The sequence below is a fragment of the Scyliorhinus torazame genome, chromosome 10 (assembly GCF_047496885.1).
Source record: "Scyliorhinus torazame isolate Kashiwa2021f chromosome 10, sScyTor2.1, whole genome shotgun sequence".
NCBI classification, from domain to species: Eukaryota; Metazoa; Chordata; class Chondrichthyes; order Carcharhiniformes; family Scyliorhinidae; genus Scyliorhinus; species Scyliorhinus torazame.
The window spans coordinates 28,315,467-28,459,645 of NC_092716.1; positions in this window are offsets into that span (position 1 = coordinate 28,315,467).

Sequence of the window (144,179 nt, forward strand, 5' to 3'; positions counted from 1 at the left end):
CATTCTGGCTAAGTTTGCCGATGATACAAAGATAGGTGGAGGGGCAGGTAGTATGGAGGAGGTGGGGAGACTGCAGAAAGATTTAGACAGTTTAGGAGAGTGGTCCAAGAAATGGCTGATGAAATTCAACGTGGGCAAGTGCGAGGTCTTGCACTTTGGAAAAAAGAATAGAGGCATGGACTATTTTCTAAACGGTGACAAAATTCATAATGCTGAAGTGCAAAGGGACTTGGGAGTCCTAGTCCAGGATTCTCTAAAGGTAAACTTGCAGGTTGAGTCCGTAATTAAGAAAGCAAATGCAATGTTGTCATTTATCTCAAGAGGCTTGGAATATAAAAGCAGGGATGTACTTCTGAAGCTTTATAAAGCATTAGTTAGGCCCCATTTAGAATACTGTGAGCAATTTTGGGCCCCACACCTCAGGAAGGACATACTGGCACTGGAGCGGGTCCAGCGGAGATTCACACGGATGATCCCAGGAATGGTAGGCCTAACATACGATGAACGTCTGAGGATCCTGGGATTATATTCATTGGAGTTTAGGAGGTTGAGGGGAGATCTAATAGAAACTTACAAGATAATGAATGGCTTAGATAGGGTGGACGTAGGGAAGTTGTTTCCATTAGCAGGGGGAGACTAGGACCCGGGGCACAGCCTTAGAATAAAAGGGAGTCACTTTAGAACAGAGATGAGGAGAAATTTCTTCAGCCAGAGAGTGGTGAGTCTGTGGAATTCATTGCCACAGAGGGCGGTGGAGGCCGGGACGTTGAGTGTCTTTAAGACAGAAGTTGATAAATTCTTGATTTCTCGAGGAATTAAGGGCTATGGAGAGAGAGCGGGTAAATGGAGTTGAAATCAGCCATGATTGAATGGTGGAGTGGACTCGATGGGCCGAATGGCCTTACTTCCGCTCCTATGTCTTATGGTCTTATGGAATGTAGTGACACAATGTCTGAAACTCTTATTTGATGATAGATGAGTTGGGATATGAGGATGGTTGCCATGGCAGCTGCCCCAGAGGATGGAAGGGTCTGTAGCTCAATCTTGTTCTTAGCATTTGCAGGCCCTGAATATCTGAAAGTAAATGCCAATGTAAGATTATTGAATGTTACAATCTGTTTACATTATGTCAAATCCTCACACAAATGGCAACCGTAGGTTACTGATCTGGGTTAAAAACGCAACTTCAGGAGCATTTCTGAGACTCAACTACACATCGCGTTGGCACCCGAGGACTAGTGTGATTTTTGACCAGCTGGTCAATTGGGAGAAGGAAAGAGCTAGACAGAAGGAATTTTGTGAAGATGGAGGATGTATTAAAGACAAGAAAATGTAAGCTTGTAACAAGGAAAAACTCATAAGATGCTGCCCACTATCTACTTTCCCGTATGTGTCAGAAACCTGGACAATAAATAAAGATCTATGGAAGAAAATAGAGGTCTTTGAAGTGTGGATGCTAAGATGATCTGCTAAAAATTCTGTATACAGCCCATAAGACGAATGAAGAGGTATTTGAAACTGCAAAGAACAAAAGAACAAAGAACAGTACAGCTCAGCAACAGGCCCTTCGGTCCTCCAAGCCTGCGCCGAACATGCCGGGCGGAATTCTCTGAAAATGGGGCTATGGCCCCACGCCCGTGAGAAAACGGGCGGGAATAACTCTGGAAGTTTCTGGAGAAAGTCCAGAGTGATTCTTTATTTTGAAGGGGGCTTGCAGGGCCCCGGAGTGCTGCAGGCAGTTCCGGCTGCCGACACAGGGCCCTGCACCTCCGGCAGCGGGTCCGTGCATGTGTGCGGCGGCGGCCCCGCACAACATGGCGGACCCACACAGTAATCCGGCCCCAACAACATAGGGCCCCCCCAGATTCTGCGCGCACGCCGATCGGTGGCCCCCGATCGCGAGCCTGGCCGTCCTGGAGACCCCCCCCCCCCCCTCCCCCCCCCCCCGGTGACGGATCCCCCCCGCCTCCCACCAGGCTCCCACCGGGTGGAACCATGAGAGAACCACGGCGGCTGGAACCTGGCCAGCTGCCGGCTGAGAGGATTCTAGTACAGGAGAGCGGGATGCCTTGCTTCAATTATACAGGGCCACACCTGGAATATTATGTACAGTTTTGACCTCCTTATCTGATGAAGGGTATTCTTGCTCAAGAGGGAGTGTAGAGAAGGTTTACCAGACTGATTCCTGGGGTGACTGGACTGACGTATGAGGAGAGATTGAACTCAGTTGAATTCCAGAGTCGATAGAATTCTGGAAGGTGACCACCAATGCATCCATTATTTCCAGAGCCACTTCCTTAAGTACCCTGCGATGCAGATTCTCAGGCCCTGGGGATTTATCAGCCTTCAATCCCATCAATTTCCCCAACACCATTTCTCTATTAATACTGATCACCTTCAGTTCCTCCCTCTCATTAATTGCTGGCATCCCAACATTTCCAGTAACTGATTTGTGTCTTCATTTGTGAAGACATAGAAAAAGTATGTGTTTGGTTGCTCAGTCATTTTTTTAGTTCCCTCTTACACAGTCCTCTGTTTCTGAATGTAAGAGACCTACATTCAATTTGTCTTCACCAATCATTTTCTCTTTACATTCACAAATAAACTCTTACAGTCAGTTTTTGTGTTCCATATGCATACTCTCGGACTCTATTTTCCCCTTACTTTGGCTGTGGGTTGGTTAGGTGAGAATGGCTGCACTAAGCTGGACAATGGAGGAGAGGCAATGGAGGAAGATAGTGTGGCTGACTGTGCCAAAAGTACAGGGAGATCAAGAAGGACAATGAAGGATGATTCAAAACAGTGGCAGTCAAAGAAAGTGTCATTTGTGATTTTGGTTCATGTGGTTTTGGTACCATGGGATGATTAGAATCCTGATTGGAAAGATTTAAAGATGCAATTGCAGAAATAATCAGCAACAACACACCTAGGGACATGCTCAGTGAAGCAAAGTTAAATAAAAAGAGAAAATTATCATTATTATATGCAGCGTAACAACACTGTCACATGATTCACAGGAGTTTATAATAATGTAATTATCTTGCAGCTGTGAAGCACAGTTATTAAACAAAACTAAAAACCTAAAGTGTAAAATTCTCTGGTGAATAATTTTAGCAAATAAAGTTGAGTTGGCACAAAAGAGGAAATCCTGTTTTCTGCTTATCAACTAACCTTTCAACTAAAATTTTTCCTTCCTGGTGTACACTAAATATCTCAGGGAGAAATGAAAACGTCACCTCATTAGAAACAGTGACCAGGCATTGAAACAGAAAGAGAAATAAAACATCTCTGTAACAGAAAGAAAATGTAGGACTGCCTTACACTTTTAAAAGTGAAATCAGACATTTTAGTCCCGACTCAGTTTCATTATTCAGTGTCTTTGTAAAACTATTCTCTGAGTGAAGCCCAGTCTGAAGTGTCATCTCCAGCTTGAGTGAAAATCATTAGCCATGCAGTATCTAGAGAAATCATTTCAACTAATTAGTTTTTCTGATGTCATTTCTCCCCAGTGTAACAATTATTTAAATGTAACAACCTTAATTTTTTTCATTCAAGATTAGTGCAATAAAAAACCCCAATCTACATCATTGTGTTGCTGCTAAAATAGCCCTTAAACCCACAAATAAGTGTCACTGTGCAAATTAACCAAGTGAATATTCTATCAGAGACCTACACACTACCTTACGTACTTGACATCCAGTGACTCATCATTGGACCACTGAGGAAATCAATGAAGTGCCATTAATGCGCTGATATGGTTACAACAGAGCTTACCCCACCTCAGAAAAAACACTGGGGCAATTGGAAATGCCGTAAAGAGCAGCAACGACATGCTCAGTTGTTTGGGGAATGAGTGAGTGGGCTCCCCTGCATTTGGCCTGCTTAACACAGTGAAGGGGTCGAGAGGTCAAACAATTATTTCAAAGGGCTAGCTCATTTTGCTGCGTTCATCCATATTGTTACCCTGTTTAATTTGGGCCTCATACCAGCCCTGTGATGTACAATAGGACACATTACAACATGAACGAGCTCTTCAAAGCAGATAATGACCATAATAAGTGAGAAAAACTGTAATTTCAATATTCAGCATGGTACCTTAAAAGCCTTTAAATTTGAGCAAATCTGTCCATCTCCCTGATAAGCTAATTGCAGTGACTTTACTTTATAAATGCAGCCGACATCAAACTCAAGTTCATTATTAAAGCTAATGTAAAGTATTTCAGATTGACTGTGAGGTTTCATTCAATTATCCTCATAGCAGTGGTCAAAGTAAGAAATTGTGGTCAGATGCACTTGCTAAAATGGCATGGATCAAACACTGAGATTAGTCACCAATGCTATACTTTAATTCTGTTAATTGATTGGATTGATCTGGATATATAAATGAAATACCAAAAGGTTGGCACTTGGGCATCCCCAGTTTGAATGCTTGCGCAGAGCCTAATCCAATCCTTAGCTGATGGAAACCCTGTTTTGGGCCATTCGATGAACCTTATGGATGGGGTTTACAGAAAGGACAGGTGTGATGACTTTTTGATATGTTTTGGCTCTTGCATATTGCTCTGGGTTATTTAATCTTTTCAACCCTGTCTTGCCCTTCCTTCTGACACAGACCAGGCGCTGTGTGGGTGCAGCAGCCTCCTGAGGCTCTCAGTCGAGCCCTGGTGAATCGGTTGCAAGGAGGCCTTTTTCATGGCACCGGCTGCTTGGAAACTGCTAGGTTTAAAGTTGCAACTGGGGAAAAGGTAGCTTCATCAGCTAAATGGTTAGAATTTGGCTGGAGAGGGGTTGTGGACTCGGGGAGGGAGGAGGGGGTCATTGGACAGCCGGGGGAGGGGGTGGACTGTCGGACTGCGGGATGAGGGGGTTGAGCGGATGACCAGAGGAGGAGTGCGGATGGTTGGGGGAGTGTGGGTTGGTTGGCTGGGTGGGGGAGGTTGGATTAGACAGTCGGTGGGGTCCACCAGCCTGGTTCGGGGGGGGGGGGGGGGGGGGGGGGCGGGGGGAGACAGTTGTGGGAGACTGATGATCAGGGGAAGGGGTGGTCCATAAGGGGTTGGGCAGTAAGTGGGGCAGACGGACAGGGGTCAGGAAAAGATGGTCAGGGAGGGCAGACATTCTGCGAGTGGGCCGGACAGACGGGGGAATGCGTGGACAGTTGGGGCAGGGTGGGGGCAGTCCCTTTGGGATTCAGAGGTGTGGGAGTATCGTAGCGGATCAGTGGGAGTCTGTACAATAGTTACTCAGAAGCTGGAAGCAGTTTGAATTTGTTTAACTTGTTCTGGATAACTATTGGTCTCAGACAGTCAGAATCATCCGAAGTTTGTGATTTAAATTGCATTTTTGATGGTTCCCAGTGTAGGTTGCTTGGCTATTGGAAGTTGCCATTTGCTGGTCAATTGTAATGCAAACCTCAACTGGGAACATCAGAAGTGGGTGGAGTGTTCCTCAGCACATCTATTGGGTAACCCCCAGTTACATTGCCCAGGAGCACAGAAGTAACGACCCAATGTTAACTCAAGCAAGTTGATAGGGACAGATGGGGTTCGATGACCTCCTGCTGGTGACAGATTGAGCAGCTCTTGTGTAATACACTCACAATTCTTTATCCCTTGTATTGTAGTCAGGATGGCGCTGATGAAATGAATGACTGAGTTACAACGCTCTCCAACAGTAAAACTACAAAACCATCTTTATATAACAGAAATGTAAGAGCAAGTTTAATTCCCTCAACCTGGCCCTTTAACTCCTGAATTCTCCACTTCCAGCCTCCGTCTTTCAGCGTGACCAGGTCATAGGTCCCTTGATGTCTAATGTTGATGCTGCTCTATCTGAGGGCTCAGAAGGATATCATTAAACTCAGTTGGTGAAGTGATGCTGCCGGGTACACTGTTTCCCATAGAGAGCATTTTATGGAACCAGAAAAAAACCTTAAGTTTAATTATCTTTCATGGGTGGCAGAAATTTTCCCCTTGAAACAATTCCTTAAAATGTCAAACACACAGGGAATTCAACAAAGTTTGGGTCTGGAAAAGGGGGCGCGATTCTCCGACCACCCACTGGGTCGGAGAATCACCGGGGGCCGGTGTGAATCCCGCCCCCGCTGTGTCGCGAATTCTCCACCACCGGATACTCGGCGGGGGCGGGAATCGCGCCGCGACGGTCGGCGGGAATCCCCCAGCGATTCTCCGGTCCGCGATGGGCCGAAGTCCTGCCGCTGTCAACCCACACCAGCTGGCGTGGGTTGAACCACCTTTGGGACGGTGGGACATGGCGGCGCGGGCGGGCTCCGGGGTCCTAGGGGGGGCGCGGGGCGATCTGGGCCCGGGGGGGTGTCCCCACGGTGGCCTGGCCCGCGATCGGGGCCCACCGATCCGCGGGCGGGCCTGTGCCGTGGGGGGCACTCTTTTCCTTCCGCCTTCACCATGGTCTCCACCATGGCGGAGGCGGAAGAGAACCCCTCCACTGGGGATGCCGTGAGCCGCCACTGACGCTGATGCGCTGCCCGCCAAAGTCAGTTTCGTGCCAGCTGGAGTGGCACCAAAGGCCTTTCCCGCCAGCTGGCGGGGCGGAAATCAGTCAGCCCGGGCCTAGCCCCTCAAGGTGAGGGCTCGGCCCCTCAAGATGCGGAGACTTCCGCACCTTTGGGGCGGCGCGATGCCGGACTGATTCGTGCCGTTTTTGGCGCCGGTCGGCGGACATCGCGCCGATATCGGAGAATCCCGCCCATTAACTGGGTCAACTGAGGAGAAAGGGTCAGGAAGGAGGAGTAAAACTGTGAGGCAGGAATGGCAGCTCATAGCACAACCCTCATTCTCAATCATTATAACCTTATATGGCGGTCTGGAGTCAGCTTTTCCTCTGATTAGCCTATCGTACTGGTATAGGGTTACTTGATGGTTACAGGGATCGCAGTCTTCAGTTTTGTCATCATATCTGCCATTCTTCAACCTAATTACAATGCTCCTTCAATATTCACCAAAACACTATGGCAAAAAATATAATTTGTAAAAATGAAAGAGTGTAGATTTATTGCTGGGTGGAACGGACAGATGGGAATACTGAGTTACCAGGTGAAAACACTTGTCACATCTGTATTTAAAAAAAAAAAATTTAGAGTACCCAATTCATTTTTTCCATTTAAGGGGCAATTTAGCGTGGCCAAGCCACCTACCCTGCCCATCTTTGGGTTGTGGGGTCAAACCCACGTAGACACAGAGAGAATGTGCAAACTCCACACGGACATTGACCCGGGATCAAACCTGAAACCTCAGCGCCGTGAGGCTGCAGGGCTAACCCACTGCACCACCGTGCTGCCCAAGTCACATCTGTATTTAACATATTCAAGCCCATTTCTGACTCCGCTATTGTCCAGCCACACTGTCGCTCCACCTTTCAAGAGTCAATGTTTCCTTCCGTCCACTCTTTTTAAAATAATTTTTTTAAATGGGCAATAAATGGCGGCCTAACCAGCGATGCCCACATGGATTTTTAAAAAAATGTCCTCCCCATTGTGGTTTGGAGTCCTCCTTCCTTTGTGCACTTTCAGATTAAAAGAATGTATTGATGAAATGAAAAATGAAAATCCCTTATTGTCACAAGTAGGCTTCAATGAAGTTACTGTGAAAAGCCCCGAGTCGCTACATTCCGGCGCCTGTTCGGGGAGGCCGGTACGGGAATTGAACCGTGCTGCTGGCCTGCCTTGATCTGCTTTCAAAGCCAGCGATTTAGCCCAGTGTGCTAAACCATAACCAAGATTCTGGCAATGCTTCTTTTACAGTAGATACCTGGAAATGGGATGGGTTGATCTGTACGCTAATTCTTCCTCTTTTTCTCTCATTCCATCTTTCACTCTTTCTTATCTGTTTCCTGCTTTCCTTGTATGGTACTCTAAATGACCCAGCTAAGATCAGGAATGCGCCTCAGGGTACATTTATGGCTACTTTTTGTGACCACTTCAAGATATACTGGGCGGCATTTTCCCAGAAATTGGCAAAGTCTGATGGTGGGCAGAAAAAGTGGCATTGAGCCCGCCGATGGCAATGGTGGCTTTTCCCGTCGCATCAGGCGGCACCTGGTGCCAAAGATTTTGAGCCATGAGTTCAACGCCATATTGCTGGTGGTGGGACCTCTGATTTCTCTGCTCCACCATCACCTAAGCCCTGCAATAATTGGGGCGTCACATTTAAAGGTTGCCCTGCCGCACACTCAATCAGACTTTGCAGGTCGCAGGGAAGCGATGGCTGCCAAATTAACCCCCAAAATTCTCCGACGCCCCCTTGGGGAGACTCCTCGCTGCTGCTGAGGATCCGTTGTGATGTAATCGACTCCTGCTCAGGGCGGAAACCCACCAGCAAGGGCACGAACCCAGCATGGGAGGCAGCGGCCTTGAGTGCCGGCCCCCTGCAGAAGCGGGCATCCATCAAGTGCTGCAAGAGGATGAACGACCTTGTCCGTACTGCCAGGGTAAGTCACTCTTCTCATCACTCTCAATTCTCACACTCACACACCCATGACACATCACAGGCATCTCCCTCCGTGCCAGCTCAAGGGACACCTAATCATCCCAACTGTGGGTCATGTCCTCATCAACGCGCTGACCCCGCTCGCCATCCATACTTGCCAGGCATCCTTATTCTCTGCCCTGGCATGAGTCCTACTTACACTCTCTCCATCTGTTGTTGTGCAGGAGAAGTTAGCACACAACAAAAGGGAAAGATCACAGATGGGTGGACAATGCCAGAACACGGATGCCAGGGCCGGGATTTTCCAGCCGCCCCATAGCGGGCTTTCTGGTGGCGGAGGTGGCTTGCCATTGCAAGCTGGCGGGACCTTCCGTTCCCACTGAAGTCGATGCATATTTGCTTTGCTTTCTGGCTGCATCACTGTGGAACCCACAATGGGGCGGGGGTAGTGGTGGTGGGGTGGGTGTCGCCACTTAAAATGGCCAACTCCCGAATCAAAATGGCGAACGGCAAAGGCTGATGGGAAAGTCAGCCAACAAGACAAAAACCAGCAGCTGCAGGTTGGCTGTGTATTTACCTCTGGAAAGGCCAGACAACATCGATACCAGCGACCATCAGCATAACAAAACAACAGCCATCTGCATACTAATGAGCAATCCCCGGGAACAATAAGCACCATTTAGACACACAAAGCTCTTCGGCGCCAGCAGGAGCCTACACAAAAGGAGGTGAACGAGCACCTTAAGACCGCCCATCGATCAGGGAACCGCTCCAGCATTGGAAAAAATCGAACCAAGCAATTGGGACAAAGTCACTTGGGACCAGGTACAGGGTCCGCCCCAAAAGGCGGGAAGCCCCTGGGGACTATAAGAATTGAGCCCCAAGTTCAAATCGCTTTCTTCTTCTCCACCTCTTCGCTCTCTTCATGCTCTTCTTCCTGCCCGGGTCACCCAGCAACAACGAACCAACATTGACCGTGACCGGAGCAGTGAAGATCGAAATCATAAGTCTTAATTCAACGCTCGCTACGAGATAGGCGCTCCTAGCTATCAATCTGTACCAACTTCGAATCCCGCAGGCTCAGAACCCGAACGAAAGGCCATTTGTTTCCCTGACCAGGTGGGCCAGTCCAAAGTTAAGTATAGGCCTGTTAGTTGTAGAAGTAGCTTAGATGTAGAATTTGTGCATGAGTAGCGATTACTGTGTATAATAAATGCGCTTTGATTTAAACCTTACTAATCGGTGTATTGAGTTATTGATCATTACTCGGACTTGAACCACGTGGCGGTATCATAAAGATACCTGGCGACTCGAGAGCAAAGGTAATAAAACAGAGCAATTGAACTAAGGCAAAGTTAGCAACAGGGGGGGGGTTCGACTTCGGTAGAACCTGAAGATCCCGCCAACAGAAAGCACTGGAAAATCCCAGCCAAGATCCTCACGGGCTTTACGAGAGAACCATCCAGCTGGAGGTTGAGTGCTCCGGTGCTGATGGCGAGGTTAGCGGCGATAAATAAAATGAGGATCCGCACCATCCACCGGACCACAATGCTGTGAGTCATGCCTCATGTTTGTAAAGGCCCCTGCCAGGCATTAATGTCTGGCACGATTCTCCCAAAAAATGAGTGTCATTTTGGGTTGGTTTCATGGGTTGATTCCCGCTGGGTGTTTGGGCGCAATCCAGATCACTATTCACCCACACGTAGTAATTTCTTTGGAGCTTAGGGAGATTCTCACTGCATCATCCCACACTTAGAATTTTTCCAGAGTGTTGAACTAAAGACACTGGCAAGACCGGCTCCTCAGAGATCGGGGATGTCTTTTTAAAAGGTGCTCCCAGCTAACAGTTACGTTGAGGGTCCCCCACTCTCCCACCGACGGACATCACAACCCCCCACAGACATGAGCAACACCCCCAACCCTCATCTTCAGTATTCCTATGTTCTGCTCCACCAAAGCGCGGTATGCAGCTTGAGCCTCATTGTACCTTGTCACATCTTCACTCTGTGGCCTCCGCACAGGCTTCATCAGCCCCATCCTCAGTGGATAGCCCTTGTCCCCTGCAACCTCTGTGGACCCTGAAGCAAGTCAGTAACTTGAGAGTAGCTCAGGATGTAGGAGTTATGCACACTTTCTGGCACATGTGGAGGATGCATTTGGTGTGGCCGCAGACTGGCTGAACATTCAGCGAGTGGAATCCCTTACGGTTCACATGCTTCACTACTTGATGCCCCAGAGATTTGAGTTCCACATGAGGAACAGTCGATAGCACCCTGCACTGGTGGAAAGTCAGAGATTTGCACAAAGCCCATCGTTCTTGCATCCTGGCTTGCCTGATCCTGATCGAAATGGACAAATTTATGTGCCCTCGCGAAGATCTCGTCCGTCACCTCCAGGATACACTTGTGTGTGGGGGCTGGATGATACTGGTTTTCAGACATCTTCAGGTATGTTGGGCGCTCTGTAGATCCTGAGTCTAGTGTGGTGCGTCTGAGCGACAGTTTGTGGTGAATGTATTCACGTAAGTATGAACTGTCTGTATAGTCCTGTGACCTGGAAATAATGATACGGTCTACTTCCAGGTACTGTACTGGAACCCCGGTGGGCGGAGGGCTCTGCCCTCACCGGGGCAATATATAGACCGGCCACCTGTGGGTGGCACTCATTTGTACAGCCGACACTGGCAGGCGCGTTCATGGATAATAAAGCCTAATGTTCACTCGTTCTCATGGTCTCACAGTGAATTGACGGTATAACAATTTATTATCCATTGACAGCACCATGGAAGCTGCTCTAAAGCCAGGTAAGCTTGAACCCGACGCGCGAGCGACAGAGGTCAAGGAGATCTTCGAACATTGGCTTCGCTGCTTCGAGGTCTACCTCAACTCCTCCACAATGTCTCCCACTGAAACCCTAAAGCTGCGACTCCTCCACGCTCGGAGATGATAGAGAAAGCTGCCACGTACGAGGCGGCGGTCGGAACCCTCAAGGCGCATTTTGTGAAGCCCGTAAATGAGGTGTTCGCCCGACACCTTCTCACTACTCGCCGTCAACGCGCCGGGGAATCGCCGGACGAGTACCTGGAAAACCTGACGCTACTCACAAGGAACTGCAGCTATCGGGATGTGACGGCGAAGGAACACATGAACCTATAGATCCTACATGGCTGTGGTCCGATCGAACTACATCAGGCAGCGCCTGCTGGAAAACGGGACCTCTGACCTGCGGGACACGGTAAAACTAGCCACCTCATTAGAGGTAGCCTACCAGAGCCTCAGTGCGCTCCCCGCGGGCCCAGCGAACCCCTTGTGAACACCATCGTCGCACGGATAGCTTTGTTCACCCTGACACGGTAAGGCACTGCTCCCTTCACATCTACCCCGCATCCCAAACAATCTCTCTTGCCTCCGGTTCCCATTCGGTTTAGATCCGGGGGTACTGTATCGCTAATCACATGATGCAGGGTGCAGAGTACGCTTGTTTTAAGCTGTACGTCCTCCCTCACCTCTGCGCCCCCCTACTGCTCGGTTTAGACTTCCAATGCAGTCACTGAAGCCTGACCCTACAGTTCGGCGGACCCTTGCCCCTCCTCACGGTGTGCAGCCTCGCATCCTTCAAGGTCTTCCCCCCTTCGCTCTTTGCGAATCTCACTCCCAACTGTAAGCCCATCGCCACCAGAAGCAGGCGGTACAGTTCCCAAGACATGACTTTTATTAAGTTGGAGGTCCAGTGGCTGTTGAGTGAAGGGATCATTGAGGTGAGCAACAGCCCCTGGAGAGCGCAAGTGGTGGTCGTCCGGACCGGGGAAAAGAATCGGATGGTTGTGGACTACAGCCAGACCATTAACCGGTTCACGCAACTGGATGCGTACCCCCTCCCCCGCATAGCGGAGATGGCCAACCAGATCGCACAGTACCGGGTGTTCTCAACGGTCGATCTGAAGTCGGCCTACCACCAGCTCCCGATCCACCCGGAAGAGCGCCACTACACTGCCTTTGAAGCAGCCGGCCGACTCTTCCACTTTCTTGGTGTCACTAACGGGTCTCGGTTTTCCAGAGAACGATGGACCGAATGGTGGACAGGTAAGGTTTGCGGGCTACACACCCGTACTTGGACAATGTTACCATCTGCGGCCATGATTAGCAGGACCAAGACGTCAACCTTCAGAGGTTCCTCCAGGCCGTCCAATCCCTCAACCTCACATATAACAAAGAGAAGTGCGTTTTCCGCACTACCCGACTGGCCATCCTCCGCTACGTCGTGGAGAACGGAGTCCTAGGGCCCGACCCCGACCACATGCGCCCCCTCACGGAACTTCCCCCCTCCCCACAGCCTCAATGCCCTCAAACGATGCCTGGGGCTATTCTCCTATTATGCCCAGTGGGTCCCCAACTATGCGGACAAAGCCCACCCACTGAGTCAAACCACCACATTTCCCCTGATGGCTGAGGCCCGCTCGGCCTTCAGCCGCATCAAGGCCGACATCACCAAGGCCACAATGCACGCAGTGGATGAGTCCGTCCCCTTTCAGGTAGAGAGCGATGCGTCAGACGTCGCCCTGGCCGCCACACTCAACCAGGCGGGCAGGCCAGTAGCATTCTTCTCTAGAACCCTCCACTCTTCCGAAATCCGACACTCCTCGGTCGAGAAGGAAGCACAAGCCATAGTAGAAACTGTGCGGCACTGGAGGCACTACCTAGCCGGTAGGAGGTTCACCCTCGTCACCGACCAGCGGTCAGTCGTCTTTATGTCTGACAACGCACAACGGGGCAAAATCTAAAATGACAAAATCTTGAGGTGGAGGATCGAACGCTCCCCTTACAATTATGTTATCAAGTATCGTCCTGGGAAGCTTAATGAGCCCCCAGATGCCCAGTCCCGCAGCACATGCGCTAGCGCGCAAGATGACCGATTTCGGGCTATTCACAATGACCTCTGCCATCCGGGGGCCACCCGGCTTACCCACTTCATTAAGGCCCGCAATCTGCCCTTCTCCTCCGAGGAGGTCAAGGCCATGACCAGGGACTGCCAGGTCTGTGCGGAGTGCAAAGCACACTTCTACCGGCCAGCCAAGGCCCGCCTGCTAAAGGCCTCCCAGCCCTTTGAGCGCCTACGTATTGACTTCAAAGGGCCCCTCCCCTCTACCAACCGTAATATATACTTCCTCACCGTCATCGATGAGTGCTCCCGCTTCCCCTTTGCTGCCCCTGCCCTGACATGACCTCGGCCACTGTGATAAAGGCACTGCACAGCATCTTCACACTGTTCGGTTTCCCCCAGTACGCCTATATCACGCACCAGGATGGACGGCAAGATACGGTCTCCCTACGAGACCTGGCGCCAGCTGGTTCCCCTGCCAAAGCGCCCCCCCTCCCCGCTGCCTACCGCCACCCCCAGCACCCCTTACACCCCCCTGGGTCTCCTGTATTGTCCCGTGCTGGCACTGCCGCAACCCACCACCCCCCTGCCTAGTCCCACCCCTCAACCATCTCCGACACGCCGGACTGGAGCTCAAGCTCCAGACACAACGCCCCCGGAGTCACCACCTGCAATAACCGTGCCCGCCGCATCGCCAGAGCTGAGGAGGTCTAAAAGAATGATCCGGCCTCCAGACAGACTGAATATTTAATGACCCCACGTTACGCCCACTGGACTTGATTTTTTAACAGGGGGTGAATGTGGTGACTGTATTTACCAAAGTATGAACTTTCTGTATAGTGCTGTGACCTATAACCTGGAAATGATGATACGGTCTACTTCCAGGTACTGTACTGGAACTCCGGTGGGCTCCGCCTCTGGCTCCGCCCTCACCGGGGCAATATATAGACCGGCCACCTGTGGGTGGCACTTATTTGTACAGCCGACACTGGCAAGCGAGTTCATGGATAATAAAGCCCAATGTTCACTCGTTCTCATGGTCTCACAGTGATTTGACGGTATAACACAGTTCATTGGGGATCACCCGCTGTGTAGGGAACATTCTCTGCCACCCCTTCCTCTTCATGTTCTGATCCTGCCTTTGGCAAGCCGGACACCTTTGTGGAAGTCTTTTTCTTCTTCTCTCCTGCCTACAAGCAAAAAGAATTACCACAAGATCACCATGCTCCATGTTCTGTACGTTCTCCTCACTGCAGTATCAAAGCGAGAGACTTGACAGTTAGCATCTGTCACCTAAGGACCATACTTTGTCCTTTCATCATCGGAAGCTGCCTTTCAAAGCCCACTGATTCTGTCCAGGCCACCACATTGAAGCCACGCCTTACTTCACATTCTGCTTTGGCAACATCTCATGCCACCCTTTCCACACACTATATGACTGAGTGGCCACAACAGTGGCACTCACACACATCAGTGGTGCTTGAGTGGGGATAATTACTTCAACAAGGTAATAATCACTGATGCCCCCAGGCTTCCCTTCCCTCTGTGAGACCCTTCCAAGAAGCCTATGGCTCAAGCTTCCCATCCCATCTCCCAACTAAGCCACAGTACAATGGAGTCAGCCGCACCCCCCCCCCCCCCCACACCCCAGAACCCCCCATAGTCAACCCCTCTGCCTCCCCTGAGTCAAACCACCGGTCTCTCCTGAGTCTTCCCCTGGGACCCTGGAGGCCTCCTGCTGGTCTCCCCTGATTAGGCTTCCAGTATCCTGGAGCCTTCCTCCCCGGTACCCTGGAGGCAACACCCCAGCACCCTGGAGTCTTTTCCCTGGCCTCCTGCGAATAGGCCCCTGGTGCCCTGGAATCTTCCAACCCAGTGGCCTGAATTCAACACCCCGTTAGCCTTATAGTGTTACCCTGGTTACCCTCCAGTGTTACCCTGGTCTCCCTCCAGTGTTACCCTGGTCTCTCTCCAGTGTTACCCTGGTCTCCCTCCAGTGTTACCCTGGTCTCCCTCCAGTGTTACCCTGGTCTCTCTCCAGTGTTACCCTGGTCTCTCTCCAGTGTTACCCTGGTCTCTCTCCAGTGTTAACCTGGTCTCTCTCCAGTGTTACCCTGGTCTCTCTCCAGTGTTACCCTGGTTTCCCTCCAGTGTTACCCTGGTCTCTCTCTCCAGTGTTACCCTGGTCTCTCTCCAGTGTTACCCTGGTCTCTATCCAGTGTTACCCTGGTCTCTCTCCAGTGTTACCCTGGTCTCTCTCCAGTGTTACCCTGGTCTCCCTCCAGTGTTACCCTGGTCTCTCTCCAGTGTTACCCTGGTTTCCCTCCAGCGTTACCCTGGTCTCTCTCTCTAGTGTTACCCTGGTCTCTCTCCAGTGTTACCCTGGTCTCTCTCCAGTGTTACCCTGGTCTCTCTCCAGTGTTACCCTGGTTTCCCTCCAGTGTTACCCTGGTCTCTCTCCAGTGTTACCCTGGTCTCTCTCCAGTGTTACCCTGGTCTCTCTCCAGTGTTACCCTCGTCTCTCTCCAGTGTTACCCTGGTCTCCCTCCAGTGTTACCCTGGTCTCTCTCCAGTGTTACCCTGGTCTCTCTCCAGTGTTACCCTGCTCTCTCTCCAGTGTTACCCTGGTCTCTCTCCAGTGTTACCCTGGTCTCTCTCCAGTGTTACCCTGGTCTCTCTCTCTAGTGTTACCCTGGTCTCTCTCCAGTGTTACCCTGGTCTCTCTCCAGTGTTACCCTGGTCTCTCTCCAGTGTTACCCTGGTCTCTCTCCAGTGTTACCCTGGTCTCCCTCCAGTGTTACCCTGGTCTCTCTCCAGTGTTACCCTGGTCTCTCTCCAGTGTTACCCTGGTCTCTCTCCAGTGTTACCCTGGTCTCTCTCCAGTGTTACCCTGGTCTCCCTCCAGTGTTACCCTGGTCTCTCTCCAGTGTTACCCTGGTCTCCCTCCAGTGTTACCCTGGTCTCCCTCCAGTGTTACCCTGGTCTCTCTCCAGTGTTACCCTGGTCTCTCTCCAGTGTTACCCTGGTCTCTCTCCAGTGTTACCCTGGTCTCTCTCCAGTGTTACCCTGGTTTCCCTCCAGTGTTACCCTGGTCTCTCTCTCCAGTGTTACCCTGGTCTCTCTCCAGTGTTACCCTGGTCTCTCTCCAGTGTTACCCTGGTCTCTCTCCAGTGTTACCCTGGTCTCTCTCCAGTGTTACCCTGGTCTCCCTCCAGTGTTACCCTGGTCTCTCTCCAGTGTTACCCTGGTTTCCCTCCAGCGTTACCCTGGTCTCTCTCTCTAGTGTTACCCTGGTCTCTCTCCAGTGTTACCCTGGTCTCTCTCCAGTGTTACCCTGGTCTCTCTCCAGTGTTACCCTGGTTTCCCTCCAGTGTTACCCTGGTCTCTCTCCAGTGTTACCCTGGTCTCTCTCCAGTGTTACCCTGGTCTCTCTCCAGTGTTACCCTGGTCTCTCTCCAGTGTTACCCTGGTCTCTCTCCAGTGTTACCCTGGTCTCCCTCCAGTGTTACCCTGGTCTCTCTCCAGTGTTACCCTGGTCTCTCTCCAGTGTTACCCTGGTCTCTCTCCAGTGTTACCCTGGTCTCTCTCCAGTGTTACCCTGGTCTCTCTCCAGTGTTACCCTGGTTTCCCTCCAGTGTTACCCTGGTCTCTCTCTCTAGTGTTACCCTGGTCTCTCTCCAGTGTTACCCTGGTCTCTCTCCAGTGTTACCCTGGTCTCTCTCCAGTGTTACCCTGGTCTCTCTCCAGTGTTACCCTGGTCTCCCTCCAGTGTTACCCTGGTCTCTCTCCAGTGTTACCCTGGTCTCTCTCCAGTGTTACCCTGGTCTCTCTCCAGTGTTACCCTGGTCTCTCTCCAGTGTTACCCTGGTCTCTCTCCAGTGTTACCCTGGTCTCTCTCCAGTGTTGCCCTGGTCTCTCTCCAGTGTTACCCTGGTCTCTCTCCAGTGTTACCCTGGTCTTCCTCCAGTGTTACCCTGGTCTCTCTCCAGTGTTACCCTGGTCTCTCTCCAGTGTTACCCTGGTTTCCCTCCAGTGTTACCCTGGTCTCTCTCCAGTTTTACCCTCCAGTGTTACCCTGGTCACCCTCCAGTGTTACCCTGGTCTCCCTCCAGTGTTACCCTGGTTTCCCTCCAGTGTTACCCTGGTCTCCCTCCAGTGTTACCCTGGTTTCCCTCCAGTGTTACCCTGGTTTCCCTCCAGTGTTACCCTGGTCTCTCTCCAGTGTTACCCTGGTTTCCCTCCAGTGTTACCCTGGTCTCTCTCCAGTTTTACCCTCCAGTGTTACCCTGGTCACCCTCCAGTGTTACCCTGGTCTCCCTCCAGTGTTACCCTGGTTTCCCTCCAGTGTTACCCTGGTCTCCCTCCAGTGTTACCCTGGTTTCCCTCCAGTGTTACCCTGGTTTCCCTCCAGTGTTACCCTGGTTTCCCTCCAGTGTTACCCTGGTTTCCCTCCAGTGTGACCCTGGTCTCTCTCCAGTGTTACCCTGGTTTCCCTCCAGTGTTACCCTGGTTTCCCTCCAGTGTTACCCTGGTTTCCCTCCAGTGTTACCCTGGTCTCCCTCCAGTGTTACCCTGGTTTCCCTCCAGTGTTACCCTGGTCTCCCTCCAGTGTTACCCTGGTCTCCCTCCAGTGTTACCCTGGTCTCCCTCCAGTGTTACCCTGGTCTCCCACCAGTGTTACCCCAGTCTCCCTCCAATGTTACCCCTGTCTCCCTCAAGTTGTTACCCCTGTCTCCCGCCAGTGTTACCTCGTGTGCGATGTGGGAGGTCAGGGACACGTCCACTGTCCCTGGCTCCTTCACGTGCAAGATGTGTGTCCAGTTGCAGCTCCTGCTGGACCGCTTGACAGCTCTGGAGCTGCGGATGGACTCACTTTGAAGCATCCGCGATGCTGAGGACGTCGTGGATAGCACGTTTAGTGAGTTGGTCACACCGCAGGTGAAAGGTACTGAGGGAGATAGAAAATGGGTGACCAAAGGACAGAGCAAGAGTAGGAAGGCAGTGCAGGTGTCCTCTGCAGTCATCTCCCTGCAAAACAGATATACCGCTTTGGATACTGTTGAGGGAGATGGCTCACCAGGGGAAGGCAGCAGCAGCCAGGTTCATGGCACCGTGGCTGGCTCTGCTGCGCAGCTGGGCAGGAAGAAGAATGGCAGGGCTATAGTGATAGGGGACTCAATTGTAAGGGGAATAGACAGGCGGTTCTGCGGACGCAATCGAGACTCCAGGATGGTATGTTGCCTCCCTGGTGCAAGGGTCAAGGATGTCTCGGAGCGGCTGTAGGACATTCTGGGGGGTGGGGGAGGCTGAACAGCCAGCTGTCGCGGTGCACATAGGCACCAACGATATAGGTAAAAAACAGGATGAGGTCCTACAAGCTGAATTTAGGGAGCTAGGAGTTAAACTAAAAAGTAGGACCTCAAAGGTAGTAATCTCAGGATTTCTACCAGTGCCACGAGCTAGTCAGAGTAGGAATGTCAGGATAGAGAGGATGAATGCGTGGCTCGAGAGATGGTGCAAGAGGGAGGGATTCAAATTCCTGGGACATTGGAACCGGTTCTGGGGGAGGTGGGACCAGTACAAACCGGACAGTCTGCACCTGGGCAGGACTGGAACCGATGTCCTAGGGGGGGTGTTTACTAGAGCTGTTGGGGAGAGTTTAAACTAATGTGGCAGGGGGATGGGAACCGATGCAGGAAGTTGGAAGGTAGTAAAACAGGGACAGAAATAAAAGGCAGTAAGGGGGAAAGTGCAGTGTGCCAGGCCCGCTCAATCGCCGATATTGTCCCGGCACCCCCCACGTGCAGCCAGTGGGCTCCACCATCTTCCTCTCCTCAGACCACGTGCGGCCCGTGGCCGCCGCCATCTTGCTCCACTCACAACACGTACGGCCCATGGGCGCCGCCATCTTGCCTGCCTCAGAACCAATGGGCACTGCCATCTTTCCTGCCCCAGGACACGTGCGGCCCATGGGCGCCGGCATCTTACCCGCCTCAGGACCCCTGCCCGTCAGGCACCTCATCGGGTCGCTCATCGCCTGCAATTCTGTGACTTTCACTTTAGTAATGGAGAGGGATAGGTGCGTGCAACAGGGCAAGGTTTACAATTGGGGGAAGGGTAAATACGATGTTGTCAGACAAGAATTGAAGTGCATAAGTTGGGAACATAGGCTGGCAGGGAAGGACACAAGTGAAATGTGGAACTTGTTCAAGGAACAGGTGCTACGTGTCCTTGATATGTATGTCCCTGTCAGGCAGGGAAGAGATGGTCGAGTGAGGGAACCATGGTTGACAAGAGAGGTTGGATGTCTTGTTAAGAGGAAAAAGGTTACTTATGTAAGGCTGAGGAAACAAGGTTCAGACAGGGCATTGGAGGGATACAAGATAGCCAGGAGGGAACTGAAGAAAGGGATTAGGAGAGCTAAGAGAGGGCATGAACAATCTTTGGCGGGTAGGATCAAGGAAAACCCCAAGGCCTTTTACACATATGTGAGAAATATGAGAATGACTAGAGCGAGGGTAGGTCCGATCAAGGACAGTAGCGGGAGATTGTGTATTGAGTCTGAAGAGATAGGAGAGGTCTTGAATGAGTATTTTTCTTCTGTATTTACAAATGAGAGGGGCGATATTGTTGGAGAGGACAGTGTGAAACAGATTGGTAAGCTCGAGGAAATACTTGTCAGGAAGGAAGATGTGTTGGGCATTTTGAAAAACTTGAGGATAGACAAGTCCCCCGGGCCTGACGGGATATATCCAAGGATTCTATGGGAAGCAAGAGATGAAATTGCAGAGCCGTTGGCAATGATCTTTTCGTCCTCACTGTCAACAGGGGTGGTACCAGGGGATTGGAGAGTGGCGAATGTTGTGCCCCTGTTCAAAAAAGGAACTAGGGATAACCCTGGGAATTACAGGCCAGTTAGTCTTACTTCGGTGGTAGGCAAAGTAATGGAAAGGGTACTGAAGGATAGGATTTCTGAGCATCTGGAAAGACACTGCTTGTTTAGGGATAGTCAGCACGGATTTGTGAGGGGTAGGTCTTGCCTTACAAATCTTATTGAATTCTTTGAGGAGGTGACCAAGCATGTGGATGAAGGTAAAGCAGTGGATGTAGTGTACATGGATTTTAGTAAGGCATTTGATAAAGTTCCCCATGGTAGGCTTCTGCAGAAAGTAAGGAGGCATGGGATAGTGGGAAATTTGGCCAGTTGGATAACGAACTGGCTAACCGATAGAAGTCAGAGAGTGGTGGTGGATGGCAAATATTCAGCCTGGATCCCAGTTACCAGTGGCGTACCGCAGGGATCAGTTCTGGGTCCTCTGCTGTTTGTGATTTTCATTAATGACTTGGATGAGGGAGTTGAAGGGTGGGTCAGTAAATTTGCAGATGATACGAAGATTGGTGGAGTTGTGGATAGTAAGGAGGGCTGTTGTCGGCTGCAAAGAGACATAGACAGGATGCAGAGCTGGGCTGAGAAGTGGCAGATGGAGTTTAACCCTGAAAAGTGTGAGGTTGTCCATTTTGGAAGGACAAATATGAATGCGGAATATAGGGTTAACGGTAGAGTTCTTGGCAATGTGGAGGAGCAGAGAGATCTTGGGGTCTATGTTCATACATCTTTGAAAGTTGCCACTCAAGTGGATAGAGCTGTGAAGAAGGCCTATGGTGTGCTCGTGTTCATTAACAGAGGGATTGAATTTAAGAGCCGTGAGGTGATGATGCAGCTGTACAAAACTTTGGTAAGGCCACATTTGGAGTACTGTGTACAGTTCTGGTCGCCTCATATTAGGAAGGATGTGGAAGCTCTGGAAAAGGTGCAAAGAAGATTTACCAGGATGTTGCCTGGAATGGAGAGTAGGTCTTACGAGGAAAGGTTGAGGGTGCTAGGCCTTTTCTCATTAGAGCGGAGAAGGATGAGGGGCGACTTGATAGAGGTTTATAAGATGATCAGGGGAATAGATAGAGTAGACAGTCAGAGACTTTTTCCCCGGGTGGAACACACCATTACAAGGGGACATAAATTTAAGGTGAAAGGTGGAAGATATAGGAGGGATATCAGAGGTAGGTTCTTTACCCAGAGAGTAGTGGGGGCATGGAATGCACTGCCTGTGGAAGTAGTTGAGTCGGAAACATTAGGGACCTTCAAGCAGCTATTGGATAGGTACATGGATGACGGTAAAATGATATAGAGTAGATTTATTTGTTCTTAAGGGCAACACGGTAGCATTGTGGATAGCGCAATTGCTTCACAGCTCCATGGTCCCAGGTTCGATTCCGGCTTGGGTCATTGTCTGTGCGGAGTCTGCACGTCCTCCCCGTGTCTGCGTGGGTTTCCTCCGGGTGCTCCGGTTTCCTCCCACAGTCCAAAGATGTGCGGGTTAGGTGAATTGGCCAATGATAAATTGCCCTTAATGTCCAAATTGCCCTTGGTGTTGGGTGGAGGTGTTGAGTTTGGGTATGGTGCTCTTTCCAAGAGCCGGTGCAGACTCAAAGGGCCGAATGGCCTCCTTCTGCACTGTAAATTCAATGATAATCTATGATTAATCTAGGACAAAGGTTCGGCACAACATCGTGGGCCGAAGGGCCTGTTCTGTGCTGTATTTTCTATTTTCTATGTTCTATGTTCTATGCAACTGCCGACGACCAGCCGCGTCTCACCTCGGTCACGATCGACCAGTCTCGACCGTACAACCTCACGACCGCTTCGACAAAGGTGAAGGTCGACAGGCACGAGATATCCTGCCTTCTGGACTCCGGGAGCACTGAGAGCTTCATCCACCCCGACACAGTAAGGCGCTGCTCCCTCGCAGTACACACCGCTAACCAAAGAATCTCCCTGGCCTCCGGATCCCACTCCGTGGCGATCCGGGGGTACTGCATCGCCACCCTCACCATCCAGGGCGTAGAGTTCAGCGGCTTCCGGCTCTACATCCTCCCCAACCTTTGAGCTGCCTTGCTACTCGGCCTGGACTTCCAGTGCAACCTCCAGAGCCTAACCCTGAAATTTGGCAGGCCCCTACCACCCCTTACTGTATGCGGCCTCACAACCCTTAAGTTCGACCCGCCTTCCCTGTTTGCAAACCTCAGCCCGGATTGCAAACCCGTCGCCACCAGGAGCAGACGGTACAGCGCCCAGGACAGGACCTTCATCAGGTCTGAGGTCCAGCGGCTGCTGCGGGAGGGTATCATCGAGGCCAGCAACAGCCCCTGGAGAGCCCAAGTGGTAGTGGTGAAAACCGGGGAGAAAAACAGGATGGTCGTTGACTACAGTCAGACCATCAATCGGTACACGCAGCTCGACGCGTACCCCCTCCCACGCATATCTGATATGGTCAATCAGATTGCACAGTACCGGGTCTTCTCGACAGTGGACCTGAAATCTGCCTACCACCAGCTCCCCATTCGCAAGGCGGACCGCCCGTACACTGTGTTCGAAGCAGACGGCCGCCTTTACCATTTCCTTAGGGTTCCCTTCGGCATCACCAACGGGGTCTCGGTCTTCCAACGGGAGATGGACCGAATGGTTGACCGGTACGGGCTGCGGGCCACTTTCCCGTACCTGGACAATGTCACCATCTGCGGCCACGACCAGCAGGACCATGACGCTAACCTTTCCAAATTTCTCCACACCACCAAACTCCACAACCTAATCTACACCAAGGAGAAGTGTGTGTTCAGCACAAACCGATTAGCCATCCTCGGCTATGTGGTTCAGAACGTAGTTCTAGGGCCCAACCCCGATCGCATGCGCCCCCTCATGGAACTCTCCCTCCACCACTGCCCCAAGTCCCTCAAACGATGCCTGGGGTTCTTTTCGTAATACGCCCAGTGGGTCCCAAACTATGTGGACAAGGCCCGCCCACTCATTCAATCCACCGCTTTCCCACTGACGGCCGAGGCTCACCAGGCCTTCAACCGCGATGCATGCGGTAGACGAGACGCTCCCCTTCCAAGTTGAGAGCGATGCATCAGACGTCGCTCTGGCCGCCACCCTCAACCAGGCAGGCAGGCCCGTGGCATTCTTTTCCCGCACCCTCCATGCCTCCGAAATTCGGCATTCCTCCGTCGAAAAGGAGGCCCAAGCGATCGTTGAAGCTGTGCGACATTGGAGGCATTACCTGGCCGGCAGGAGGTTCACTCTCCTCACTGACCAACGGTCGGTTGCCTTCATGTTTAACAACACACAGCGGGGTAAGATCAAAAATGATAAAATCTTGAGGAGGAGGATCGAGCCCTCCACCTACAATTACGAGATTTTGTATCGCCCCGGTAAGCTCAACAAGCCCCCCGATGCCCTGTCCCGAGGTACATGTGCCAGCACACAAGTGGACCGACTCCGGACCCTGCACAATGATCTCTGTCACCCAGGAATCACCCGCTTTTACCACTTCATTACGGCCTGCAATCTGCCCTACTCCATCAAGGAAGTCAGGGCTATCACCAGAGACAGCCAGGTCTGCGCGGAGTGTAAACCACACTTCTACCGGCCAGACCGTGTGCTCCTGGTGAAGGCCTCCGGCCCCTTTGAACGCTTCAGCGTGGACTTCAAAGGACCCCTCCCCTCCACCGACCGCAACACGTACTTTCTTAATGTGGTCGACGAGCATTCCCGATTCCCCTTCGCCGACCCATGCTCCGATATGACGTCTGCCACCGTCATCAAAGCCCTCAACACTATCTTCGCTCTGTTTGGTTTCCCCGCCTACGTCCACAGCGATCAGAGTCCTCATTTATGAGGAGGTGCTACGCCAGTACCTGCTCAACAGGGGCATTGTCTCGACCAGGACAACCAGCTACAACCCCAGGGGAAACGGGCAAGTGGAGCGGGAGAATGGGACGGTCTGGTGGGCCGTCCAGCTGGCCCTACGGTCCAGAAATCTCCCGGCCTCCCGCTGGCAGGAGGTCCTCCCCGACACACTTCACTCCATTCAGTCGCTCCTGTGCACCGCGACCAACGAAACCCCCCATGAACGTCTCTTTGCCTTCCCCAGGAAGTCCACCTCCGGGGTTTCGCTCCCAACGTGGCTGGCAGCTCCAGGACCCGTTCTCCTCCGCAAGCACGTGCGGCTCCACAAGGCGGACCCTTTGGTTGAGAGGGTCCAGCTACTCCACGCAAACCCGCAGTATGCCTATTTAGCGTACCCCGATGGCCGCCAAGACACCGTCTCCCTCAGGGATCTGGCATCAGCTGGGTCCCCCCCCCCCTCCCTGCCCTGGCGCCACCCTCCCCTCCCCAGGCGCACCCCACCGCAGCCCCCGCTCCAGGACAATCCGTCCTCCCCTTGCTCTCACCCGGGGATGAAGAGGATTTCGACACGCTCCCGGAGTCACTGAAGACCAAGCCAACGCCTGAGTCACCACCAGCACTGCGGCGCTCTCAACGACAGATCAAGGCGCCCGATCGTCTAAATTTGTAACCTTCTCTGTAATTTTAAAACCAATCTGTATGTATATAGTTTTCCACCACCCCCGCTGGACTCATTTTTAACAGGAGGTGAATGTGGTAGTCACCACTGTTGTATTATATTGTATATATGGGCATTACGGTAAGGCCCCTGTACTACAGGTACGGGGGTAGATCCCTGCCTGCTGGCTCCGCCCAGTAGGTGGAGTATAAATGTGTGGGCTCTCCAAACAGCAGCCATTTCGTAAGCTGCTGTAGGAGGCCACACATCTCTGTGTAATAAAGCCTCGATTACATTCTACTCTCGTCTCGTCGTAATTGATAGTGCATCACAGATGCAATTGGATTTCATTTAATTCAGTAAAGGGTAGATTCAGCGGTTTGGTGTTGACAGCCAGTATGGGAATGCTTTACACTCAAGTTATGTTGTTTTGTGGACAGTATCTTGTGCTGCTCACATATACAAATGTCAGGAAGGCAAGTATTTGGCAGTAAGATACCAACACTCATCTGAGAAGGAACAGTTGCCGATGTTCACTATTCTGTGTGTACTTACACATCTGGAAACTGGAATCGGCTATTTTTGATACCAAGTACCATGTAGTAGTAGTGCTGGTGCAGTAAAAATGCCAGTCAGAGGCACAGGACTCTATGAGCCATGATCATATGATCAATGCGGAAATGAAGCATGCGGAAAGCATCCCACCGTCTGGCTACCTGAGGTACATTGTTTGCAGGTTTATTGGCAACAGCTGTTTTTTTTTCCATGCCTGACTGAATATTAGTTTTCTTTTGGGATTCTGGTCCTGATTTTAACTCTGAGCCAGTTTTGGTTGTTTTAAATCCTGGGCCTCGTTTTCATTCCAATAAGCCCACTCCTCAACCGTTCTGGGTGGGTTCCATTCAGAGATTTAGTGGTGACTGAACGGTGCCACGCCCTGTAACCCAAGCTGCAGCAGCACAGCCGGGGCAAGGATGGTGCTGCCTGTGACCACCAAAGTCGCAACGGGCCTAAATGACCTTCCGCTTGAAGCTGCCCTCACGTCTTTTTAGCTACTCGGTTCTGCAAAGCCGGGGAACCCAGCTGGCCACCGTAGAACATGCCAAGTAGGTAAAATCAGAAACATCGGGCAGGATTCTCCCGGCATTCGCTGGTGCACCCCTCCTCGTGGGCTTCCCAGCTGCATGGTGTGGTTTCAGTGGGAAACCCCATTGACAAATGGCGGGAGTAGGGAATCCCTCCACCAATGAACTGGGCGCCAAATTCTCCTTCCTCTCCAGCAGCGGTAGTGGAGCGGACTCAAAATGGAGCACCCCGGCCATCGACCTCAAACACTGGCCAGAATTTTCCTGAGCCGCCGCCGTGGATTTTCCCGCGGCAACCATTGAAATCTCCATCCACGTCGACGGGACTGGAAAATCCCACCGTATGAAGGGCTGGAAAATTCCGACCGTTAACTCCATTTCTCACCACAGATGCCGCCAGACCTGCTGCATATTTCCAGCATGTTCAGTTTTTCGTTCAGGTTTCCAGTATCCGCAGTATTTTTCTTCCCTTTCAATCAGAGGCTGCTGGCCTCATTAATATATTTAAATGATCAACCTGTCTCCTGGGACAGGATTGGCTGCCCATTCCTTAATTGTCCTGCCTCTGCTAACTCTGGAAGTGGGCATGTTGGGGGTGGACCTGGTTTGAGACTTCACATTCTTAAAAAAATGTCAACATCTGGCCTGACCCGAAATCGCCCCTTTTTAGGGATTTAAAAATCAGCACTTTAATATGGATATTCTGCAGGCCTATTTCTTCATGGAATTTGCAACGCATTTGTGTTAGAGTGGATACTTGGTTTGGAGAATATTGCAGCAAGTGTCCACGGTTTCAAGAAATCCTAATGCTGTTAGGAAACTGTAGCTAGAGTGTGGGGACAACACACTGTTCACACTGAGTTAGTGCTGCATTGCGCTGAGGTGGTAAATGGCCAACAGCGATTCTCTTAGCACAAGAATGTCTGTGTCTGCATCGTTTTCATGCAGAGACAATCGCAGTATTGGCACGGTGAGGTAATCATTTTTCAAGGGGTCACTGCCATGCTCTGTGCTCATTGCTCTCCCCTCCCCCTACAATGCCTCATCCTTTGTTGTCGCTAATGCAGTAAGGCCAGAGCCAGAATATGAGCTCAAGTTTTCATTGACTCACCCAGACTTACTTTGCATTTTCCGAACACAACAGACAGCTTGAATTGGCAGGGATCTGTCCTGAAGTACTCAAAGCTGATTTAACTGTTCTGGATATGCGGAAGCATTCAAGCATCATCAGAACACACACAGATGGACATTGGGGTTCGGATTTTACCCACGAGGAGGATTAATGTGTGGTGGGGTAAGTGGGGCGGTGGGGTGCAGTGCATAGGAAACCCTCAAGGATATTCGAACGCCCTGGCTAATTTGCCTGCGCTTTTGGGTGAAAGTGGAGGACGTCAATTCAGTGTCGAGCAGGCGAGAGTGGGATCTTGCGCAACTGGAAATGTTTTCAATGAGCACCTTGCGTGCGCTCAGACTGCTTTGGAGTGGTCCTCTTTAAGGTGCCGCATGGACAAGCAAAAACATGTCTAAATGTATTTTGCATTAAAGTGATCAGGGATCTGCAGAATTCGAAAACAAATTAGAGAAGCAAAGGTAAGTGATGGGGAAGAGGGGGAATGCTAGGAGGTGGATGGAGTCAGGAGGAGTTGTGATCAGGGCAGAGAGGCCCCGAGGGCAGGAGTGCTCTCCCGAGCCAATAGGAAGCTAAAACAAATGAAAATAAATGTTCTTCTCTGGGTGCCTCCTGACTCCTCAACCTGGCAGGTTCAGCCTGGTGGAAAATACCTCAAATTTAGATGGCTGCCAGATACTGATGACATCATCAGAGCCCGATTTGCATATTTAAAGATAGAGACTGCCTGTATGTAAGCTTCCCTACTGCTTAAAGACCAGGCTAATATTTGGATCTGTGAAGAAGGAGGCAGGATCTGAATGGGTAAATCAAGTTTCAGCTACCCGTCTGTCCGGTTTCTGACGTGTGAGTTGGGGGAGGGTGTCAAACTCCTCCCTTGTATCACTGTGCACTATAACAAAGTTTCTTTCACCTCTGAAACTTGGATTTGGGGTTACTGGGTTACGGGGAAAGGACCGGGGTGTTACCCCAGGTAGGGTGCTCTTTCCAAGGGTCGGTGCAGATTCGATGGGCCTAATGGCCTCCTTCTGCACTGTAGAGATTCTATGATTCTATGATTGGCAGGCCAGTAAAGGTCAGACACGTGACTGTATACGGTCCCACGACATGAATCAAAGAAGAGCAGTTCTGCCTGCAGGACAGAGGGCCAATATTTATTCCTTAGCCAACACCACCCAAACCTAGCACCTGGCCATTATCACAATGTTGTTTGTGGGACCTGGTTATGCACAAAATGAATGCATTATGTTTCTATTTTAGAATAATGACCACATTTCAAAGGTCCTTCGTTAGATCTAAAACACTTTTGGGCATCCTGAGATGATGAAAGACGCTGTGTGAAATGAAAGTCTTTATTTAATTCCTTCTAGAACAAGGGAATCCATCCTAATTCCTGTGAAACAAAATCTCCAACATGAAATGTAAACTTTTATACAAAAACGGAGTTTGTGGTTGGCACATTAAAATTGAATTAATTATTGATAAAATACAGTTCCTTGGTGCGTTTACCCGATGATTCTATCATTGAGCACTGGTTTGGTTTCACACTGATGCAGGATAGTGGACAACAGCTTGAATTGATCATCAGCGTTCAACCTGGCACAAAGGCTGAGTGGAAGGCCTCGATTATAACCAACTGCCAGAAGAGGATAGGACTTTAAAAATGTCATTCTCTTCAAAAAACCTGAGCCAGGAGGAGCAGATGTGCTCCCTCAAGGCCTCGCAAACAGGACTTTGGGCCTCCCCATCCTATGGCCTTCTTCCTCACTGATCTTCAGAGGCTGTCTTGCTCTTACCTCACCATAGTCACAAGGAAAACAATTTCCCAGCCGCAAGGGAACGCACTTCTGCCTTGCCCCTCTGGCCAAAAGGTATCTCCAGCTATGACCTCCTGTCACCAATTTCCCCACACACCTGCTGACCATCCAGTGAATCTGGCTGGAGGCAGGTTGGATTCGCAAAATTTTACTAAAACATTCAGCTGAGTTACCGCACCCCTGGGTGGGCCAGCCATGGCATTTGTGTGATGAGTGTCAGTCGTGGCTCACTTCTCAGTCAGGAGGTTGTGTTGGCAGGACCCAATTCAGCAGCGCCAGTATCTCAGTGCTGAGGGAGTGTTGCACTGTCAGACACTTTTGGATGAGGCATTAAACCAAGCTCCCTCAAGTAGTGGACTTGATGTTGTTGAATGCTGCATGTGTCCTTGCCAGGTCTGCGCTTCTGTCTCGGTAGATCCTGATTGAGAGGCCCCGGTGAGTAACACCACAGTTCTCCTTTGCCTATCGAGAAACAAGCTCCTTATCTTTGTAGAGACAGGACTGGTCTCCAATGGCTTACGGGGGTCACCAGGGTGAGGTTTTGGCTGAAGGGTATAGTGGGCTCGGTCTAGCTCTGGGGGTTTACAGGATGTATTTTGGCCCACCACCTTTTTAAATAATTCTGACATAAACTCTATTTGGGTTCGGCCTTCAGTCCTTTCTGTTGTACCAACAATGGGTAGTTTTTGTCACCTGTGGTAAACCACTGTGTTCTTATATTAAGGGTTGTACGGTAGAACTTGCACTACAGGTTCACCTGGGCCCCTGCATGCTAGCTCCGCCCAGGAGCCGGGTTATAAATATGCGTGGCCTCCAGCTCACAGCCATTTCGTCAGCTGCTGTAGGAGGCCACACATCTGATACTAATAAAGCCTCAGTTTGAATTCAACTTCGTCTCCAGCCAAATTGATCGTGCCTCAATTTATTAGTATCAGATTCAGAAGATGGACCTCCGGATTAAACCAGATCGCCTGCAGCTGGATCCACACGCAAGCGACGCCAGAAAGAACTTTCAGCACTGGCTAGCTTGTTTTGAAGCGTATATCAACGCGGCGCTGACCCCTGTTCCAGAGGCTCAGAAGATTCAAATCTTGTACTCCAGACTCACCTCTAAAGTCTTCCCGCTGATCCAGGATGCGCCCAATTACGCTGATGCTATGACTCGACTCAAAGAAAATTATGAGCAGAAGACGAACACGCTCTTCGCCAGACATGCGCTCGCAACGCGTACTCAACTACCTGGTGAGTCAATCGAGGACTTCTGGAGGGCCCTGATCCCAATAGTTCGTGACTGTGACTGTCAGGATGTTACAACTAAGGAGCACTCAGATCTCCTTATGAGGGACGCTTTTGTAACTGGGATTGGGTCTGATGTTATCAGGCAGCGGCTCCTAGAAGGGGCCACGCGCGACCTCGCAGAGACTAAAACACTAGCACTTGCCATGACGGTCGCCCTGCGCAATGTACAGTCCTACGACCCCAACCGCATGGCCCACTCCTCCTAAGCTTCATGGGCCCCACAGGCAGCCGCCCCAGCGGGGGCGCTACCCACCCAATACTCCTGCGCTACGCGCCAGCCAGTGATCTCCGGGGGGCCCCGATGCTATTTTTGCGGCCAACAAAGACACCCCGTCAACGCTGCCCGGCCCGCGCTGCCCTTTGTAAGGCCTGTGGGAAGAAGGGCCACTATGCAGCGGTGTGCCAGGCCCGCTCAGCGGCAGTGGTCGCCCCCCCCCCCCCACCCGGCCACAGGCAATGGGCGCCGCTATCCTCTCCTCCTCCCCAGGCCATGTGCGAGCAATGGGCGCCGCCATCTTCTCCCCCGCACAACACGTGCGTTTCATGGGCGCCACCACCTTGCTCCACCCCCCGCAACGTGCGTTCCATGGACGCCGCCATTTTGTGATCCACAGGACCGCCGGGCGCTGCCATCTTGTCCACCCTGCAGCACATGGATACCAACAGCATTTCAGGACCCGACTCAGCGGCCGCCTCACTACCCGACAATCAACCACGACTCGCATCCATGGCAATCGACCAGTCCCGACCACATACTCTGACCAACGCATCCACCAGCGTGAAAGTCAACGGCCATGTGACCATCTTTGTACATCCAAATACGGTAAGGCGCTGCTCCCTTAAGGTACACCCTACCAATCAAAGTATCTCCCTGGCCTCCGGATCCCATCGTGTAGCGATCTGGGGGTACTGCACGGTCACGCTCACAGTCCAAGGCGTAGAGTTCCACGGTTTTCGCCTCTGTGTCCTCCCTAACCTCTGCGCTGCACTTATCCTTGGCCTGGATTTTCAGTGCAACCTCCAGAACCTGACCCTTAAATTCGGCGGACCCTTATCACCCCTCACTGTGTGCGGCCTCGCGACCCTAAAGGTCGATCCTCCTTCCCTCTTTGCCAATCTCACTCCAGATTGCAAACCTGTTGCCACCAGGAGCAGACAGTACAGCATCCAGGATAAGGCCTTCATCAGGTCCGAGGTCCAGCGGTTGCTTCGGGAGGGAGTCTTCGAGGCCAGCAACAGCCCCTGGAGAGCTCAAGTGGTAGTGGTTAAGTCTGGGGAGAAAAACCGAATGGTCGTGGTCTACAGCCAGACCATCAACAGGTACACGCAGCTCGACGTGTACCCCCTCCCACGCATATCTGACATGGTTAACCAGATTGCACAGTACCGGGTCTTCTCAACGGTGGACCTGAAATCCGCTTACCACCAGCTCCCCATCCGTAAATCGGACCGGCAATACACCACCTTAGAGTCAGACGGCTGGCTATATCACTTCCTTAGGGTCCCCTTTGGCGTCACCAATGGGGTTTCGGTCTTCCAAAGGGGGATGGATCGACTGGTCGACCGGTACGGCTTGCGGGCCACGTTTCCGTACCGAGACAATGTGGCCATCTGCGGCCATGATCAGCAGGACCACGACGCCAACCTCGCTAAATTTCTCCACACCGCCACTCTCCTCAACCTCACGTATAACAAAGAGAAGTCAGTGTTCCATAAAAACCGCTTAGCCATCCTCGGCTACGTGGTCCAGAACGGAGTTCTGGGGCCCGATCCCGACCGCATGCACCCCCTCATGGAGCTTCCCTTCCCCCACTGCCCCAAGGCCCTCAAATGCTGCCTGGGGTTCTTCTCGTATTACGCTCAGTGGGTCCCAAACTATGCGGACAAGGCCTGCCCATTTATGCAGTCCACTCGTTTCCCCCTGACGGCCGAGGCCCAACAGGCTTTCGCCCGGATCAGAGCTGATATTGCCAAAGCTGGAATGCACGCTGTAGATGAAACACTTCCTTTCCAAGTAGAAAGCGACGCATCGGACGTCGCCCTTACCGCCACCCTCAACCAGGCAGGCAGACCCGTGGCATTCTTTTCCCGCACGCTCCATGCCTCCGAAATTGAACGCCTCAGCGTGGATTTCAAAGACCCCTCCCCTCCTCCGACCGACACACGTATTTCCTCAGTGTGATCGATGAATACTCATGTTTTCCCTTCGCCAATGTAGCCAGTTAAAATGGCTAACTCCCGATTTAGAATGGCCAACCCCGATTTAAAATGGCGAACGAAAAAGGCTGATGGGAAAATCAGCCAACAGGACTCAAACAAGCAGCTGCAGGTAAAACTGTGTATTCGCCTCTGGGAAGGCCTGACAGAATCGATACCTGCAGCCATCAGCATCACAAAACACCAGCCATCTGAATATTAATTAGCAATCCCCGGGAACAATGTGCAACAAATTAGACACACAAAGCCAACCCAGACTTTCCGGCGCCAGCAGGAGCCTACGCAAAGAGAGGTGAACGACCACCCCAAAACCGCCCATCGATCAAGGAATCGCTCCAGCATTGGAGAATATCGAACCAAGTGATTGGGACAAAGTCCAATCACTTGGAACCAGGTACAGGGTCCGCCTCGAAAGGCGGGAAGCCCCTGGGGACTATAAGAATAGAGTCCAAGTTCAAATCGACCCTTCTTCACCCTTCTTCATCCTTCCGCACCCTTCAAGACCCTTCTGCTGACCTTCTGCAACAACCGCTCAAATCGTAAGTCTTACTTCAACGCTCGCTACGAGATAGGCGCTCCGAGCTATTGACTTTACCAGCTTCGAATCCCGCAGGCTCAGAACCCATACGAAAGGCCATTTGTTTCCCTGACCTGGTGGGCCACTCCCAAAGTTAAGTATTGGCCTGTTAGTTGTAGGAAATAGCTTAGAAGTAGAATTAATGTATAAGTATTGATTACTGTATATAATAAATGTGCGTTGATTTAACTCTTACTAAGCGGTGTGTTGGATTATTGATCATTACTCGGACTTGAACCACGTGGCGGTATCAGAAAGATACCTGGCGACTCAAGAGCAAAGGTGATAGAACAAGAGCAATTAAACTAAGGCTAAAACGAGCAACACCATCCCATGCCCCGACATGACGTCTGCCACCGTCATTAAAGCCCTTAATTCTATCTTCACTCTGTTCGGTTTCCCCGCCTACATCCACAGTGACAGGGAATCCTCATTCATGAGTGATGAGCTACGTCAGTTCCTACTCAGCAGGGGTATCGCCTCCAGCAGAACGACGAGCTACAACCCCGGGGAAACGGACAGGTAGAAAGATAGAATGGGATGGTATGGAGGCTGTCCAGCTGGCCCTACAGTCCAGAAACCTCCCGGCTTCCCGCTGGCAAGAGGTCCTCCCTGATGCACTACATTCCATTCGCTCATTACTCTGCACTGCTACTAACAGTACACCACATGAACGTCTTTTTGCCTTCTCCAGGAAGTCCACATCCGGGGTATCGCTCCCAACTTGGCTCACAGCTCCGGGAACTGTGCTGCTCCGTAAACATGTGCGGCTCCACAAGGCGGATCCGTTGGTGGAAAAGGTGCACCTGCTCCACGCAAACCCACAGTACGCCTACGGCTGCCAGGATACCGTCTCCCTCAGGGACTTGGCACCAGCAGGTTCCACCCCCACACCACCCCCGTCGCCCGGCGCCACCCTCCCCTCTCCCGCCGCCCCCTTCACCCCCCCTAGGACTGTCCGTCCTCCCCCTGCCCACCCCCGTTGATGAAGAAGATTTCGGTGCGCTCCCGGAGTCAACTTCGACCACGGTAGCACCAACATCGCCGGCTCCACTTTGTCGATACCAGAGGACGATCAAGGGGCCAGACAGGCTGAACCTCTGACCGGCCCGCCGGATGACCAGAGACATTTTTTTACTGTTCTGTAAATATTAAAGATTGCGAATTGTATATAGTTATCCACCACCCCCGCCGGAATCAATTTTAACAGGGGGTGAATGTGGTAAACCACTATGTTCTTATATTAAGGGTTGTACGGTAGAACCTGTACTACAGGTTCACCTGGGCCTCTGCATGCTAGCTCCGCCCAGGAGCCGGGTTATAAATATGTGTGGCCTCCAGCTTGCTGCCATTTCGTCAGCTGCTGTAGGAGGCCGCACATCTGATACTAATAAAGCCTCATTTTGAATTCAACTTCGTCTCCAGCCAAATTGATCGTGCCTCATCACCTTGACCAGTTTTCCAGGTCATCGACTTTACCCCACAATGACATACTCTCCTTAATCGCCCTAGTCAGCCTGGACTCTAGTGTACTGGCCCTGTTGCTGTGGTCTGAAAGGGTCGGCATGATGTTGGTAACGGTGTGAGAGTTGACAGCTAATCGAACGGTGTCAGGAGAAGACCGAATAGGACCCAACGATTCTGCCAATGAATTTTTCAGCTCCAAGCCAAAGTTTATTGGGATTTGTTGAACTCAGTGACCTGAACTTCGCTCAGAGTTTCGGTTGTTAGAAGCAGTGGGGAGCCAGCTGCCCCCTTAGCTGTCGCCGTCTCGGCAGGAGTATCTTTATCATTTCATATTTTCCATCCGATATGTTTTCAATTCTTGGGCATATTTGAAAAAAAACTTGTTCCTTGAGTGTTCAAATTAATTTTTGTGGCGGCAAATAACAATAACGAGGAACACCACGTGTGTTTCCCCTACATCACGCAACAGGAAGAGCCCTGACATATTTCATTATGCAACCGAGTGTTTTGCACCACATTCTGTGACGGGCAGGCCCAATGGCACATCGTCCACCATTGTATCCAGGCGCCTTATTGAAAAGGGGCCCAACATCACTGGCCCACCAATGAGAAGATGAACCTGCTGAAAATGAAGACAGATCTCCAGGAATATTCTTAGGCTAGAATTTTGAACCTCTGCAGGAAATCCAGAAGCTCCACCTGCAGATTTTTGCCCTTCCCACTGCTGTGGTGTACCTGGGTCCAATGCTGCTGGCCGCCTCCGTTCAAAACTCTGGAGGCGGCCCCAGGTATTGTTCAGGTGAACCCCGACATCAGCATGCCAAATTGTTCCAGATTTATTGTGCACTGGCGTGTTTTCCGATTGGTGTTGTGGAGAATTGGAAGTGGGGGGAAGATTCTGGTTGAGCCTTCATCTGCATCCTATTAATCAGGATGCAAATCAGTTTCATTAGTTGGCACTGCCACCAACCTGTGCCAAGGAAAGTGCCAAGGCACTGTCCGGGCATGAAACTCTACCCTGGGGGCTATACTCACCTTTGCACCCCTGGAGAGATCCCCTCGACTGATTCATGTTATTAAAAAGCTGTCGTAAACCTTGCTGATGTGATGTCACATTGGCGAGATATGAATATTTAGTGAGGGGGGAATCATGCGGCGGGGAGGCCCGTTAATAATATTAAAATTTGTCATAATTCATTTAAATGAGATCTTTGTGGGCGTGAAGCTCATGATGTCACCAACTAGGGACGGGGAAAATCGGGAAATGCGACCTCTCCGTGGGGAATTACCTTTCCCGATTCTCTCTGGATTTTCCACCCACTTCGCCGTTCACTCTGATGACAATTGGGGGCTACAAATCGCCCCCGTGGGGTTGGAATATACTGTTGTAAGGTGAAGGTCTGACCATGACTGAATAGGAAGTAGTGCGACCTACAAACCTGATATCAATCCATTATGACCCAAGTCCACTGTCTGCGGAAAATTGTTGTTGACCTTTGCTCATTCTGTCAATGGAATAATCTGTGACTTGAATATCACACCATTATGCTATTGTTAATGAATCACAGTTTAAATGATTGGTTTGCTTCTGTTAGTAAAGTAAAAACATAGCAGAGCATTACACCAATGACTAAAGATTTACTTTGAATGAACTAAACAAATTAGGGCAGCACAGTGGCGCAGTGGTTAGCACTGCTCCCTCATGGTGCCGAAAACCTGGGTTCTATCCCGGCCCTGGGTCACTGTCCGTGTGGAGTTTGCACATTCTCCCCGTGCCTGGGTGGGTCTCACTCCCACAACCCAAAGATGTACAGGTTAGGTGGATTGGCAACGCTAAATTGCCCTTAATAAAAAAAAAGTAAACAAATTAGCAATTTAATTTACACAATAATTAAAATATTTGACGTGAGGTTTTGGTGAATGTATCATACTTTATATATGACTCTCTTGTGAAGCACCCTGGGATGTTTCATTACACTAAAGGTGCTATATAAATATAAATTGCTGTTGTAGAATTTGTTTTCTGATGTGCTCCTCAAATTATTAGCAGCTGCATTACAACGTTCTGGTTGTGGATGCCATTGGCTAATTCAAAGATTAGTTCCTGTACCTTTTGATGCCCGTTTCTTTCCTCGAGGGTCCCATTATCCTCCACCAGGTGCTCATCCACCCCGAGCTGTCGTCACTCTGGAGATGATCAGAGTGGGCCCGGCTCTTGAGTGCTTCCGTTGTACAGAACGCAGGTCAGGGTCTACCTGATTGGCACAGGTTAAATTCAGGATCTGTCAGCTCTCTCATGTCTCCAAGGTGGGTATGTAACCTGGGCGATTTTAACCGTCTACGGAACCAGCGGAAACTGGGGTTGAAACCATCCCCTCTGATTGTAAAATGAAGGGAAATGGAGACATTTCTCCTGCGCAGCGATTAATTTGATGCACAAATCATCATTATATATCAAGGAGTCTATAATGCTTTCTTCCGTATTCTGAGAGTCACAGAGGACTTTTTGTTGTTGTTGTCATATTTGAATAGCCTGCCAATGTCTGGAGGCCCCAGCATGACATTTTGCAGGAAGTATTACCTGGTTTGGCTTCTCGATCCTGATAACCGGTTTATTAAATCACCATCTCTCATGGTGGCATGATCTTCATAAGCAATGCCGTCGACTGTTGTTATGGTAACACTCGGTCATGAGCTGTCACAGGCAGTGCCATCGACTGTTGTTATGGTAACACTCGGTCATGAGCAGTCGCAGACAGTGCGGTCAACTGTTGTTATGGTAACACTCGGTCATGAGCAGTCACAGGCAGCGCCGTCAACTGTTGTTATGGCAACACTCGGTCATGAGCAGTCACAGGCAGTCGACTGTTGTTATGGTAACACTCGGGCATGAGCAGTCACAGGCAGTCGACTGTTGTTATGGTAACACTCGGGCATGAGCAGTCACAGGCAGTCGACTGTTGTTATGGTAACACTCGGTCATGAGCATCACAGGCAGGGCTGTCGACTGTTGTTATGGTAATACTCGGTCATGAGTAGTCACAGGCAGTGCTGTCGACTGTTGTTATGGTAATACTCGGCCATGCCCAGTCACAGGCAGTGTTCTCACAGTAGCAGGTTTTAATATTTGGCCTGATTTTCTTTTGACAGTGAAGGCCTAAAATGAGAAAACACTTTCCGCATGGGAGAATAGGAGCGTAGGCCCAGGAGGAGACATTCAGCTCCTTGAGCTCTATCGTTCACTTAGATCTTGATTGACCCCTATCTCAACTCAATTTACCGTTTTTTGTTCCATTTACCTCTTTGCATCATTCCCTAAATGTAAGTCATCACTTTCACTTTAGAAAATTCCGATTGACCGTCGGTTTGCCAACCCTCCAGGACTGGCCTGGAGTCTCCAGGAATTGAAGATCAACCCTGAGGGAAAAACTGTCAGGGCATTAAACAGAAAGTTGTCATTTTCTTTGAACATTTCTCTTTACCGGAATGATGTTAGGAAGACTGGCCATACTAAATTGCCCATTAGCGCCCAAAGGTTATGAGAATAGGGGGGGGGGGGGGTGCTCTTTCGGAGGGTCAGTGCAAACTCGAAGGGCTCTACACTGTAGGGATTCTATGATATAGAAATATTGAAAATAGGAAACAAAAGGTTGTTCGGCTGACCGCGTCATCCAATAGGGTAATGAGTCTTTTTGCTTTCCAATTGGTGTAGGGAAGCAGTGCGTGACAGGGATGGATGTGCTGGCCGACTAACAGCTGGAGCGTGTGGAATAAGTCATGTGATGAAACCTCCAGGAATACATGTAATCGCAGTTGGCAACTCGAGAGTCCACAGGTGTTTGGAGGACAGAGTTCCTAGTTTCCACACCCCTTTTAGTGAAAAGAAAACGCTTCCTGATTCCACTCCTAAATAGCCTTGGGGCGCGATTCTCCGCAAACGGCGCAATGTCCGCTCCCCGGCGCCAAAAACGGCGCGGACCAGTAAAGGAATTCTCCGCACCTTTAGGGGCCAAGCCCTCACCTTGAGGGGCTAGGCCCGCGCCGGAGTGATTTCTGCCCCGCCGGCTGGCGGGAAAGGCCTTTGGCGCCACGCCAGCCGGCGCCGAAAGGATTTCGCCGGGCGACGCATGCGCGGGATCGTCAGCGGCCGTTCACGGCATCCCCGCGCATGCGCAGGGGAGGGGGTCACTTCCGCTCCCGCCATAGTGAAGACCATGGCGAAGGCAGAAGAAAAAGAGTGCCCCCACGGCACAGTCCCACCTGCGGATCGGTGGGCCCCGATCGCGGGCCAGGCCCCCCTCAGGACCCCGGCGCCTGCCCGCGCTGCCTTGTCCCGCCGTTGAGAAGGAGGTCTAATCCATGCCGGCTGGCGAGGGTTGACAGCGGCGGGACTTCGGCCCATCGCGGGCCGGAGAATCGCCAGGGGTGGGCCCGCCGACTGGCGCAATTCCCACCGATCGGCGCGATTCCCGCCCCCGCCGAATCTCTTGTGGCGGAGAATTCGGGACACGGCGGGGGCGGGATTCACACCAGCCCCCGGCGATTCTCCGAGCCGGTGGGGGGTCGGAGAATCGCGCCCCTTGTTCTAATTATGCCTCCTTGTTTTGGATTTCCCATAACTTTGGATATCTGCCGCATCAGAATCTTTTAAATAGCTCAATTAGATCATGATACAGCCTTCTGAACTCCAGGGAACACAAACCAAGTTTATACAACCTGTTTTCATAATTCAATGTCTTCAGCCGTGGTATTATTGAGGTGATTTTGCACTGCTTCCCCACTCCAAGGATATTATATCTTCCCTGAGTGCGTAAGACTGAATGCAGTGCTGTAGAATTAACCTGACCAAGGCTGTACAACTGAAGCTTCACCTTTGCATTTCTGTATGCTGGCACCTTTGTGATAAAGACCCACATTTCATTAGCCTTTTTCAAACTCGGACCCTGACTCGTGTACATGGAGCATCCTCTTCCTGCTCTGCAGCTCCCAGTCTTTCACAGAATCGTAGAATACTTAAAGTGTAGAAGGAGGCCATTCAGCCCATCGAGTCTGCACCGACCCTTGGAAAGAGCACCCTACCCATGTCCACTTCCCCATCCCATCCCTATAATCCTATCTAATCTTGGGACATCAAAGGACAATTTAGCGGGGCCAATCCACCTAACCTGCACATCTTTGGACTGTGGAAGGAGACCGGAGCACCCGGAGGAAACTCATGAAGACAGGGGGAGAATGTGCAGACTCCGCACAGACAGTGACCCGAGGCTGGAATTGAACCTGGTTCCCTGGCGCTGTGAGACAGCAGTCCTAACCACTGTGCCACCGTGCTGCCCATCTATAAGACAATACTCCAGTTTGCTTTTCTTGGCTCTAATGCAGATAAAATCACATTTGAGGACATTGAACTCCATCTGTCATGGTTCTGCGCACTCACAATTTCATGGAAGCTGAATTATAAAAGTGAGGGAATTATGCTTCATTTGTACCGAGCCTGGGTCGGATTCTACCTGAGTGTGCAGATTAAATTCAGGAGTCCACCTGCCCGGAGGAAACTGGAATTAAAGCCATTCCCATCTAATTATAAAATGAAGAAAATTGAGACATTTTGAAGGATTGATTTGATGCACAAATCCTCATTTTTGATAAATGAGTCGACAATATATTTTTTTTAATTCATTTTTTACGGGATATGGGCGTCGCTGGCTAGGCCAGTATTTATTGCAAATGCCCTTGAGAAGGTGGTGGTGAGTTGCTTTATTCAACCACTGCAGTCCATATGGTGTAGGGATACCCACTGTGCTATTAGGGAGGGAGTTCCAGGAATTTGACCCAGCGACAGTGAATGAACAGTGATATATTTCCAAGTCAGGATGATGAGTGACTTGGAGGGGAATTTCCAGATGGTCTGTTCCCATGTATCTACTTCTGGATTGTAGTGATTGTGGTTTGGAAGGTGCTGCCTAAGGAAACTTGGTGAGTTCCTACAATGCATTTTGCAGATGGTAAACACAGCTGCTACATTGCGTCAGTGGTGGAAGGAGTGAATGTTTTTGGAAGGGGTACCAATTTAGTAGGTTTCTTTGTCCTGGATGGTGTTGGGCGTTTTGCATGTTGTTGGAGCTGCACTCATCCAGGTAAGCGGGAGTGTTCCATTACACTCCTGACTTGTGCCTTGCACATGGTGGACAGGTTTAGGGGATGCAGGAGGTGAGTTACTCACCACATGATTCCTAGCCTCTGACCTGCACTTGTAGCCACAGTAGTCAAATGGCTAATCCAGTCCAGTTTTTTGTCAATGGTAACCTCCAAGATATTGATAGTGGGGGATTCAGTGATGGTGATGCCATTGAATGTCAAGGGGTAATGGTTTGATTCTCTCTTATTGGAGATGGTCATTGCTTGGCACTTGGGTGGCGCAAATGCCACTTGCCACTTGTCAACCCAAGTCTGGATATTGTCCAGGTCTATTGCATTTGCATGTGGACTGCTTCATTACCTGAGGAGTCACGAATGGTGCTGAACATTGTGCAATCATCAGCGAACATCTCTACTTCTGCCCTCATGATGGAAGGGAGGTCATTGATGAAGCAACTAAAGATGGTTGGGCCTAGGACACCACCCTGAGGAACTCCTGCAGTGATGTCCTGGAATTGAGATGATTGACTTCCAACCACCACAACCATTTTCCTTTGTGTCAGGTATGACTCCAACCAGTGGGGAAGTTCCCCCCTGATTCCCATTGACCCAGTTTTGCTTGGGCTCCTTGATGTCATATTTGGACAAATGCTGCCTTGATGTCAAGGGCAGCCACTCTCACCTCATCTCAGGCATTCAGCTCAAGTCTTCAATACTGTTGCAGGAATATTGTCAGGGCCCATAGCCTTTGCAGTATCCAGTGCCTTCAGCTCTTTCTTGGTGTCACATGGTGGGAATTGTATTGGCTGAAGACTGACAACTGTGATGCTGGGGACCTCCAGACGAGACCGAGATGGATCATCCACTTGGCACTTTTGGCTGAAGCTTGTTGAAAATGCTTCAGCCTTGTCTTTTGCACTGATGTGCTGGGCTCCTCCACCATTGAAATGGGGATATTTGTGGAGTCTCCACCTCCAGTGAGTTGTTCAATTGTCCATCACCATTCACAACTGGATGTGACAGGACTCCAGAGCTTAGATCTGATCCATTGGTTGTTGGATTGCCTAGTCTGTCTATCACTTGCTGCTTATGTTGTTTGGAATGCAAGTATACCTGTGTTGTAGCTCACCAGGTTGACACCTCATTTTTCGGTATTCCTGATGTTGCTCCTGGCATGCTCCCCTGCACTCTTCATTGAACCAGGATTGATCCCTGACTTGGTGGTAATTGTCGAGTTGGGGATTTGCCAGGCCATGAGGTTGCAAATTGTGGTTGAGTAAATTTCTGCTGCCGTTGATGGCCCACAGCGCCTCATGGATGCCTAGTTTTGAGTTGCTAGATCTGTTCTGAATCTATCCCATTTAGCACCTAATGCCACACAACACGATGGAGGGTATGCTCAATGTGAAGACGGGACTTCATCTCCACAAGGACTGTGTGATGGTAACTCCTACCGATGCTTTCATGGACAGATACATCTGCAGCATGCAGGTTGGTGAGGATGAGGTCAGGTATGCTTTGCTTCTTGTTTGTTCCCTCAGCACCAGGTGCAGACCCAGTCGAGCAGCTATGTCCTTTAGGATTTTGGCCAGCTCGATCAGTAATGTGCTACCGAGACACTATTTGGGATGGACATTGAAGTTCCCCCACCCCACAGAGTTCATTCTGTGCCCTCACCACCCTCAGTGCTTCCTCCAAGTGGTGTTCAACATGGAGGAGTGCTGATTCATCAGCCGATGGTGGCCGGTACGTGGTAATCAGCAGCAGGGTTCCTTGCCCATGTTTGACATGAAGCCATGAGACTTCATGGGGTCCAGAGTTGATGTTGAGGATTCCCAGGGCAACTCCTTCCAAACTGTATACCACTGTGCCGCTACCTCTGTTGGTCTGTCCTGCTGGTGAGACAGGACATACCCATGAATGGAGATAGTGGTGTCTGGGGACATTGTAAGGTATGATTCTGTGAGTATGGCTCTGTCAGGCTGTTGCTTGACTAGTCTGTGAGACAGCTCTCCCAACTTTGGCACAAACCCCCCAGATGTTAGTAAGGAGGGCTTTGCAGGGTCGGCAGGGCTGGGTTTGCTGTTGTTGTTTGCAGTGCCTAGGTTAATGTCGGGTGGTTCCTTCGATTTCCTTCCTTTATATTGACTTTGTAGCAGTTGAGTACAACTCAGTAGCTTGCTGCGCCACTTCAGAGGGTATTTAAGAATCAACCACATTACTGTGAATCTGGAGTCACATGTAGGCCAGACCAGGTTGGCACTGCAGATTTCCTTCCCTGAAGGATATTAGTGAACTAGCTTGTTTTTTTTTACAACAATCGACAATGATTTTATGATGTGCATTCGTCATTTTAATTCCCAATATTTATTGGATTCAATTTCTACCATCTGCCATCGCGGGATTTGAAACCCGGTCCCCAGAGTATTACCCTGGGTCTCTGGATCACCAGTCCAGTGACAATACCACTATGCCACTGCCTCCGTATCTCTGTACCATTTTTATCCTCTTGAGAGTCACAATTGTTTCAAAGAATGTTTTTTTCGAGATCTAATAACCTGTTTGGTGTCCAGCATGACTTTTTACCTGCTTTGGGTTCTCTATCCTGATTTCCACAGTCGCTCCCGTGCTATCACAGACTTTGACATAAGTAGAGCATTTGCATAAATGGACTCTTTCCTGCAAAAGTGAACTTGTCAATTATTAATAACTCCTGTTGCAGTACAGATGGCAAGCAGGGTTAATGTGATCTCTGGCTGCAGTCTGGTTGGCCCTAGTTACAGAAGTACAGTGCAGTGATAATTATGCTGAAATATCAGCAGTGCTGCATTACATTCATTCGATTCATTTTTTTAATACGCCTTGTTTAGAAGAACAAAATGGGGCAGGGACTACAGTTCCAGGAAAGCACAGAAGCACTTTCAAGCCAATACTTTCTGCTGCAAGTTTTAAACCTTAGATTGCTGCAAGTGCATTGAAATTCTTACCTCCCTGAGCAAGCCCATTTTTATATTACGTTTTCAGTTTATAACTGTGATGTAGGCAAACACTAACAATGCAGTAGTAAAGCTTTTCAAGTCAAAGGGAAGTTTTATCACTGTAACATAAATGAAATACACAAAGAAACCCCAAATCAAAATGAAAGAAAACACCTATTTTTTCAAAACAGTTATTGAAGTGAACCCAAACCATTTATGAATATTGCGTTCCAATATTTGTTGTAGCAATGACTGTTTATTCAGCTCAGTAAACATAAACATTTTCTTAAAATTCATGAATCAGATGATACGTTTAAATCTCACCATTGATGTCCCATTAAAACTCCATCAGCTACAATCTATCTTCACGAACAGGCTATTTGCTTTAAATGGCTATTCCTGCTGAATGGAGTTAAATACAATTTGCTTCAAGCGCCAAAGTCGAAGGAGCGACTAAACTTAACAGTATGAGAGGGCAAAATTAGTATGCATGATAAAACTGGCACAATTGCTGAGGCATTTGAGTGTGGTTAATGATTAAATCCACTAACAAAAGTTTGGTTGTCAGACTTCATTGAATGTCTATCTCTCATTCTTGAAGTAAAAATATTATTTAAGTTTATTTTTTCAATAGGTTACCCTCCACTCCTGCCCCAAAGTTTTAAGCCTTTTTGACATATTGGCCCAGTAATGCCAGCCTACTTACACAGCCGGATCCGGATGCCAATTCTTTGTCTTTACCTTACTTGCTCCACACTTACATAGCCGGACCCTGATGTCAATTCTTTGTCTTCACCTTACTCGCTCCATAAATGGCGTAGACGCCGTGATCAATTTCAGATATACTGTAATATATGTATTTGGTGCAGTAAGGGTTAAAAGCCTGGCTTAGTGTGTGTGTGACTGCTGCAGTAGTGTTTTTAAAAATCCTGATCTGCAAGGCAACTCTGTTTTGGGAACCAGACATGCAATTAAAGCATCGTAAAAGGTTGCGTGAATGGATTTTTGTTTGGATTAAGGGGGTTCTATGTGGAGTATTTAATTGGTGATCTTTGTGTTCAGTTAATAATACAATGTAACTAATGGGAAGAGCTAGAGTACCAGGCATTTTAGCAGAGATTGTTCAGTGGATTCTTGGAAGTCAAACCATGAAGATAGTTTTTGAAGACTTCAGCTGGAGATTCTGCATTGATCTGACAGGATTCAGGACTATCACTTAAAACAGTCTTAAAGAACATCTCTTAAACAGGTACGCCTGGGTCTACTAACTGTACTTAGAAGTGGATTGGGTACTGAGATGGTTTTGTTGTTTGAGTGGAAGTAAAGATAGCAGTTAAGGGTTATTGTGTCACTGTATTGATTAGCATTGTTTAAGCAGTAATTGTGAGCTATTTTCTTGTATGACGTTGAGGATATTTTAACACTGTGTTAGTAATAAAGTTTGTTTGAATATACCATATCACTATTTTGTGTGAAATCACTCCAGGAGCGAGGTACTGTGGCGACTAGGGGCTTTTCACAGTAACTTCATGGCAGTGTTAATGTAAGCCTACTGGTGACAAGAAAAAATAATATAATTATTTTTGTTCCTCACAGTCTTACAAAATTAAAATGAAATATTGGGGTTTTGTCCAGTATCCTAGCTACTGTTGGGGTCTAGTCCAGGATCATATTAGTGCCTGCCATCAGAATACTAATGCCCCTACATTGGAAATTGGGATGGAGTCAGGAGATCCTTCGCACCCAAGATATGCTTCCAGCAGGCCTATATTAGAAATTCAGCCACAAAAAAAGGCATCACACTTCAGGATGAATATGAAGATTTAGAGTGGGTTCACAGAGAGATATAGAACAGAACAAGAAATGTGAAGTTGAGAAAAAATCTAGAGGAACTGTCTTTGCTCTTCTTAGAGCAGAGAAGGTTAAGGAGCAATTTAATAAAGGTGTTCACTATTCTGACGTGATTTGATGGACTAAATAAGGTGAATCATAAGGACATCCACAGGATGCTGATTTAAGATCATTGAAAAAAGGACCAAAAGCAGGAGAAACGAGGAAAGAGGTGTTCTAATCTGGCATGTACTGCCAGAAAGAATGGTGAAAGCAGATTAAATTATAATTTTCGAAAGGAGATCAGATAGTTACTTGAAGGGGACAGATTTGTAACCCCATGGGGAAAGGGCAGGGTAGTGCGACTGAATTAATAACTCTTTCACAGAGCAGGGACAGATACAATGGGCCAAATGTCCTGTTTTTGTGATGTCTCATTTCAGGATTCTATTAGTTTAATTGCCATTCATATCACTGCTGTTTAGTGGGACTTTGATGTGTTTAACTGGCAGCAGTGTTTACCCGCATAATAATAGTATTTCAAAGTAATTATTTCTTGTGAATTGTTTTGCAATCCTTCTCAGAAACATGGGGCGAAATTCTCCCGAAACGGCGCGATGTCTGCCGACTGGCGCCCAAATCGGCGCCAATCAGACGGGCATCGCGCCGCCCCAAAGGTGCGGAATGCTCCACATCTTTGGGGGCCGAGCCCCAACATTGAGGGGCTAGGCCGACGCCGGAGGAATTTCCGCCCCGCCAGCTGGCGGAAAAGGCCTTTGTTGCCCCGCCAGCTGGCGCGGAAATGACATCTCCGGGCGGCGCATGCGCGAGAGCGTCAGCGGCCGCTGACCGTTTCCCACGCATGCGCAGTGGAGGGAGTCTCTTCCGCCTCCGCCATGGTGGAGACCGTGGCGGAGGCGGAAGGGAAAGAGTGCCCCCACGGCACAGGCCCGCCTGCGGATCGGTGGGCCCCGATCGCGGGCCAGGCCACCGTGGGGGCACCCCCCGGGGCCAGATCGCCCTGCGCCCCCCCAGGACCCCGGAGCCCGCCCACGCCGCCTTGTCCCGCCGTTCAAAAGGTGGTTTAATCCACGCCGGCGGGACAGGCAATTTATCGGTGGGACTTCGGCCCATCCGGGCCGGAGAATCGAGCGGGGGGGGGCCCGCCAACCGGCGCGGCCCGATTCCCGTCCCCGCCGAATATCCAGTACCGGAGACTTCGGCAACCGGCGGGGGCGGGATTCACGGCAGCCCCCGGCGATTCTCCGACCCGGCGGGGGGTCGGAGAATGACGCCCATGATAACAACATATTTTTTGAACTGAATGTATTTCTGCCAATTTGAATAGCTGGTTTGCTGAGGAACGCTTTTGATATGTTAACAAATACAAACACCTGCTGCAAAAGATACAATTATTGATAGCACATTAAGATTAAAACAATAGAGTTATAAGCAACAGTCTTGCAAGCTGCCTATCAAATATGTGCAATTTGATGCGGTCCTTTTGATGCTCTGACATAATTGTATCACCAATGCCATCAAACAAAAATAAAATCATTTCCAATCCGGTGCCATTGTACAAACTCCATGCAACGCTGAAGCTGAGGTCAGTTCCCGGAACACGCTGTACTTAACCGGCATTAAAACTCCTCAATTTGGCAAGGCATTTTCACCAAGCAGTAATGAAGTAATATTGATGTAGCTTTAAACGTAAGTCCTTAGCTCTGGTACAACTGTTAACGCACTGTATACGTTGGCATATAATCATCACAGGGACTGCAGTGCTGCAAAAGGTTAGCTCACCACCACCTTCTCAAGGGCAATTAGGAATGGGCAATAAATGGTGGTTTTTGCCAGTGACACCCACATGAATAAATAGGAAATTAGCACAATTATTCAAAGCTACCGATCAATTCTACAGTAATAGTGGAAATTGAGAGTGGTTACAACATGTAATAAACATTTTATTAATCCTAAATCTTCTTGATTTCCAAGTATGTACTCAAAAATGGCCACAAATTCATATAAAATTCATTCGTATGCAGAACATAAACCGGGATTCTCCGGAGCCCTGCCTTGGCCAGACCCGTTGTTGGGATGCAGTGAGCCAGCCCAAGATCCGTTGCCTTTCAGGGCATGGTAAGATCCCAGCAGTGATTGGGGCCAGAAACTCCTGACCATTATCTTCATGTATATAATTTACTGCTTTTTTATTTTAATTAATTCAGGGAATGAAATCGCGTCACTTCTAACTGAGAAGGCTTGGTGAATTGGCAATCAGTGAGATAAGCTGGTTTCTAATAGATTAATATCTATTGAGGTGTGCACAATGCACATGCAAGAGCTGGAAGTACCAACTGCAAAACGGTGTTTACAGTTTTGAAGACCAGCTGGCTACAGAGTACAAGTTTGAGAGCAACCATTCTTCACAATTTCCCCACCCCCTCGCCCCACATTTTTACTTAAAATAATTTGGGGAAAGGAAAGGCTTTGGCACCATGGACTTGGCTACTGCCATATTGTGCATCAATGCACCTTTTGGAATTCTGATTTTTTTTTTAAAGGAGGAGGAAGAGTAGAAGAAAGAGAGGGGTGCCAGTCAGCGGAACTTTCATGACATGAAGATAAGCCCACCTTCCGCTCGCTAACGCTGGGCAGAGGTGCACTCAGCCTGTATTTATTCAACTCACTCAAACTCTGAGGACTCCGACTTCATTGGGGGATGCAGCCTAGGCAGAGTTACACCGTCTTCTGCAACCTGAGCTGCAACTAAATCCCGGCACAATCAAAGCAATGGCCGGGATCGAAGATCACTTCCGCCTTTAACATTTACAACTCAGGCTTATTTCTGAAATGTGACATTGATCCTTTATTTGGCAGATAGCCTGAAATGACAAAGAGGCCCAGCTAACTCATATCCACCTCAGATAACATAATGTCCATTTTTGCAACCATACAATTCCAGATGTTCAAGTTCCATCAGTCGTACCCAAAACTTCTCAGTGTCTTTTCTTTTTGCCGGCCACTTTCCCGCCTTCAGCCTGGACGTAGCCCACCATCAAAGATGAGGTGCCTCTTAAAGCTTTCTCAAGATTTTGTAAGTTTCTCTCCCAATGCAGCAACTTTCCTTTAAGAGGCTTTGGCCCCTAAAGCTGCATCAACATCACAATCTTCAAAAATCCATTAGCTTGTTCTCTGTACCAGGCTAAGGATGCACTTGAAACTGTTATTACAATCATGAGTTGCATAAGATTATATTTTGGAACTGTACCTTTAAATTTAGGGTGAATGAAGAGGGTATGGGATTTGTTCTGCAATCTGCCTGACAGGAAGTCTGCTTGGTTTGACTGTTGGAGATCAAAGGAAGGCTCAGATTGTTTCATTGAGAAGACAGTGCAAGGTACTTACACCTGGAGACAATGGCAGCAGTGTCTGAGTTTTCAAATAGTAGGAGTTTCTCAAAGTCCCAGAAATACGTTGTAGTTATCGGATTGTAAAGAGCTGGTCTGTAAACAGTCTATTTACTTCAAAGATGAAAGGAGTCCGTGGTGAAGGATAGCCAATCAGCAGTTCTACCTGGATGCAAGGTTAATGTGTTTCACATTGTCATAGGGAAGAAGGCAGCGGAAGTCATTTTTGAGGTCAGGTTACAGACTTCCCTATAAATCAATGAATATCACAGACAGGCAGCAGTTCTGGGTGGTCAGCAGAAAGAGGAAACTGCTTGGCCTTGTGAGCTTGCACAGCTGGATGCAGATATGAGAGTGCCTCTCGTAGAAGAGATGCATCCCACAGCCTTCTAAGGAGTCTGAGAGTTTCATCCTGGCATGGCCTGGGAGAAGAAGAATTATCACTGCTGGAGGTGGATTTAATTAACTCCCTCAAAACTGAGCAAGGCACCTGGAGATGGCCACTCGAAGTTGGTACTTGGAGGCTGAGAGAAACTGGATTACTTGCTTGTATTCCATTGGGGAAAGGAGGGTGAGATGTGTGATAAGTATAAAAGGGGAATGTTCCTTGGTGTAGCTTAAAGTGCAAGTTGCTTATAAAGAGAAAATAGTGTTTAGCCATAGAATCCCTGCAGTCCAGAAGGAGACCATTCGGCCCGTCGGGTCTGCACCAGCCCTTGGAAAGAGCACCCTATCTAGGCCCATACCCCCACCCTATCCCCTTAACCCAATAACCCCACCTAACGTTTTGGACACTAAGGGGCAATTTAGCATGGCCACTCCACTTAACCTGCATATATTTGGACTGTGGGAGGAAACTGGAGCACCCGGAGGAAACCCACACAGACATGAGGAGAACGTGCAAACTCTGCACTGACAACTGCCCGAGGCCGGAATTGAACCCAGGTCCCTGGCGCTGTGAGGTAGCAGTGCCAACCACTGTGCCACTGTGTCACCCTGGCAATAGTGCTCTTAGGTATTTGTCATGGTAACATTTTTAAAATGTGAAATCTTGCCATATCATTCTATCAGTTCGTAACTGGAAGTTCAAATCTCTTTTTAAATATTATTGGTCTCTACAGAGATCCCAACACTATGAAGAATTGTATGCAATTTGCGTACCCTCAGCACTGTACGCTTCCGACTAGATTTGTATCACTTACTAATTATTCAGGATTTCACCATGTCAGGGAAATCTACCCCAAGGACTATATATATATATATGGGTCATGTGTTTTATTATATGTTGGTTTATAGTAGCACTGCCTTCAATGGTATCTGATACACAACAAATCAAACTAAATTATTACTGGCATTACCATTGCGAGTCTCTATTACACCCATTGTACCAGCTGTTTCGCCATAGCCGGGAAGAACACAATTTGTGCGATTAATGGATCCCTGTCACATGGAGACCTCAGATCTTGGCAGACCAACGCTTAGATCCCTTAAAGGATTGGCAACATGAAACACACAATTGAGAGGGGTGCCCTCTTCATCAATCAATACTTTATTTGCACAAGTGCCCATTAAACCTGAGCTGCACATTGAGTGCAACCCTCTCAGGAGGGGACTTTGATTCTGAATCAAACAGCAAGGGTTGTTTGAAAATAGCCACAATGGAGCTGATTAATGAACTGGCAGGCTCGACAGAGTGAAATCTGGACCACTGCAATTAATTATAATTCACGCTCATAATTGTGGCGTTTTTAAAGGATAAGCTTGCAGGCCACAAATTTACAAACAAACAAGAGCTTTATTAAAAGGTGTTTACTCGACAGGCTTTTGGGATAGACTGCCCGTTTGCCAAGCAAATGGCTGATAATGTCATCAATATGTCACATGATCGGACTCTTAAAGTGACCTTGTTCCAACTAGGAACAAGTATGAATACACAATACTTTCCTCCCCATTTACATCAGTGGTTCCTGCAATGAAACACAACATAATTTACATAATTAACAATCAAAATTTACAGTCTGAACAATTGTAAACAGAACCGTCAATAAGCTTCGGAGGACATCAATTTCTATATGTTTGTCAGCGAACCTCAGGGTCTGCTTTTTCGTGTTGACTGCAACCTTTGGTGTTTTTGGTTTAGTTTGGACATCGTCTCAATCGGAGTCGACGTAGTGTTCGTAGGTTGACTCAGTGTTGAAGCGTCTTCAACTGGGATACTGGTCGGGATTCTCCGACCCCACGCCGGGTCGGAGAATCGCCGGGGGCTGGCAAGAATCCCGCCCCCGCCGAATTCTCCAAAGGGTGAAAAGTCGGCGGGGCGTCAATCGCGCCGCCCGCCTCGGAGAATGGCAGGGGCGGGAGCGAGGCAATGGACGGAGGGGTGCTCATATTCCCCCGGACGGATGGGCTGAAGTCCCGCCGACGTGACCATGGGTCACGTCAGCGTAAATCGAAACACTTTTTTAACGGCGTCAACCAGTGCTGATGGTTGACGCCGTCCAGCGTGGAGGTGGGTGACGGCCTGGGGGGTGGCCGCAGGAGAGGTGATGGCGTGGCCGCAGTCTGTGTGTGTGGGGGAGAGGTATGTGTGGGGGTGTGTGCGGCGGGGTGGGGGTGGGGTGGGGTGGGCTTTGGGAGAGTGCCGGGTACGGGGGGATGAGTGCCGGGTAGGGGGAATGAGTGCCGGGTACGGGGGGGTGAGTGCCGGGTACGGGGGGCGTGAGTGCCGGGTACGGAGGGGTGAGTGCCGGGTAGGGGGGGATGAGTGCCGTGGAGGGGGGGGTGAGTGCCAGGTAGGGGGGATGAGTGCCGTGGAGGGGGGGGTGAGTGCCGGGTACGGCGGGATGAGTGCCAGGGAGGGGGGGATGAGTGCTAGTGAGAGGGGATGAGTGCCGGGGAGGGGGGATGAATGCCCGGTACGGGGGCGGGGGGGTGTTCCGGGGAGGGGGGGATGAGTGCCGGGTACGGGGGGGTGAGTGCCGGGTCCGGAGGGGATGAGTGCCGGGTACGGGGGGGATGAGTGCCGGGTATGGGGGATGAGTGCCGGGTATGGGGGGCATGAGTGCCGGGGTACGGAGGGGATGAGTGCCGGGGAGGGGGGATGAGTGCCGTGTACGGGGGGATGAGTGCCGGGGAGGGGGGGTGAGTGCCAGGTACGGGGGGGATGAGTACCGGGGAGGGGGGGGGGTGAGTGCCAGGTACGGACGGGTGAGTGCCGGGGAGGGGGGGAATGAGTGCCGGGGAGGGGGGGGGATGAGTGCTGGGGAGGGGGGATGAGTGCCGGAGAGGGGGGGATGAGTGCTGGGTACGGGGTGGGGGTGTTCCGGGGAGGGGGGATGAGTGCCGGGTACGGGGGGGTGAGTGCCGGGTCCGGAGGGGATGAGTGCCAGGTATGGGGGGGATGAATGCCGGGTATGGGGGGTTGAGTGCCGGGTATGGGGGGCATGAGTGCCGGGGTATGGAGGGGATGAGTGCCGGGGAGGGGGGATGAGTGCCGTGTACGGGGGGACGAGTGCCGTGTACGGGGGGATGAGTGCCGGGGAGGGGGGATGAGTGCCGTGTACGGGGGGATGAGTGCAGGGTAGTGGGGGGGGGGTGCCGGGGACGTGGGGGTGAGTGCCGGTGAGGGGGACGGGGGGGGCTGACTGCCGGCGACGGGGGGTGCGAGGGCAAGGGAGTTTGTCCGCCTGGCCAGGTGCCATCCTCCAACAGTCGGGCCCATGCAGCCCATGCCACCTGGCTGGGGGGAGTGGGGTACGGGCAATGATGACATGTCGTCATTTCCCCCCCCCCTCCCGCAGGCCGTCATGTTTTCTGATCAGCCAGCGATGTTGGCCGCCGTGGCGGCAGCCGCTATTCTCCATGTTGCAGTGGAGGAGGAGGAGGAAGAGCGTGCCAGAGAGGCCGTGCAGGCTGCCGCAGAGGAGCATGCCACAGAGGAGCAGGCGGCAGCCGCCCAGGCTGGAGGGACACCCGCCTGACAGGGCGAGGAGAAGGAGCAAGGGGAACACGTAGTGGAGGAGGAACACGAGGAGGGGGAGGAGGACGTCGCGGCGCCACGGCAACGGAGGCACCCGAAGAGGCCCCGTGTGTACCGGTCCCGGCTGTCGTACCAGGACTTCATGGACCGGGAATGCAGGAGGTGACTCCGGATGAGCCAGGAAACCATGGCACACATCTGCCACATGCTGGCACCTCGTGGCACTGGGGGAGGACACCCTCTCCTCATGTCCGTCAAGTTTATGGTGGCCCTGAACCTTTATGCCACGAGGTCATTCCAGACGCCAGGTGGGGACCTGTCCGGCATCTCGCAGACATCGGTGCACCGGTGCACTCGGGCAGTGACAGACGCCCTATATGCCATTGCGGATCGCTACATCTGCTTCCCTGTGGACCGGGACAGCCAGGATGCCCAGGCCGTGGACTTCTCTGCCATGGCCGGGTTTCCCATGGTCCAGGGCATGATCGATGGGATGCACGTCGCCGTGCGGCCACCTGCAGATAACAGGGCCGTGTTCACCAATAGGAAGGGGACCTATTCCATGAACATCCAGGTGGTCTGTGATCACCGCATGATTATCCTGCACGTCTGCGCCCGGTACCCGGGAAGTGTACATGACTGATACGCGTTGTCGCGGTCTTACATCCCGGCATGTACGAGGGACGCCACCCCCGGCTGAGGGGCTGGTTGCTGGGCGACAAGGGTTACCCGTTGCGGTCGTGGCTGATGACGCCTATACGGAGGCCACAGACTGACGCGGAGAATAGCTACAGTGATGCCCATGCAGCGACAAGGGGAGTGATAGAGAGGTGCTTTGGCGTGCTCAAAATGCGCTTCAAGTGCCTGGACCTCTCTGGGGGCGCCCTCCAGTATCCGTCAGATAGGGTCGGCCGCATCATTGTGGTGTGCTGCATCCTGTATAACATAGCCCAGCAGAGGGGCGATGTTCCGCAGGCAGAGGAGGGCGGAGTGGAGGAGCAGCAGGAAGAGGATCAGTCCTCCCCAGATGAGGGGGATGGGGGCAATGGTCAGGGCAGACGGGCTGGACATGGGCGGGTGGCTGTCCACCGTTACCGGCTGGGCCAGCGGACACGGGACAGGCTGATAGCCGCCCGCTTCACTGACTAGGGGGCGTGGGAATCGGGTAGTATGGCCACGTACCGCACACCATGTCAACACCCGAACACCCTCCCCCCCCCCTCCCAGCCACCCACCCAGCACCCTCACCCACCCCCAACCCCACCCACCCCACCCGCATGCACACCTCCCCTCCATTGCAGATCCACCTGCGGCACAACGGCCGGGCTCACACATTTGCCGGTGGACGCGTGTCTATTGCAGGCCATGGAGGATGATGACAACCCGCCCTGCGGTGAGCCCCTGGCTCTACATCGTTGGACTATGTCTGACCCATGGCCACAGTACCACCATCCACCCGGACCATCCCTGCATGCGGCTGTGACACTGCAGCGCACGGTCCCGTCCTCTGCCCGGGGGGATGGTGAGGGTGGCCCAGGGGGGAGACTCACCTGAGGCCGACGTAAGACTACCCCTCACACACACACTGGCGCTCAACGTACATGACACCCCCGCACGCTTTGGACAGAGCACAAAGGCAGCTTCTGTAGGTGTAACATTGACTTTAATAACGAAAGCAGTTCATGCACGTGCCCTAGCCCCTAAAACTCATCTGTGCCCTGCACCCGTGCCAACTTACTCAGTGTCTAATTGTTTGGCCTTACGGGCCCTTTGACTACGCCTAGGTGGTTCCCCAGACGGTACAGCAGAACTGGAGGTGGACTCTTGCGATTCCTGCCCTCTGACACGGGATCCCTTTGGCGGCCGTTTCCTGGGGCATCCTGGCCTAGATGGGCCAGGCTGCGGCCCGGGCGACTGGGATGGCGAGCTGCCAGCCTGTCCTGTCCGTTGCCCACCAGATGCACCTGGGACGGAAGGGGGGGAGTCCGAGGTGCTGCAGTGTTCCTGGACCTCCCCTACAGGGGGTCCAGGGACGGGTGCCAGCAACTCCTCCTCCCTCGGGGTGTCCAATGGCCCCCAGGCCACTACATGGGTCAGGGGTGCGAACGGACCGGCCATCCGACACCCCTCCGATACCTGGCACTGCCAGTCCTGGAGGCCCGTGCTGGTATCGACAAGGGTCTGCAGGTTTTCAGCCATGGAGCTCAGGGGATTGGCAAACCCTGTCTGTGACTGTGCGACACCGGCTCGCACATGGCCACTGGCGCCAATGCCCTCAGCGATAGCCTGCAGAGACTGGGCCACTGCCTGCAGAGACTGGGCCATGGCCTGATGAGACTGGGCCATGGCCTGCAGAGACTGGGCAATGCCTGCAGAGACTGGGCCACGGCATTGAGTGCCTCTGCCATCTGCCGCTGGCGCTGGCTCATGGCCTCCTGTGAGTGGGCAGCCATGTCCTGGGCCACAGACGTCACCTGCACGGAAAGCCCCTGGCCTCGCATACAGCTCCCCATGTCTGACACCGTTGCACCCATTGCCTCCACCGCGGACGCCATCCGTGCGGTGTCGGCCTGGGTGGCACGCATGACCGGCACCACTCCCAGCCCATGGACGCGGGTGCTCTCCTCCACCTGCGTCTGCAGCCGCTGTAAGCCGGCCGTCACCCTCTTCGCTCGTCCCAGGTTCGGTGGTTGCATCGGACCTATGGGTGGGTGTGGTAACTCCAGGAAACCAGGATCCATCTGGGCGGCAGATGTTCGCTTGGGCTGGGCTGCCCTCCGACCGCCCGGCCCCTCTGCTGCTCCTATCTCCACCTGCTGTACCGGGACGGCTGTGTTGTGCGCACCAGTGAGTGTACCAGACGCCTCATCACTAAATTGCCCAACCGAGGTGAGTGTCACTGCGATGGTAGAGGGTGTTGGTGACAGCAGTGGCGTTGTGTCGTGCGCATCGTCCCACTCTGAGTCCATGGTACTTTGGGGTGGCAGTTTGTTTCCACCCATCCACTCTGTGTCACTTGTCCTGTATTTCGGTTTCCTGGGTAGGGGTCTCCTGGGTAGGGGTGTCCTGGGTAGGGGTGTCCTGAGTAGGGGTCTCCTGGGCAGGGGTGTCCTGGGTAGGGGTGTCCTGAGTAGGGGTCTCCTGGGCAGGGGTGTCCTGGGTAGGGGTTTCCTGGGTAGGGGTCTCTTGGGTAGGGGTGTCCTGGGTAGGGGTGTCCTGAGTAGGGGTCTCCTGGGCAGGGGTGTCCTGGGTAGGGATGTCCTGGGTAGGGGTGTCCTGGGTAGGGGTGTCCTGAGTAGGGGTCTCCTGGGCAGGGGTGTCCTGGGTAGGGGTGTCCTGGGTAGGGGTGTCCTGGGTAGTGGTGTCCTGGGTAGTGGTTTCCTGACTCGGCTGCGCCGGGGGCCTGTGGCTGCCCCGCTCGTCGCTGGGTGGCACACGCCTGTGTCGCCACAACCGCACGAGACGGGGGCATCGTCTCCCTGTTGCTCCAGGTATCTCCATCTCCCGTGGTCGCCCTGGGGGAAGGGGGATATGGGGAAGGGGGATGTGGGGGATATGGGGGAGGGGGGATATGGGGGATGGGGGATGTGGGGGATATGGGGAGGAGGGATATGTGGGAGGGGGATATGGGGGAAGGGGGATGTGGGGGATATGCGGGAGGGGGGATATGGGGGATATGGGGGAGGGGGGATATGGGGGATATGGGGGAGGGGGATAATGGGGGAGGAGGGAGATGGGGGACATGGGGATATGGGGGAAGGGGGATGTGGGGGATATGGGGGAGGGGGATATGGGGAAGGGGGACGTGGGGGATATGGGGGAGGGGGATATGGAGGAGGGAGGGATATGGGTGGTGGGGGATATGGGGGATATGGGGGAAGGAGGATATGGGGATATGGGGGAAGGGGGATATGGGGGATATTGGGGAAGGGGGATATGGGGGATATGGGGGAGGGGGGATATGGGGGAGAGGGGATATGGAGGAGGGGGCATATGGGGGAAGGAGGAGGGGAAGGGATCGGCAGGGGCACAGCATTCCACCTTGGAGACCACCAAGGTCATCTTGTGGGTGATAGCAGCCTGCCTCAACCTGAGATGTGGATCCTGATGTAGCAGGAGGGGGAAGAAGAGTAAGAAATTATCGGCACCTAGCGGGAACTAGTAGAGATAAGTCACCATTGTAATATCGCTCTTGTACGAAACATCACTTTGTTCACCCGTACAGATCCTCCACGCTGTCATTTTGTGGCGCTATGCTTCGCAAACTTCGCAAACCCCTGTGCAAACTCAGTGTTTCTTCCAGGTGGGGTGTGAGAATGGCAGCGCTATTTGCTGCTGGCATGGCCCGCCCCCAGCCTGCCCCAAACTCTCAATCCGTGGGAAGTAACCCCACCCCTCACAACACCAACGCTCAGGCCTCTCATGTCTGGCTCTCCTTGCCAGTGGCCCCCCCACCTCATGCGGGTGGTGGAGATAAACACCAGGAGCCCTGACTTCAGAGGGGGCAGCAGTAACTGGGATTTGTCATCACCATCTCTAACCCTGTGATAAGTCTGTCCATTGTCAGGACTCGTTCAGCTCTCTGTCAGGCAGGAGTCAGACATATCGGTGCGTAGAAGAGGCGCATTGCACGGTCCTCAATGCAAGTCATCACCATTCTCCTGCAGCGTGCGGCCAATGTCTTTAGTGCCCTGCACATGAACGTAGGAACCATCAAGAGAACCTCCCGCAAGCATCACATTGGTGAATTGATGTCAGACCCCATGGTGGGAGAGCTCTTCACTCCCTAGTCCTGGTCGTCCCCAAACCAAGATTCTATGAGGGCGTCCCCAGCCTTCGTCCCACATGGTCCCTGACCATTGCCTGAGGTCTTTCCACCTCCTTCGTGTGTTGAGCCTTAAAACATCAAACCAAAATGTGACTGTACTTTAATTTGGCTAAGAAAGTAACTATCTACTGTATAACTTGTAAATCTTTTGTGCTTGTGCGTGCATATGTGGGTGCAAAGGTTGAGATGTGAGTTTAAACTTTTGTATGCCTTTAACTGGGTGTGCTTTTAATTCAATAAAAACGAACCCCTTTTTGTTTTAAAGTAAAGAATGCCTGCCCAACTGGTTTCTTTGCAATTAGCACATGTGGTAGTCTGTGTAGAGGTATTACGGTACCTGGTAATGCTGGAACACCATTGGTAGATATTGTATGTTTCCTATTGGTCAAGCTGTATGGTAGCTCCGCCCTGCAAGGCGGGGTATAAGAGCCCGTGCCGCCCCAGCAGCCTTCTTTCTGTACCTGAGCTGCTGGGGGAAACATCCAGCTTATTAAAGCCTTCAGTTGGACTACAATCTCGCTTTAGTAGTCATTGATCGTGCATCAGCACATAAATGGTTAAGCACACAAATTGAGTAAGTATTTATCCTTCTAAATTCACCACAAAAAAACATATCAGTGTCAGATTTGGAGTGGTAAGCTCGGGGAGTCCCCCTTCATGTGGTCGTAACAACATGCAGAATGGAAAATGGGATAATTTCCTGGTTGCTCTCCACAGCAATTAGGACTTGCTAGTAAAATCACATTCTCAGAAATTACCACAAGTCAAAGCCATGTGTTTGCTACAATTTATTAGTAGATCATTAACCGTAGAAAAAAGAACTGGCACCGTCCCATTTATGATTAAAAGTGCAATTTGAGACCATGTTTCCTGCAAGCATTTAAATACCTGAACAAGGTGCTTGGAAACACATCCCTGTACATACACCATGAGCTGGATATGAACAGCTGGAACCCCTTGCAAGTCATTTTCCATTGCCATCTGCAAAGGGTGAAACTCTTGAGTCATCCTTTATTGTCTAATCTCTACTTTGCTTTTCGATTTTTATCTCCTTCCTTAAAATTTCGTACCCTCCCCAGCGGACACACAGTATACAGTTCCACATGTGCTGGCTGCCTTTCAGTGTTCCACATCCAAGTCGCCATAGTTCAACTGTGTGTCTGACTGTGGGGGCGGTGGCCTTGTAGCTGAGCCTGATTGTGCCCTTAACTGCATATGTGTATTTTTTGACAGCAGTCAACGGATTACAGTCAGGGGAGGGAGAATTTGGCTCTTTTCACCTCTTCCCTAGTCAAACAATCTGATGCCAATTGCAGCACTTTAAATGCGGGTGCATCCAGCTGCACAGCTCCCTTCCTCACTGTTATTTGCACTTAGCAACCAAACACTAACAAAAGGAGAAGGAAAGACTTGCATTTGTATAGTGCCTTCTGCAATATATGGACATCCTAAAGCTCTTTGTGACCAATGAAGTACCTTTGTAGCATAGTTAATATTGTGATGCATGACACACAGCCGCCATTTTGTGCCCAGCTAGATCCCTCAAACAGCAAGGTGCTGATGTCGATACCATCTGCTTTACTGATGATGATTGCGGGTTTCATTATTGGTCAGGACAGTGGCACAGCTCATTTATTCCTCTTTCGAAGAGCGCCATGGGACCCTTTACATCGCCTGAGAAGGCAGGTAGGGGGCTAGATTCTCCAATTCTGGGGCTATGTTCCCACGCCGGCATGGGAACGGTGGGAAAACTGTCGCAAAATGGCCACCCATTCCCCGTTTTTCTGGGGGCTAGCAGGACGGCAGCGTAGAGCACCCGTCTCTAGCTGCCGATACGTCCCGGAGGATTGCTGGGTCGGTGGCCGCGCATGCGCACGACGGCGGGCTGCAGCGGCCGTGCTGTGCTTCATGGAGGAGGCTGCTCGCGGACCCGGCCTGTGAAATAGTACCCCGCTTCGACCGGCGCGCGCGCCCCGGACTCCCCCCTACCCCCCCCCCCCCGCAGTGCCCCCAGCCCCTATTAAAGTCCCCCATGCCCGCGGATTGGCCCTCCCCCGACTGTGGCAGTGCTGGAGTGAGTCCGCAGCCGCCACGCTGAGCTCCTGACGGCTGAGACCACACGTGTCCCACATCATCGGGAACTCATTTGGTCAGGGGCGGAGCATCGAGGGGGGAGCGGGCCTCAGGCAAAGTCCTGAGGCCGCCGATACGTGGCGCGGCGTACTCCTAGAGTATTCCGTTTTGGAGGGGCCGGATCATCGCGAAAGCGGTGCCGCCCCCGATTTGGTCAGGAATTTGGATTCGCCGGCCATTCGTCGAACGTGATTTCGGCGTCAGCGACCGGAGAATCCAGCCCGGGTCTCAGTTTAACGTCTTTTCTGAAAGACATTGGGTGAGTTCCAATAACAATTTTGGTTGTCCAAGTGTTTTGGTTTTTAGGGATTCTCCGTCTCGCCGCACACGTTTTCTGGCGCGGCGCCCCACAGCCGGCAGCGGGACCCTCCGTCCGGGCAGCCGGCCAATGAGGTTTCCCATTGTGGGCACCCCCACGCCATCGGGTAATCCGCGGGCGTGAGTGCGCTGCCGGCGAAGCGGAGGATCCCGCTGACGGAGAATCCCGCCCATGTTATGCCACTGCTCACATCATTTTTTAAACTTACCAGATAAAAATAATTAGTTCTTATTCTCTTTTGTACAAAGCAACATTTTTATATGGCATGGCAGCACTTTGTTAAAACTCCATTTCATATCTTTGTATTTCTGAGGCTGAACTGGCCTCAGCTGCCTCGTAATTTATCACAGCTGCCATTCCCTCAGACGTAAATCCCCATCACATATTCCACATGTTAATCAGGCAGCAAGCATCGGACATTATGGAGGCTGACAATGCTGTAAATTGCCTTAGTGTTTCAAGAATAAACGTAACCAATAGTTATCAGCCTTAATTGGTGATGCAAGATATCTAAAGGTAGAAATAAAATAAATCAGCCCTTCTAAGTGATAGAACCATTGTGTAGACAAAGTTGTCTCTTCATCCAATTAATTATTCTTGTTCAATGTGCACTGGAAAATATACATGCATGAATTAATGTCAGTTTAAGAAGATACTCCAATTTCCCAGGGTACTGTTTATTCTCAATGATTAAATAACTATTAGTTATGGCATGTTATCCAGCGATAGGGTGATGACTGGGAATGGATTTATTCCAAGAATGTTTGATACGTTCACAACCTCAGATGGAGCATTGAAGCAGACACATCCCCACATGAAAGATATAGTCCAATCTGAATGAAACCATTCTTGCATACTTCCTTCTATCTGATAATTGAACAGATGTGAAAGGATTAGAAAAGATTCCCCATCCTGCAAAAGGGAATGCTGGGAACCAGCATAGGGAAATAAGAAATTAAACAGAAGGTAAAAGTTCTTTGAAAGAGTTAAGGAGAAAACAGGTGCTGGAAATGTTTCAGGTGATATATGTAAGTCAACTATCCGGTGATGTGGAGATGCCGGCGTTGGACTGGGGTGGGCACAGTAAGAAGTCTCACAACACCAGGTGAAAGTCCAACAGGTTTATTTCGGAGCGCTGCTCCTTCATCAGGTGAAGTGGAGGCAGGTTCACAAACACAGCATATATAGGAGAGACACAATTGGAAGATAATTACAGATTGGAATGTGAAGAATGGTTGGATTGTGAGTCTTTACAGGTACAAACAGTGTGAGTGGAGTGAAGGATAATCACAGGGCATCGAGGTCTGAATTGTTTCAAACCAGGACAGTTATTAGGATTCTGCAAACCCGGGCAGTATGGTGAGGGTTACATGTAATGTGACATGAACCCGAGATCCCGGTTCAGTCCGTTTCCATGCATGCGGAACCTGGCTGCCAGTTTCTGCTCGGCAATTTTGCGTTGTCATGGGCCTTGAAGGTCGCCTTGGAGAATGGTTACCTGAAGATTGGACAGTGAATGTCCTTGTCTGCTGAAATGTCCCCTGACTGATAGAGAACACTCCTGCCTGGAGATTGTTTCATGGTGTCCCTTCATCTGTTTTCATAGTGTCTGCATGGTCCCGCCAATATACCATGCCTCGGGACATCCTTTCCTGCAGCATATGAGGTAGACAACGTTGGCCGAGTCGCATGAGTCTGTACCGTATACCTGGTGGGTGGTGTTCGCACGTGTGATGGTATCTATGTCAATGATCCGGCATGTCTTGCAGAGGTTGCCGTGGCAGGGTTGTGTAGTGTTGTGGTCGCTGATCTCCTGAAGGCTGGGTAGTTTGCTGCGAACAATGGTCTGTTTGAGGTTAGGCGGTTATTTGAAGGCAAGTAGTGGAATTGTGGGGATGACCTTGGTGAGATGTTGGTCATCATCGATGAAATGTTGAAGGCTCCGAAGCAGATCTCGTAGTTTCTCTGATCTGGGGAAGTACTGGACGACGAAGGGTACTCTGTTGGTTGTGTCCCATGTCTGTCTTCTGAGGAGGTCGGAACGGTTTTTCACTGTGGCGCGTCGGAACTGTTGATCGATGAGTCGAGCTCCATATCCTGTTCTTACGGGGGCATCTTCCAGCGTTTGCAGGTGTCTGTCATGTTACTCCTTGTCCAAGCAGATCCTGTGTTTACGGTGGGCTTGTCTGTAGGGGATGGCTTCTTTAACGTGTTTCGGGTGGAATCTGGAGAAGTGGAGCATCGTGTGGTTACCCGTGGGCTTGCGGTAGAGTGAAGTGATAACGTGTCCGTCCTTAATGGAGATGCGTGTGTCCAAGAATGTACCCGATTCTGGAGAGTAGTCCATGGTGAATCTGATGGTGGGAAGAAACTTGTTGATGTCACCATGTGGTCGTTTCCGTGATTCTTTGCCGTGAGTCCAAAGGAAGAAAATGGTGTTGATGTATCTAGTACATAGCATCGGTTGAAGGTCCTTTGCGGTGAAAAGGTCTTGCTCGAACTTACGCATGAAGATGTTGGCATATTGAGGTTCAAACTTGTTCCTCATGGATTTCCGTGTGTCTGGATGAAGAACTGGGCGTAGAAGGCGAAGACATTGTGGTTCCAAGATGAAGCGGATGAGTTGTAGGATGCATCTGGACATTGGCAGTTGTTGGTGTTCGGAACAGAGGCTGTTGCAGCAATGCCATTGTCGTGGGGAATGCGGATGTTGGTGTAGAGTGCCGAGACGTCCATTGTGATGAGGAGTGTTACAACTGTCCAAGGCATTGGTGAATCCGCACCTGGAGTATTGTACACAGTTTACGTCCCCTTATTTGAGAAAAGATGTAATGGCATTGGAGGCAGTGCAGAGGAGGTTCACTGGATTGAGTCCAGGGATGAGGGGTTGAGCAGTTTCGGCCTATACTCTCTAGAGTTTGGAAGAATGAGGGGAGATCAAATTGAGGTATATAAGATGATACAAAGTGTGGATAATGTATTCAGCAGATACTTCCTCACGTGGGGCATTCTGGAATGAGAGGTCATAGTCTCAGGATAAGGCGTAGCAAATTTAAAACAAAGATGAGGAGAAACTACTTCTCCCAAAGGGTTATGAATCTGTGGAATTTGCTGCCCCAGAATGCAGTGAACAAAGAACAAAGAACAAAGAAATGTACAGCACAGGAACAGGCCCTTCGGCCCTCCAGGCCCGTGCCGACCATGCTGCCCGACTAAACTACAATCTTCTACACTTCCTGGGTCCGTATCCCTCTATTCCCATCCTATTCATGTATTTGTCAAGATGCCCCTTAAATGTCACTATCGTCCCTGCTTCCACCACCTCCTCCGGTAGCGGGTTCCAGGCACCCACTACCCTCTGCGTAAAAAACTTGCCTCGTACATCTACTCTAAACCTTGCCCCTCTCACCTTAAACCTATGCCCCCTAGTAATTGACCCCTCTACCCTGGGGAAAAGCCTCTGACTATCCACTCTGTCTATGCCCCTCATAATTTTGTAGACCTCTATCAGGTCTCCCCTCAACCTCCTTCGTTCCAGTGAGAACAAACCGAGTTTATTCAACCGCTCCTCATAGCTAATGCCCTCCATACCAGGCAACATTCTGGTAAATCTCTAAAGCCTCCACATCCTTCTGGTAGTGTGGCGACCAGAATTGAACACTAGACTCCAAGTGTTGCCTAACTAAGGTTCTATACAGCTGCAACATGACTTGCCAATTCTTATACTCAATGCCCCGGCCAATGAAGGCAAGCATGCCGTATGCCTTCTTGACTACCTTCTCCACCTGTGTTGCCCCTTTCAATGACCTGTGGACCTGTGGATGCTGGGACAGGGAGTATATTTAAGGAGGAGTTAGACAGATTTTTAATTGTAATAGGTTGAAGGGTTATAGAGAATGGGCAGGACGGTGGAGTTGAGACCAGGATGAGATCAGCCTTGATTGTATTGAATGGTGGAGCAGGCTCGAGAGGCTAAATTGTCTACTTCTGCTCAAAGTTCTTATGTTCTTAGAACAAACTATTCTGTCTAATATTAATAATCGCTTATTGCACAAGTAGGCTTCAATGAAGTTACTGTGAAAAGCCCCGAGTCGCCACATTCCGGCGCCTGTTCGGGGAGGCCGGTATGGAAATTGAACCCACGCTGCTGGCATTGTTCTGCATTACAAGCCAGCAGTTTAACCCGCTGTGCTAAACCAGTCTAATTCCACCTTCCAGCTCTTGGTCTGTAGCCCTGTGGGTAACAGGGGCTGGTTTAGCTCACTGGGCTAAATCGCTGGCTTTTAAAGCAGACCAAGGTAGGCCAGCAGCATGGTTCGATTCCCATACCAGCCTCCCCGAACAGGCGCCGGAATTTGGCGACTAGGGGCTTTTCACAGTAACTTCATTGAAGCCTACTCGTGACAATAAGCGATTTTCATTTTCTTTCATTTCAACAGCACCTCAAGCACAAATCTGGTTTTCTTGATTAATAAGGGGATTTCTTGATTAATAAAGGGATCAGGGGATCTGCAGATCCACCCAGTCAAGATGCTTCAGGATCTTGTATGTTTCAATCAAGTCGCCTCTTCTAGGTCTACCAAAGAACAAAGTACAAAGAACAATACAGCACAGGAACAGGCCCGTCGGCCCTCCAAGCCTGCGCCGACCATGGCACCTGCCTAAACTAAAACCGTATGCACTTATGGCGCCTGTATCCTTCCATTCCCACCCTAGTCATATATTTGTCTAGATGCCCCTTAAATGCCGCTATCGTACCTGCTCTCCCCACCTCCCCAGGCAGCGTATTCCATATATTTACCACCCTCTGTGTAAAACATTTCCCTAGCACATCTGTTCTAAACTTTTCCCCAGACCCTTTAACCCTATGTCCCCTAGTACTTGACTCTCCTACCCTAGAAAAGAGCATCTGACTATCCACTCTTCCTATGCCACTCATTATTTTGTAGACCCCTATCAGGTTACCTCTCAACCTCTGTCGTCCCAGTGAGAACAGACCGAGTTTATCTAACCTCTCCTCATAGCTAATGCCCTCCATATCAGGCAACATCCTAGTAAACCGCTTCTGTTTCCTCTCCAAATCATCCACATTCTTCTGGTAGTGTGGTGACCAGAATTGTACACAATATTCCAAATGAGGCCTAACTAAGGTTCTGCACAGCTGCAACGTGACTTGCCAATTTTTATATTCAATGCCCCGACCGATGACGGCCAGAATGGCGTATGTCTTCTTGACCACCTTACCCACATGCGTTGTCACTTTCAGTGATCGGCGGACATTCACGCCCAAATCTCTCTGCCTGTCAATACTCGCAAGAGCTCTACCATTCACTGTGTCATTTTATTTGTAGGTACTGGTTGTGGACAAATTGGGTGTTGTGTTTCAAAAATGACCTTACTTCAAAATTACTCATTAGCTGTGAAATGCTTTGGGAGGTCCGGAGTCCATGAAATATATTTTATTAATGCAAATTATTTATTGATTCAGAAATACGGAACATAGGTACTGTTGATTTTGTACAAACCGACAGGTCTCAGTTTTAGAATTGTCCAAATTTTACAACACCCTTTTGCAGAAAGGACATAAGAGAGCTGGAAACTTTTTCTGCTTTCGCCAAGATGACAGGTGGCACAAACCCGGCTTGTGGTTATTGGGTGTTTAGCATCCGAGTTATGGCTTGGAGAGAATGGTGCCATCAGATTTCTAGGCCAAAGACTCTTTGGAGAAAGAAATTCGCAGAACAGTCAATTGTAAGTTAAAAGGAGACACTTGACTAAAATAAGATGGTATCAAGTGGATTTTGGAAGGCCAGAGATCTCTGTGCACCATTTAGACGACAGAACTTACTGACAATCATATCTATAGACTTGTTCGATGCATTGAATACCAAAATACCTTTCTCAAGTCTGCTCGACATGTGGTTTTCATCAGCTCACAGCACACGTTCCTGATAACTTCGGACAGTGAGACTTGGAATTGGAAAGCAGCAGTAAATGAAATACATCAAGGTCATATTCTTTTCTCTCTAGTGAAGAAGTGGACACAGATAATTGTACAGCCAGCAGATCATTTGTCAATGCATATCAGTGAAATAAGGATCCTCTGAAAATTAATAAAATGACATTTGTTTGCTTATAAAAGCCTCATAATTAATGAGAACTTCCTGCAACATTCTGCAGATAACATAGATGAAAATAAAGTGTTTTACTTTAGATTAGAAGATAATCAATTTAATGAAGGAGAAAATCTATCAAATTGTAAACAGAAAATAGTCTGGAACATTGGTCCAGTGAACAAGGTGCAGAAACCATTGACACGGATGTCACTCTGGGTATATGACTGTGGGTATGTCACTGAGTGTAAATCACTGCGTGTATGTCACTCTGGATATGTCACTGTGGGTATGTCACTGTGTGTATTGTAGCCACCTGGGTTGGCCACTTCCCGACTTAAAATGGAGAACCACAAAGACTGAAGGGAAATTCAGCCAACACAGGCAAAGACTAGCAAGTACAAAAATCATGTGTATTGAAACCTGCAAAAAACCAGACAGCACTGAAAACAGCAGCCATCTGCATAGTAATGAGCAATTCCAAGGCACAATTGCAACAGTTAAGGTGAATAAAGCCAAGCCAGACTCCTCGGCGCCAGCAGGAGTCAAGACAAAGGAAGGCTAACGGACATTTAGGGACCGCCCAGCGATCAGGGAACAACTCCAGTATTGGAGAAATCGATCCAAGTGATCAGAACGCAGTCCAATCACTTGGAACCAGGTACGGGGTCCGCCCCGAAGGGCGGGAAGCCCCTGAGGACTATAAAGTAAAGCCCACAAGTTCAAATCGTCCTTCTTGACAGGGTCACTCAGCAATGCAAAGCAGCCCCTGAGAGTGAACTGTCCAGCAGCCACCAACCAAGTAAGTCTCAAGTCAATGCTCGCTACGAGATAGGCGCTCCGAGCTACCAGTCCATACCAGCTTTTGAATCCTGCAGACTCAGGACCTGAACAAAAGGCCATTTGTTCCCCTGACCTGGTGGGCCAGTCCGAAGCTAAGTATAGGCCTTTTAGTGATAGGAATAGTCCAGAAAGTAGAGTTTATGCATGAGTAGTGATTTACTGTGTATAATAAATGTGTTTTGATTTGAATCTTACTAATTGGTGTATTGAGTTATTGATCATTACTTGAACTTGAACCTCGTGGCGGTATCATAAAGATACCTGGCGACTCTAGAGCAAAGGTTAAAGAAACAGAGCAAATTACGAATTAAGAGCCAACCAAAAGTTAGCAACGGTATGTCACTGTGTCTATATCACCGTGAGTATGTCACTGTGTGTATGTCACTGTGGGTGTGTCACTGTGTGTATGTCACTGTGTGTATGTCACTGTGGGTATGTCATTGTTTGTATGTCACTGTGGATATATCACTGCGAGTATGTCACTGTGTGTATGTCACTGTGGATATGTCTCTGTGGGTGTGTCACTGTGTGTATGCCACTGTGGGTATGTCACTGTGGGTATGTCACTGCGGGTATGTCACTGTGGGTATGTCACTGTGGGTATTAAACTGTGGGTATGTCACTGCGGGTATGTCACTGCGGGTATGTCACTGCGGATATGTCACTGTGTGTATGTCACTGTGGGTATGTCACTGCGGGTATGTCACTGTGGGTATGTCATTGCGGGTATGTCACTGCGGGTATGACACTGTGGGTATGTCACTGTGGGTATGTCACTGCGGGTATGTCACTGTGGGTATGTCACTGCGGGTATGTCACTGTGGGTATGTCACTGTGGGTATAACACTGTGAGTATGTCACTGCGCGTATGTCACTGCGGGTATGTCACTGTGGGTATGTCACTGTGGGTATGTCACTGTGGGTATGTCACTGCGGGTATGTCACTGCGGGTATGTCACTGCGGGTGTGTCACTGTGGGATTGTCACTGCGGGTATGTCACTGCGGGTATGTCACTGCGGGTATGTCACTGCGGGTATGTCACTGCGGGTATGTCACTGCGGGTATGTCACTGTGGATATGTCACTGTGGGTATGTCACTGTGGGTGTGTCACTGTGGGTATGTCACTGCGGGTATGTCACTGCGGGTATGTCACTGTGGGTATGTCACTGCGGTATGTCACTGCGGGTATGACACTGTGAGTATGTCACTGTGGGTGTGTCACTGTGTGCATGTCACTGCGGGTATGTCACTGCGGGTATGTCACTGTGGGTATGTCACTGCGGGTATGTCACTGTGGGTATGTCCATGCGGGTATGTCACTGTGGGTATGTCACTGCGGGTATGTCACTGTGGGTATGTCACTGTGGGTATGTCACTGTGGGTATGTCACTGTGGGTGTGTCACTGTGGGTATGCCACTGTGGGTATGTCACTGCGGGTATGTCACTGCGGGTATGTCACTGCGGGTATGTCACTGCGGGTATGTCACTGCGGGTATGTCACTGCGGGTATGTCACTGCGGGTATGTCACTGTGGGTATGTCACTGCGGGTATGTCACTGCGGGTGTGTCATTGCGGGTATGTCACTGCGGGTATGTCACTGCAGGTATGTCACTGCGGGTATGTCACTGCGGGTATGTCACTGTGGGTATGTCACTGCGGGTATGTCACTGTGGGTATGACACTGCGGGTATGTCACTGCGGGTATGTCACTGTGGGTATGACACAGCGGGTATGTCACTGCGGGTATGTCACTGCGGGTATGTCACTGTGGGTATGTCACTGCGGGTATGTCACTGTGGGTATGGCACTGCGGGTATGTCACTGCGGGTATGTCACTGTGGGTATGACACTGCGGGTATGTCACTCTGTGTATGTCACTGTGGGTATGTCACTGTGGGTATGTCACTGTGGGTATGTCACTGTGGGTATGTCACTGCGGGTATGTCACTGCAGGTATGTCACTGCGGGTATGTCACTGCGGGTATGTCACTGTGGGTATGTCACTGCGGGTATGTCACTGTGGGTATGGCACTGCGGGTATGTCACTGCGGGTATGTCACTGTGGGTATGTCACTGCGGGTATGTCACTGTGGGTATGTCCATGCGGGTATGTCACTGTGGGTATGTCACTGCGGGTATGTCACTGTGGGTATGTCACTGTGGGTATGTCACTGTGGGTATGTCACTGTGGGTGTGTCACTGTGGGTATGCCACTGTGGGTATGTCACTGCGGGTATGTCACTGTGGGTATGTCACTGCGGGTATGTCACTGCGGGTATGTCACTGCGGGTATGTCACTGCGGGTATGTCACTGCGGGTATGTCACTGTGGGTATGTCACTGCGGGTATGTCACTGCGGGTATGTCACTGCGGGTATGTCACTGCGGGTGTGTCATTGCGGGTATGTCACTGCGGGTATGTCACTGCAGGTATGTCACTCTGTGTATGTCACTGTGGGTATGTCACTGTGGGTATGTCACTGTGGGTATGTCACTGTGGGTATGTCACTGCGGGTATGTCACTGCGGGTGTGTCATTGCGGGTATGTCACTGCGGGTATGACACTGCGGGTATGTCACTCTGTGTATGTCACTGTGGGTATGTCACTGTGGGTATGTCACTGTGGGTATGTCACTGTGGGTATGTCACTGCGGGTATGTCATTGTGGGTATGTCACTCTGTGTATGTCACTGTGGGTATGTCACTGCGGGTATGTCACTGTGGGTATGTCACTGCGGGTATGTCACTGTGGGTATGTCAATGTGGGTATGTCGCTGTGGGTATGTCACTGTGGGTATGCCACTGTGGGTATGTCACTGAGGGTATGTCACTGCGGGTATGCCACTGTGGGTATGTCACTGTGGGTATGTCTCTGTGGGTATGTCACTGTGGGTATGTCACTGTGGGTATGTCACTGTGGGTATGTCACTGTGGGTATGTCACTGCGGGTATGTCACTGTGGTTATGTCACTGCGGGCATGTCACTGTGGGTATGCCACTGTGGGTATGTCACTGTGGGTATGTCACTGCGGGTATGTCACTGCAGGTATGGTACTGTGGGTATGTCACTGCGGGTATGTCACTGCGGGTATGTCACTGCGGGTATGTCACTGTGGGTATGTCACTGCGGGCATGTCACTGTGGGTATGTCACTGTGGGTATGTCACTGTGGGTATGTCACTGTGGGTATGTCACTGCGGGTATGTCACTGCGGGTGTGTCACTGCGGGTATGTCACTGCGGGTATGCCACTGTGGGTATGTCACTGTGGGTATGTCACTGTTGGTATGTCACTGTGGGTATGTCACTGCGGGTATGTCACTGCGGGTATGGTACTGTGGGTATGTCACTGTGGGTATGTCACTGCGGGTATGACACTGTGAGTATGTCACTGCGGGTGTGTCACTCTGTGTATGTCACTGCGGGTATGTCACTGTGGGTATGTCACTGTGTGTATGTCACTGTGGGTATGTCACTGTGTGTATTTCACTGCGGGTATGTCACTGTGGGTATGCCACTGTGGGTATGTCACTGTGGGTATGTCACTGCGGGTATGCCACTGCGGATATGGTACTGTGGGTATGTCACTGTGGGTATGTCACTGCGGGTATGACACTGTGAGTATGTCACTGCGGGTGTGTCACTCTGTGTATGTCACTGCGGGTATGTCACTGCGGGTATGTCACTGCGGGTGTGTCACTGTGGGTATAACACTGTGAGTATGACACTGCGGGTATGTCACTGGGGGTATGTCACTGCGGGTATGTCACTGCGGGAATGTCACTGCGGTATTTCACTGCGCGTATGTCACTGCGGGTGTGTCACTGCGGGTGTGTCACTGTGGGTATAACACTGTGAGTATGACACTGCGGGTATGTCACTGCGGGTATGTCACTGCGGGTATGTCACTGCGGGTATGTCACTGCGGGTATTTCACTGCGGGCATGTCACTGTGGGTATGTCACTGTGGGTATGTCACTGCGGGTATGTCACAGTGGGTATGACACTGCGGGTATGTCACTGTGTGTATGTCACTGTGGGTACGTTACTGCGGGTATGTCACTGCGGGTATGTTACTGCGGGTATGTCACTGTGGGTATGTCAATGCAGGTATGTCACTGTTGGTATATCACTGTGGGTATGTCACTGCGGGTATGTCACTGTGGATATGTCACTGTGGGTATGTCACTGCGGGTATGTCACTGTGGGTATGTCACTGCGGGTATGTCACTGCAGGTATGTCACTGTGGGTATGTCACTGTGGGTATGTCACTGCGGGTATGTCACTGTGGGTATGTCAATGTGGGTATGACACTGCGGGTATGTCACTGCAGGTATGTCACTGTGGGTATGTCACTGTGGGTATGTCACTGCGGGTATGTCAATGTGGGTATGTCACTGCGGGTATGTCACTGCGGGTGTGTCACTGCGGGTGTGTCGCTGTGGGTGTGTCACTGCGGGTATGTCACTGCGGGTATGTCACTGTGGGTGTGTCACTGCGGGTGTGTCACTGTGTGTATGTCACTGCGGGTATGTCACTGCGGGTATGTCACTGTGGGTATGTCACTGTGGGAATGTCACTGCGGGTATGTCACTGTGGGTATGTCACTGTGGGTATGTCACTGCGGGTATGTCACTGTGTGTATGTCACTGCGGGTATGTCACTGCGGGTATGTCACTGTGTGTATGTCACTGTGTGTATGTCACTGCGGGTATGTCACTGCGGGTATGTCACTGCGGGTATGTCACTGCGGGTATGTCACTGTGGGTATGTCACTGCGGGTATGCCACTGTGGGTATGTCACTATGTGTATGTCACTGTGTGTATGTCACTGTGGGTATGTCACTGCGGGTATGTCACTGTGGGTATGTCACTGTGTGTATGTCACTGTGTGTATGTCACTGTGGGTATGTCACTGTGGGTATGTCACTGTGGGTATGTCACTGTGTGTATGTCACTGTGTGTATGTCACTGTGGGTATGTCACTGCGGGTATGTCACTGTGGGTATGTCACTGCGGGTATGTCACTGTGGGTATGTCACTGCGGGTATGTCACTGTGGGTATGCCACTGCGGGTATGTCACTGCGGGTATGTCACTGTGGGTATGTCACTGTGGGTATAACACTGTGGGTGTGTCACTGTGGGTATGTCACTGTGGGTATGTCACTGCGGGTATGTCACTGCGGGTATGTCACTGCGGGGATGTCACTGTGGGTATGTCACTGCGGGTATGTCACTGTGGGTGTGTCACTGTGGGTATGTCACTGTGGGTATGTCACTGCGGGTATGTCACTGCGGGTATGTCACTCTGTGTATGTCACTGCAGGTATGTCACTGTGAGTATGTCACTGCGGGTATGTCACTGTGGGTATGTCACTGCGGGTATGTCACTGTGGGTATGTCACTGCGGGTATGTCACTGTGGGTATGTCACTGTGTGTATGTCACTGTGGGTATGTCACTGTGGGTATGTCACTGCGCGTATGTCACTGCGGGTATGTCACTGCGGGTGTGTCACTGTGGGTATAACACTGTGAGTATGACACTGCGGGTATGTCACTGCGGGTATGTCACTGCGGGTATGTCACTGCGGGTATTTCACTGCGCGTATGTCACTGCGGGTATGTCACTGCGGGTGTGTCACTGTGGGTATAACACTGTGAGTATGACATTGCGGGTATGTCACTGCGGGTATGTCACTGCGGGTATGTCACTGCGGGTATGTCACTGTGGGTATGTCACTGCGCGTATGTCACTGCGGGTATGTCACTGCGGGTGTGTCACTGTGGGTATAACACTGTGAGTATGACACTGCGGGTATGTCACTGCGGGTATGTCACTGCGGGTATGTCACTGCGGGTATGTCACTGCGGGTATTTCACTGCGGGCATGTCACTGTGGGTATGTCACTGTGGGTATGTCACTGCGGGTATGTCACAGTGGGTATGACACTGCGGGTATGTCACTGTGTGTATGTCACTGTGGGTATGTCACTGCGGGTATGTCACTGCGGGTATGTCACTGCGGGTATGTTACTGCGGGTCTGTCACTGCGGGTATGTCACTGCGGGTATGTCACTGCGGGTATGTTACTGCGGGTATGTCACTGTGGGTATGTCAATGCAGGTATGTCACTGTTGGTATAACACTGTGGGTATGTCACTGCGGGTATGTCACTGTGGGTATGTCACTGCGGGTATGTCACTGTGGGTATGTCAATGCAGGTATGTCACTGTTGGTATAACACTGTGGGTATGTCACTGCGGGTATGTCACTGTGGGTATGTCACTGTGGGTATGTCACTGCGGGTATGTCACTGTGGGTATGTCACTGCGGGTATGTCACTGCAAGTATGTCACTGTGGGTATGTCACTGTGTGTATGTCACTGCGGGTATGTCACTGTGTGTATGTCACTGTGTGTATGTCACTGTGGGTGTGTCACTGCGGGTATGTCAATGTGGGTATGTCACTGCGGGTATGTCACTGTGGGTGTGTCACTGCGGGTATGTCACTGCGGGTATGTCACTGTGGGTATGTCACTGCGGGTATGTCACTGCGGGTATGTCACTGCGGGTGTGTCACTGCGGGTGTGTCACTGTGGCTGTGTCACTGCGGGTATGTCACTGCAGGTATGTCACTGCGGGTATGTCACTGCGGGTATGTCACTGTGGGTATGTCACTGCGGGTGTGTCACTGTGGGTGTGTCACTGCGGGTATGTCACTGCAGGTATGTCACTGCGGGTATGTTACTGTGGGTATGTCACTGCGGGTATGTCACTGTGGGTATGTCACTGCGGGTATGTCACTGTGGGTATGACACTGCGGGTATGTCACTCTGTGTATGTCACTGTGTGTATGCCACTGTGGGTATATCACTGTGTGTATGTCACTGTGTGTATGTCACTGTGGGTATGTCACTGCGGGTATGTCACTGTGGGTATGTCACTGCGGGTATGTCACTGTGGGTATGTCACTGCGGGTATGTCACTGTGTGTATGCCACTGCGGGTATGTCATTGCGGGTATGTCACCGCGGGTATGTCAATGTGGGTGTGTCACTGCGGGTATGTCACTGCGGGTATGTCACTGTGGGTATGACACTGCGGGTATGTCACTCTGTGTATGTCACTGTGTGTATGCCACTGTGGGTATGTCACTGTGTGTATGTCACTGTGTGTATGTCACTGTGGGTATGTCACTGCGGGTATGTCACTGCGGGCATGTCACTGCGGGTATGTCACTGTGGGTATGACACTGCGGGTATGTCACTCTGTGTATGTCACTGTGTGTATGCCACTGTGTGTATGTCACTGTGGGTATGTCACTGCGGGTATGTCACTGTGGGTATGTCACTGTGGGTATGTCACTGCGGGTATGTCACTGTGGGTATGACACTGCGGGTATGTCACTGTGGGTATGACACTGCGGGTATGTCACTGCGGGTATGTCACTGTGGGTATGTCACTGCGGGTATGTCACTGTGGGTATGTCACTGCGGGTATGTCACTGTGGGTATGTCACTGCGGGTATGTCACTGTGTGTATGCCACTGCGGGTATGTCATTGCGGGTATGTCACCGCGGGTATGTCAATGTGGGTGTGTCACTGCGGGTATGTCACTGCGGGTATGTCACTGTGGGTATGTCTCTCTGTGTATGTCACTGTGTGTATGCCACTGCGGGTATGTCATTGCGGGTATGTCACCGCGGGTATGTCAATGTGGGTGTGTCACTGCGGGTATGTCACTGTGGGTATGACACTGCGGGTATGTCTCTCTGTGTATGTCACTGTGTGTATGCCACTGTGGGTATGTCACTGTGTGTATGTCACTGTGTGTATGTCACTGTGGGTATGTCACTGTGGGTATGTCACTGTGGGTATGTCACTGTGGGTATGTCACTGCGGGTATGTCACTGCGGGCATGTCACTGCGGGTATGTCTCTGTGGGTATGTCACTGCGGGTATGTCACTGCGGGTATGTTACTGCGGGTATGTCACTGCGGGTATGTCACTGTGGGTATGTCAATGCAGGTATGTCACTGTTGGTATAACACTGTGGGTATGTCACTGCGGGTATGTCTCTGCGGGTATGTCACTGCGGGTATGTCACTCTGTGTATGTCACTGCGGGTATGTCACTGTGAGTATGTCACTGCGGGTGTGTCACTGTGGGTATGTCACTGCGGGTATGTCACTGTGGGTATGTCACTGTGGGTATGTCACTGCGGGTATGTCACTGTGGGTATGTCACTGCGGGTATGTCACTGCAAGTATGTCACTGTGGGTATGTCACTGTGGGTGTGTCACTGCGGGTATGTCACTGCGGGTATGTCACTGTGGGTATGTCACTGCGGGTTTGTCACTGCGGGTATGTCACTGCGGGTGCGTCACTGCGGGTGTGTCACTGTGGGTGTGTCACTGCGGGTATGTCACTGCAGGTATGTCACTGCGGGTATGTCACTGCGGGTATGTCACTGTGGGTATGTCACTGCGGGTGTGTCACTGTGGGTGTGTCACTGCGGGTATGTCACTGCAGGTATGTCACTGCGGGTATGTTACTGTGGGTATGTCACTGCGGGTATGTCACTGTGGGTATGTCACTGCGGGTATGTCACTGTGGGTATGACACTGCGGGTATGTCACTCTGTGTATGTCACTGTGTGTATGCCACTGTGGGTATGTCACTGTGTGTATGTCACTGTGTGTATGTCACTGTGGGTATGTCACTGCGGGTATGTCACTGTGGGTATGTCACTGCGGGTATGTCACTGTGGGTATGTCACTGCGGGTATGTCACTGTGTGTATGCCACTGCGGGTATGTCATTGCGGGTATGTCACCGCGGGTATGTCAATGTGGGTGTGTCACTGCGGGTATGTCACTGCGGGTATGTCACTGTGGGTATGACACTGCGGGTATGTCACTCTGTGTATGTCACTGTGTGTATGCCACTGTGGGTATGTCACTGTGTGTATGTCACTGTGTGTATGTCACTGTGGGTATGTCACTGCGGGTATGTCACTGTGGGTATGTCACTGTGGGTATGTCACTGCGGGTATGTCACTGCGGGCATGTCACTGCGGGTATGTCACTGTGGGTATGACACTGCGGGTATGTCACTCTGTGTATGTCACTGTGTGTATGCCACTGTGGGTATGCCACTGTGGGTATGTCACTGTGTGTATGTCACTGTGTGTATGTTACTGTGGGTATGTCACTGCGGGTATGTCACTGTGGGTATGTCACTGTGGGTATGTCACTGCGGGTATGTCACTGTGGGTATGACACTGCGGGTATGTCACTCTGTGTATGTCACTGTGTGTATGTCACTGTGTGTATGTCACTGTGTGTATGTCACTGTGGGTATGTCACTGCGGGTATGTCACTGTGGGTATGTCACTGCGGGTATGTCACTGCGGGTATAACACTACCTTCATATCTGTGCAACAAGGGGAATAAAGAAACCCTAAAAGCACAAAGAACGTAACAGCTGAATGGTTCCTCGTAGTGTATTTTTATCAACATTATGTGTAATATTCAATTCAAGTACGATCAAAGACCATGGAGGATATTTGGATCCATATAGGGATTCACGAAAATGGAGCGAAGACAAAGGGATCTGGGAAAGTAGATGGGCAGGCAGCCAAGGAGGAGAGAGTAAGATGGAAAAAGATTTTGGGGAAGTAGTGCAGGAATGGAGAGAATTGGAGGAATGGGAGAAAGCGCTGAGGCAGCAGAACTACCAGAACAGAACCTAGAGAGAGCCCAAGAACTTCTCATGCGGAGATGAGGGGGAACACGTCCCCTCCACCGAGCCTGGATCTCAACAGTGTGGGAGAGGGGTCTGGTGACGTTTAGGACCCACATTGCAGGTCACTGTTGTGATGTTTGCTCAGTTGGGGAATGCTAGATTTAGTGACAGATTTAGTAACCAATTATGTAAGGGGTTAATTCAGCCTTGGGGTAACAATGCTGGTCAATGGAGATAGGGTGTTGAGCACTGGGATGTGGGACGGGCAAGTGGGGAAATACACATAGACACAAGTTATGTTCCCACTGGTCATCGGCGGGATGGAGAAACTTAGACCAAATTTTCTTCAGTGGGAGGAGGGGCTGTGGCAGCCAGGATGTCTTTCTGGCAGTTCTTTGTGTTGTTCCTCAGACGTCTATTCTTAAACTAACATGCCTTGTCATGCACAGTTCTAATCATTTTGTTCTGAAGGATCGCAGCCGGAAAATCTGTTAATTTGTCCCGCCTCTGTCATTTTTAGTGTTCAGTAAGGGATACTGTCATTACCAGCGTTGAACATTTCCATTTTCAGCCATTTGTCCTTGGTTACAGGAAGGAAGATGTTGAGCTGCAAACGGCAGGATAACAAAGCATATAGAGACACAAAGGAAACATGCAAACAATTCCAGAGTATAACACACAAATTGGAGATTCCTCAATTCCACATTGCTAAACATCCCAGTTGAATTTGTTGCTTTGTGGTCTGGGGGGATGTCAATTGGTAGTGAATCTGGTGACGGCATTAGTCGTGATGGAGCAGAAAGACCCATGTGAAGGTTGACATCTTCCCGTCTATCATCCTGATAAGATCCATGTACGATATTTATATATTTAGCACAGAAATGACAAATCTACTTGTATCTGGAAGTGTCAATGCATTCATTTACAAATTATTTTTAAAAAATCTGTGTTAAGATGCTGTGCGATTGCGAGGAGCGATAGCTAGATAGAGGAGAGCTCCTTGCCTTCAAGACTCATAAAGCATCAGAGGCACCTGCCTCATTTGGCCATATAAGCTGCAATTACCGTCAACAAGTTGGCTCATTGCTGAAAGTTGTAACTATCTATCCAAACGTCCAATGGCGATAAATTATCAATGGTGAATTATCTTTGCTTTGGGCTTCTTAAATTGAGGCCATTTAGCAAGAGAAACCATGAATATTTATTACCATACTGGCTATTTATTAATATTCATTTTCACAGATGAATGAATAAACAATTTGAAAATGCTTTGGAATTGAATCTCAGTTAAAATGTCACCCTTTCAATTATGATCGCTGAAGCAGAGACTCAATGAATGAATCCCAATGAGAAGTTGAAATTAATATTGCTGTAAAAAGACATCGTGTGGAAGATTTCCATATTGGACTCATCAGGAAAATTGCAGAATACCATTGTCAGGGAAACAGCAACTTTATACTGTTTGAGAAGAGGGTACTAATTGATCGGCAAGCGGACTCTGATTGGTACAGGTGTTGCCATGGAGAAAGCACCAGTTTGTGGTGACTGACAGTTAACTGCCAATTGTTTGTAATTTAAACCAGGCAACTTTACTCTGATTGGTCAAGGCACCACCCTATGGAATAAACCAGCAAATGGCTATCAGTTTTATTTTGTTTAGCTGAAACAGACGTAATGTGTGCACATGTTCTTTCTGTCTGCAAAAAACAAGGCCCTTTGTATTAACACATATAACTTCCAGTACACGTAAGTGAGCCGCTCTGCAAGCCTGTCAGCGACATTTTTAGCACACAAATTATTGCTATTTGCTGGTTCAATCCACAGGGAAATACCTTGACCAATCAGAGTCAAGCTTCCTAGTTTAAATTTCAAACAATGCTTGGCAGTTAACTATTAGTCACCGTGAATTGCTGCATTCTCTGTGGCAACACTTCAACCAATCAGAGCCCACTTGCCAGCCAATCAGCACTCTCTTCTCATTGTTGTTTCCCCTGAAATTGGTTTTCTTGTAATTGTCCTGATGGGTGCAAGATGAAAAGCTTTGACAAAATGTTTTTTCCAGTGATATTCAAGTTACGTACTATCAAACAACTATTTAAAATGAATAATAAGTAAGACTTTGCATCTGTCACTTGGATTCCAACAGTGCTATTTCTCTACCAATCAAAGATAATAGGATTAGCTTTGCAGGATTGATATTGCCATGTTCAACAGTTTGTGAGCCGGTATTGTGGACGATCTAAATTGGACGATCTAAAAACTGAAGCTCAGACTGTTCAATTTCTTAGCCTCTGAAGACGGATAACATTTAAGTCTCAGGTTTGCATGTTGCTCGAAATGATTTTCTTTCATGCTGTGAGTCATTTTGGTTCTTGGCGAGTTATGGTTGCCGGCAGAGGCAGACTGATCATCTTGCAAGGGAGAGGAGGTGGGGGGAAAAACAGTCATGGGTCTGCTTCTAACAGCTGATTATAGAGTATCATTGACAGCCACAAAGGAGAATTGTATAGTTAAAGCAGCCACGCTCCTCCAGGTGGGACAGTACATTTGCTGGTAAGTGAAAGTAAATGAGGAAAAATGCAAACTGGGCAGCCTTAGCAATGAGAAGCATTCAGTATCAGACACAGTTGAGCAAAAGTCTTGAGTTCAAAGAATCACATTCAATTATGTTAACAAAGCGAGGTGGAGCTGTGCAAAGGCTCCTGCAGCCAAAACTTGGGACGCCAAAGGTGAATGAAAAATATACCAGCAATCAATTCCCAATATGGGGCCAATTTGAGGATTAGGTATAGTGACCTTTGTTTATTTTATTTTACAGCTCATTTACCTTTGGGACATCTGGAAAGCTTTTATGATGTGAATGTCTTTCCGGGTCCCCCTATTTGGCCATTGAGTTGGATGAGCTGTACTGGTATAGTTTCTCCCTGCACCCATAATTGGAGATCAACTCCATCCCTGAGGCCTTTGCAGAATGTGGGGAAACTGTTTCAGGTGGGAGCCTCATTTGGATTTTGGTCCTACGGCACCCAAGTGGCGTTTTAATGGACTACTGAGTACTCTAATCCGGTAACATAACCTAGCAAGGAAGAACCAGAGGCCTTGAAAGGTACGTTTTTAAGTTCAATCATGTAGGCATCCAAGGGAAGACCGGGCCTCTGCTGCCAAGGCTTCTTTGGAATTCCCTACTTGGAGGGCGGTGGATAACCAGTTGCTGAGTACCTTCTCAACCTTGCCCCTCGCCTGAGGCGTGGTGATCCTCAGGTTAAATCACCCTCAAAGGGGAAAGCAGCCACAGTCTATGGTCATCTGGGACTATGGCAACTTTACTTTACATTGAAGGCTTAGGTTGATAGATTTTTGGACTCCCACGGAATCCAGGAACTCTGGGATCCAGGCAAAAAAAATTGAGTTACGGTTGAAGAAAATGAACAGTGAAGCAGATTTAGGGGGAATTATTATTTTGTTTTCATGTTCCTGTGTTACCTCCTGTGAGAACCTGCAGAAGCAATCGCCATGACTGAACAGGCTGCCTGGTTTTTGTTTGCTGGCCCTTTGCCAGCTACTTCTTCACACTTTCTCAAGCTATCAGCTGACTGACAGGTTGCAACAAAACCTGGCATGTTCTATTGGCCGAGCCTTCCAGGGATCCACCAGTAGTGACTCCCGCAAGTTCTCCTGGCTTCCTGCCTGAGAGTTAAAATTTCCTCTCACTGTGTTCAGGATTTGGATGTGGGTATCACCTGTTGGGTGCCCAGGTTGAATCGACTCAGAAACCGGAGAATCTCTCAATCTGATATTTCGAACGAGAATCTGAAAAGTTTTCCATTGTCCCAGATGGTTTCCCATCCAACAGTGCAATGTGGGGAAAAGGCGGGTAGAAAATATTATTTAAATGTTAGCGACCAATTTACAAAGTAAGTACTTAAAGTCAGGAAAATTATACAAGTCGGTTCGATTTGTTCTCAATCACTTTTACATTTATGGCCACTTGTGCATTTCTGATTTCCATTACTCCACCACATCAGATGTGCTTTCATCTGCTTGAGCTATAAGCTTTGGAATTCCCTCCCTAAACCTCTCCACCTCTCTACTTCTCTCTCATTTTACTTCCTTTTTAAAACCTCCCACTTTGGTCTCCCACCTAGCATCTCTTGACATGTCTCAATGTCTAACTTGATATTGTCCCAACTCTGTGAAACACCTTGGGGTATTTTTACTATGTTAAAGGCACAATATAAGTGCATACTTGTGTTGATGTTATATAAAGCAGTGAGGACAAGAAATTTAAAATTTACGATTTAACAGGTTTGCACTCGTCTTTATTTTATTGGCGCTGAAATATATTTTACATGTATGTACATAATATACACATGCAATATCAAGTCCTTCTGGAAAAGGTGGATAAAACTGGATGCCTTAGTTTTTGTTAGTCTGGAAGCCACATTTTAAACTGTAAATAACATTTGTAGGAGAGCAGCTGTTAACCTGAACCTTGTTGTGAGGGCAGTGTGGAACTAGGCAACGAGTCTAATAATTGTGGTGCCAACATTTAACTAAAATACATCAGAGGCTGTGTTAATCGGCCTTGTTTGGGACATAAGCATAGAAACAACACAGCGTTCAGATGCAAAAAAACTCTTTACTATTATAGCTCTGATCATGGAATAAATAACAAAGAAAAGTGCAGCACAGGAACAGGCCCTTTGGCCCTCCAAGCCCATGCTGACCATGCTGCCCGACTAAACTACAATCTTCTACACTTCCTGGGTCCCTATCCCTCTATTCCCATCCTATTCATGTATTTGTCAAGTTGCCCCTTAAATGTCACTATCGTCCCTGCTTCCACCACCTTATCCGGCAGCGAGTTCCAGGTACCCACTACCCTCTGTGTAAAAAACTTGCCTTGTACATCTACTCTAAACCTTGCCCCTCGCACCTTAAACCTATGCCCCCTAGTAATTGACCCCTCTACCCTGGGGAAAAGCCTCTGACTATCCACTCTGTCTATGCCTCTCATAATTTTGTAGACCTCTATCAGGTTGCCCCTCAACCTCCGTCGTTCCAGTGAGAACAAACCAAGTTTATTCAACCGCTCCTCATAACTAATGCCCTCCATACCAGGCAACTTCCTGGTAAATCTCTTCTGCACCCTCTCTAAAGCCTTCACATCCTTCTGGTAGTGTGGCGACCAGAATTGAACACTATACTCCAAGTGTGGCCTAACTAAGGTTCTATACAGCTGCAACATGACTTGCCAATTCTTATACTCAATGCCCCAGCCAATGAAGGCAAGCATGCCATATGCCTTCTTGACTACCTTCTCCACCTGTGTTGCCCCTTTCAGTGACTTGTGGACCTGTACTCCTAGATCTCTCTGACTTTCAATACTCTTGAGGGTTCTACCATTCACTGTATATTCCCTACCTGCATTAGACCTTCCAAAATGTATTACCTCACATTTGTCCGCATTAAACTCCATCTACCATCTCTCCGTCCAAGTCTCCAAACGATCTAAATCCTGCTGTATCCTCTGTCAGTCCTCATCGCTACCCGCAATTCCACCCACCTTTGTGTCATCTGCAAACATACTAATCAAACCAGTTACATTTTCCTCCAAATCATTTATATGTACTACGTACAGCAAAGGTCCCAGCACTGATCCCTGCGGAACACCACTAGTCACAACCCTCCAATTAGAAAAGCACCCTTCCATTGCTACTCTCTGCCTTCTATGACCTAGCCAGTTCTGTATCCACCTTGCCAGCTCACCCCGTTCCCATGTGACTTCACCTTTTGTACCAATCTACCATGAAGGACCTTGAAAATGGCCTTACTGAAGTCCATATAGATAACATCCACTGCCCTACCTGCATCAGTCATCTTTGTGACCTCTTTGAAAAACTGTATCAAGTTAGTGAGACATGACCTCCCCTTCACAAAACCATGCTGCCTGTGCAGTGTTTGCTGACATCACTCTGCAAGTGAAACAAAGGCTTCCCTTTGTTCGCTATCGATGAGGTGTGAATGTTACACCGGTTGTTGAAGACAGCTTCAGTGTGAAATGTATATACAAGTTATTGCACTTTATTCCATGGAAGTTACAGCTTAGAAATCAACCAAACTGTCCTGTGCTGGTTACACACCCCAAAGGATACACCTCCCACTCTAACCCTAACAGCATATCCTTCTATCGGCGGCACGGTAGCACAGTGGTTAGTACTGTTGCTTCACAGCGCCAGGGTCCCAGGTTCGATTCCCGGCTGGGTCACTGTCTGTGCGGAGTCTACATATTCTCCCCGTGTCTACGTGGGTTTCCTCTGGGTGCTCCGGTTTCCTCCCACAAGTCATGAAAGACGTGCTGTTCGGTGAATTGGACATTCTGAATTCTCCCTCTATGTACCCAAACAGGCGCCGGAATGTGGCGACTAGGGGCTTTTCACAGTAACTTCATGCAGTGTCAATGTGAGCCTACTTGTGACAATAAAGATTATTATTTATGTTATTATTTAATTTCTCCATCATGCACCCATCAAACTTCCCCTTAAGTGTGGTGATGCAACCTGCCTCAACTGCTCCATGTGGTAATGAGTTCCACATTTAACCCACTCACTGGATAACAAAGCTCTTTTCTGAATTCCATATTGGAGTTAGAAGTAACTATCTTGTAGTTTCTGACTCTCCAAAAGAGGAAATATCTTTTCTACCTCCTCCCTATCAAATCTCTTTGTAATTTTTTATAAGATCTATTAGATCACCCCTCAACCTTCTCCTGAAAAGCAATAAAGTTCAGGCCTGATTTGGGACAGCTGAGAATCAGAATTGGCACGTATGTAGAGAGACATTATCAAAGCAACCTATCAAAAGGTTATCTTTTCTGGAAATATGTATCTGCAGCCCACAATTAAAGTGGGCCTGAAAATATAGAGTAAAGAATTAACTCTAATAATAGCCACTGAGCATGTACATAAGGAGCTGGGTGATAGTGATGTCACTCACGGAGAGATGAGGAGTGAAAAGCACCTTAGAGAGTGGCTGTAGCTACGTCCTGATGTTCGATAACCTTGAAAATAGTTAGTGATGTAAATAAAGGCATTTTGAACGAAAGGCCATTGCCTGCAGCAGGATCTCTCCTGGAGAAAAAAAACAAAGGGATCCTAAAACAAATCCACACTAACAGCCCATGACTGCACCCACGGAGAATCAGTCGAAAAACGGAACAAACCCTTTGATTCATATTTCAGTCTCCATAGAATCATTGTGGTGGAAAGGACAAAATTTAGTCAATGTTGACAAAGATGGGCGGCACGGTAGCACAGTGGTTAGCACGGTTGCTTCATAGCGCCAGGGACCCGGGTTCGATTCCCGGCTAGGGTCACTGCCTGTGCAGTGCCCGGGTTTCCTCCGGGCGCTCCGGTTTCCTCCCACAAGTCCCGAAAGACGTGTTGTTAGGTGAATTGGACATTCTGAATTCTCCCTCAGTGTACCCGAACAGGCACCGGAGTGTTAATATAAGCCTACTTGTGACATCAATGAAGATTATTAATAAAGATGATTAAGATAGGAATCGACTCATTCATCGTTGAATCGTACCATCTAGATCTAGCTGACAAGTGTGAGTACGGAAATAGAAATACGACCTAATCAGAAATCAAATAGTCGTAGGTGTTTTAGATGAAAACCTCGCTGACCTTTTAACCATCTCTGGAAGATTTAACTCAAGTGAGGCTGTACAATGGGCCTGCAGGCTGAACAGCAGACACAGATAAAAGTCTTGATATGGGGTGCGAAAAGAATCCCACAGAAACAGCCCGATGGACGACTTCCGGTTGTGACCTTGGAGTGAGTGGTCACATACAGGGCTGTTCCTGCTTAAAGCCACAGAAAAGGGCTCTTTTCACACACATCCGGGTGGAATTTTGATGAAAAGGCGAAGGTGAATGTTAGAGGAGTAGTTTACCCCTGGAATGGTCTGTCTCCTGATCGCCAGATCCGGCAGGAAACAGTGAGAAATTTGGCTGGAAAGTTGAAAGAGTCTGGTGCTGCAGCAACAGCCTCTTCCCGCATGTAGGCGGGGGAGGGGCAAGCTGGAAAAGCCCAGATACAGGAACTGATGACTTTTATCTAGGAAGAATTCCATAAGCAGAGGAAAGAAATGCGTGAGGGTCATGCAAAGGCCATTGCAGAAGCTGTGGCACCCCTGAAGAGTACTTTGGAGTGGGTGGAGAGGTGTTTGGAGGTGCAGGGGCCAAGATTCGGGAGATTGAAGGAGTGATCTCGGACCACAGCGATCGTGTGGTGGCTCTGGAGGCGGAGGTGGGGCTCCTAGGAGACCTTTGTAAGACGTTGAGGTCAAAGGTTGAGGAGCAGGAAAATACCTCGAGAAGACAGAACCTGCGAATAGTGGGCCTGCCTGAAGGAATGGAAGGTGTGAGTGCCACGAGGTACGTCTCGAGGATGCTGGCGGGGCTGGTGGCAGAAGGGGTGCTGGATGAGGCACCTGAAGTGGACCGAGCGCAGAGGTCTCTGAGGCAAAGGCCTAGAGCTGGGAAGCCGCCATGGGCAGTGATCGTGAGGCTCGATAAATTTGTGGAGAAAGAGAAGCTTCTACGGTGGGCCAGGGAGAAGCGTAGCTGCGACTGGGAGGGAAATAACTCCGGATTTATCAGGGCATCGGAGCCGAGCTGGTAAAACGGCGGGCAGGTTTCAACAAGGCCAAGGCGGTGCTGTACCGGCGGCAGATCCGGTTCGGGGTGCCCTACCCGGCGAAATTATGGGTGACATTCGGAGGCCGGGAGTATTATTTTGAGATCCCAGAAGAGGTCAAAGACTTCATTAAGAAGCATAAACTGGGGAGAACTGAGTGGACAATGCTTGGGAACCGGGGTGCTGCCACTATGTAATGGTCGGGAGCATGTTTGAAGTGGGTGTAGGGATTGGGGAATTTTAGCCTTTTGTGTGGGGGGGGGAGGGAGGGGGGCGTTCTGTTCAATGTTGAGATTGTAAGAAGTTGTAGGGGTGTAACGTTTATGTGGGGATGGATGTTCCCATCCCCCCTCCTGCTTTAAGGGACTGTTTGTGTTTAACATCTGTTTGTTTGCTTTTGGAGAAGGCTGCCTGGAGTTCAGGAGAAGTCCTTGTTTGGGTGGGGGAGGGTAAGGCCAGCAAGGAGCCTTCTTCTTTGAGCCGAGGAGAGGGGGGAGAGGGAGGGGGATGTGCCTTTGGGCAGGGGCAGCCGCTGGTGAGGTGAGGTGGTCGGGGAGAAGGCCATGAGGGTGGCCAGGGGGAGGGGGGAAAGGGGAAGGGGAAAAGCGGTGGGGTTTTTTTTGCGACACGGCAGGGGGTGAGAGATGACATGGTCAAGGGCGAAGAAAGGGGCCATCTAGGATGGGCTAGGTACAGAGTGGAGGTAAAGGGGCAGGAGTTAAGTGGGGAAGATGACGGACGGTAGAGGGGATTGGAGGCGCAAGCCCAGAGGCTTAAGGGTTAAGGGTGGTAACGTGAAACGTCCGGGGACTGAATGAGCCAGTTAAAAGGTCGCGGGTGTTCACACACCTCAGGAGCTTGAAAGCGGGGATGGTCTTTTTGCAGGAGACACACCTCTGTGTGAAGGACCAGGTTATGTTAAGGAAGGGGTGGGTTAGGCAGGTATTTCACTCGGGGTTTGATTCGAAATCGAGGCGTGTGGCGATTTTAATGAGCAAAAAAATGGGATTCGTGAGTGCGAAGGAGGTGAGGGATCCAGGTGGGAGATGTGAGATTGTAAGTGGGGTATTGGAAGGGGCACCGGTGGTGTTGGTAAATGTGCATGCCCCAAATTGGGATGATGTGGGTTTTATGAGGGTGGATAGATCGAGCCCCAGGTCGATGGGTAGGGTACGAATGGCAAGGGAGTGTGGGGTGTCTATGGAGAGGATGGGTATGGTGGATCCATGGCACTTTCAGAACCCAGGGGGAAGGGAGTATTCCTTCTTTTCACACGTCTATAAGGTGTATTCGAGGATTGATTACTTTGTAGTGAGTCGGGAGATTTTTGTTGGGGTGGAGGGGGCAGAGTACGCGGGGATAGTTATCTCGGACCATGCACCCCCTGGCTGGATATTCGGTTCAGTACGGGACGTGAGCAGAGGCCGGGGTGGAGGTTTGACTCGGGGTTGTTGGCGGATGGAGGTTTTTGTGTTAAGGTGCGGTTGGCCATTAGGGATTATGTGGAGTTCAGTCAGAATGGGGAGGTGTCGGCGGGCATTTTTTGGGAAGCACTGAAGGCAGTGGTCCGGGGAGAAATTATCTAATTTACGGTTCGTGCGAATAAGGAAAGGAGGGCGGAACATGACCGTCTGGTGAGCGAGATACTGGAGGTGGACAGGGAATATTTGAGGATGCCCACCGTGGAGGGATTGGCGAGGAGGAAAAAGTTGCAGGGCAATTTGACAGGCTGACAATGGGGAGGGCGGTAGGGCAAATGCGTAGGGAAAGAGGGGTGCAATACGAGTATGGGGAGAAGGCGAGCCGCATGCTGGCGCACCAGCTGCGGAGGCAGGCTGCGTCCAGAGAAATATTGAAGATCCGGACTGGGGCTGGGGATGTGGTGTCAGAGCCAGGGAAGGTAAATGAGGCATTTAGAGAGTATTACCAGGAACTTTATGAGGCAGGCCCAGGAGGAGAGGAGGGGGACATGGGGTGGTTTCTGGAGGAGCTGGAATTTCCCCAGGTGGAGGAAGCAAAGAGGCAGGCGTTGGAGGAGCCCCTGGGGCTGAGGGAGGTGCTGGATAGTATCAGGGGTATGAAGTCGGGGAAGGTCCCTGGGCCGGATGGGTACCCGGCAGAATTTTATAAGGAATTTGCGGCAGACCTGGCACCACATCTGTTGGGGGCGTTTAATGAAGCACTGGAGAAGGGGGAGTTGCGGGAGACGATGAAGCAGGCAGTAATCACACTAATCCCGAAAAAGGGAAGGATCCGGTGGAATGTGGGGTGTATAGACCCATATCACTATTGAACACGGATGTAAATGTATTGGTGGGGAGGATGGAGGATTGTGTCCCGGGGGTGGTTGCAGAAGATCAAACAGACTTCGTGAAGGGCAGGCAGCTCGTGAGTAATATAAGACGGCTGTTGAATGTGGTGATGAATCCGTCGAGAGCTCTGGTACCGGAGGTGGTGGTGTCCATGGACGCGGAGAAAGCATTTGATCGGGTGGAGTGGCGGTACTTGTTTGAAGTTTTGGGAAGGTTTGGGTTTGGGCCGAGATTTGTGGCATGGGTGCGGTTGCTGTATGTGGCGCCAAGAGTGAGGGTGAGAACAAATGATATGAGCTCATGAAGCTTTGACTTACACAGGGGTACGAGGCAGGGGTGCCTGCTGTCGCCGCTGCTGTTTGCGCTGGCCATAGAGCAATTGGCGATGGCTCTCAGGGGGTCGGCAGAGTGGCAGGGGATAATGAGGGGACAGAGGGAGCATCGGGTGTCGCTCTATGCCGATGACCTCCTGCTGTATGTTTCGGATCCGTTGGAGAGTATGGGAAGGATTATGGGCCTGTTGGGGAGGTATGGAGGGTTCTCGGGATACAAGCTGAATGTAGGGAAAAACGAGGTATTCCCGGTGAATGAGCTGGCACAGCGGGCTAATTTAGGGGGATCACATTTACGGTTGCGAGGGATAGATTTAGGTACTTGGGGATTCAGGTAGCGAAGGAATGGACGGGGCTCCATAAGTGGAACTGGTGGAGGAGGCCAGGGAGAATCTTAAGAGGTGGGATACACTGCACTTAACGTTTGCAGGGAGGGTCCAAGTGGTGAAAATGAATATTCTGGCGAGGTTCTTGTTTATCTTTCAGGCTCTCCCGATCTTTATACCAAAGGCCTTTTTTCGGAAAGTGGACACAATCATCTCTGACTTTGTATGGGCGGGGAAGGTGCTGAGGGTGGGGAGGACTCTGCTACAGAGGCAGAGGCAGCAGGTGGGGTTGGCGTTGCCAAACTTGCTTCATTATTATTGGGCGGCGAATGTGGACAAGGTGCGGTGGTGGTGGGAAGGAGAAGGGGCAGAGTGGGTTAGATGGAGGAGGAATCTCGTAAGGGGTCTAGTTTGAGGGCTATGGTGACGGCAGCATTGCCAATGGCTCCGAATAGGTATTCAGGGAACCCAGTGGTGCAGTCCACAGTGAAGATATGGAATCAGCTGAGGAGGCATTTTGGGGTGGAAGGGATGTCGGTGATAACGCCACTGAGCGAGAATCATGGGTTTGAGCCGGGGGGGGGGGGGTGGATAGTGTATACAGGAGGTGGAGGGAAGTGGGGCTGGTAAAGGTGAGGGATTTGCATTTGGAGGAAGAGTTTGCCAGTCTGGAGGAGCTAAGGGAGAGGGTAGAGCTGCCGAGGGGTAGTGAGTTCAGGTATCTCCAGGTTAGTGACTTTGCACGAAAGGTCTGGAAGGGGTTCCCTAGATTGCCGGGATACACCCTGCTGGAGCGACTGCTGCTTCCGGATGTGGAAGGGGAGGGAAGAATTGGGGATATATATAAGTGGCCGGGGGAGCAAGAGGCGAGCGGGTGGTGAAGATCAAGGAGAAATGGGAAGCGGAGTTGGGAATGGAGATCAATTGGGGAGTATGGAGCGAGGCACTGCGAAAGGTAAACGGGAACTCCTCTTGTGCAAGGATGAGCCTGATACAGTTCAAGGTAGTGCACAGGGTGCTTATGACTCGGGCGAGAATGAGTGGGTTCTTTCAGGGGATAGCAGATGAGTGTGAGAGGTGTGGGCAAGGGCCAGCGAATCATGCGCACATGTTTTGGGGTTGTGAAAAATTGGGAAAATCCTGGGCGGGAGTGTTCACGGTCTTAGCCAGGATAGTGGAGGAGGAGGCGGACCCGGACCCTTTTGTGGCGATATTTTGGGTTTCAGAGAAGCCGGAGCTCATGGAGAGGAGGAAGGCCGATGTCATGGCCTTCGTCTCTCCGATTGCATGGCGCCGAATTTTGCTGGAGTGGCGGTCGGCATCACCGCCAGGGGTAGCAGCTTGGTTGGGGGATCTGTACGACTTCCTGCGGTTAGAGAAGATAAAGTATGAGTTAAGGGGCTCAGCAGGGGAGTTCGAGAAAAGGTGGGGGATGTTTGTGCCCGTGTTTGAGGAACTGTTCGTCGCGGGGGGGTGGGGGGGGGGGGGGGTATAAACTGTATGGTTGATTGTTGGGAAGAATGTTTCCCGGGGTGTTTATTTGCTGTAACCTACTTTGATACCAGTTTGAATAATATGCGTTTATAAAAAAAGAAAGAGCCCGGTGAAGTTGTTCAGTTGTGGGCTGTACAACCAAAAGGTTTCAACTGGGGAAGTGTCCTGAAAATGTGTGGGCTGCCATTTTCTTTTTTAAAAAAAATATGTTTATTAAGAATTTTTCAACAAAAGTTTCAACCATACAAACCCCCCCCCCCCCCCCCCCCCCCCGTAACAAAAAGAAAAGAAAAGTCGTATAGCAAGACATAAACATATCAAATCAACATAATACAGAACTTTGTACATTGGATTCCTCCCGCACATATCAACTTTCCTGAATATTTATGTATTTTCTTGCTCAAGTGCCCCCAGGAAAACCCCCTTCCCCATCCACCCTTCTTCCCCCCCCCACCGAAAGAGATGTCCCCCCCTCCCCTCCCCCCTTCCCCCCCCTCCCCCCCCCGGGTTGCTGCTACTGCTGACCGAACTTCATCTAACGCTCCGCGAGATAGTCTAGGAACTGTTGCCACCGCCTGGAGAACCCCTGCACAGACCCTCTCAAGGCAAACTTTATCCTCTCCAACTTGATAAACCCTGCCATGTCATTTATCCAGGCTTCCACACTGGGGGGCTTCACGTCTTTCCACACTAACAAGATCCTTCGCCGGGCTACCAGGGACGCAAAGGCCAGAATGCCGGCCTCTTTCGCCTCCTGCACTCCCGGCTCGTCCGCCACTCCAAATAGTGCCAGCCCCCATCTTGGCTTGACCTGGACTTTCACCACCTTAGATATAGTTCTCGCAACAGCCCTCCACAACCCATCCAGTGCCAGGCACGACCAGAACATATGGGCATGGTTCGCCGGGCTTCCTGAGCACCTCCCACATCTGTCCTCCACCCCAAAGAACCTACTCAGCCTCGCCCCCGTCATATGCGCTCTGTGAATAACCTTAAACTGTATCAGGCTAAGCCTGGCACATGAGGAAGAAGAATTAACCCTACTCAGGGCATCAGCCCACAAACCCTCTTCAATCTCCTCCCCCAGCTCCTCCTCCCATTTACCCTTCAGCTCCTCTACCAAAGCCTCCCCCTCTTCTTTCATCTCCTGGTATATCGCCGACACCTTGCCCTCTCCGACCCATACACCCGAAATCACCCTGTCTTGAATCCCCTGTGCCGGAAGCAACGGAAATTCCCTCACCTGCCGCCTCACAAACGCCCTCACTTGCATGTACCTGAAAGCGTTTCCCGGGGGTAGCCCAAACTTCTCCTCCAGAGCCCCTAGGCTCGCAAAAGTCCCATCAATGAACAGGTCCCCCATTCTTCTAATCCCTGCCCGATGCCAGCTCTGAAACCCCCCGTCCATCCTTCCTGGGACAAACCGATGGTTATCTCTGATCGGGGACCACACCGAGGCTCCCATCGCACCCCTGTGTCGTCTCCACTGGCCCCAGATCTTTAGCGTTGCCGCCACCACCGGACTCGTGGTGTACCTTGTCGGCGAGAGCGGCAGCGGTGCCGTCACCAGCGCCCCCAGGCTCGTTCCTTTGCAGGACGCCATCTCCAACCTCTTCCATGCCACCCCCTCTCCCTCCATCGCCCACTTACGGATCATCGCCACATTGGCTGCCCAGTATTAGCCATCCAGATTCAGCAACGCCAGCCCTCCTCTATCTCTACTACGCGCCAGAAACCCCCTCCTTACCCTCGGGGTCTTATTCGCCCACACAAAACCCATAATGCTCCTGCCTATCCTCTTAAAAATGGCCTTGGTGATCACAGTTGGAAGGCACTGGAACACAAAAAGAAACCTCGGGATGACCACCATTTTAATCGACTGTACTCTGCCCGCCAGCGAGAGTGGCAACATGGCCCATCGTTTGAAGTCCTCCTCCATCTGCTCCACCAGCCGCGTCAAATTAAGTTTGTGCAGGGCCCCCCAGCTCCTAGCTACCTGGATCCCCAAGTACCGAAAGCTCCTTTCCACCCTCCTCAACGGTAGGTCGTCTATCCCTCTTCGCTGGTCCCCTGGATGCACCACGAAGAGCTCACTTTTCCCCACATTGAGCTTATAGCCCGAAAAGTCCACAAACTCCCTTAGAATCTGCATGACCTCCACCATCCCCTCCACTGGATCCGCCACATACAGCAACAGGTCATCTGCATACAGCGACACCCGAATCTCCTCTCCCCCTCGGACCACCCCCCTCCATTTCCTGGACTCCCTTAATGCCATGGCCAAAGGTTCAATTGCTAATGCAAACAACAGGGGGGACAGGGGGCACCCCTGCCTCGTCCCTCGATACAGCCGAAAATACTCCGGCCTCCGCCGATTCGTAACCACACTCGCCACCAGGGCTCTATATAGGAGCCTAACCCAGCTAATAAACCCTCCCCTGAACCCAAACCGCCGCAACACTTCCCAGAGATACTCCCACTCTACTTGGTCAAAGGCCTTCTCCGCGTCCATAGCTGCCACTATCTCCGCCTCTCCCTCCACCGATGGCATCATTATCACGTTTCGGAGCCTCCGCACATTGGTGTTTAGCTGCCTGCCCTTTACAAATCCTGTCTGGTCCTCGTGAATCAACCCCGGGACTCAGTCCTCGAACCTCGTAGCCAGCACTTTTGCCAGCAACTTAGCATCCACGTTGAGGAGCGGGATCGGCCTGTACGACCCACATTGCAGTGGGTCCTTATCCTGCTTCAGGATCAAAGAGATCATCTCCTCAGACATTGTCGGGGGCAGGGTCCCCCCCTCCCTTGCCTCATTGAAAGTCCTCACCAGCAACGGGGCTAACAGGTCGATGTACTTCCTATAGAACTCAACCGGGAACCCATCCGGTCGCAGGGCCTTCCCTGCCTGCATGCTCCCCAGTCCTCTAATCAGCTCCTCCAACCCAATTGGTGCCCCCAAACCAGCCACCTCCTGCTCCTCCACCCTCGGGAACCTCAGTTGGTCCAAGAATCGTCGCATCCCCCCTTCTCCCGCTGGGGGCTGGGATCTGTACAGCTCCTCATAGAAGGCCTTGAATGCCTCATTTACTTTCACCGCACTCCGCACCGTAGTTCTCCTTCCATCCTTGACTCCACCTATCTCCCTCGCTGCCATCCTCTTACGGAGCTGATGTGCCAGCATCCGGCTCGCCTTCTCCCCATACTCATACGTCGCCCCCCGGTGCCTTCCTCCACTGTGCCTCTGCCTTCCCTGTGGTCAACAGGTCGAACTCCGTCTGGAGACTTCGTCTCTCCCTGAGTAATCCCTCTTCAGGGGCCTCTGCATATCTCCTGTCCACTCTTAAAATCTCCCCCACTAACCTCTTCCTTTCCCTGCCCTCTCTCTTCTCCCTATGAGCCCTGATGGAGATTAACTCTCCCCTGACCACCGCCTTCAGCGCCTCCCATACTACTCCCACCTGCACCTCCCCGTTGTCGTTGGCCTTCAAATACCTTTCAATGCACCCCCGCACCCTCCCGCATACTTCCTCGTCTGCCAGCAGTCCCACATCCAACCTCCACAGCGGGTGTTGGTCCCTCTCCTCCCCCAGCTCTAACTCCACCCAATGCGGGGCATGGTCTGAAATAGCTATGGCCGAATACTCCGTTCCCTCCAGTTTCGGGATCAATGCCCTGCCCAGAATTAAAAAATCTATCCGGGAGTAGGCTTTGTGTACGTGGGAGAAAAAAGAAAATTCTCTGGCCAAAGGCCTGGCAAATCTCCACGGATCCACTCCCCCCAACTGGTCCATAAACCCCCTAAGCACCTTGGCCGCAGCCGGCCTCTTTCCGATCCTAGGTCTGGAGCGATCCAGTGCTGGGTCCAACGCCATGTTGAAATCCCCACCCATTATCAAGCTTCCTACCTCCAGGTCCGGAATACGCCCCAACATATGCTTCATGAATCCAGCATCGTCCCAGTTCGGGGCGTACACATTTATCAATACCACCCACGTCCCCTGCAACCTACCGCTCACCATCATGTATCGACCTCCATTGTCCGCTACTATGCTCTTGGCCTCAAACGACACCCACTTCCCCACCAGTATTGCCACCCCTCTATTCTTCGCATCCAACCCCGAATGGAATACCTGTCCTACCCATCCCTTTCTTAACCTGACCTGATCTGCCACCTTCAGATGTGTCTCCTGAAGCATGACCACGTCTGCCTTCAGTCCCTTTAAGTGCGCGAACACTCGGGCCCTCTTAACCGGCCCATTTAGGCCCCTCACATTCCACGTGATCAGCCGGATTGGGGGGCTTCCCACCCCCCACCCCCCTCCCCCTGCCGACTAGCCATCTCCTATTTTAGGCCAGTCCAGTGCCCGCGCCTCCCACACCCAGACGGGGAACCCCCGCCCCGACCACCTCTTCCATTTTCAGTTCCCCCTCGGCCAATGCAGCAGCAACCCTATTTTCCCCCCTCTCCCCCTTCCCCCCCCCCCCCCCCCCCCCCGCTAGATCCAGATCTAGCTCTTTTGCTCCCCCCATAATACTTCCGTAAGTCAGCTGACTCCTGCTGACCCCGGCTTCCCCCGCCTTCCCGTTGACCCCCCCCGTGTGGAAATCCCTCCTCCTCCTTGCGCTCCTCCATCCCCCCCCCTCCCGCCCTTCCCGAACGCGGGAAAAAGCCCGCGCTTTCCTGAGCCAGCCCCGCCCCCTGTGGCGCAGCTCCTGTTGTGGCCTTTTCCCAATTCCCCCATCCCCGGGTCTTACCTCCTTCCAGCACCAGCGCTCACATTCCTCACAGCCTCCCCATCATCTTCCCTCATCCCCATCCATAATCCCACTCGTGAATCATTCTTTACCCATATTTACAACCCTGTATACAGTCAACATCTCCCCCACAACCACAGACCCTCAGTTTGAGTCCAATTTTTCCGTTTGGATAAAGGTCCAAGCCTCTTCTGGCGTTTCAAAATAATGGTGTCGATCCTGATGTGACCCACAGTCGCGCTGGCTGCAGCATTCTGAATCTCACCCTCTTTCAGCACCGCATTGCCCCGGTTGAAGCCAGCTCTCCTCTTTGCCACCTCCGCGCTCCAGTCCTGGTAGATTTGGATCACCGCATTCTCCCATCTGCTGCTCCACTCTTTCTTGGCCCATCTCAGGACACACTCTCTGTCCGCGAAACGATGGAACCTCACCACTACCGCCCTTGGCGGCTCGTTGGCCTTGAGTCTCCTTGCCAGGACCCGGTGAGCCCCTTCTAGCTCCAGGGGGCTCGGAGAGGCCTCCGCACCCATCAGCGAATGGAGCATCATGCTCACATACGCCCCGGCATCAGCCCCCTCCACCCCTTCAGGGAGACCCAGAATCCGGAGATTCTTCCTCCTCAACCTGTTCTCCAGGTCCTCGAATCTTTCGGCCCACCTCTTGTGCAGCGCCTCGTGCGCCTCCATCTTCACCGCCAGGCCCAGTATCTCGTCCTCGTTGGTTTTGTCCCTCACCTCTCGGAGCTCTACCTCCTGGGCCTTCTGTGTCTCCTTCAGCCCCTCGATCGCCGTCAGCATTGGCGCCAGCACCTCCTTTTTAAGCTCCTCTACGCAGCGCCTGAGAAACTCCTGCTGGTCCGGCCCCCAGCTGCTCGATCTCCGCCCTCCGCCATCTTGTTTTTTCCCCCTCGTTTCTGCCGCTGCTCCAAAGCCAAAGCTTTTTCCCTCGCTCCACTTCTGGTCCCCTCCATACACGACGGAAGGGGAACCTTGCTCTCACCTTCCCACACGGGAATCGGTCAAAAAATTTCCGTTGCGGCTCCTCCGGAGAGCCCAAAAGTCCGTTCCAGCGGGAGCCGCCGAAATGTGCGGCTTAGCTCTGCATCGCCGCAACCGGAAGTGTGGGCTGCCATTTTCAATGTCCCAGCTGTGGTGGAAAGAAGGTTCACAGGCAAGAAGATTGCCCAGCCCATATTACACAATGCAATTGGCGTGGCAAGATAGGCCATTTTAAAGCCTTCTGCTGTACCAGGAAACCTGAGATTAAATGAGCGAAGGAGAGATCTGTTGAAGGGACCTCCATTCAAGAAAGTCTAAACTGCGACAACCAGGAAATCACCTTCCTAGGAAAAATAAAGGAAAGTAAAAGACAATATTGGAATGCTAATATTTCAGTCAACGGACACCCATTTGTATTCAAACTGGATACAAGCGTTTGTGTTTCAGTTTTATCTGACAGACATCCATGGCTGCAACCTCAATTCAATCCCAAAGTCCAGGAGCGCTAAATTTTAAAGAACAACAGAGACAACACTAAAGTACAAAGATTAGAAAACCTCTGAAACATTATGGGTCATTCAGAATCAAGATTGCTCTTTGTTGAGCAGAAGAGCCTGTTAACTTTGAATTTGATGATGAAAGTCAGTGAAGTCAACAAAAATGAAGTAGCTGAAGATGGTTGGACCTATCACACTTCCCTGTACAATCCCTGCAGTGATGTCCTGGGATTGAGATGATTAACTTTCTACAACCACAGTGGTCTTCCTTTGTACTATATATGACTCCAACCTAATGTTGTCCCTTTGTTTAAGAAGGGTAGCAGGGATAATCCAGGGAATTATAGACCTGTGAACTTGACGTCAGTGGTAGGCAAACTGTTGGAAAAGATACTGAGGGATAGGATCTATTCACATTTGGAAGAAAATAGACTTATCAGTGATAGGCAGCATGGTTTTGTGCAGGGAAGGTCATGTCTTACAAACCTAATAGAATTCTTTGAGGAAGTGACAAAGTTAATTGATGAGGGAAGGGCTGTAGATGTCAAATACATGGACTTCAGTAAGGCATTTGATAAAGTTTCCCATGGCAGGTTGCTGGAAAAAGTGAAGTTGTATGGGGTTCAGGGTGTACTAGCTAGATGGATAAAGAACTGGCTGGGCACAGGAGACAGAGAGTAGTGGTGGAAGGGAGTGTCTCAAAATGGAGAAAAGTGACTAGTGGTGTTCCATAGGGATCCGTACTCGGACCACTGTTGTTTGTGATATACATAAATGATCTGGATGACGGTATAGGTGGTCTGATTAGCAAGTTTGCAGATGATACTAAGATTGGTGGAGTTGCAGATAGCGAGGAGGACTGTCAGAGAATACAGCAAAATATAGATAGATTGGAAAGTTGGGCAGAGAAATGGCAGATGGAGTTCAATCCAGGCAAATGCGAGGTGATGCATTTTGGAAGATCTAATTCAAGAGCGGACTATATGGTCAATGGAAGAGTCCTGGGGAAAATTGATGCACAGAGAGATCTGGGAGTTCAGGTCCATTGTACCCTGAAGGTGGCAACGCAGGTCGATAGAATGGTCAAGAAGGCATATAGCATGCTTGCCTTCATCGGACGGGGTATTGAGTACAAGAGTCGGCAGGTCATGTTACAGTTGTATAGGACTTTGGTTAGGCCACATTTGGAATACTGCATGCAGTTCTGGTCGCCACATTACCAGAAGGATGTGGATGCTTTAGAGAGGGTGCAGAGGAGGTTCACCAGGATCTTGCCTGGTATGGAGGGTGCTAGCTATGAAGAAAGGTTGAGTAGATTAGGATTGTTTTCGTTGGAAGGACGGAGGTTGAGGGGGGACCTGATTGAGGTTTGCAAAATTCTGAGAGATATGGACAGGATGGATAGCAACAAGCTTTTTCCAAGAGTGGGGGGTGTCAATTACAAGGGGTCACGATTTCAAGGTGAGAGGGGGAAAGTTTAAGGGAGATGTGCGTGGAAAGTTTTTTACGCAGAGGGTGGTGGGTGCCTGGAACGCTTTGCCAGCGGAGGTGGTAGAGGCGGGCACGATAGCATCATTTAAGATGCATCTAGACAGATATATGAATGGGTGGAGAACAGAGGGAAGTAGATCCTTGGAAAATAGAAGCCAGGTTTAGATAAAGGACCTGGATCGGCGCAGGCTGGGAGGGCCGAAGTGCCTGTTCCTGTGCTGTAATTTTCTTTGTTCTTGTTCTAATCAGTAGAGAGCTTTCTCCCTGATTTCCATTGACTCCAGTTTTGCTCGGGGTACTTGATGCTTCACTCGGTCAAATGTAGCTTGATGTCAAGGGCAGCCACTCTCATCTCACCTCTGGAGATCAGCTCTTTTGTCCATAGAACATAGAACATAGAAAATACAGCACAGAACAGGCCCTTCGGCCCACGATGTTGTGCCGAACCTTTGTCCTAGATTAATTATAGATTATCATTGAATTTACAGTGCAGAAGGAGGCCATTCGGCCCTTTGAGTCTGCACCGGCTCTTGGAAAGAGCACCCTACCCAAACTCAACGCCTCCACCCAACACCAAGGGCAGTTTTGGACATCAAGGGCAATTTATCATTGGCCAATTCACCTAACCTGCACATCTTTGGACTGTGGGAGGAAACCGGAGCACCCGGAGGAAACCCATGCAGACACGGGGAGGACGTGCAGACTCCGCACAGACAGTGACCCAAGCCGGAATCGAACCTGGGACCCTGGAGCTGTGAAGCAATTGTGCTATCCACAATGCTACCGTGCTGCCCTTAAGAACAAATAAATCTACACTATATCATTTTACCGTAATCCATATACCTATCCAATAGCTGCTTGAAGGTCCCTAATGTTTCCGACTCAACTATTTCCACAGGCAGTGCATTCCATGCCCCCACTACTCTCTAGGTAAAGAACCTACCTCTGATATCCCTCCTATATCTTCCACCTTTCACCTTAAATTTATGTCCCCTTGTAATGGTTTGTTCCACCCGGGGAAAAAGTCTCTGACTGTCTACTCTATCTATTCCCCTGATCATCTTATAAACCTCTATGAAGTTGCCCCTCATCCTTCTCCGTTCTAATGAGAAAAGGCCTAGCACCCTCAACCTTTCCTTGTAAGACCTACTCTCCATTCCAGGCAACATCCTGGTAAATCTTCTTTGCACCTTTTCCAAAGCTTCCACATCCTTCCTAAAATGAGGCGACCAGAACTGTACACAGTACTCCAAATGTGGCCTTACCAAAGTTTTGTACAGCTGCATCATCACCTCACGGCTCTTAAATTCAATCCCTCTGTTAATGAACGCGAGCACACCATAGGCCTTCTTCACAGCTTTATCCACTTGAGTGGCAACTTTCAAAGATGTATGAACATAGACCCCAAGATCTCTCTGCTCCTCCACATTGCCAAGAACTCTACCGTTAACCCTGTATTCCGCATTCATATTCGTCCTTCCAAAATGGACAACCTCACACTTTTCAGGGTTAAACTCCATCTGCCACTTCTCAGCCCAGCTCTGCATCCTATCTATGTCTCTTTGCAGCCAACAACAGCCCTCCTTACTATCCACAACTCCACCAATATTCGTATCGTCTGCAAATTTACTGACCCACCCTTCAACTCCCTCATCCAAGTCATTAATGAAAATCACAAACAGCAGAGGACCCAGAACTGATCCCTGCGGTACGCCACTGGTAACTGGGATCCAGGCTGAATATTTGCCATCCACCACCACTCTCTGACTTCTATCGGTTAGCCAGTTCGTTATCCAACTGGCCAAATTTCCCACTATCCCATGCCTCCTTACTTTCTGCATAAGCCTACCATGGGGAACCTTATCAAATGCCTTACTAAAATCCATGTACACTACATCCACTGCTTTACCTTCATCCACATGCTTGGTCACCTCCTCAAAGAATTCAATAAGACTTGTAAGGCAAGACCTACCCCTCACAAATCCGTGCTGACTATCCCTAATCAAGCAGTGTCTTTCCAGGTGCTCAGAAATCCTATCCTTCAGTACCCTTTCCATGACTTTGCCTACCACCGAAGTAAGACTAACTGGCCTGTAATTCCCAGGGTTATCCCTAGTCCCTTTTTTGAACAGGGGCACGACATTCACCACTCTCCAATCCCCTGGACCACCCCTGCTGACAGTGAGGACGAAAGGATCATTGCCACCGGTTCTGCAATTTCATCTCTTGCTTCCCATAGAATCCTTGGATATATCCCGTCAGGCCCGGGGGACTTGTCTATCCTCAAGTTTTTCAAAATGCCCAACACATCTTCCATCCTAACAAGTATTTCCTCGAGCTTACCAATCTGTTTCACACTGTCCTCTCCAACAATATCGCCCCTCTCATTTGTAAATACAGAAGAAAAGTACTCGTTCAAGACCTCTCCTAGCTCTTCAGACTCAATACACAATCTCCCGCTACTGTCCTTGATCGGACCTACCCTCGCTCTAGTCATTCTCATATTTCTCACATATGTGTAAAAGGCCTTGGGGCTTTCCTTGATCCTACTCGCCAAAGATTGTTCATGCCCTCTCTTAGCTCTCCTAATCCCTTTCTTCAGTTCCCTCCTGGCTATCTTGTATCCCTCCAATGCCCTGTCTGTACCTTGTTTCCTCAGCCTTACATAAGTCTCCTTTTTCCTCTTAACAAGACATTCAACCTCTCTTGTCAACCATGGTTCCCTCACTCGACCATCTCATCCCTGCCTGACAGGGACATACATATCAAGGACACGTAGCACCTGTTCCTTGAACAAGTTCCACATTTCACTTGCGTCCTTCCCTGCCAGCCTATGTTCCCAACTTCAATTCTTGTCTGACAACATCGTATTTACCCTTCCCCCAATTGTAAACCTTGCCCTGTTGCACGCACCTATCCCTCTCCATTACTAAAGTGAAAGTCACAGAATTGTGGTCACTATCTCCAAAATGCTCCCCCACTAACAAATCTATCACTTGCTCTGGTTCATTACCAAGTACTAAATCCAATATTGCCCCTCCTCTGGTCGGACAATCTACATACTGTGTTAGAAAAGCTTCCTGGACACAGTGCACAAACACCACCCCATCCAAACTATTTGATCTAAAGAGTTTCCACTCAACATTTGGGAAGTTAAAGTCGCCCATGACTACTACCCTATGACTTCTGCACCTTTCCAAAATCTGTTTCCCAATCTGTTCCTCCACATCTCTGCTGCTATTGGGGGGCCTATAGAAAACTCCTAACAAGGTGACTGCTCCTTTCCTATTTCTGACTTTAACCCATACTACCTCAATAGGGTGATACTCCTCGAACTGCCTTTCTGCAGCTGTTATACTATCTCTAATTAATAATGCCACCCCCCCCACCTCTTTTACCACCCTCCCTAATCTTATTGAAACATCTATAACCAGGGACCTCCAACAACCATTTCTGCCCCTCTTCTATCCAAGTTTCCGTGATGGCCACCACATCGTAGTCCCAAGTACCGATCCATGCCTTAAGTTCACCCACCTTATTCCTGATGCTTCTTGCGTTGAAGTATACACACATCAACCCATCTCCGTGCCTGCAAGTACTCTCCTTTGTCAGTGTTCCCTTCCCCACTGCCTCATTACACGCTTTGGCGTCCTGAATATCGGCTACCTTAGTTGCTGGACTACAAATCCGGTTCCCATTCCCCTGCCAAATTAGTTTCAACCCTCCCGAAGAGTACTAGAAAACCTCCCTCCCAGGATATTGGTGCCCCTCTGGTTCAGATGCAACCCGTCCTGCTTGTACAGGTCCCACCTTCCCCAGAATGCGCTCCAATTATCCAAATACCTGAAGCCCTCCCTCCTACACCATTCCTGCAGCCACGTGTTCAACTGCACTCTCTCCCTATTCCTAGCCTCTCTATCACGTGGCACCAGCAACAAACCAGAGATGACAACTCTGTCTGTCCTGGCTTTTAACTTCCAGCCTAACTCCCTGAACTTGTTTATTACCTCCACACCCCTTTTCCTACCTCTGTCGTTGGTACCAATGTGCAGCACGACTTCTGGCTGCTCACCCTCCCCCTTAAGGATCCTGAAGACACGATCCTAGACATCCCTGGCCCTGGCACCCGGGAGGCAACATACCTTCCGGGAGTGTCGCTCGCGACCACAGAATCTCCTATCTGTTCCCCTAACCATTGAATCTCCTACAACTATTGCTTTTCTATTCTCCCCCCTTCCCTTCTGAGCCCCAGAGCCAGACTCAGTGACAGAGACCTGGCCGCTAAGGCCTTCCCCCGGTAGGTCATCCCCCCCAACAGTATCCAAAACGGTATACTTGTTTTGAAGGGGAACGGCCACGAGGGATCCCTGAACTGTCTGCCTGTTTGTTTTTTTTCCCCCTGACTGTAACCCAGCTATTCTTGTCCTGTACCTTGGGTGTGGTTACCTCCCTGTAACTCTTCTCAATCACCCCCTCTGCTTCCCGGATGATCTGAAGTTCATCCAGCTTCAGCTCCAGTTCCCTATCACGGTCTTTGAGGAGCTGAAGTTGGGTGCACTTCCCGCAGGTATAGTCAGCGGGGACACCAGTGGTATCCCTCACCACCCACATCCTACAGGAGGAGCATGCAACTGGCCTAGCCTCCATCCCCTCTTACCTTACAGAATATAGCTGCCGTGTGGACTAACTAGATCTCCACCCTCCGACTCTGCTCCCAGTCAGCTACACTTTCTGTAAACTTCTGGCTCTCTTCGCACTCTTTGCGGAAATGTCAGAAACAAAATGAAAGGAGCACCTTACTCCCTCCTCACCTAACTCCCTCGGCCACCAAACTCTTACTATAGCACTCAAAATGCACCAAATTCAGCACTCCCTCAGTCACCAAACTCTTACTATCGCACTCAAAATGCACCAAATTCAGCACTCCCTCGGTCACCAAACTCTTACTATAGCACTCAAAATGCACCAAATTCAGCACTCCCTCGGTCACCAAACTCTTACTATCGCACTCAAAAAGCACCAAATTCAGCACTTAGTGCAAACAAAGTCTGCACTGTAGGGGATCACTTTTATACTGTGAATCTAGCCTCTGAAAACTGGCCTAATCCAATTAACTAATTAACAAGCTCCAGCTGCAAGTGCCTACAAGTAGAAGCCTGTTTAAAGCTGATTGAAAATTCACCTTCTTCTAAACCAAACAGCAACTTTTAAGTTAATTAACTAAATAAAAGAAAGACTAAACTTTAGATAAAAATGAAGCCTTATACTCCCTCGGTCACCAAACTCTTACTATAGCACTCAAAATGCACCAAATTCAGCACTCAGTTTGAATCAAGGCTGTAGTGAGGTCAGGAGCTGAGTGGCCCTGGCAGAAACTAACTGAGTGTCAGTGAACAGGTTATTGCTAAGCAAGTGCTGCTTGATAGCATTGTTGATGACCTCTTCCATCACTAGACTGATAGACTCAGTAGACGGATGGGGTGTTAATTGGCCAGGTTGGAAGTATCCTGCTTTTTGTGTACAGGACATACATGGGCAAATTTCCACATTTCTGAGTGGATGCCAAAGTTGTAGCTGTACTGGAACAACTTGGTTAGGGGTGTGACAGGTTTGGGGCACAAGTCTTCAGTACCTTTACTGGAATATTGCCAGGACCCAAAGCCTTTGCAGTATCCAACGTCTTTTATTGATATGACATGGAGTGAATCGAATTGACTGAAGACTAGCATTTGTGATGCTGGGAACCTCTGGAGGAGGACAAGATGGATCATCCACTCTGGCTGAAGATTGTGGCAAATGCCTTGAGTTGGATTCTCCGTTTCAGGGACGATGTCCCCACACCGTTGTGAAAACTGTAGTCTTTTACGCCAGAACAACGGACGTCAAAAGGCAGGGGGCGAGCAAGGACATGTCGTGGAGCTCGCAGATGCAGCTGCAGATACGGGCCTCCGCACTTCCGGGTCAGAGGCCGCGCATACGCACGGCGGCAGCCTCCAGCGGCCGAGCCGTGCTTCATGGAGCCGTGCTCCGACCTGGAGCGCGGAAATAGTGTCCCCTATCGACCGTCCCACAATTAAGGCCCAGTCCCGTATGAGGCCCCCACTGCCCTCCAATTGACCCGCCCCCGACCATGGCGGCCGTGGACTGAGTCCGCAGCTGTCCTGCGAGTTTCCCGAACGGCTGGGACCATATTAGAAATACGCCGTTGGGACTTCGGCCGGTCAGGGGTGCAGAATAGCGGGGCGAGCCTCTGGCAATGGCCTCCAGTGGTTGATAATCGGCAGGGCGTACCCCTTGAGTACGCCGCTTTTCGGGGGGGGGGGCGGAGGATCGCCGAACCGGCGTCCGTCCCGATTCCATGCGGGAAACTGGATTCTTCGCCCTGGCGCCGAATGTGATTTCTGCGTCAGGGTGCAGAGAATACTGCCCCTTATCTTTTGCACTGATGTTCTGGGATCCCCCATCAATGAGGATGGGGCTACTTGTGGAGTCTCTTCTTACAGTGAGCTGTTTAACTGTTCACCACCATCCATGGCTGGATGTGGCAGAACAGTGGAGCTTAGATCTGATACGTTGGCTGTGGAATTTCCAAACCCCATTACTACCTCCTTGAAGAGGATGTTCTCCCCACACGGCATTCTGAACATTGACATCTTTGATAATGGGCCACCATTTGCCAATGAGCGTTTCCAATCCTTAACAGCATCTTACAGATCTGCCCACGTCACATGTTTGCCGAAGTACCGTCAGTCCAAAGGCGAGTCTGAGAGATGCATGCAATATAAAAACGTACTGAGCAAGAATGGCGACTTTGAGCTCGGTCTATTCGGTTATCGCTCTACACAATTGCAGAATGGTGTCACCCCATGTGAGTTTCTGATGGGTTGTAGGTGAAGAGTACAACTTCCTTTCCTTCCCCATACGTTGATACCAATGTCACGGTACAAGACCATGGTTAGGCTAGAAAAAGGGAAGAAACTTATGAAACAAGTCAAGCCTATGCCTTTAACCAAAGACGCAGATGCATGATCTTCACACTCTCAAAAAGGGAGAGATTGTGTGGATTAGAGACCAGGAGCGAGAAGCACTCTAATAGTGAACCAGAACATAGCTGCCCTGATCTAAATGTGCAGAAAACCATCATCAGGGTAGGCTACATACCCTGATCCTCAGGAGAACCACACACATATAGAACCACAAATGGGGGAAACCAGCAAATAACTTCAGAGAGAACAGATTGTCGACAAGCTCAAAATGAACTCCGCATTTGTTCGCTGGTGGAACCACCAAGGAGACTATCCCTTTACAAACAGAGCTTGAGGAGGATGTGTATATAATAATATTCCGATAAAGATTATGGGGAGGTTTAGAGTAAAGGGTTAACTCTAATAATAGCTACTGAGCATGTGCGTAAGAAGCCATGTCATAGTGATGTCACTCGCTGAGAGAAGGTGAGTGACAAACACCCTAGAGAGGAGCTGGAGCTTTGTCCTGATGTTCGATAACCTTGTAAATAGTTAGTGATGTAAATAAAGGCATTTTCAACGAAAGAACATTGCCTCCAGCTATATCTTTTCGGGAGTAAGAAACTAAGGAATCCTGAGACAACCCAAAATAACAGAGCCCAACCTTTACATTTGAATTCTCTAACAAACCAAACGCTTTGCTTGATCAACATTTATTAACTTTATTTGTGGGGTTTTCACCCTTCCTGATGACTTAGACTTTAAGAAATAAAGATTTGCCAAGACTGATGTGTTGGGTGCTCTGGATCCGTGGAACACATACAGGCCACCAACACTTAGATTAAACTAAAGACCTATGGCTGTCCTAACCAGTCTATGCACTCAGCACATGGTGAAGATCTGTGCTGTAAGCTGTAAGCTCTGTCCTTCTGAGAGGCTGCATCCCGAATGAGCGGGAACTCTGATGCCCTCTGTCTATATAGTGAGTGTGCTCTAACTGGTGATTGGCTGCGGTGTTATGTGTGTTGATTGCTTTTGCTGTGTGTCCATCAGTGTGCGTGTCTGCACCATGATATACTGGTGTATATTATGACAAAGACAAATTAGTCATGGGACTTACAATACTCCTCGCACACTAACCCCACCTTGCCCCACCCTTACCTTTCTGGTGGGTGCTCCACCCAGTCTTCCTTTGCCAAATCTTGCCATTTGTGCCCAACTATCCTCTTGGTGCCCTATGGCTGACCTGGTGAACACCAGTGAGCCACAGCCTTAAAATCCCAAGGAGGACTTCACTGCCAGAATGGGCAATGGCTCTGCTGATTGGCTACTGAAAAATCAACATTAACACTTTTTTTAAACTACTCATCACTAAGGATGGAGTTCCAGACACTGATGCTGTTTGGGAAAAAGGTCGATGGAAGCAGTAGGCACAAACTCCTCTGCTTGCAAAGAATGGTTAAGTGGACTTTCAACAATTGAGATAAACATGGGATTTAATATAAATGTTGGCCAACTCTTATGCAGCTGTTGATCAGGAGAGGCTGATCAAATCTCTCCTATATTGTAAAAGGAGGGAGAAATACCTCAATCACAGTCTCAGTGGGACATTTAATGATAATAATAATCATAGTACTTTTTATTAGTGTCAGAAGTAGGCTTACATTAACACTGCAATGAAGTCACTGTAAAAATCCTCTAGTCGCCACACTCCAGCACGTGTTTGGGTACACTGAGGGAGAATTCAGAATGCACGCTAACAAGCACGTCTTTCAGGACTTGTGGGAGGAAACTGGAGCACCCGGAGGAAACATTTACATTCTACACAAACTCTATTCTTGTAGTCTTTTGTTGATTGTTACTCGATTACCTGTGTTGTAAGAATTCCCATTCTTTGGGATCTCATTTCAAATGACCACAAAATGTTATATGGGTAGTTTATATCTGTTTAGAATAGACAAATAGACATCCTGGGGCTATTTGATTGACAGACTGAAAGCCGGGATTAAACAGGTGCTGTGCTAATAAAACATCCCGACGTGAAAGCCTAGATTGAGATTACAATTATGGGCCTAATTGCTGGTTAACATAATTTGTCAGTGTTGATTAATTGGAACTTTTGCGGAATGGTTACATGTGGGGCACGCACCCACCTGTACTGAAGGCGTGAAGTGGGCTTGCTCACACACAATGGCAGGTTTTGGGATAGCTAAGGGAAACAATGAGTGGAACGTGTTTGTAGATTCCAGGGCGTGGCACTGGTGGACCTGGAGGAGGAGTGATACCCTGTACCTACAGAGTGAAGCGAACCCATCTCACCCTCCTGTTCCTTACTCTTGCAGTAGGTGATGCTGCTCTGCCTTGTCTCACGTCCTCCTCCCATTCTTTTTAAAAAATAATCTTTATTGTCACAAGTAGGCTTACATTAACACTGCAATGAAGTTACTGTGAAAAGCCCCTAGTCGCCACATTCCGGCACCTGTTCGGGTACACAGAGGGAGAATTCAGAATGTACAATTCACCTAACAGCACGTCTTTCAGGACTCGTGGGAGGAAATCGGAGCACCCGGAGGAAATCCACGCAGACACGGGGAGACTCCGCGCAGACAGTAACCCAAACCGGGAATCGAACCTGGCGCCGTGAAGCAACAGTGCTAACCACTGTGCTACCGTGCATTCTCCTGAAGTAATGAATATGGCTAATGGAATGCTATTGTTTATTATGAGAGAAATTGAATATAAAAGTAAGGATGTTATGCTTCAGCTATATAAGATATTGGCGAGACTGCATCTCAAATATTGTGTGCCGTTTTGATCACCTTATGTAAGGAAGCATGTAAATGTAGTGGAGGTGGTTCAGAGGAGGTTTACTAGATTGATACCTGGAATGGGTGGGTCATCTTATGAGAAAAGGTCCGACAGGCTGGGTTTATTTCCACCGGAGTGAGGTGTGAATTGATTGAAGTATATAATATCCTGAATGGTCTTGACAAGGTCGACGTTGAAAGGGTGTTTCCTCTTGTGGGTGAGTCCAGAACTAGGGGGCATTGGTTTAAAATTAGGGGTCGGCCTTTTAGGACATAGATGAGGAAAATCATTTCCTCTTAAAGGGTTTTGCGACTTTGGAGCTTTTTGCCTCAGAAGATGGGGGTCAGTAAATATTTTTAAGGTAGAGGTAGATAGATTCTTGTTAGGCAAAGGAATCAAAGGTTATCAGGGGTATATAGCAATGTAGAACTTGAACCACAAACGTATTAGCCATGATCTTATGAAATGGTGGCGCAGGCTCAAGGGGCCAAATGGCCTACTTCTTCTCCTATTTCCCATATTCGAATATAAGAGCAATGGGGATCCCTTGCAAGATAATAATGACCGAGCAGAATTTTTCTCTTGTTGACTCCAACGGAGTGTCCGATAAATTAGAGTATCACAGCCCTCATTCATTTTAGGTGAAGTTCTTAGAGAATTTACATAATAAGTGTTGACAAAATGTTGGTGGCATCTTGACCGAGCATCCCAGAAAGTCTCCTGGTGTGCTTCAAAAGTCCTCTTCAAACCTCCAGCAGCAAGTGAACAACAAAAGGTGATGCTCCTTTAAAAAGTGTTCAACAGCCTCAGCAACGATAAATTTATCCCCAAATAGCGGGTTGTTGATAAGAGAGGGCATTAGGTCAAGATTTTGCCACCAAAACAGTAAGCAGCATCATTATCAAGTGCTAGTGGGCGGGTTACGTGGAAATCAACTGCTTGATGATGCCGTGGGAGGCCGCTCCCAACACAAGTCTAAACTCCTCTACTAAAGTGAAGTCTTGTGCGAAACGTGGGAAGAAGCATGTTCTCAGACTTCTGTATCTCCTGCCCGATGGAAGAAGTTGGAAGAGTGAGTAAGCCGGGCGGGAGGGGTCTTTGATTATGCTGCCCGCTTTCCCCAGGCAGCGGGAGGTATAGATGGAGTCAATGGATGGGAGGCAGGTTCGTGTGATGGACTGGGCTGTGCTCACGACTCTCTGAAGTTTCTTGTGGACTTGGGCCGAGCAGTTGCCATACCAGGCTGTGATGCAGCCTGATAGGATGCTTTCTATGGTGCATCTGTAAAAGTTGGTAAGAGTTAATGTGGACATGCCGAATTTCCTTAGTTTCTTGAGGAAGTATAGGCTAGAAACTCATAACTAGAAACAAATAGGGAACATATAACAACCGGATCAGTACAATTACGGCGTGCATGTTCTCTTTCAGCTAATGATTTATTAGTTAGACATTTTATTTTTCAGATCAACGCACTGACTGATTTCATCTCATCAGCGTGAGATCAGACACTGGATCCTGAGAAACTTTGTCTTGTAATTCTCAAAGAAAAAGAACACATTCCTTTCTCGCTCCGACATTTCCATAGAGACGTACATACAAGCAGACACATGTTTAATGAATCCATTTCTCATTTTTATTTGGAACGAGTACACATTTCAATGCTTATCACGGACAGACAGGTAGCAGCAATGTGTTGAAACAGCCAATCCTGACCATCGACCTCAATCGTTAACGTTCTCCACCGCCTGACCTGTGGAGTATATCGACCATTTTCTCTCTTTGTTTCAGGGTCCCAGCATCTGCAGCATTTTGCTTGCGTGTTACGATAGCCTGTCTGCTGCTACAGTGTTTTGATTTTTAACCTTTGACTGTGTGTCAAACTTATACTGAAATGGATGCTGATGACAGGGCTAAAATAGGATCAGCGTTCACAGGTTCCTTGACGATTTAAATGACAGTCAAATACTTTAAGGTTAAAGGCCTGAAACACATGTCACAGCAAGTTATTCTTATCTTACAAATATCATGAAATCTCAGCCTCTATCTGTGCGGGTTCAGACTGCTGCCACATGACTGTGGTGCAAATGCCTGAAGGGGGTTTCAGGGCCTCACATTAATGAAACAAATTTGTGCTTCAACAGATTTTTAAACAAAAATTCATTGTACGCGATGTGGGTTTTGCTGGCTAGGTCATCATTTGTTGCACATCCCGAATTGCCCTTGAGAAGGTGGGGGTGAGCTGCTTTCTTGAACCGCTGCAGTCCAGGTGGTGTAGGTACATCCACTGTACTGTTAGGGAGGGAGTTCCAGGATTTTCACCCAGTCACAGTGAAGGAGCGGCGATATGTTTCCAAGTCAGGGTGGTGAGTGACTTGAAGGGGAACCTCCAGGTGGTGGTGTGCCCATGTGTCTGCTGCCTTTGTCCTTTATTGATGGTAGTGGTGTGGGTTTGGAAGGAGCTGCCATGGATCCTTGGTGAGTTCCTGTAGTGTATCTTGTGGATGGTAAACACTGCTGTCACTGTGCACCGGTGGTGGAGGGAGTGAATGTTTGTGGAAGGGGCCCCAATCAAGCTGCTTTTTCCTGGATGGTGTTGATTACTCAGGCTGACGGGGTCTTACGGACAACCTATTTCAAAGGCTGGTTTTCTCCTCCCTTCTGCCTCCCATTCATCCTCCTGTTCCACCTTCTCCTCCTGAGGTCCATGCTGAAACCCCAGTGGCAAGACGTGTGGTGTGGTGGATGGCAACCTACCATGAATGAGAATAGCCACTCTGCTGAACACTCAAAGGCTCCTCCAGAGAGGTAGAGACAGCAAAACCATTGCTTCAGCTGCCAAATCCTTTGCTCCATAATGTTTCTGGTGGCAGCATGGCTGTCTACCTGATAATCATTTGAAGGTGGTTTGCAGACAGTATTCATGAGCCAGGGTTACAAGAGATAAGCATCGTGATTTGATGAGGTAGCGGAATAATTGCAGGAGCAGCAGGCAGAAAGAATGCATCATTACTGCTGCCAGGAAATGGGGGAATTCACCAGCACAATGCTCACACATCAAGTGCGCATTCAGTGAGCAGTAACCTGTGTGGCAGCGTTACCTTTCAGCATTGAGAAGCAGTGCCTGGAAAGCCAAGTGCATGCAATCACTGGCACACTGCACCATGGGCAGCCCGCTACCCTGGCAGAGCCATGCGCCAACTCTGTCTGCTCCTCACTGTTCTAGGATAAAGAACGTCTGTCACCTCTCCACAGCAGTGAGCACCAAGCTGGAAGATCAAGGAATCACAAAATGTTTAGGGTGCAGAAGGAGGCCATCGAGCCTGTGCTGGCACTCCAAACAAACATCATGGTTTAGTGCCATTCGCCTGCCATTTCCCCGCACATTGTTTCTATTCAAATAATCATCCAACGTCCTCTTGATTGACTCGGTTAAATCTGCCTCCAGCGCACTTCCAGGTCGTGCTTTTCAGATGTGAACCACTCGCGTGAAAAAGATTTTTTCCCATCCCATCACATTTGCTTCTTTGTAAATCACTTTAAATCTGTGCCCTCTCATTCTTGATCCTTCTCGGAGTGGAAACAGTTTCTCCCCATCTACTCTGTCCAACCCCCTCATGATTTTGAATATCTCTGTCAAATCTCTCAGCCTTCTTATCACCAAGGAGAACAGTCCCAACCTCTCCAATCTATCCTCATAACTTAAGTTTCTCATCCTTGGAACCATTCTTGTAAACCTCTTCTGCACTCTCTCCAACGCGTTCGCATCCTTCCTATAGTGTGGTGCCCAGAACTGTGCACAATATTCCAGCTGAGGTCCAAATAGTCTCTTGTACAAGTTCAGCACAACCGCCTTTCTGTTGTACTCCATGCCCCTATTAATAATGCCAGAATACTATATGATTTATTAACTGCTCTCTCCACCTGTCTTGCACATAGAGTCCCAGGTCCCTCTGCTCCTGCACTCTTTAAAAAATGTTGCCCCTTATTTTATATTATCTCTCCTTGTTTTTCCTACCAAAGTGCATCACCTCACACTTCTCCACATTGAACTTCAGCTGCCACCTATCTTCCCACTCCACCAACTTGTCCTTTTGAAGTTCTACACTGACCTCTTCACAGTTTATAGCACTTCCAAGTCTTGCACCACTCGGAAACTTTAAAATGCTTGAAATGTTAATTATGTCACCTGTTGCAAGCCGGAAGGACCCTGACATGAAGAAATTCATGGCCATGATCCCCTTCCCAGCCACTGGCAGCGCTGTCCTACTGTGAAGCTGTGGATCTGGCTCCAAGAGTTGGTTCTAGAATTCAGTGTGGAGTTCCCCCGTGAATCGCAGATGAGCCACACACTGGCTTGGGCGGAGGTTAGAGAATTGCAATTCTCAGATGATCCAATGTGGCCTTCCTCCGAGAGCTCTGATCCCTCTCCTCCTCCTCCTCCTCCCTGCTTTCCTTTGCTGCCTCTCATGCTGCAGACCAAGGGAAAATGTAACTACAGAAACCATGACTGGGAGCAAGTGGTGTGAGCTCTTGCAGTTAACTAATGCTTCCCCCCCCATGTGCAGTGCCATTCCCTGGCATTCTTTTCTGAGTAGTCTGAAATGTGTCCTTAAATATCTGCCCTGCATCTCTACTGACCTATACCTTAACCTTATTTCTCCAGCTCATTTTAACCAACTCAGTCTTCATGCCTTCATAATTGCCCTTACTTAAGTTTAAACCACCAATCTTAGACCCATGCTTCTCTCCCACAAACTGAATGTGAAGTTAAATCATATTATGATCACTGCTACCTGGTGGATCCTTCACTATGAGGTTATTGATCATCATTTCCCTTTTTGCAACATGCTCTCTTGCCTTCTCTTCAGCATTTAATTGTTCCCATCTTTTCATACTTGATTCCTCACCCTCACTATTTAGTTTAAAGCTTTCTCTACTGCCTTAATTATAAGACTTGCCAGAACACTGCTCCCAGCACGGTTCAGGTGAAGACGTGTGAGGAAATTGCAAAGTAATAATTGCCCATCTGTGTATTTATGAGATTGGTCATTTTTACAACCCCAGCTTAACAGTGGCTAAAATGAAATATATTAAAATGAGCAAACAGTTGGCAGTGACACATTGTGTTAAGAATCTCTTGCGGCAATGTGCCAGTAAATCTAGATCAATAAACAGAATTTCTCAGTTAGAACATTAAAAGCTAAACATTCTTTCAATCATATAAAGGTCTGTTCCAACTCATAAGGTGTACAAGTCTTCGCATGAATTTCTGGCAAAGGCGAAATAAGGAAGCTGCATTTCTCTCTCTAGCAGAAATTGTGAGATGAATTTAAAGCAGAAGTAAGTTATGCCTAAATTCGGCCCCATTTGCTATGGTCAGGAGGGAACTGTTTTGTTTTGAAAATCGCTTATTGTCACAAGTAGGCTTCAAATGAAGTTACTGTGACAAGCCCCTAGTCGTCACATTCCGGCGCCTGCTCAGGGAGGCTGGTACGGGAATTGAACCGTGCTGCTGGCCTGCCTTGGTCTGCTTTCAAAGCCAGCGAATCACACGTAACACATGGGTTCAGTTATTAAGACGAGGCAAGTAAGAGCAGACAGACATGGACCGAAAGCTTGAAGACATCATCAGCAGAGCTGTCTGCGCTCTGCAAAAGTAAAACTAAAACTGGTCGCTTTCTGCCACCCCCTTACAACATCCACATGAAGGGGTATTGAAGAGGTCATTCCTGGGCTCCCTTGAGAGTAATCAGTAGAACCAGTTACTGAAGACCTGAGCTCCAAATCTTTGCTCGGCAAAATGAATCAATCATGGAGAGGCTCTTTCCAATGACTGTTTTATTGTGCACAGCAAATGTGAAGAGAGAGAATCTTCATTCAGCCTCAGAAGTCTACCTCTGTACTAATGGAGCAGTGCAGCACTGCTCTTATATTCTGTGTGGAACTTTGGGGTGGATTCTGCTGATACATCCTTGCTGTCATGATGCACCCATCTTAACCATTTTGTTGAGGTTTGGGTTCGAATCTCTGAATTGAAGCTATTCTGTTGGGCCTGCTCTTTCAACCTCGTACCCGTGTAGTGAACACGGAAGAACTTCAGGACCATAAAGTTTGCTTTCTAAATGCTCAGGGATATGGGGCATGAGTCAGCTGCTGTGTTGTGCCCGGTGCAGAGCCAGGCGCGATGGGTGAATTCCGGGAGTTCCCGAGTCGGGCATTGCCCTGGGCGCCAGACCAGTTGCCAGTCACCCTCGCTGGGCATGATCCAAATAATGATATTTAAATGTACCATTAAAGGAACCTGAGAGGCCTCAAAAGGTTGCCGATTAGGACTGGTTTCCACAAGCGTTGACCAGGCATGATGGCACGGTGGTGGGGTTCAAAGGCCATTGGAGCCCCCCGGGTGGTTGGGATCAGGGCAGGGTAGCACACTGATAGTCCCCCTGGCACCCAGGCACCCTGGCAGTACCAACTCGGCACTGTCAGGGGCACTGCCAGTGTGCCAGTCTGGCAGTGCTGAAGTGCCCAGGTGCCAGGGTGGCACTGCCAAGTGTTGGGGTCTGGGTGGCATGGCCATGAAAATGGGGGATGGGGAGAATGAAGTGGCTGCAGAAATATTAGGGGGGTCAGGGGATGTCCTGATAGGCGGGTAATGAATAACTTTGAACGCATTGACTATTGTTACTTCGGAAAAGTATTATAAAGAAGACTTATAATTGTATTGATGGAGAGAGGCCTGTTGCTCTAGATGCTAAGACAACTTTGCCTTGTTCTGCAATTTTCCTAATTTTAACTAGTCATCTGAAAGACAACATCAATGGCCTTGACTTGGGGTGAGTAACTTTCATATTTCATTTCTCAGTTTTGTGTGTAGGTTTTCTTTCGGATGCTGATTCATGCCAATTACTTATTGCAATTTCAGGCATATTTTTAAGGTATTTATCATCTGCAAATTAATGTTTCAAGAAGTTAGATGATTTATGGAAAGGACAATATAAATAACCTGAATAAATAATCAGAACACAATTGCTAATATTGTACGAGACAAAACCTTTGCAATTCCTCCAACAGGAACTGTTTGAGCGCATAGGAACTGAAGATTTCTCGAACCGCGTGGAATTCAGGGGGAGGGATGTGGTGTCTGAAAGAGGAAGTGGTGTACATTTGCATTTCTGAGATGTCAATGGCAAAAATATTCAATCAGGCATCAAAGCACAGCTGAAAATTGTGATATTTTCAAAGGATAGGCTTGCAGACCATGAAGGTACAAGAGCAAACAAGAGCTTTATTGGAAAGGTGTTTACTCAACAGGCTGTTAGGATAGGCTGCCCATATGCCCGCACAAACGGCTGATGATGTCATCAATGTCATGTGATCGGACTCTTAAAGTGACCTTCTTCCAACAAGGAACAAACAGAAATGCACAACACTTTCCTCCCACTTTGCATCAGAGGTTCCTGCAAAGAAACACAATATAACGTTAACAATCAAAATTTACAGTATGAACAATTAATAAACACAACGTAAGTTAGACATTTTGGAGGACGTTGATAACGATGCAGCTGTCAGTGAACCACAGGGGCTGGATTCTCCATTGACGGGATCCTCCGTTTCGCCGGCAGCGCACTCACGCCCGCGGATTTCCTGACGGTGTGGGGGTGCCCACAATGGGAAATCCCAATTAACCGGCTGTCGGGACAGAAGATCCCGCTGTCGGTGGGGGCGCGCTGCACCAAGAGATCATAAGACATAGGAGCAGAATTAGGCCACTCGGCCTATCGAGTCTGCTCCGCCATTCAATCGCCATTCAATCCCGATTTTGAAGAGTATAGGAGACCGGCCATGTCTGTGCTAAGATGATGGCAGGTATCCACTTCTCCCTGGTGCGATAGTATTTTGACAATACCTCCTGATCTTTCTGAAAAACGCGACGTTTAGCACTGTTCTCACATCGCAAATCCTGACATTGTTGTTTCCTCTCAACAATTTCTATCGTCTTAGGCAGCTTCAGCAAATCAAATGCTGTGCGTAACTGACGTTGTACCATGAGTAATGCCAGAGAACTTTGGGTTGTCGAATGTGTTGTATTTCTGTATGTCAACAGAAATTGGCTCAGTCGTTTAGATAATGACTTCACTATGAATAACCTTTCATGGATATCTTTCCAGTAACTAAAATATCATCTAACTAGCACTGGACTCCTTCTGATCTGCTTAGAATTTGATCCACGGTAGGTTGGAGCAACACAGTTGCAGACGTGATGCCAAATGGAGATCTTTTACATTTGAGCAGCCTTTTGCATTGTTGTTGTGAATCCAGATCACATTTATCTGCAGATAAGCTTGACTAAGGTCAGCTTTTTAAAAATGCTGGCCTCTAGCCAACCCAGCAAGGAGGGATTGTCAAAATCAATGAAAGGCAGAGGTACTACTTACTCTGCACATAGTACCAGATTGATAGTGACTTTAAAATCACCACATATGCGTACCAAACCATCTTTCTTCATCACGGGCACTATCGGCGTGGCCCAATCACTTTCTTTTACGGGTTCGAGGACTCCCATCTTGACCAGCCTCTGGAATTCTGCCTCGACCTTAGGCTTGATGGAATACAGCACTGACCTAGCTTTTAAGCCTCTTGATTGGCTTTCGTCCTTAATTATTAACTTGACTGAGATCTCTTTCATGCTTCTCAGCTCTCCATTAAAGACAATGGCAAGTTTCTTTAAAATCTTTGGTAGACCTGCTTCAGACTCTGACATGAGATTCACCTTGGCCCACTTTAATTTGATTCTCTCCCCATTAAGGTTGGATGGTTACCTGTAACGACATGCAGGGACACGTCTGTGGTCTATCCCATTTAACTGCACATTTACATCTTTCTGGCCTCTCAACAGAAGCACTTCCCAGTATAGGCTTTTAGTATTATCTTTGAGGGTTTTAAGGCGATATGTCACAGTTTGTCTTGGTAAACAGTTTCTGGTACCAACGAAACTGCTGCTCCAGTGTCCACCTCCATTTTCACTGGCCGTCTGTCCAGTGAAGGAGTGACCAGTAGCTATTTGTTGGGCCTGCAATGGCCAATGCATTCGATGACTATTTGTCATCTGATTGTGACTTTGGTCCTTTCTTGCTTCCTTTTTGTATGTAGTGGAGATGCCGGCGTTGGACTGGGGTGAGCACAGTAAGATGTCTTACAACACCAGGTTCAGGTCCAACAGGTTTGTTTCGAATCACTAGCTTTGGGACCACAGCTCCTTCCTCAGGTGAATGAAGTGGTGGATTCCAGAAACATATATTTAGACAAAGTCAAAGATGCAAGATGATACTTTGAATGTGAGTCTTTGCCGGTAATGTTATCATGATCGTGAAGAAACCTGTTTGAAGGCTCCGAACACATGTGTCAGCGAAACAAGACTCGCATACAAACTATCATCTTGCATCTTTGACTTTGTCTAAATATATGTTTCTGGAACCCACCTATTCATTCACCTGAGGAAGGAGTTGTGCTGCAAAAGTTAGTGATTCAAAACAAACCTGTTGGACTTTAACCTGGTGTTGTAAGACTTCTTACTGTCCTTTTTGTATCACATGGGTCCTTTCCCCTCTGTTTATTATTCCATTTTATACGTTTGGTTCTTGTTTTTGATTTTTGTTGTTTGGAACTTGCAGTTTCTTTCCCCAACACACTCATTTGATGTGCCCCTTTTCACCATATTTCTGGCATTTTGCATCTTTGCAGTCTACTGCTGCATTCCCAGTTTGTGCACATCGGTGGCAATTTTGAACCTATGTCTGTGTTCGGGCCTCGGCCAACTCTTTGTGGATTCTAGTGCTCAACGTCATTGTTGGGCTTCTTTAACTACTAATTCCATAAAGATCGCAACTTCTAAAACCTCCTTTAGGTTTAAGTTGCTTTCTGTTAACAGTCTTTTTTGGATAGCTTCGCTTCTTAACCCGAGCACTAGTCTGCCTCTAACGGTGTCATTAAAGACATTTCCAAATTCACAATATTCAGGTGATTTCTTCAAAGTAGCTATGAAATGTGTGATTGATTCACCTTTTTGTTGGTTATGTTTATGAAACTTGAACCTCTTGGCAATGACCAAAGGTTTCGGTGAAAGCTGGCAATGCAGTATCTCATCATAGGTTTTTGAGCCGGGTTTTCCCCCATTGTACTCAGGAAAGTTGGGACTACAATATCTGCCACAATTTTATTCACTTGGACAAAATTATCGAATCTTTCAGTATATGCGCTCCACTGTTCGGTGTTCCCACCACACGGTCCCACAGTGCCAGAAATTCCCACTAATTTTCACTAAGAAAGAGCTTGAGCACGATTCAACCAAATAGGAACAAAGTCCCAGAGTGAGCACGTTTAGCCCGTGTTTTCCAGCGCTCACAGTGCCACGAAACACATGGCTATACAACGTGACTCGCGTTGTATAAGGGACCTCAACGGGGAACGCGCGGCCGAGGCAGCACATAGCCCCATTTTGTACACTGGGGAGCTCGCTCGCAGGAACTCCCAGTGTAGCCTCCGAAGTGATCCCTGACTTGCCCCCCAGCCCAAAAGCACTATGGGAGGGTCACACCAGCCAATCAAACTTCCCAGACCTGGACAACCAAACAGATTGGAACATTGGCAGGCAGATAAATTAAGCTATTAACCAATGATCTTCTTCATGTTTAGATGATACAAGAGGGCTCACATGATACACAAAGGGTTAGCACTTGACTCCTCAAAGCAGGCGAGATCTCAGTGGCAGATGAAAGGAAGTAACATCATTTTTGATAGTTGTGTAGCCATCTGGGATGGCCACTTCCAGAATACAAAATGGACGCTCACAAAGAATGTAGGGAAATGTGGACAATGCTAGAACAGAAGCAGGCACAGAGCCTGAATGTATATTTGGGAAGCAGTTACCAGACGGAATCAAAACTCTGGGTCGATTAGCATATTGATCGCCCATCTCCGAGGAACAAAAGACTAACACTCAGGTAGTTGATACTGTTACAGACACAGTACACACACAGTACAGACACAGTTACTGGTACAGGAGGCAGCACGGTAGCATTGTGGATAGCACAATTGCTTCACAGCTCCAGGGTCCCAGGTTCGATTCTGGCTTGGGTCACTGTCTGTGCGGAGTCTGCATATCCTCCCTGTGTGTGCGTGGGTTTCCTCCGGGTGATCCGGTTTTCTCCCACAGTCCAAAGATGTGCAGGTTAGGTGGATTGGCCATGATAAATTGCCCTTAGTGTCCAAAATTGCCCTTAGTGTCGGTTGAGGTTGCTGGGTTATGGGGATAGGGTGGAGATGTTGACCTTGGGTAGGGTGCTCTTTCCGGGAGCCGGTGCAGACTCGATGGGCCGAATGGCCTCCTTTGCACTGTAAATTCTATGATAAACCAGACATCCCGGTGCCAGAAAGACACAAACAAAGCAAGGCCAACGGCCACCTAAGTCACGCCCAGCCATCAGGACACCCACCCCTTTTATTGGTTAAGATCGATAACAATGATCGAGAAGCTGCCCAATTAATTGGGACTAAGTTTAAGGCCCGCCTAAAAGCACGCAAAGCCCCTCCAAGTATAAGAAGGAACCCCCACAAGAGATTCGCTCTCTTGGACTTGGCTCTCAGGCGGAGAGACCCATCCACCAGCATCACCAGAAGCAAGTAAGGTCAAGGTCAACGCCCGCTACCAGACGGCCGACCTTAGCTGTTCTCCTGTTACCTCTTTGAACCCAACAGCTTCAGATCCAAACAACGGCCATTGTTCCTCTGATTAAGTGGGCACCCGACGTTAAGTATAGGCGTTACCGTAGAGATAGTTTAGTTCGTAGTACTGTTGTGCATGAATAGATCTTACTGTGTGTGTAAATAAATAGTATTGACTTTGAACTAACTAACTGGTGTATTGGCTCTTTGATCGGTATTCGGGTTGAACCTTGTGGTGGTATCGAGAGATACCTGGCGACTCTGAAAGTAGAAACATAATTAGGATTAAGAAAGGTGACCATATTGACCGCCATATTTATAACCAGATAAACAGAGCAACAGTTGGATGCTGAAACAGGCAGGCTGTTTTGCAATGAAGCAAGGCCTGGCTGGCTTGGAGGTATTGCAGAGAGTGAGGCCAGAGTGAAGGGCTGCTCGTGGAAGAGTAACTCTGAGGGCTGCACTGTTTGGAGGCAGAAGGAGGTGCACAACACTCTCATCACCATGGAGGGTTCATTTGCCAAAGGGCTGTCTGCATTCAAAGCTTGAAGCCTCTACTGAGGAGGAGAATGGCAGAGAGATGGGGCCACAGCTATATGGAGCAGCGGACAAGGGAGCCTTAGGGGCTTAAGAAGAGCTGGAAAATGGCTGAGGACGGTACATGGGGGCAAGAGGGCAGCTTCATAGTCACAGAAGGCACTGTACTCAGCTGTCATTAAGGTGCCTGAGAATCAATGTCTCGATCAAGTGCATCTCCCCAGCTAGGTGGCAGAGGAGCTATGCCATACGCTGGAACAGAATTTGATGCCCAGTGGAAGACATGCAATGCCTATTGAATTAAAGGTAATGTTGTTAGTAAACCTTTATGACTGTGGTTTGTTCAGGAATCACTTGAAGATCTTTGTGGCATCACTCAGTCAGGGGCCCATCACCAGGAAAAGTAGGTGATGGATGATGTACCATTGGGCTGGCCAGTATAGCAGTTTTACAACCGATCAGGTCAGTAAGGCTGAGGAAAATTGGCTTTGGGACTGTGGCTGGATTTCGATCATTGATGTACCCATGTAGCCATCAAGGCTCCCTCGGAGTAGCCTGGCCCCTTCAGGAGTTTCACTTACTCAATACACAAGTCATCTACGACCACCATAAGCAGGCCATGCAAGTGTGTGAGGTTTCCGGGAAGCTGCCACAACTCATATATCCCTTTATAGCCCCAAGTGCGCCAACTCTTCAGGTCACCTGGAGGTCTTTGTGGCTGGATCCGGGGGGGACAAGGGGTATATACTGAAGAAATTATCGATGACACCTGTAAGCAACCCAAATGCAGAGGCAGAAGACATATACAACTGCTGATGTCTCACTACAAGAGCTACTATCGAACAGGCCTTTGGCCTTTTGAGAATGAGGATTTGATCCCCCAACAAGAACGTCCTGTCTCATTGTTGTCTACTGTACCTTGGTGTAATGTTTTTGATTGGGCTGATGTTGAATCTTGATATTGTAGTGTGAACAAAGAACATGAGATTTTGTTTTATAAACAAAATTATTCAGTACAACATGAACGAATTACTAAAATGCCTAAGATTAATACAGTTGGAAATAATGGTCTAACACTAACTTACACTAAGATGCGACGGCTACAAACTCCTGACTAATACCTTCTCTTGGAACACACGGGGCTGGATTCTCTGGTCGCAGTTGCCGAAATCGTGTTCAGCGATCGGCCGGAGAATCCAAGTTCCCGACCACATCGGGGACGGCGCCGCTTTCGCGATTCTCCTCCCCCTCCCAAGCGGCGTACCCAGAGAGTACGCCGCGCAAAGTATCGACGGCCTCAGGACATCGCCTGAGGCCGCTCCCCGATGCACCGCCCCCGACCGGCTGAGTTCCTGACGGCGTCGGTCGTGTGTGGCCACATCCGTCGGGAACTCGGCGTGTCATCTGCGGACTCAGTCCAGTGCCGCCACAGTCGGCGGAGGGCCAATCCGCAGGACGGGGGACTTTATCAGAGGTCGGGGGCACTGTGGAGGGGTGGTCCGGGGCGCGCGAGCTGGCCAGAGGGGGGCACTATTTCGCGGGCCGGGTCCACTAGCGGCCTCCGCCATGTAGCATGGTGCGGCCGCTGCTGGCTGCTGCCGTGCGCCTGCGCGGTTACGGACCCGGCAATTCTCCGGGCTGTATCAGCAGCTAGTCGGGTGCTCTACGCTGCCGGCATGCTAGCCCCCAGCCAAACAGAGGATCAGTGGCCGTTTTACGCCATTTCGTCTGGCGTAAATAGCCACCGTTCCCACGCCGGCATGGGGACATCGCCACAGAATCAGAGAATCCAGCCCATGGTGTGTCCAGGTCCCATGTCTGCATACTCACACCACCTGGTGGTCGGATGCTGGAACTACAACAGTTATACATATATTATTATTTACATTCAGATGATAATACAGATGACAATCTACTTATCATCGCACTTGCTGTTCCAGAAGGGATTAGTGCAGGAGCCAGAAGACCACACTGAGAGAGCGCCACATAGGAGGATGAGCGTGAAGAACCTCAACGACTGCCGACCAAAGGAGAGGGCACCGTAAGGTCCAAGTCACTGGGCAGTGACATGTGCGCCAGAGAGATTTATAACTCTCTCGTCAGCACACGCCTCAATGAGTTCCAGTACCACTGACCACCTTTTGGCTGGTCACCATTTCTAATTGATTCAAAACCATTCTAACTCTGCGACTAATAGCCGATTCTAGGTTGCCCTAACCCCTTGTTGATCCATTTGCAACTTAAAGCTCACCAACACAACTTTCCTTGCTTGCAAGCAGAAATGTTTAATTAAGAGAATTGGCTCTCTGCCTCTATGCAGACTTCTTCTGGTGTGGCCGAGGACCAAGTTCGAACATTTTATGTTCAGCCAACAAGCAGTTTGCTTAGTTTTCTGTGGAGCAAGAGAATCAATACCATAAATGCGCGTCTCTAGAACTGACAAGCATTGTGTGCAAAAATGTTCACCAGCATCTGTTTACCCATTGAAAAATAAAACATTTAAAGCCTTTTATGTGCCACATTTCATAAAAATGCCTGTTCAGCAAAATGTTTCATTGACTCAGCGTTAGGTTTAATACTGTGAAAAGTACACCCAGTCCTGTGGTTATTCTTACATACCAGCATTAAGGCAACACTGTCATCTGGATGCAGACGTCTAGTAACAGCTAGCTGATAAAGGGAAGAGATATGCTGTGCTTAGAGATTTTTCTTTAATTCTGTCACAGGGTGTGGGCGAGTGTGTCTCTGGCTGTGCCAGCATTTATTGTCCATCCTAATTGCTCTTGTGAAAATGAAAGGGGAACATAAAATGGACTCATTGTTGGTCAGAGTTTCAAATGCCAACATTTTCAATTTGAAGCAAATGTACGAAGATGAAACACTGAATCATGGCTATTTTCAGAACATTTTAAAGTGTTGCTCGCTGGAAGCATGAAGTATGTTTATCACCATGGAAACAATGAGATTCAATCCAATTGGTTAGCCCAGAAAAATAAATGTGCATTTGATGTTCCCACTGTCTGCCTGGGTTTCCTCTGGGTGCTCCGATTTCTGGCCACAGTCCAAAGGTGAGCAGGTTAGGTAGATTGGCCATGATAAAATTTGCCCCTTATTGTCCAAAGGTTAGGTGGGGTTACAGGGTTAGGGGATTAAGGTGGGGGAGCGGGCCTAGGTAGAGATCACTTTCGGAGGGTCGGTGCTGACTCAATGGGCCAAATGGCCTCCTTCTGCACTGTTGTGATCCTATGTAGTGATTCTAACTGGAATATTCCGCTGGCAGCCGACCGCACTGTAAGGAAACTGGAAAATCCCGGCCTTTTTATACCACATTAAAAATTTAGTCTATTGAAAACATTTCCTGCAAATGCCATACTTACATCCTGGATATTTTATCCATGTCAGTAAGGCTCCTATTGCAACAACACAATGTATTCTATGCCTCATTCTAATAACGTAACAGGGAGGCTGTTAGCAATATAATAATATAGTGTCATATTAACTTGTGATGCTAACATGATTGTTGATCACAACACGGACCTTTGTGCAGCTATTTAAGGGTGTGGAAATACCCAGGAGGGGGGCTTTGAATCACCTGATGGATCTTGGGAAACCCCAGGAGGTGGTGCCAGGGGCAACAATGGCATCCAATCAGGCATCAGTGTAGCTACACTAACAAGCTGTTAATGAGGAGAGACAAACAAGGAAATCTTTGAAAGTTGTTATTCCAACCAAGAGACATATAAGGGCAGAGTCAGGAAACGAGAGTGGAAAGTATTATTTTTACCTTATTATCAAATCAACAGATTCCCTCGCTGTCACAGCGAATCTTTCACAAGACACAGCAGGAGTGGGGCACTGTTCCTTTTCTGGCAGTCTCTCAGTAAACTTTAGAATTTAAACCTGTGAAAAATATCCCACGGTTTTTCAATTTAATTTTTAAAATTATCATTCTGTGCCTCTCGATATATACTTCATTACATCATGTCAAACATACTGTTGACATGTCTGTTGATTTTCTGGGTATTCCTTTCACAGAATTAGTCATGAAAGGCCCAGAAGGCTATATGGGTTGCGTTGCTGACGAGATCAAGGTAGCAAACCGATAACTGATGTGCTAAACATCAGTTTGCAGAGCTGGTCCGCAAGCTAAACGAGAAAACAATTTGGTGACATCTGCATTCAGGATCATGAAAAAAGTTGGGATCAGGAACACTGTACTCCAGTTCGGCACAGGTACTGTTCTGAGACTGGGTTGTGGGGCAGATCACAGAAAGGTTTATCCCACATACGTCCTTCTTATATCTAGGTCAGGTCGTGACAATGTGTGCCTAAAAGAGAAAAAAGTTCCATTGCACAGCTCGAATTATACTGCTCGTCTCAGTGGGCACAAGAAAAGCAGGTAACTGGTTGCCTGTTTTTAATTGGCATTAGCAGATCACAGAAAGCTAAACAAGAGATCACGTTTTGTTTATGAAAGATATGTGTTTGCTGCCTATTATGGTTCGTGAATGCTCAAGGTATTCCGCACTTGGCGTCAATATCTTCTTCTGTGTTAAAGAGGATGGGATAGCTCTGCTTCGTTTTGTGTTCATTCTGCTCCTTCTGAATGGGAGAACCAGCAGTAGTGCTCAGAGTTTGAAATGTAGTGTATAAAGAGGAAATGGCATGTAGCAGAGGAAGGAGATCAAAGGTGTTTCCGACACAGGTAGGAAGTAACATTGGGGGCACAGAGGTGAAGGGCAGGATTTGTAGGCCTGATGGTCTTCAGCACAGAGATGGGCCGATGAAAAAATCGGTGCCCCCAGCTGGCATGGCGGCTTCTTGGCATCATCCTACCCACCCCCCCCCCCAAGGCCATTTACCCAGGGGAGACAGACTAGGGGACCTGTGCTCCAGCTAGGTTTTGAGGCCCTCCCAACTTGTCTGGCATCAGCTGCGATCACAGGCCACCCTGTGGAGAGGATCCTCTTCCACAATGCTGCCTTGGCAATATTTTTTTGCAAAGTTAATAAAGTCAGAGAGAGGCTGCCTCCATTTTGAGGTGAACTTCCTCTTTTTCTCTTCTTGTCAGTGCTGGAGGGCCTCTTATCAGCCCTTAAGCTTCCAACTCGTATCCGCTCTCCTTAATTGAATGTTAAGCCCGTCCTCTGGCCACTAATTGGCCAACATGAGGACTATCATAGCCTGGTTACTGTTTCTGATACAGGGCGGAATCATGACCCTCCCTTGAGACGGGTTTGGAGACATGGGAGCATTTAATTGGGCTCAAGGGAGTGAGGTGTGGATCCTAATCTTTTTTTAAAAAGACGACTGGTATGGTCCTATGGCAAAGTGGGTTTCTTCAGGAAAATGTAAATGTGGCGATTCACTGGCTTTAGATTTGTTGAGCAAATACTTGTGGGAAAAGTTAAGAACTAGGAGGATTACGATTATTTCTCAAACCACTGCTGGATGCTATGCCTTACCAATGCAGCAGCAATAGAAACCCATCTTCCTGCCAGTTACAATTTGTGGTATTATCAGGTATTGCCGTACCCGAGAGGCTGAAGACCATTGGTTAAACCTAGGAGTTTACCATCGGCTGTTTTGTATGTAGCTCTGCCCTGACAGGCGGGGTATAAGAGCCAGTGCCGTCCCAGCAGCCCTCATTCTGTACTGAAGCTGCTGGGAACAGTTCTAGTCTATTAAAGCCTTCAGTTATGTTACGACCTCGTTTTAATAGTAATTGATCGTGCATCAATTTAATAGACTATTACTTAAGCTGAAAGGATGGATCTTCGAATCAAGCCGGAGTGTCTGCAACTCAGCCCCCACGCGGAGAGCCCGGCAGTGATCTTCAAGCACTGGCTGGCGTGCTTTAAAGGCTACCTCGAGACGGCCGGAGGCACATCCTCAGGGGAGCAGAAACTGCATCTCCTGCACTCAAGGGTAAGCCCTGGGATCTACACCCACATCGAGGAGGCGGAACACTTCGATGCAGCGATCGAACTGTTAAAAGGACATTATATCCGCCGTGTAAATCAGGGCTACGCACGTCACCTGCTTGCAACAAGACTGCAAAGCCCCGGGGAATTGTTGGAGGAGTTCTACCACGTGCTATTGGTGCTGTGGCTGCCCGCAAGCTTCGGGGAGCGAGCACATGGAACTCCTAATCCGGGATGCCTTCGTAGCAGGTATGAGCGGCTCAGAAATCCGCCAGCGGCTCTTAGAAAAAGACACCCTGGGACTTAGAGAGGCATGGGCCCTGGCAGGGTCCATGGACGTTGCCTCCAGAAACGCGCAATCCTATGTGCCCGACTGCGCGGCGGCCCCCTGGGCAGCATGGCATCCCGCAGCGGCAGCCCCACAGACTTTCCCCGTGTCCCCGCAGGCCTGCGCTATAAGGCAGCCTGCTAACTCCGTCGGGCCCCGCTGTTTCTTCTGCGGGTAGGCGAAGCACCCCCACCAGCGCTGCCTGGCCCGCACCTCCACCTGCAAAGGGTGCGGCAAAAAGGGCCATTTTGTGGGGGTCTGCCAGGCACGAGCGGTGGCCGTGGTCTCCAGCGGCGACTCCGGACCGCCGCAGCAATCTTCTCTTCGGGCCCCAGGCGGCCAGCACTCACCGCCACCCCCCTATCCTAGGGCCACGTGCGACCCACGGACGTGGCCATCTTGTTCCTCGGACACCACGCTGGACGGATGGGCGCCGCCATTTTGTCCATCCCCGACCACCATGTGCAACCCATGGGAGACACCATCTTGGATGGGGCCCCAGGCCCCCAGCACGGCTGACTACACGCTGCCCGATCAGAACTCGCAACTGCTTCATCTGGCCTCGGTGACTCTGGAGCAAAATCAACAGCACCGACGACGGTCTTCATCAACGGCCACGAGACGTCTTGCCTGATCGACTCTGGGAGCACGGAGAGCTTTATACACCCTGACACGGTAAGGCGCTGTTCACTTGTTACCCACCCTGTAAACCAAAGAATCTCCCTGGCCTCCGATTCACACTCGGTGGAGGTAAAGGGGTTTTGCCTCGCAAACCTCACGGTCCAAGGCAAGAAATTCAACAATTTCCGCCTGTATGTCCTGCCGCACCTCTGCGCGGCTACCCTCCTGGGGTTGGATTTCCAATGTAACTTGCAAAGCCTGACCTTCAAATTCGGCGGCCCTATACCCCTTCTTACTGTCTGCGGCCTCGCGACCCTTAAGGTCGACCCGCCTTCCCTGTTTGCGAACCTCACCCCGGATTGCAAACCCGTCGCCACCAGGAGCAGTCGGTACAGTGCCCAGGACCGGACCTTCATCAGGTCAGAGGTCCAAATGCTACTGAGGGAAGGGGTCATTGAAGCTAGCAACAGTCCCTGGAGAGCTCAAGTAGTGGTGGTAAAGATCGGGGAGAAGCATAGGATGGTCATTGACTACAGTCAGACCATCAACAAGTTTACGCAGCTGGACGCGTACCCTCTCCCCCGCATATCCGACCTGGTAAACAGGATCGCGCAATATAAGGTCTTCTCCACGGTGGATCTCAAGTCCGCCTACCGTCAACTATCCCTCCGTACTAGTGACCGCAAATACACTGCCTTCGGAGCAGATGGGCGGCTCTATCATTTTTTAAGGGTTCCCTTTGGTGTCACTAACGGGGTCTCGGTCTTCCAACGCGAGATGGACCGAATGGTTGACCGGTACGGCTTGCGCGCAACGTTTCCATAACTCGATAATGTCACCATCTGCGGCCATGACCAGCAGGACCACGTCACTAACCTCCGAAAATTTCTCCTGACCGCTAAAATCCTTAACTTAACGTATAATAAGGATAAATGCGTATTTAGCACTGACCGTCTAGCCATTCTCAGCTACGTAGTGCGAAAAGGAGTTATAGGCTCCGACCCTGAATGCATGCGCCCCCTCATGGAGTTCCTCCACCCTCACTGCCCCACGGCCCTGAAACACTGCCTTGGGTTTTTCAGTTATTACGCCCAGTGGGTCCCTAACTATGCAGACAAAGCCCGTCCCCTAATCCAGTCCACAACCTTCCCCCTGTCGATGGAGGCCCGCCAGGCCTTCAGCCGCATCAAGGCAGACATTGCAAAGGCCACGATGTGCGCCATCGACGAGTCCCTCCCCTTCCAGGTCAAGAGCGACTCGTCTGACGTAGCTCTGGCCGCCACCCCCAACCAAGCGGGCAGACCCGTGGCCTTCTTCTCCCGTACCCTCCATGCTTCCGAAATTTGCCATTCCTAGGTCGAAAAAGAGGCACAAGCCATAGTAGAAGCTGTGCAACATTGGAGGCATTATCTGGCCGGCAGGAGATTCACTCTGCTCACTGACCAATGGTCGGTGGTGTTCATGTTTGATAATGCACAGCTGGGCAAGATAAAAAACGACAAGATCTTGCGGTGAAGGATAGAACTCTCCACCTTCAACTACGAGATCTTGTACCCTCACGGGAAGCTAAACGAGCCTCCTGATGCCCTGTCCCGCGGCACATGTGCCAACGCACAAGTGGACGGCCTCTGAGCCCTCCACGAGGACCTCTGCCACCCGGGGGTCACTCGCTTTTTCCACTTTATTAAGACCGGCAACCTGCCCTACTCCATCGAGGAGGTCAGGACAGCCACCAGGGACTGCCAAATCTGCACGGACTGCAAACCGCACTTCTACCGGCCAGAGAGGGCGCACCTGATAGAGGCTTCCTGTCCCTTTGAACACCTCAGCATGATCTTCAAAGGCCCCCTTCCCTCCACCGACCGCAACACGTACTTCCTGAACGTGATTGATGAGTACTCCCGGTTCCCATTCGCCATCCCCTGCCCAGACATGACAGCAACCACCATCATCAAGGCCCTCCAGGGTATCTTTACACTGTTCGCTTTCCCCGCGTACATACACAGTGATAGGGGGTCCTTCTTTATGAGCGACGAGCTGCGTCAATTCCTGCTCAACAGGGGCATCGCCTCAAGCAGGACGACCAGTTACAACCCCCGGGGAAATGGGCAGGTAGAGTGGGAGAACAGAACGGTCTGAAAGACCGTCCTACTGGCCCTACGGTCCCGGGCCCTCCCAGTCTCCCGCTGGCAAGAAGTCCTCCCGGAGGCCCTCCACGCCATCCGGTCACTGCTCTGTACAACTACCAATCAGACACCTCATGAACGTCTCCTTGTTTTCCCCAGGAAGTCCTCCTCCGGGACCTCGCTCCCGACTTGGCTGGCAGCACCCGGACCCATCCTGCTCCGAAAACACGTACGGGCGCACAAGTCGGACCCGTTGGCCGAGAGGGTCCACCTGCTGCACGCTAGCCCCCAGTATGCCTACGTGGCGTTCCCTGACAGCCGGCAAGATATGGTCTCCCTACGGGACCTGGCGCAGTACCCGAAAGGCTGAAGACCATTGGTTAAACCTAGGAGTTTACCATTGGCTGTTTTGTATGTAGCCCCGCCCTGACAGGCGGGGTATAAGAACCGGTGCCGTCCCAGCGGCCCTCATTCTGTACCGAAGCTTCTGGGGTACAGTTCTAGTCTATTAAAGTCTTCAGTTATGTTACTACCTCGTTTTAATAGTAATTGATCGTGCATCACAACTTAACTTACATTTTTGGGTGTTTTGAACTGTGCCTATCTGCAGAATGTGAACATTAGTTGAACAGGGATGTACGTGGACAGCATTTGAAGAAAGGAGCATTTCAGACTTGAGCCATTTTGCCTGACACACTGTGGGCTCGCCAAATATTTTCAGGAACTTTGGTGTTTTCTTGCCACATACGGAAAGAACCCATGATTGAATTTGTGCTGCTTCTGCTGAAGGTTTTGTGGTCGAGATTGGTATGTGTTTCTCTTCAAGCAGAAAGCAGACAGTGAGCATTGCAATTTCTCCCGACCTGGAGCATGGGTCCGAAGAACGTGGGCATCAGGTCCCTGATGTTGAATATTAACAAACTTACTAATGATATTTCCAAAGTGTAAATATTATTAACCCATGAAAGAAATTAGGCTGTAAAGTCAGTGTGTCACACTGTAACTTGAGTGCCAATACCTCTTCAAAAATAAACTCAGAAGAAAATACATGCAAAACATAAATTGAACACAGAAAATGTCTGGCTGACTGAAGGGTGTTGGGTAACTTTTTGTTTTTGAATGAGCTTTGAACTTCATCTGTACAAAATAAATTGTTTAAGAAGGTTGAAAAGCATCAGTACAGTTATCTAGCAAATGAGAGTTGGAGCCAAGTGACCCAGTTTCATATATGCTGGGAAACTAGCATATGAAAGCCAAGTAATTATTTTCTTAGCTTGTTTTGGACAGTTCATATGCATCTAGCTACAATCGCTACAGCGCTGCTATTTTGTACAATGCTTTCACAATGAATGTGCAACTTTTCACTATCTGCAATGATTGTGCAAATAAAGGCTATTGCAAAACTGAACACTTCCTCATACTCAGTTTTTAGATGTGTAGCGTGTGGCTGATAAGCTGGAAGCTCACTTGATTTTTGCCATATATGGCAATCAGTCCCAAGACCTTACAGGGCAGGTAGGTGGCTACAAGTGAAATCAGGCAACACCGCAGAACTAACCACAGACTGCTGAAGCAGGAATGAATGAAGCAGAGATGTATGTCGCTTCTATTGTCTGACACAAAACACTTGCCAAAATCTTTATTCCTAATAAGGTAAAAGTCACTTTGGTTCTATGCAAATCCAGAGTGCAAAACTCAAGTTTGGTGTAAGACAATAGGTTCCATGTATGAAATTTAGACTTGAATCTCTTTATCAGGATAATGCCTTTGTCAAATAACATGCATAAGATGAGGCAAGGTCTTGCTTATGGTTTACTGCAACTGGCAATGATGACAGAACTCTTGCTGTTTTTAATTCTTGTTTGGATTTTTTGATACATTGTGCTCGGAGCGGTGCAGCGCATCAAGGTTGATGAACCAACGTGACACCAAAGGAACATATTTGCAAACTTGATACTTGGAAAGATGAACTAAAAAAAAAAATCAGCTAAAGCTTGCCAAACTTGAACACCCCAAACATTGATCAGAAGAAATTAACCATACATTGAGTAGTAGATAAACCTGTGAGAGCACCGCAGAACAACAGAGGATGACTGTAGCAAAGGAGCCAAGACGCAGATAATGAAATCGCAGAATCTGTACCGTGCAGAAGGAGGCCATTTGGTCCATTGAGTCTGCACTGGCTCGCTGAAAGAGCCCTCTACCTAATCCCACTCCCTGCCTTATCCCAGTAACCTTGCACGTTCTTTGTTCGCATTGGACAGATGAACACGTGAAAGGAGAAAGACTTGCATTTATATAGCGCCTTTCATATGTGACTGTAGGACTTCCACAAGCTGACAAGGTACTTTTTGAAGTGCAGTCACTGTTGTAATGTTCGAAACGTTGCAGCTAAAATGCATACAGCAAGCCCAACAAACAGCAGCCTGACAATCTGTTTTTCTGATGTTGATTGAGGGATAAACATTTGCCAGGACACCAGGGATAACTCAGCTGCGCTTCTTGGAATGGCATTATCTTTACCCGGTGTCTCATTCGACAGACAGAAGAGAAAACAATGCAGCACTCCCTCAGTAATGTACTCGGGTGAACCATGCCACGACCACCAAAGTGAAAGTGCTACCAGCAGCGCCAAGGTTGACACTAATATAATGTTCCTTTAAATTGATGAGTTTAAAAAAATTTTTTAGTTGGAATCAGCAAAGTAACATGACCTTGAACAGTGCAATTCCATCTCACCCAGGGTTTTCAACACTCCAAGATCACCTCGGAATTCTCCAGGAATTAAAACATTGAAACCAGGGAGAAAACAAATGAAAGGAATATCAATTTGAGAAACAAAATGTCTATGAACAATTTTTAGAAAGTTATTGAAGATGGGGAAAGAAAGGCTGTGAAAAGGCAGACTTTTGCCACCCACAAGGGTGGGCTTCGAGGCAGGGGGTTGTTGATAAAATAGCAAGGAGCCAATTCGGGATTGGCTCCCCGACGTAGTCTCACTGCTGCCGTATTTTCCCAGTGGTGGCCTGGAATGCGGATTGGCTGCCCAATCCTTGGAGGCAGCAAGCCGACTTGCATAACTAAAGGACCTATTAAGGTTAATTTTACAGAGCCTGCTGCCCTTATTTGGTTGAACCCCCCCCCCCCCCCCCCCCACCCATGTGGTCATTTAGGAGGCTGCCTGTGGTAAAATCGTCAAAGGCTGGATCCATTGCCCACATTTCAGCCCCAGAATCCTGAAGCCCACAGTAAAATTCAGGCCAAAGAGTCAATTCTCTTTCCAGTTGGCGTGGCAGGTGTCCACTGTTGACAATATAGGGCATGGGGTGGTTGGGGGTAATGTGACTAAACTTCCTGGCATAAATCCAACCAGATGCAGCAACCCTAACTTCAACAAACCTACGGGAACACAATGGTTAGCACTGTTGCTTCACAGCGCCAGGGACCCCGGTTTGATTCCCGGTTTGGGTCTCTGTCTGTGCAAAGTCTGCATGTTTTCCCCGTGACTGCATGGGTTTCCTCCGGGTGCCCTGGTTTTCTCCCACAAGACACGAAAGGCGTGCTGTTCAGTGAATTGGACATTCAGAATTCTTCCTCTGTGTACCCGAACAGGTGCCGGAATGTGGTGATTAGGGGATTTTCACAGTAACTTCATTGAAGTGTTAATGTAAGCCTACTTGTGAGACTAATAAAGATTATTATTATAAGCCTGCGATTATCCGGCCCTGACATGGTGGGACCCGCCGCGGGAGATCCAGAGGCCCAAACAAAAGTCCATTGGGCGCAATTCTCCCATTGGGAGACTAAGTCCCGACGCCAGAGTGAAACTGGGGTGTTTCACTCCGGCGTCGGAGGCCGCTCCAAGCCTCCTATTCTCCCGCCCCCGGGGGGCTAGGAGCGGCGCTGCGTCATTTGCGCACGCTGGGCCTTGGCGCCGCGTAAAAGCAGTGCCGCGTAAATGACGCGAACGGCGCCGCATGCGCGGTTGCCGTCCTCCCCGCGGCCGCCCCGCAAGAAGGTGTCGGATGGATCTTGCGGGGCGGCGGAGGAAAGGAGATCCTCCTTCAGAGAGGCCGGCCCGCCAATCGGTGGGCACCGATTGCGGGCCAGACCCCTTTTGAGGCCCCCCCCCCCGGTGCTGGAACCCCCCCCTCCCACCCCACAGGCCGCCCCCCCCCCCCCACAGTTCCCGCGCTGTTCCCGCCGGCAGCGATCAGGTGCGGACGGCGCCGGCGGGAACCTGTCGTGTTGGACAGGCCTCTCGGCCCATCTGGGCCGGAGAATCGCCGCTCGCCCGTTAACAACGGCAAGCGGCGATTCTCCCAGCGGCCAACCGTGATTCTCGCCGCGCCGGTTTGAGGGGGGTGGGAGAATTGCGTGCGAGTGTCGGGGTGGCGTGGCGGGGCTCGCGTAGTGCCCGGGCGATTCTCCCACCCGGCGTGGGGGGGGGGAGAATTCCGCCCATTGCCTTTTGGCAGGACTGGATGATCCCGGTGGTGCGCAGGGAAGGGAAATTCCATCCTTTGAAGCAGACCTCATACATCAACTCACTCACACTATCGCACACACACATCAAGAGTAAATATAGAGGAAGTTAAAAACAAATTGCAGTTTAGGATTATTTCAACCTCTTTTACTGCAGACCTGTAGTTTTTTAGATGAGTTGATGCTTTGGTCAGAGTGAAGGTCTTGAAAAGCAGAGAATTCTCAGTAAGCCGTGAGGCTTATTATAGATTAATTTCCAGGAGGCTAGTTCGCAGGTGAACTTGAAGTTGGAACAGGTTGAGGAGAGTCTTTCTCCCACGTTTAAGCTGCTGCTGTTTAAGCAGTTTTGGCTGCTGAATTGTCTCCAGTTAGTTTGATGGCTTTCTTATGGCCCCTCTTTCTCTGCAGAGCTTATTTTTGCTGTTTTAACAACAGGCAAAAAACATGGCTGACTCACCCATGTGACTTGTTACAAGTCTAAAACCCTTTTCCATATCAGATGGGTGGTCAGGTCGATAAACATCCCGTGTTTGACATTTGACACTTTGCAATTTACCCAGCCTGGGTTTGAATGAGTGACCACCGTAATACAGTTGGAGGTTGACCCCACGTTCCTCTAATACAATTTTGGTGTGGCGTTTGTTCATGGTGAGCCAGAAAGATGAGTCAGCTGGAATGCTATAGTCCTTTTATTGATGTCCCATCCTTAAACAAAAGGATGTGTGAATTTCCAGGACAGATGTGAATATCCATATTTAATTCAGCTGCTTGAGTTTCAGGACTATCTGGACCTGATAGTGCCAAAGGTCACATGATTTTCAGTGAGCCATTTCAACAGTCTGTTTTTGTTCAATACTGTAAAGTGTTGCCTGGGGTTTTATAACATAGTGGAACATGACAATAGGCAACAGCCTGGACTGCAGTTTCTGATGTTTGCTATGGTCTTATAACAGTTTAACGTGGCAGTAGTTTACCCTTCAAAGGCTAGTTTTTGAGTCCCTTCTCTTAACCCATTAGGGGGATTCAGCAAACATTCTGCTGTCTTTTTTTCCTCTCTTAGTGAGCCTTTCGCAATATTTCTTCCTTTTAGTCACACTGCCATGCAACGGTATTCCCAGGATGATTATTTGATTTTGTATCTCACTTTCTGGGAACTCAGCTACGTTTCTCTGGCTGTTTCTGGTGACTGCACTGTTAGGAACGGTAACCCAATCTGTGGTGAGTCACAGTGTGAGCCCACATCCTACCATCTTGTGTGGTGCACTGACACGCTATATGATGTCACCATCGTGTTAGTGCAGTCTTGCTGAGCATCGATGGATGAACTGATTGATGCCATTACAAACTGATAGCAGACCCAATTAAAAGATTCTTTTAGTCAGCTTGCAGGTTCTCAGAGATGTACTATGTCCTTCGTGGTAAGGGAGCCTTTTATAATGTGTATTGTATTGACATTTCAGATATATCCAAAATAAGGAATATAAGGAAGGGAACAGCTTTAGTACCACCTTAAATTATATGTCTTGATCTCAAACAAGCATTTTGACCGTGGACGTTATATTTTACATCTCTGAATGTGGACATGTGCAGCTGGCTGAGTGATTAGTCACTGATGGTCAGTGCAGTAAAGGCAAACATTTAGTGCAAATATTAGGGGGATGAGCTTTAATGAGCTAAACTACTTTGATTTGGATTTAACAGGTTCCTTAAGAAGCACCTTCCAAATCCACAACCACTACCATCTGGAAGGACAAGAGCAACACATACCTGGGCACCCCACCACCCAGAGCTTCCCCTCCAAGTCACTCGCCATCCTGACTTGGAAATATATCGGCGCTCCTTCACTGTCGCTGGGGCAAAATCCTGGAACTTCCTCCCTAACAGCACTGTGCGTGTACCTACACCTTAGCGACTGCAGTAGGTCAAGAAAGCAACTCACCACCACCTTCTGAAGGGCATCTAGGGATGGGCAATAAATGCTGGCCTAACCAGCGACGAACACATCCCGTAAATGAATTTTAAAAAACACTCTCTCATTCATTAATGATTCCACCTGGGTGATATCTCCACATCAGGATTACAACGTGTGTTTAGACATTGAAAATTGATCACTGGCATTTCTCTTACTTTTCCTGGAGAGTAATAATGAAAGAAGAGATAACGATAGCCCATAATTAAAACACGCTAATTTTATAAAACTGCCCTCCCAGCATCACCTCACGTGATGGAAGTAGCAATTAGAAATGGGATTATAACCCTAGCTGCAGAAAACCATTGTCTCACACTTCAGAAGGCTGCCACCATAACCTTGTGTGCAGATCGTGCAATCTTGCCCCCCATGGCAGCAAAATAGGTGGCACGGTGGTTAGCAGTACTGCCTCACAACACCAGGGACCCAAATTCAATTACGGCCTGGGGTGATTGTATGGAATTCGCGCACTCTTCCCGTGTCTATGTGGGTTTCCTCCGGGTGCTCTGGTTTCACAGTCCAAATATGTGCAGGTTAGATAGATTGCCCATGCTAAATTGTCCCTTAGTTGCGGGGTTAGGGGAAAGGGGGGGGGGGGCGTGGGGGGTGGGTGGGCCTAGGTAGGGTGTTCTTTCAGAAGGTTGGTGGAGACGCACGGGGTGAATGGCCTCATTCTGCATTGTAGGGTTTTGATGGAAAATGGCTCCTCATAGGCACCTATTTCTAATGGGGTTGTGGTGGAGTGAGTGAGCGTTGGCTGTCATGAATGCTATGATAGCCTGACTATCATAGTTGTCTATAAAGCAAGGAGAGCACCTTATGGAACCTTTAATAGAGAAAAATGGCCCAGGCACTTCACAAGGGGCATATAGGACCAAATTGGAGTTGGGAAGAAGTTTTCGGGAGATTGCTGAATGTACAATCCAGAAAAAGAGAGAAAGATGATGGAAAATCGAGGAGAAAGGTCAGGGAAAATTGAACGTGAGCGACTGAAGCAGATCTGAATGATGCAAGACCTATGCTTTGAGCATACACTTGTATTGCCATAAAAGGCTTGCTATTGCCTCACTTACCAATAAGAAGAGGAGGCCTGATTAGCATAAATGGGCACAATAGTTAGTCACTGATTAGCAGCTACCTCTAGTGGCCTCAGCTAGAAATATATTTGATAGTACCTATATCAGGTAAACAACCCACCAGCTCAGCGTGTTAGCTTCTGACTGAGGAACAACTGAACGGCATTTTTAACACAAAGAAGTTACACACATGAAGACATATTTCTGATGCAATGGGCTATTTAAGTTTTGTTCGCATTAGTGCACTGCTTTATCTGCTGGATGCAGCAGGAAAAACTGGTTCGGTAAATGCTGCTTTGCAAAGACAGCGGACTTACAATAAATCAAAAACAATAAAGATAAAAATGTTAATGAAGTGCCCGAATGGCACCTGTCTGTGTTCATGGCTTTCTATCTTTCTTCATCCTCTTTGATCTTTCTGCCAGGTTTGGCATAGAGAACTAGAAATTTGATATGGCTGGTTTGTGGGTGCAGGGATTTTGATGCGTCGTTATCTGGTACCGATTAAGGTGACACAAGCAATGTGCAGACTTCCCACTGCTTGCTCATCTCCATCATTGTGGCGTGCAGCCCAGTGCTAAGTAGGCTGCTGAGTGACAGCTAAGGAAAGGGTCGAGGTTTGTACGAGGCTTGCATGAGTTAAAGCTCGCCTGAATTTTGTAAAGTTCAGTTATACCTTTTACGAGGGAGGTGCATTCTGGCTGCAGCAGTACTGGAATTGTCAATGGAACAAAAGAGCAGCATTCGAGAGACACCCATCACAGTTATAATAATAATAACCTTTATTAGTGTCACAAATGGGCTTACATTAACACTGCAATGATGTTACTGTGAAAAGCCCCTAGTTGCCACACTCCGGCGCCTGTTCGGATACACAGAGGGAGAATTCAGAATGTCCAATTCATCTATCAGCACGTCTTTCAGGACTTGTGGGAGGATCCGGAGCACCCGGAGGAAACCCACACAGACACAGGGAGAACGTGCAGACTCCGCACAGACAGTGACCCAAGCCGGGAATCGAACCTGGGACCCTGGAGCTGTGAAGCAACAGTACTAACCACTGTGCTACTGTGCCACCCTTCATGCAGCGCTGGAGGTCTTATTCCAGGAGTTGAGGACTTTGATTGGGCACCATATAGGAAAAGACTGACCGACATTCACACAAGGATACTTGGTGCACTAGCAGGCCTCCTGTAGATTCCATTGTTGCTGCTAAGGAGCACGGACGACGGCAGTTCCAATATGGCACAAAGTGATTAGCAATGTGCCTCACAGCGTTAGGGACCTGGGTTCGATACCGACCTTGGGTGACTGCCTGTGTGGAGTTTGCACGTTCTCCACGTGTCTGCGTGGTTTCCTCCCACAGTCCAAAGATGTGCAGGTTAGGTGGATTGGCCATACTAAATTGCCCCTTTGTGTGCCCAAAGTTGCCTGGGGTTACAGGGATAGGGCGGGTGTTGCACCTCGTCCAGCACATCGCCCTGCTGCTGTGCCAGGTTGCGGACGGCACAGCAGACGACCACAAAGCGGGAAACCCTCTGGGGTGAGTACTGCAGAGCACCACCAGAGCGGTCGAGGAATCGGAACTGCACTTTCAGCAATCCGATGCACTGCTCAATGACAGCGCAGGTGGCCACATCGGGTCTCCGCATTGGTCTCCGGCCTCTATACTGACATCATTAGCAAGGACCTCAGTGGGTACTTATCTCCCAAGAGCCAACCGGTCACCCTAGAGTGTCCCTCGAAGACACCAGGAATCTCTGACTGCCCCAGGATGTAGCCGCTGCGCACACTCCCGGGGAAGCATGCATACACGAGCATGATCCTGAGGTGGTGGTCGCACACAGGTTGAACGTTCAGGGAGTGAAGCCTCTTCCTATTAATGAAAGACGCTCCCAGACTGCCCAGTGTGGGCAAGGTGACATGCGTATCATCTACTCCTCCTGGATCTGGGGCAACCCAGCGATGGCGGAGAATCCTGCTGCCGGGGTATCTTGTTGGGCCTGGCCCAGGTTAAATTTTATATAGTTCGCTGCCCGGGCAAACAGGGCATCCGTGACTCGTGGGCTGTTGTGTGGGGAGATGCCACACAAGTCCCCGCTCGAGCCCTGGAATGGTCCCGAGGTTCAGGGCTGCGGTGACCTTGACGGCCACCTGGAGCAGGTATCCTCTTCCTCCATGTGCTGCCAAGTCCGCAAGGACATGGCAAAGGTGCCACGCAGTCTCCTTGTTGAGGCGGGGCTTCTTTTAAAAAATTACTTAGAGAGTTTCGGGGATGCGCTCCCGCTGTCGTTAGCTGGGAGAGTGCAGACGGTCAAAATGACGGTCCTGCCGAGATTTCTATTCGTATTTCAGTGTCTCCCAATTTTTATTCCGCGGTCCTTTTTCAAGAGGGTTAATAAAATCATCCTGGGCTTTGTATGGACGGGTAAGTCACCGCGAGTGAAGAAGGTGATACTCCAGCGAAATCAGGGGTAGGGGGGGGTTTGCGCTGCCGAATTTTAGTAATTATTACTGGGCGGCTAACATAGCCATGATAAGGAAGTGGGTGGTGGGGGCGGGATTGGATTGGGAGCGGATGGAGGCAGCCTCGTGTAGGGGCACCAGTCTGGGGGCGTTGATAACGGCACCTCTGCCGTTACCGCCGGTGAGGTACTCCACCAGCCCCGTCGTGGTGGCGGCCCTGAGAATTTGGGGTCAGTGGAGGAGGCACGCTGGCGCAGTGGGAGCATCAGTCTGGTCCCCAATTTGTGACAACCACCGGTTTGCCCCGGGGAGCTTGGATGGGGGGTTCCGAGTATGGCGAAGTGCGGGAATTGAGAGGATGGGGGACTTGTTTTTAGAGGGGAGCTTTCCTAGCTTGAGGGCGCTGGAGGAGAAGTTTGGGTTGGCAAGGGGGAACAAATTTAGATATTTACAGGTGCGGGACTTTCTGCGCAGGCAGGTATTATCCTTCCCACTAAGGGGCATCCAGGATAGGGTAGTGTCTAGGGGATGGGTGGGAGAGGGGAGTGTCTCGGACATCTACAAAGAGCTCATGGGGGTGGAGGAGATGCAGCCCGAGGAGCTGAAGCAGAGGTGGGAGGAGGAGCTGGGTGGTGAGATGGAGGATGGCTTTTGGGCGGACGCCTTGGGCAGAATTAACGCGACCGCGACTTGCGCCAGGCTCAGCTTGATCCAATTCAAGGTGGTCCACCGGGCCCATATGACAGTGGCCCGGATGAGTAGATTCTCTGGGGTGGAGGACAGGTGTGTAAAATGTGCGGGAGGACCAGCGAACCATGTCCACATGTTCTGGGCATGTCCAAAACTTAGGGGATATTGGCGGGGGTTTGCGGACGTCATGTCCAGAGTATTGAAAGCAAGGGTGGCAATGAGTCCTGAGGTGGCGATTTTCGGGGTGTCGGAAGACCCGGGAATCCAGGAGGAGAAAGAGGCAGATGTTCTGGCCTTTGCTTCCCTGGTAACCCGGAGACGGATATTATTAGCTTGGAAGGACTTAAAGCCCCCGAAGTAGGAGACCTGGCTAACTGACAAGGCGAGCTTTCTCGGACTAGAGAAGATTAAGTTCGCCTCGAGAGGGTCCCTGTTAGGGTTCGCCCGGAGGTGGCAACCATTCATCGACTTCTTCACGGAGAATTAATCGTCAGCAGGGGGGGCGGGTTAGGGCAGCATAGAATAGGGGGTTAATTCGGCGGGTCTTCGCAGGTTGGGAATCGGTGATTGCACTGTGTTTATTATTCTTTGTACATTGTTTTTTATACGGTTGCAGTTTGTAATGCCAAATATACCTCATTAAAATTGTTTATTAAAAAAAAAATTACTTAGATATTAAAACATCTTTTTTTTTTATTGGATGGGGTTCTGACACGAGGGTATTTGGTGGGACAGGCAGGCAGCATCTGGAGCTGCCCCCGTTATGGGCATACAAAATCCAGGAGGTGGACGAGCATGCAGGTGTGGGACCACTCCGCCCCCCACCCCCCCACCCCCAGCCCAGGGGTGACCACCCCCCAACGATGGTGGCCCACCCCATCCGACCCAGCCCGTTCCACCCAGGGGCTCCTCCACCCCCGCTGCGCACTGGCAGCTGCCCCAGTGCTGCCAGGTTGGTTGCTGGGTTTCAAAGATGGCTCCTCACCTCCTCCGATCCCCACAGCAACCATTATGCTGGCTTAATGTTTTTAAATAGGTGTATTGAATGGCGCTCGCTGGGGAGGCGGTTAGATCACGGGTGACTGTTCGATAGGGGTTAATGGTTTACAGATTGGACTTAATTGGTGATAGTTTCTTGCCACGCTGCAGCGGGATCCGGATCTCGCCAACGGGAGCGCACCGGTTAGATCAGAAACCAATCGGCGCCTGGCGTGGTTCCTGATTTCAGCCTCACCTGCGATCTAACTGGCCTGCTCGTTTTCGGTTGCCGGTATTTTGCGCGGTATGTCCCAGTGGAAGCTTGGACTGAGCTCCGGGGTTCTATGCTTGTTGCTATGGAAGTCCAACTTGGCGCAACTAGGTTCAGTCAGCTGTCATCAGGGTTGCGTGTCTGAATTTGCAATGGGCAGCAGGGCAGCACTCCAGCAACCTGTCCTTCGACAAGTTGCTTGAGTTGCGGAGATGCCATCCCAGATAGGTGGCAGTGTCTCGGACAAACAAGAACTTGTTGTCCTCTCTCAGCATACAGCATTAATTCTCCTACCACTGCCAGTCAGTCTGGAGCTCTGCTTGATGGTTCTCAACCAGCTGACCCACACTGCCACCCATGCCATGATGGCGCAGTCTGATACTGGGCGCTGAAGACCCAGAGTTACTCAAGGCATTCTGCAAGGCCATCTGTGATTTCTCCACTGAAAGCTAACACCTTCCACCATCCATGCTGCAGCCATCGGCTTGGCACAGGACAGGAGCTCTCAGCCAGACCAAGACACCCACAAGATAATTGCATTCACCTGAGGAAGGAGGTACACTCCGAAAGCTAGTCATTCGAAACAAACCTGTTGGACTTTAAACTGGTGTTGTTAAGACTTCTTACTATTTAAAAGAGAGTGAATCTGTGCATTCGAAAATGGCAGGTTGTGTACTAGATCAGCTTTAGACATTGACTGATGCGAGACCTGCCCACACTGAATGCTTCCAGTGCACGTAAGGCACGCTTGCACCATGGCACTCCAAGCATCGCGATTGGCTGGAACTATGCTGGAATTGGGGAAAAACGGGCCAGCTGCAATCTTTATCACCTCCAGGCTTATGTAGAGCCAAAATAAACAGCACAACAACAGAACCACGTTTTGTGGCACTTCTCCCCTTTCTTCCAGTGTCTTTTCGCAATGGCCCACCCCCATGGGGTTACCAACTTCTTGTTTGCTCAGACAACAGCTAGTCCATCACTCTATGCACCACACAGGCTACTTGGCCTCCAACTCTTTTACCCTTTTGTTCCACACAGCAAGCTCCAGTGATCCACAGTAGCCTATCCTTGGCACAATCCTCATTGTCATTTTGCCTCCCAATATTTGGCAATATCATTCTGAAGCATGTAACGCCATGCATGACGCCCGACTCTACTATTTGACCCTACCCGCTTTTATTTATTTAATTTTTTAAAAAAGTATTTTTATCCAACGAATTTTCAACAGTTTTACATTGCAAAGCAACCCCCCAACAAACCCTCTCAACAGTCAACGGCAACCAACCCCCGAAAATGCAAGAACAAAAATCCCAACAATTGTAGAACGCCCCTCAGAGCAAACTTCTCCTTTTCCAGGGTCAGAAACTCCAGCAGCCGCCCCCCCCCCGCCCCGCACTCAACCCGCTTGCAGCTTCGGCCGGTCCGACACCCCGAATATGGCTTCTCGGGGACAGGGCTCCACATCCAAATATAAAACCTCAAAATGGTGCTGAACACCGTCCTCCAAAACCTTTTCCAACATCGGGCAGGACCAAAACATATGTACATGATTCACAGGGCCCCTCCCACATCACTCACAAACATCCGCCACCCCTTCGAACAGCCAGCTCACCCTAGGCTTTGTAAGATGCACCCTCCAATACCTTCAGCTGTATCAGCCCGAGCCTCGCGCACAAGGTCGACGCATTTACCCTCCACAGCACTCGCACCACAGACCCTCCTCCAGCACAACCCCCAACTCTTCCTCCCACTTTGCCTTAACCCCATTCTCCTCCAAAATCCTCCTGTAAATCACACAGACGACCCCCTCTCCAACTCCCTCCCCCCCAACTGACAGAACCTCCTCCAGCCACGAGGAGGCAGGCACTATAGGGAAGGTCGGGAAGACCTTTCTCATGAAGTCACACACCTGCATACTCCTGAAACTTTCGCCCTGCGCCAGCCCAAACTTCTTGCCCAACTCCTCCAAACTCGTAAATCGCTCTTCCAGGAACAAATCCTTCAATTCCTTAATCCCTCTCTTCCCATCCCCGAAACCTTGCATCCATCCTCCCCGGCTCAAACCCATGATTCCCCCTAATCGGCAGCCCCCCCCTGACCCAGCTCCCAACCTAAAGTGCTGTCTAAACTGCCTCCACATTTTCAGCGCGGCCACTACTTCCGGATTCACCGAATACTATCCTGGGGCCATCGGGAGTGTCGCTGTTTCCAGCGCCCGCAACCTTGACCCCCTGCACGAGCCCACCTCCATCCTCACCCACAAAACTCCCCCCTCCCTGCTCCAGCCCCGCACCATCTCTGCATTTGCTGCCTGATGCACAATCAATAACCTCAGAAACGAGATTGGAGACAATTGAAGGCTTTAATACGCTAGATGTTTCCCCCAGCAGCGCAGATACAGAAGAAAGCTGCTGGGGCGGCACGGGGTCTTATACCCCGCCTTGCAGGGTGGAGCTAACATACAAACTTTTCCAATGGGAACAAGTACATTCTCCACCAATGGTATTCCGGCATTACTAGGTACCGTAACCCTCCTAACACAGACTACCACATTCACCCCCTGTTAAAAAAAGAGTCCGGTGGGGGTGGTGGCTTCATATTACAACGTGGTAAAAGTGGTAGAGGTTATAGTTATGAAGGTACCGTAATGCCTCCGTACAGCATTTTGCCTCTTTACAACTTTTAACTATTTACAACAGTATGCACATTTCAAAACAAAGCAATTAGTCGATCTGGGGCCCTGGTCGTCCTCTGCGATCATCGTAGCTTTGGTGGTGATGTCGGTGGAGATTCAGGCGTCTGTGTCTCCGGGAGCGTGGTTTTGGCTTCTGTGGCGGCTTCATCACCCCTAGACGTGGCTGGTGGAAGGGCCGAATGACCTGGGAAGGGGGCAGCTGTGTGGTGCGCCGGTGGGCAGGGCCTAGACGGGGCCGGTGGAAGAACCGATCCACCTGGGAAGGGGGCGGCTGTGGGGTGCGCCGGTGGGAGGGAGGGTGGGGCTGGTGGCGGGGGCGTGTGTGGGGATCCACGGGCGCCAGGTCCCGTAGGGAGACCGTATCCTGTCGGCCGTCGAGGTATGCCACATAGGCGTACTGAGGGTTAGCGTGGAGGAGATGGACCGTCTCGACCAATGGGTCTGATTTGTGCGCCCGCACGTGTTTTCGGAGCAGGACGGGTCCGGGAGCTGCCAGCCGGGTCGGGAGCGAGGTCCCAGAGGAGGACTTCCTGGGGAAGGCAAGGAGACGTTCGTGAGGTGTTTGGTTGGGCGTGGTACACAGCAGTGACTGGACGGAGTGGAGGGCATCCGGGAGGACTTCCTGCCAGCGGGAGACTGAGAGATTCCTGGATTGCAGGGCCAGTAGGACGGTCTTCCAGACCATTCCGTTCTCCCTCTCTACCTGTCCGTTTCCCCAGGGATTGTAACTGGTCGTCCTGCTCGAGACAATGCCCTTGCTGAGCAGGAATTGACGCAGTTCGTCGCTCATAAAGGAGGACCCCCTATCACTGTGTATGTAGGCGGGGTAACCGAACAGCGTAAAGATGCCATGGAGGGCTTTTATGACAGTGGTTGCGGTCATGTTGGGGCAGGGGATGGTGAAAGGGAACTCGTCAATCATGTTCAGGAAGTACATGTTGCGGTCGGTGGAGG